The following is a 132,363-nucleotide window of genomic DNA, read 5'->3' on the forward strand; positions in this document are numbered from 1 at the left end:
ATGGGATGGAGCCCTAGTTGGGCTCCTTGCTCAGTGGCAAGCCTGCTTCTCCTTCTGCCTCTGCCTGCCACTCCCCTAGCTTGTACTCTCTATCAAATAAGTAAAATCCTAAAAAAAAAATACATATTCACAATAGGAAAGACACTAAAAGCTGAAGCAACTTACTGTGGAGGCAGTAAGTGGCAGAGCAGAACTCAAACCCAGATATTTTGACTCCAGACACAATGCTGTTTTCAATAATATCAAGTTTTACTTCTGTGTATTAAGGGGGACTTTTTGTTACAGGTTCTGGCATTGGAAGCTTTATTTTCATCATTACTGATCTTTTATTTATTCTTCGGTGCTCATTGCCAGAGTCAGCTCCCTGCACCCATGCAAGCACTCCCATCTTTTTTCTCAGCTCCTCATCAGCTGTCAGGTCGTCTCTTCCCCCTGCCAAAACGTCCCTACAACCTGCCTTCTTTCCCCTCCTCCTGCCAACACCAGAGTACGATGCTGTGAAATGATTTTTGCTTTCTTTTCCTTTCTCTGGGGGGCTATCAATATCGGTGGAGGAATTGGAGTTGGTCCCAAGCCGATTTATTTGTGGACTCTAAATGTAGTGATATGAGAAACCAAAAAATCAAGCCCCTGCACCTGGGTGACGTTGCTGTGTAGCCCGGTGACAGTTTTTGTAGACAGACAGATTTTTAAATGTAAATTTACAAGCTTCCCTGGAAGAAAGCAGGTGCTGTGAAGCAGATGTTGCGTTTCAGTGTGCAAGGCCTCCACCCAGTTGACAGAGGCAAAGCCCAGCACCTTCCAAGAAGTCCAGTGGGCCTGCGGAGTCTAAAGGTAGGTGGGAGGTGGACCTCACACTGACCACTGCACGCTCAACCACCCACAACAGGAACCGCTCATCATCTTCAACATGTCAAGGGAAATTGTTCCTGTGTTCGCAGCTGAAAAGCAAACCAAGTCCACGTCTTTGTAGCTCCTTTTCAGAATAAAAGCATTGGAAGCTTGGGCAACATTTCTCATTTTCTTATTCTGCAAAATAAAAACAGAAAGTGGGAAATTAAAAGAACATCTAGGTGACTTTGCCTAAGAAATTAAAAGAACATCTAGGTGACTTTGCCTAAGGTAACCACATCTGATGACATCCGCCGCTAGCCAGGGAATACATGCTGAGTGTCACCCTAGAGATGGGAGGGGAATGAAGAGGGGACATTCATTCTGACTGGTGGTGCTGGCGAGGGGTACTAGAGACAATCCATGTAAGTGGAATCTGAAAGCAGGACTTAACTGCAGCATTTGAGAGATGGACATTCAAGTTGAGAAAATTGGGCAATGGAGGAGGTGGCAGCAAGACACCCCACAGGGGAAGGATACAGTCTGATATTTCCGTGTCTGCCTCCCTCGCTGAGATGGAAGGTCCTTGAAGACACTTGGTCTTATGTTTCCAAGACATAACGGTCTTGTTTCCAAAAGCAGACCCATTCCCCACTTCCACAAGTCTGCACCCTTTCACAAATGTCCCCAGATCTTAGAGGACCCTGTGAACCAATGGAAGGAATTTGGACATGTGTCCTGAGGCAATGGTCTTGGAATTTTCAGACCTGTATTTGCATTTTGGAAAGACTCTCTGGCCTGCTGCATAGTAAAGGAATTGGAGTCAGGCAAGAATGTATGGAGGGAAACAGTGAGACAGTTACAGCGATCTAGGATCATTGTAAAATTCTATCTCAGCACCTCCTCAATTGTTCTTCCAAACACAAACTGATTTGACCCTCTCCATCACAAAACACTTCAGTAGCTTTCCTTTAGATACTGAACAAGGTTTAAAGTCCCAAGCATAGAATTCAAGGCCCCTTGTAATGTAAACTTACTCTACCTGTCTACATTTCTTCCTTCACATACTCTGGTCTTAGTCAGTAGAGACTAATCCCCGATACCCCAAAAGCTTGTGTCCCTTTTTTATTAAGGTATTTATCTCTTAGAAGTTTGCTCTTGCTCCTACCCAGGTGCTCACTTCCTCCTCCCGTGCCTCTTCCTCCCACACAGCACAGTGAAGTGTTTTGGGGACCAGATGGTGACTTATTCATGCATGCTCCTCCACCCCCTTTAGCCTGGCACTTTGCACATTATAGACACTCGGCAAATATTTGTTGAGCAGAATTGAACTGTAATAGCAGTACTTGTAGTTGGATTCATTTAATATTTATTGAGCACCAGAAGACATAAACAAAAAGATCGGTCCATTTAATTACATTAAAATGTAAATCACTGTGCAGAAATTTTAAGTTAAGAGACAAAAAGATACAGAATATAAATGACAAAGTAGTGGTTTACTTACAAAATCAAGAGTTACCCAAATCATTCACACTAATAATCTAAAAAAAAAAAAAATGGACAAAGTATGTACGTACATCCATTCCATTTTTCATTTGACAGTTGTAAGGATGAAAGGGTTTTCAGGTACCCATTTGGGGGACACATGGGTGGCATAGTCTGTTAAGAGTCAGACTCTTGGTTTTGGCTCAGTCTTGAGATCCAGCGCTGTGCTGGGCTCCTCACTCCCTCAGTGTGGAGTCTGCTTTAAGTTTCTCTCCTATTCTCTCTCTGCCCCTCCCTCTCTGTCTCTGTCTTTCTCTCTCTCTCTCAAATGAATAAATAAATAGATCTTTAAAAAAAAATTATTGTACCAGTGGGACTGAGGGTGTGAGAAAAAAACACTAACAGGCTTTCTTTACTGGAGTAGAAACCGGTGTGTTCCTTCAGGGAGGGTGGCTTGTCCATACCCACAATATTTAAAATGCAGGAGACTTTAACCTAGAAATTCTATTCATAGCAATGTATTATAGAGATGAAAACAGAACAGGCAAAGAACCATACACAATAATGCATGTTGCAACCTCGTCTCTAACAGCAAACCCAACAGCTGGTTCAGCGACAATATAACTACATAAGGGAAAGCTGCAGTCATTCAAAGAAATGGGGTAAATCTATGATCACTGGCAGAGAATTATTCCCAATTGTATCAATAACAGAAAAAAGCAAGGTACCTCCGGCTTATACAATAGGTTGTTCCTTTTTTGAAAAACAAACATACAGATATCCTTTATATGCATAAGAATCTTGAAAACTTGACATGGGCTGCTTCTGGGCGGATTTATCTTCCTTTGCATTATTTGGACCTTTGAACATCGTGTACCCTTTTGTGGTGTTTGAGCATGTTTTTCAATGTGTTCAATTTTATTTATTTTTTCAATGTGTTCAATTTTAAAAGCCACCCCTCATCCCCCACACATACACATTTGTTGATCAATTAGACACACTAGAAGCTTACCTGGTATTAGGGATATAACCATGCATGATATAGATTATATCCACCAGGAGCTTTCAAGTAGGTAATGATCCTCAAAAGGATTGCTTCTACATACTACCTCACAGTGCACCACTCTCTCCTACGGCATGGAGAATCTGCAGTGAGACACTTTCTCTGAGAGATGTGGGTGAACACAGTAAAATATCTGATAGTTGATATCAAAGGCTTGTCTGAAAATTTTCTCACTGCACCAATACACATCCTGAAACAAATGATTTATCAAGTTAATTAGCTTTACTTCTCCTGTAGTGTCTTGGAAAGAGAACGACAATACTGGCAAATGTGACAGTGGGGATGGGACTCTGCCCCTCCAAAGTGGTACAGCAAAGTCTTTCATAATCTGGGTTTAAGACGACGTATGCTGAAGTTATCAGGGTAATGGTATAAAGAGGCAAACAAGGAATTGGGGAATTAGTGAAGACAAATTTAGAACTGAACATCCTTGCCTAAGTGGAGCCATATTATGATGACACACATTAATGATTTGCTAGTCAAAAGTCCCCAATTAGTTTGTCACCAAGAGTACTTCATAGAAAACACACTTACAGAAACCATTCATCAAAGAGCTATGCCATTACTACAAAGGTACAATATCAAAACAGTGTGGCTTAAGACAGACATATAGATCAATGGAATAGAATTCAAAATCCAGAAATAAACTCTGACATACACAATCGATTTGCAGTAGGAGTGTCAAGACAATCCAACAGGAGAAAGCATAGCCTTTTCAACCAAAGGTGCTAGGACCTGGACAGCCACTGCAAAAAAAAAAAAAAAAAAAAAAAAAAAAGAAGAAGAAGAAGAAGAAGAAGAAGTTGGATTCCTACCTCATACCACACACAAAAATTAGCTCAATGGATCAAAGACCTAAATATAAGAACTAAAACTATAAAACCCATAGAAGATAGATGTAAGCCTTTTTGACCTGGAATTAAGCAATGCTTTCTTAGAAGGGTCACTCAAAGTAACAAAAGAAAAAAGAAATTGGACTTCATCAAAATTGAAAACTTTTGTGTTTCAAAGGATAACAAAGTGAAAATACAACCCACAAAAGGGAAGAAAGCATCTGTACACCTCTATCTGATCAGGGACTTGTATTTAATATATATAAAGAACTCTCACAAGTAATAAAGATACATTACTCAACTTAAAAATAGGCAAAGGATCTAAATGAACATTTCTCCAAGGAAGACATATGACTGGTCAATAAGCATATAAAAAGATGCTCAACATCAGTAGCCTTCGGGAAAACGCAAATCATAAACACACTGAGATACCAGCTTACACCCATTTGGATGACTGTAACCAAAGGCAGATAGTAAGTGTCAATGAGAATGTGAAAAAACTGGAACTCTTATACGCGGTAAAATGGTGCTGCCACTTTGGAAAATAGTTTCTCAGTGCTCTCAAAGTTTAAACATAGTTACCATATGACCAAGCAATTCAACTCCTAGGGATATATTCAAAAAGAAGTGAATAACCACACAAACACTTGTACACAAATATTCAAGAAACAGCATGACTCATAATAGCTTCAAAGTGGAAACTACCAAAATGCCCATCTACTGATGAATGGATACATAAAATATGGTAGATCCATACAATGAATGTCATTCAGCAATACAAAACAATGAAGGGCTGATACATGTAACATGAATGGGTCTTGAGAACATTAGACCAAGTAAAAGAAGCCAGTCACAAAAGACCACATACTATATGATCCCATTCCTATAAATGACCAGAATAGCCCATTCTAGAGACAGAAAATAGTTGCCTAAGTGTTGGAGAGTTGAGGAGAAAGGGAGGTGTTAAGAAGAAATGATGTGTGCTTATGGTTTCTTTCTGGAGTAAAGGGTTCTAGAATCAATTGTGGTGGTGGCTGCCAACTTTGTCAATATACTAAAAATCACTGTATTGTACACTTTAAGTGGATGATTTATATGGTATCTGAATTGTATCTCAATAAACTTGCTATTCTTTTTTTTTTTTAAAGAGCTAGGCCAAGACAAATAGCTCCTGGATAAATGTTGATATTGGTAGGTACATTTAAAGAGGTGACAGTAAAACTCCAAACCCTTGAACAGCACGCTTAAAATACTGAAATGCTTGTCACACAAGTATTAGTTTCTTGTCAGCTCCTATTTTAATCCATCATTTTTAGACCAACCAATACAAATCAAGGCGTTTCTCAAACAATCCAACTTTTATTCAAATAGAATCACATTTAACAATCAGGGTCATATGGCTTAAAAACATCTGACCTGGGTTTTGGACTAGACCAATGAGATGGATAGTTTGTGGTCAGCAGCCTTTAAAACAACACTCTTGATCCAGCACCAGATAAAGAGAAGGGACATGAGCTATTTGTTTTCATTGATTTTTTTTTAGTATGCATTAAATTTTATTAAATAATAGGTTCTAAAACTGGCCTGTAAATGAAATAAACTGGATTTAAAAACATGGTAAATATGAGAGCTGCCACACAACCTACCCCAATCATCATACTGAATATTTGTGTGTTTATAGCACAAAATGAAGTGGAGCTCTAGTCTCATCCCAGTGTGTTCATACTTTTCCTTGCCCACCTCTTCCTGCGAATAGAAATCCCCCTTCTAAGAAAAATATTTTTTCTCCATTACTGAGCTTCAAGAATATAGGCCTTCAGGTTATCCAATATGTATGGATTTTAGTCACAGAATCTTTTAACTAAAGCCTTTCCCTAAAGAAGGAAAAAGAAAGAAAGAAAGAAACCAGTTTTTTTGCAGGCCATTTATTCGACAACCCTCCCACCCCGCTTCTTCCCTGCCCAGTCAATGCACTACTCTGATTTAAACAAAGACAAGGGAGTGAAATGAGCTTGGAGGTCTTACTTTGCTGAGCCTGAGATTTGAGGCCCACTGCTCATCCACCGTGAACTTACCTTCCCAGTCTCTGTTCTGCCAGTCCACCAACCCCCTTAAACTCTAGGTGAAACAGCCTATAGGCCACTATCCAAAGTTAGCTTGAGCTTTCTTTCCACCACGTTGTTGCTCGCATCATTTCCTATCCTTGGAAACCACCTTCCTTTCACTGCCAGTAAGTGTTTACTTGTTACCTTTGCTTGTTAGCCAGCAGAAAAGCTCCACTCCTCCCATCACCTTTCCTAATGCTCCCTTACCTTTGGAAAGTCATGTGAACTCAGCGGCATGGTACAGTCAGCACTGGCAGACTATCTCACAGCACTGAGGGCAAAAACAAAGGACGCAAGGCTAAATTAACTCTATCTCCACTTGCAGAATTTAAGATCTGTCTGGGTAAGGCCTAAAAGGGGTTAAAAGATTACGGTAATCTTTGTTGAAAGTATTCATCTGCTTCTAAATTAAATAAACAATTTTAATGCAAACAGTCAGTAAGGCATCTTTCCCATTGCCCCCAGGATCTCATCTCTTTCTGCTGCTGTAGGCATAGATGGTGTCACTCCACTCTGTCTTCTCTGGACCATGACAGAATTCTGCACGTAAGTATAAAAAGAAGAAGAAATCCAAATCAGTCATATATCAAATGCTACTCATTTGCCAGTTATTGGCCACTACTTCCTCAAAGAGGAAATTCTAAAAACCAAGTGTAAATAGGAACCAAAAAACTAATTCTAGGACCTCAGATTATGTTTTCAAACTAATTAAATAGACGTGATCATTCCCCTAGGACTACGTTGACGGTAACTGGGATGGGAATATATATGACTGAAGTACAAGAGCACAAGAGTCCAGTCTATCAAGAGGATCTACTAAAAAATTGCCACATGAAAGCAACAGTTAATTTAGAAGATCTGGAAAGGAAGTAGCTGGATCTAGTGCTCAGAAATACAGAAATCACATACCAATGTCTCGAGAAAAATGGGACCATTTTAACAACCATGAGAGGTGGTGGGAAAGGAGAAGGCAGAAATGGAAGCATAAAATGCATTATGACAAAGCAAGCTCTCCATTCTGTTCATCCCCAGGACTAAAATTAAAACAAAGTTATTGTGTTAGGGCTGTAGCTCTGAAACACTCATAGGAAGACCCACCCATAGGAGACCTGCATTCTTCCAGCCTGGAGAAGGAGGAGGCAGCCACTAAAAGCTCGCAAGGATCCTTCAGGAAACACAGAGGAGAGTGAAAAACTTAATTTTCCCTAGGCATCACCAAGAAGGGACTGTGGGTATGCACTAATTTTGGGCTTCAGTTTCAAGCCAAAGAGAGGAGTTTTAACACAAAGCTAACCAAGCTAGGCTTACCCAGAATTTCCGGCAGTTTTTATACTTCAAGAAGTAAGTGGAGCACTGTTCCCTGTCGTAGTTATTTTCATCCATACATCGGGTAGAAGCATCGGATTCCTTAAATATGTAAGAAAGGCATCATTTAAGAGGGTGGAATGGGATCTAAAAAAAAAAAAAACACAAAAAACCCCCAAACTTCTGAAGCCACTTCCCTCCAGAACAGATAATATGAACTCATTCCTTTCTGCTCATTTTAACGAGCATGTAATGAACAGAAACTGAATTATATTCCCAACCATCACAGCACTCATTCTGCTCAGGGCAGACATCTTTCTTTTCATAGTCTGGGTCAGTTTTCTGAATATCTGATCATGGGAACTGGAGCCAGGGTGCAGACTGAGATCATTTATCCCAGTTACCGTTTAACAAAGAAGCGGAGGCAAGGTGCAAGGTGCTGAAAATCACTACTGCACAGCGAGAATCAAAACCCAATCTCTCAACGCAGATTGCAGCTGTCCTGCTTTTCCAAGTTCTCACTTTGACTTGACTGTTTGATGTTAAGCAGGTTTCAAGATCCTAAGTAAGTCACTAATAACTGGTCTACATCAAGGCAATGTAAATTAACACCACTCATCTCAATGTATTTTTGGCTATCAATCCCTCCATTATGCAACTACATATACTATTATGCATGAAGTTTCAACAGATATCATTAATATCACTTCAAAACCTAAGTGAGCAACACAGGGCTGTGAGTTCAAAGGTAGGAGCCATTTGGAAATTAAAATTAAGCTGTCTAAACTGGAAGTAGATTGGATAACAAACTTCAAAGTGAAAAGTATGGTTCTGAGAGGTCATCTAAAGGAAAGCTTTAACTCAAGGGGTAGGTAATTTGTTTCACAGATCTAAGAAACACGTCTATTTAAAGAAACTTAATAAAGCTGTTCAAAACAGATCAAATATGCAAAACAAAGCTAAAATTCTACGTCAAATATTTAATGAATGTGTGCATTTGAAAAATGCATTTGGTTCAGGGAATGGCACCAGTCTGATGACTGCATTATTCCAGGGTGACAAAGCCACAAGTCAGTATTGCTGGTCATACCAAATAGATGCCAATAAGACCTTATTATTACAACAAAACATTTTGTGTACATGATACCCTTGTGTGAAGCTTTGGGCTTTAAATAGGCAAATTCCATTATAGGCCCTATTCGTCGCCAGGCTGTCTTAAGGACAGGATGAAATTATTGCTATTAAAACAAATTTCAGTGGCAGTTGAAAAATATACTTTGAAACTCTCCACTTTTGGACTACAGACTTTCCCTGGTGTTACATATTCCATCTGGTGTTACAGTAGCAAGTATATGCTTGCACATTATACAAATGGAAATTTTGAAGGGATGGATCTTTGTTACCTAAATTATGAATACCTAAAACTGCTCTGGTGAAAGAAGGATACACTGGCCAGGAATATTTTTGTATAGAAATAACTTTATTCAAGAACTTCCGAAAATGGATGCCCATAAGAACACAACAAGTCTGTTTTTCCAAGTTAATACTCGTGACAATTAAAAGCAAATCACCTTACCGACAAGCAAGGGTTTATGTCAGGATCTCTCAGCCTCCGTGCTACCATGGGCATCCTAATACTTTTCTTACTGCAGGGAGATGTTAGAGAAAAGAGTTACACAGTGAATGACAGAAAATAAATCAATACATCTCATTAGACCCCTGAGTACTTGAAAAATTAATTTTGGGATGCTTATCCAGTAAGGAACTTTGTATGCTCTCTCGATTTTGAGAATATTTGGTTGGGTTTTTCCTTTGAATGGCCATGGTGCCTCAGCACAAGGGCCATATTTAAATTCATCCAATCAAATGAAATTTGATTATAATGCCCAGGAAGAAAGTTCAGTTACAGTTTAGTTTACCTTTACTTCTAAAGGTTAAGCTATAACACATTTTAAAAAACCTAATACAGCATGCATGCTTTTTCAAAAAAATATTTATTCATTTATTTGAGAGAGAGAGAGAGACAGCAAGCCTATATGCACAAGTGTGGGGAGGCAGGAAGTGCAGAGGGAGACAAGTAGACTCCCTGCTGAGTGGGGAGTGTGCTTTCCTTCCAGGCTTAATCCCAGGCCCCTGAGATCATGAACCGGAGCTGAAATCAAGAGTTCAATCCCTAACTGACTGAGCCACCTAGGCATCCCAAATACAGCATGCATTCTAAGGATTACTTCCTTATTATACATTTGATCATTATACAAAATAAGTGTGGAACAAATAGTACAACCCAACATTAGCAAAAACATTTGTTTACTAAACCTAACTGCATATTCTGTAGCCAGCACCAGGGTGATCAATATACTAAAAAACAAAGTTATTGCTTAGTTGGCATTTTGAAAAGCTAAAAAAGAAAAACTGAAACATTACTCCCAGCGGTATCTTCTATTTAACTGGGTTAAAGGAAGTCACAAAACGCTACTGTGGTCCATTAATCTTCCAACTCAAGCCTTACACATGGAGCTCTGCAGAAGTCCTCACCAATTAAAGATGATCACAGTTCCCTAACAGCCACCTAGTGATTCAAGTCAAGTCACACAGTATGTCATATATGTCAACTATGTTCCAGGAAAACTGCTCTCTATAACGGAGTTCATCTGAAATTGGTGTGTCTATTATCTTTGAAGACATGTCATAGAAAGGAACTAAAAGAAAATTAAAAAAACAATAATCAACAAACTGTTAATTATTTCAAAGTGATTTTTTCAGTCCAGTATATTGGTATACTATTGATTAGCTATCCACAAATATTTTTAAATGCTCTGCACTAAGTTTAAGGGGCTGAGCTAATATGTACTCTTGAATTCTCTTCTAGCTTAACCACCTTCCACCTAAAAATGGAAGGAGAAACAAGAGGTAACACAATATGACCTACACAACACCACCCAATAAAAAACTGCATCAGTCAGTATAACCAGACAAAGGTCAGAATTTTTGTATGAAATGGTTTCTACTTTTCTTGCCCTAGATGACACAGTCAAAAAATATCAGTCATGGTAAAAGAAATAAGGTGCATTCAGGAAAATCAATCAAACCCCATAAGCCCCTAAAAAGTGGAGTTATTTGTAATCAAGAGTCCGCCAGTTTAGAGACCAGGGTGTCCAGGCTAAAAGAGAAAAGTTTAGTCATTCCAGGATCTTTTTACTTTTAGGAATCCTCTAAGTAATCCTTACATTTCATGATTTTCCCTGAACAATACATGAATATACCTAGCTAACAGAAGCATCTAAGTAAAAAAGAAATTCAAGGTGCTATTCAATTTTGTCTAGAAGCTTCTTCCTCTCCTGAACACAATTCTTTTGCTCGCTTGACTTCTCACTAAGAGATAACAGTATGAAGTAAATCTATACCCTTCTTTTTTACATCCATCCTATAATGTAAGAACACAGAATTCTACTTAGCTGTTTATATTCCTTATATATAATCTCAACAATGAGACATACACAAAACTCTGGTTGCGTGCCTTATATGAAAATGCACTTTCACTGCATTTTATTATCATCAGTCAAGAATTCTTTAAAAATAACATCTAGGTAACATCATGTGTAAACAAATCAGGTATGAAGCATTAATTTATTCAGATTTCCTTTCCTTTCCCTTCCGAATTCTACATACGAGTCAATGTAAGTTTGGATTTCTAAATGTCACCTTCTTTGCCTGAATCCTCACATATCGACTGGAAGTGAAGAGGAAATGCCCGTTTACAAGAAGGAGAAGGGCTAAAGGGAAAATCGAGTCTTCTGCTAGAGAGGGCTTGCCTGCTTACTTTCTGAAGACACTGAACAAGTATTACAGAACTCTACATGCAAAGGACAGCCAGAAAGAAAACCAAAGATTTGAGGAAGGGGCCGCAAAAGCACAGCACAGTTGAGGAATAACTCTAACACCTTCTCCAAAAGGCAAATTGCTTTAAAAAGTATGGGTTGATTTTCCATCCAGTTCACATCCCCACTCTCCAACAAGTTTTGAAAGGGAAGAGGAAGAAAACGTTACTGAACACGTCCATGCTCACATGCTGGTCAGAGCCAAGGCAGGGGTCTGTCGCTCTGATAAAACGCAGATGCAACTAGCAGGAAACTGAAATACGTTATGCGAGAACCTAAAGCCCTTACCCCACTGCTGGGTGCAGAAAGGCAGGGTCAGGAAGTCGGCATGGCAAGGCGAGAAGGGCTGGGGAAGTCGAATGAAGAAACTGGAGGTGCGAGTCCGCAGTCTCGCGACCTTCCGCGATGCTGCCTGTCGGTCTAACGGTGGACGACGGGCACAGAACACACCTTGCTTTGACCTTCGATGCAGCCGAGTAGGGCAGGGGGACAGGAAAACGCAGGAAACTGGGAGTGGGGAATGGCAATTACGCCCCAAAGGTTGAGAAGCAGGATATAGGAAGAGCTGGGGTGCCCAGGCAGAGCGAGGGTCACTTTCCTCGTCTCCCGCCCGAACAAGCCGATGTCATGGAAAGGAGAAGCGACAGGAAAGGGCCTGCGCTGAGGCAGGGCCTGGTGGCAGCGGCTTCACGCCGAAAGAAAGGATTTGGGTCCGCGGTGACCCAGGTGCACACTCCTCTCTTCTCGCATCCCCGCAGCCGCCGCGGAAGGAGGGGCGGAGGACCACTCACCTCGGACCGCCAGCCTGCCAGCGCCCAGGCCGTCTCCAGCTCCAAACACGTCAATGGCTCACGCAGCAGGACCTTAAATAGCGCGCATCCCAACGTGCTGCCCCCGCTCCCCGGCGGCCGCTGGCCCAATCAACGCGCGCCGCCGCCAGACTGACAGCCCTCCCGGGCCCTGCCGGGCGGGGGCGGGCGGGTCTCGCCCCGCCCCCAGCCGGCGGGAGGAGGGCCGAGGTGGGAGGAGTGGGCGGGGCTGAGCGTCCGGCCACGCCCCTATCCCCCGCCCCGCCGCGCCCCCCGCGCCGCCGCCCGCCTCTTAACACTTTGGTTTGATGGGCGGCACTACAGCCCAATCGGCGAGCCCGTGCCTGGCGGCGGCGGCGCCCACTGGCCGGCCCCGGGGCGGAGCGCGCCCGGGGGGCGGGCACAGCAGCGGGCGGGGACCGGGGGCGGGCCGGCGGGAGGCGGGGGCGGCGGCCGAGGAGGCCGGGGGAGGCGGCGGTGGGCGCGACGTCGGCGGCGGCGGCGGCGGCGGCAGCGGCAGCTGCAAGTTGGGCTGCAGGGGCAGCGCATACACTACAATGGCTGCTGGAAAGAGGCGTAAGGAAACAATTTCCAGGCCCGCCGCGTCCAGCCCGAAATATGAGAAAAAAATTATTAGAAATTCCGCGGGCGGTGTAAAGGCGGCGGACGGGCCGGAGAGAGGATGTTAAAGCCCCGCGGTGAGTTCTCCCGGGGTCCGGGGCGGCGGAGAGGCGTTTAGCGGGAGAAATATCAGGGTTATTTAAATTATGGGACTAGCCGAGGGGGCAGAGGAGCAGCAGCGGCGGCAGGAGGAGGAAAAGTTTGTGCTACTCTCAGCCCCTGCTCAGGACCCCAGAGAGAAAAATAATAATAAAAAATAAAATAAAATAATTAAACGGGGGTGTGGGGACTCCCGAAGTCGCTTCTGACAGGGCAGGGGGCGATGCGGCTGGAGACCCAAAGGTGAGGTCGGTGGGAAAAAAAAAAAACCCTTTATTCAGGGTCTGGAAAGTTTGAAAAGTTTTCCTCCTCCTCCTCCTCCTCCTCTCTGGTGCTGTGAATATTGTGACAGCGGCAGCGGCAGCAGCGAGAGCGGAAGACATTAGAGACCCGAAAAATAAGGGAAAAATTAATATAAATTCAGTTTTGAGAGTAAACTCTCCGCATTTTCCACCAAAACATCCCGGGGGAAGGTCGCTTCCCAAAGGGCCTGGCGGAAACCCGCAGTCGGCAATATTTGGGGGGCACTTTGAGTGACTTGGGGTAACTTTGCCCCTTTTTCAAAAGAGGTTTTTCTTTTTTGGAGAAATGAATTTGTTTTTGCCCTTTCCTCAGGTGGGCGAGTCGGGGTCGGGGTGCGGGGTCTGCGGGGAGGTGTGAGCCCTGGATGTGTGGCTGCGAAGGAGGGGGGGGGTAGGGGGAGGGGGTGCTAAATGAAAGCAGGAGATCTGCACAGAGCAGGGACAGCTTGTTGTCAGTATCATAAACAACCAAAATGGAGGGAGAACTCAGGCATATAACCAAATAAAAATTTTTTAAAAATCGCAAAAAATCCCTAAAAATCCGGGATGCTCCCCCTTTTCTCGCTAAAGGTAGAAGTATGAACCGCCTTTCCCCTGAAGTCCATTTTGACTTTGCAGGGACCAAGGAGTTAATATTTATTTATTTTTTAAAACTTTCGAAGGGCAAAAGCCTTTTATAACTCAACCGACAATGAGAAAACGTGAAAATCCGATGCAAGAGAAGGAGGGGGAGGGAGGGGGGAGGTGGTAGTGCAGAAACTGCTAAACTTATTGGTAATGTGGACTGATCTGAGATAAGATAAACACTATATTTGCTATTTTATAACTCTCTTTTAATGATCTTTGCGGGGTGGGTTTTTTTTTTTGGTGAAAAAAAAAGTGATGCCATTTTCTTAATAGAGTTAATATGTGTGATTGGAAGAATAAACCTTTCCGGCTTTAGATTGCATTTTCGTCGCATTTATGTTTCAGGTTTTGTTAGTGGCTCCCTCCTTTCTTTAAACTGGGCTCTACAGAGGAGGGGTAGAGAGGTGATGTTGCACAGAGAGACTGGAGTGCAAGAGTGGAGCACCTTTTGGGGAGGGGTGGGGCGTTGCTTGGTTTCTCCCTTCCTGACCCGTTTGCTTCACCTGTTCGTCCTCTGTAAAGAATATTAAGCTGAAGTTTTCTGGTTTTACGTATATAAAAGGATGGTGCCTCTTGCATCACATTGAAGTTAATGGGAAAGTGCTGCTGATGTTGGTTCCACGTGGGATATGGGACAGAGCAGGGCATTTTAAAGGGACAGCTTCTCTTTTCTTATGATTTTCATCACCTGCACAGAATCACTGTCTGAAGACCAAAGGCAGAGGTGCTGGGAGGGTGTGGTGGTGGAAGAGCCATCTCTTTCCATTACTCAAATGCACCCACCTTTAGGAGTGGTGGAGGGAAAGGAGGGATAAACAGGCTCAACAGAGGATGGATATTGTGTAGATTAGTTTGTATCCAAGCTGTTCTTTTGTGTAACAAGCCTCCCAGGAACTTTTCATGTTACATTTCTTTGCTTTGGAAGCTGATTTTGGAAGGATTTGTGGAAAAATGGAAATAGTTTAAGGTGTGTGGTGTAATGGTATAGCATTATTGAACAGTTATGAATTCTGTGCAGTAAGATCAAAGAGCTGTGTATGCCCATAATGTGATTTTACAGCCATTTTATAAAAGCTGTAAAATACCTAATATTCAATTTGGCTTAAGGTACATTGAAGACTTCTGGTTGAAAACTGCAGACAGAGTGGTGGAGATTCTTTTACACTGTAAGCAGTAGGCATTTCTTTAAGGGGAGAAAAAAGCACATACACCAATACCATGGAAAAGTTTACGCATACCCATTTTTAAAGCCCATCCTATACATGTGCTGTAACTCTGCTACTTTGAAATTAAAAGGTTTTAAAATCCTTTAAAAGGTTTTAAAATCAGTTTGCATCTTTTAAGTTGAATTTATTTGTGTTATTTAACAGGAAATGTTTACTGATCCTATACTACTGTTGACTTTAATGGTTGACATTTTCACAATATTTTCAAAATTTAAAATATGTTAATTGTTAGATGAATTCTGTTTGAGATTAAGGTTCATTTCAAATAGAATTGACGTGCTCCGTTTTCCACAGGTATATGGAGTTTTGAAATAAATGCCTATTTTCCTTTGTTTTTTTATGAGTTATAGAAATAGATTAAAATTAGAGCTGGATTTTTGTACATCTTATACAGACTATTTTTCCTTTCCCTACTGTACAAACAGATTATTGTTTTGAAGCCCATTGTATGTTAACATGTGTTCACAACTGAGCTCCTATCTGCACCTTTCTGTAAATACCTCCCGAACATCGGCGTAGTGTTTGAGTACATCATCTTGTGGTTTCTGATTTTGGAAGCAATTACACCTTTCTAAGAACTCATTAAAAATTATTCCCATGAACCACTGTTAAATCAAAACTGATTGAAAAGTGATTAAATTATCAATGGGAAAGAGAAACTTCCCCTTCCCCCAAATAATCATCTGTCCAGAGGTTTCAGAATGCCATTATTATTTATACAAGCGTTGAAATTTCTCTTACATTTTTATTGTACTTTGGCTGAAGAAAGTTACATTAACTATAAGTAGTCACAATTAGGCTCTCTTTTAAAATAAGTGAGACTTTTGGATCCTGAATAGTTGCCACTTCGACAGACTAGATACTAATAACAAATAAATTCAGTTTCTGTAAAAGTGAAGGGAAAATATTTCTTCCAATTACATTAGACCATTGAGTTATTCAGTTTGTTTGGACACTTCAAGTTATGATTAGTTTATTGTCAACCTAAATAAAAGTGCTATCATTGTGATTTTTTTTCTCTCTCACAAAGGGTAGTATAAAAGTTTCTTCGTGTTTGGGTTTTACACAACTGGCTGCTTATCTGAATTAGAAAATGCATTGAGAGTGCACAAAGTATAAAAACTTTAATTCGTTGGAGAGTCTTATTTAGGTAAAGCATAGCATAATATCTAATTTGAATTAGTTGTATTGGGCTTTTTTAATGTCTCAGATATAATGTCTGTTGAACATACTTTTTCTGAAGCTACCACTAAATTACACCAATTTAAAGAAATAATCCAAGGATACTGTGTACTCAAAATCTTTATTTCAGTTAGAGTTACAGAAAGCTCCTACTTTGAGATTCTTACTTGAAATTTATATGCCTTATTCTGCTATTTGAAATTCTATAAGGAGGTTAGCAGTTGTGGAAGATAATTTATAGATAAATAATCCAAGAATATTGTATATTCAAAATATTCATTCCAGTTAGAGTTAGCGAAACTTCCTACTTTGAGATTATTACTTGATATTTATATACCTAATTCCGCTATTTGAAATTCTATAAGGAGTTTAGCTGTTGTGGAAGATAATTTATAGATATGGGCTAGTACTGAAAAAATCCCATGTCTGTATGTTTATTATAACCAAAGTATTTTAATAAACAGATATCTACAGCTAAATAAATTAGTGAATTTGCCTTTATCAATATAATTTAAAATTTTTAAGGGTACTCTTTGTATTTAATATCCTACAAAGGTGGGATTTTTTTGGCTTCATTTTTAACATAATCCTGGTTGTTGCCATACACAGTTTGGTTGGTATTCTGGAAATTTTCCTTTATAAGGATTAAATTGTTGTTTGCTAAATGAAATGTAATGCTCCTGTCTTGGATATTTGAAAAGCCAGATAACTTTAAGCTGTATCTGTAGCCATCTTTAAAGTTTTGTTTCAATAATCATTTGCCCCTTGAGTTGTGTAATCAAAATATTGGTTCCTTCTAGGAATGTTTTAATATTTTTTTATTTAGAATTCTGTTCTTTGGGAAATTAAGATGTACAAAAAATGACCTGTTACACACACATTTACGTACACACACACACAAACCCAGGAAAAAAGTTTTGCTGAAAGTTTACTTAAATTGTGTGGAATACTCGTTCTTTTTGATGTGTTTCCAAATGCATAAGGAATAAATATAATTTTTTTCTCTTTGTGTTGATAACATCTTAGATTCTTTAGTTATTTGAGTAAGGGAAGAGTTTCAGAAGAAAGAAAAAACAACTGAATGTGTTCAACAAAATCCAAGATAGTGAATATGTTAAAGGTAAAAGGGCTATAAGTTGTCCCTTGAGCCATGTTTTAAATGTTTTAAGAACCTGATAAACACCTTTTCTGAAACATCAAATACTTTGAATATATATCAGCCACTGTGAGAAAACAAAAGTGGACCTTTAATTTCTTTAATTTTAACAGGAATTAATGTAGGCAGCATATTTAACCAATTAGTAAGTGTTTAGGTAGCCTTGTGAAAGTATTTACAAATAAGTTAAATATGAGGGCAGGATACATCAGATTGATAAACTGTAAAGTTAACTATAATTTTAGGATTCATGTGTGGGAATTCTTTTCCATTTTATGATAAGATCACTTTGGAGGTAGCTCATTTTTACTTTTTGCATATATTTCAGTGTCTAATTTTTTTGAAATGCCTGAACCTGACATCCACTCTATTACTGCTTTTCATTTATAATAGGACAAGTTTTATATTTCATTAGCAAATTTAACTTTCAAGCTTAATTAAGAGAAATTAAATGAAAAAGTGTAGGTCATAATATTTTATAAAAGTGTTAGTGTATAGTTATCAACATTTGATGTTGTAAGAAATATACATGTACGAAAGCCTTCTAGAAATTATGACAGAGGCATAAGTTGATTTTTACTTTTAAATCACTTGGCCTGCTGTCCCGTGGTTTGCATTCTACTCAGTTTGTACACCTGTCCCTGCCTCCTCTTTCCAGAGTGGTATTGACAAGATTAGGGTGCTGGGGAACTACCAAGGGTGGTTTGGTATTTTTGTTTTCTGTATGTTTGATATTTTTGTTTTGTGTATGTATTGTCGCTTGTTGTCCTTAGGGTGTTAAGGCTTTTGCCTTTTTTTTTTTTTTAATGCTTATCAGAAAACAAATCCATTTTTAATAAAACAATTTCTCATTTTAAAAAAGTGAAGTGGTGTGATACTGCATTAAAATTGTTAGTGTTTAAAAGTCCCTGGATGTCTTGTAAACATAGTTACTGCAGGATCATGGTATTAAAACTAACCACAGTGTGTGTTGGGAATTTGAGATGACTACCTAAGAAATGTGTGTGCATATGTAAAGTGAGTGAATTTAGGCAATTAGGTCCTAGATTAATAGGATAAGCATTTTGCTTGAAATGTTTCATTGCATTTTTTTTAAGTGAATTTTTTTTCCTAATCTAAAAACAGAAAACCTGGAACTATGAAGGTGTTAGAAAGTTTATTTGATGCCTTTTAAAAATAAGAGTTTAAAGAATGAAAGTATGTAATGAGAATATAAGAATGGACTAAATGTCCAAAATTAATAGGAAAGAAATAGGGAGATGAGAATTTCAGAATAAAATAAAAATCATGGCAAATTTAAAAATTGACTTATGTTGAGTAAAGAATAACTACATACAAAGCAAAAATAATAAATTTACCCCCTGAAAGGAAAGAGATAATTGGGGGAATCTGTAAGAGAGTATTTCCAATACAAATTGCTGACTTTATAATAACCTTTTAAAAATACATTTCCCCAAAGCCTTTCTTCCATATCTTCTTAGGTTTGAATTAAACCAAATTAAATTCTAAGAATAATTTATAATGGTTATTTTCAATTCTTTATTTTTAAGTCAGGAAAAATGATTGTTTTGTATTTTTAAAATATTTTAAAGATTATTTTCAATGTGTACCTAAGGGCAATGTTCTGAAAAATCTTAGCAAATATTGAAAATTATCTTCTCCATTCTTCATCAGAAAGTTTAAAGCTTTGTTAGGTTAATGAAATGGATTTTTAAAACTTAATCTAAGAACAAGGTACTTTGTGGGCTTTTTTTAGGGCAATTTATATCATTTCCTACACACTTAATAACATTTAAAAAGCTTTTCACAAGGTAAAGATAAGAACAGTCAACAAAATTCTTAGTTTCTGGATTGTTTTTAGGTGTATGCTGACAGTTAAAGGAAATTTTTCTTTCCTATTTATTAATTAGCAATTGACTTTTTGAAGGAGGATCTAGACTTCCTATAGTGTTATGTTCTGGTGTGGAAGTTTCCTTTAGTATAAGAAAATATTTTGAGGGTAGAGGAGGCATCTTTTCCTAAAGGGCAACCGAATCCCCTACAGATTGTGAATGATGATCTACCCTTGCAGAGTCTTGAACTCTACCTTTTTTGGGAATAAGAGGCTCATTTTAGACTTGGAGTTATCAAACACTTGAATTATTGTCTCAAACCTATATTGAAATCGCACATGTGCATATTGATTACTTATGATAGCCTATCTTTTGGTTTCTGAATATGGGAATATTAATTCTCAGATTAAATGCTACAGCTAAACGCCTGCCATCAGTTTTTTTTTTAAATTTCTATAATTTTAATCAATACTTAGATATTAGAGCCTTTAAGTTTGAGATACATTTTTGGAGACTGGTAAACTAGAAATCGATCAGAGAATGAGGGATTTAGCTCCTTTGGCTAGAAGGCAAGCTGAGAAAATGTTTTAATCAGTTTTGTTCACTTGAAGGTGTATTAATAAAAAGTTGATTGAATCATTCTCCTTCAGGAGAATTTTAAGAAACTGAACCTGGCAGATTAAGGTCGTTCAAACGTTCATGTTAAAAATGACACCAGCTGACTTTTAGTCTGCTACATTTTCTAAGTAATTTGATTTTATTTTCTTGTATTGTCTTAAAGCTGGAATTACGTAGTACCCACATCACTTTTCATCATACCCTAAAAGAGTTAGAATAACAAGGTTGTTGTTTTTTTTAAATCAACTTTAGCAAATGAAATGAAAATACAGTTTTATTTAAGAAGGTAATCTTTCTTAAGCTTTTTGTATTTCCTGAATATAATTCCTATAACTGTTCTGTTCCAAAGAAGAGAAATTAGCTCCCTTACTTTAAAATTGAATTTGTTCTAAATTTGCAGTTTATGAGAGTTGTGTCTTTATATAGCTGAGTAAGATCTATTTTAACCTTAAAATTAATATGACCAGTATATCTGATTAGAGACTGTATCTCAAACATGAATTTACTTTCCTTGTATTTCTAAACTTATTTTCTAAGTAAATTTGAGAAAATGTTTATCATGTGTTTTTCTAATTTGTTATTGTCTGAGGTCATTTAATTGGATAAAATTTCAACCTTGGTTATGTTACTTTTCTAATATTAGTATTTTGTTTGCAAATCACTATTCAAATGCTAAGGGTTTCAGCTCTAAAATAGAATTAGACATATAAGAAAATAGGTAGGTAAATTATACCAGGGGTTGTGGAAGCAGCTCTAGTAGTTCTTATTTGGAAGAGTTTAAAATGTTTCAAAGAAGGAAAATGCCTACAAATACAGGGTACTCTTCTAACAGCAGTTGGTGATATTTTATGTTTTTCTTTGAATAATGCTTCATAAAATTTGAGCATCCTCAGAGCTCCTGTCATATAAACAAATAACTGATTTAACTATGCCCTGTGTAAAACACTTTAAGCCTGTATATATCAGGCTTAACTTTTAAGGTAATTTGCTTCAGTTTCTTTTTAAGAACAAAGTATAAGACAAATATTCCTTAGCAATAATTTCACATACAGTATATTTTAAAAGGCAATACAGGTAAAATATTTAATTATAAATCAAAATGGAAATAACTAGCATGTAACAGATCTAATTAGGTATAGAATGAAGGTTTTAAATATTGGGATAACTTGATGTACTACTGAAATTAGGGAATTTTAATTGAAAGCTGTTTCTGTACCTGAATTTATTTTTATATGCCTAGAAGTTTGTAAACAAAGCGAATACATATCATTATCTGACAGTTTGTAGAATTTCATAAACATCTATCTTTTCACGCAGTGAGAATGTGTTTTTCAAATACAGGCACAAAATTACTTAGAGAATCAAATAATATTTGATTATTGTAGTTATTTTTGAAGGAAGAATGGTAATAATGTGTTAGAACTGTTTTTATCTATGTCCCTTGAATATCCACTGCATTTGAAATTTTTAATCATTAAGCATTTTAGACTCTTAAGGGTATCTTAGTTCATTTTAAGTAGCATTACAGATGTTTTCCTTAAAAGTCTCTCTTTTTGAATGTTATAACATAATAAAGACAATTACTTTAAAACTTGAGCTGCTTGTATTTAATAACAGCAGTTTCGTTCCCAAGATCATATTCTTCTTAAAAGAAGTTTCTGCTTTGGAGCACTTTTAATCATAGCTCAGGTAATCTTTTTAAATATGCACTAGACTTCTCTTGTTTCTTGAGGTAGGCATTTATCGCTATGAACTTCCCTCTTAGAACTGCTTTTGCTGCATCCCATAAACTTTGGTAGGTTACATTTCCATTTTCATTTGTCTCTTTTATTTCTCTTTTGATTTCTTTGACCAGTTGGTTGTTCAGTAGCATGCTGCTTAATCTCCACATGTTTGTGAATTTTCCAGTTGTCTTCATGTAATTAATTTCTAGTTTCATACCACTGTGGTTGGAAAAGATGCCTGATATGATTTTAATCCTCTGAAGACTTTTTTTGTGGTCTAGCGTATGATCTATCTTGGAAAATGTTCCATGTGCACTTGAGAAGAACGTGTATTCTGTTCCTTTTGGTGGAATGTTCAGTGACTGTTAAGTCTGTCTGGTCTAATATATCATTTAAGGCCAATGTTAACTTATTGGTTTTCTGTCTGGATTATCTTTCCATTGGTGTTAGTGAGGTATTAAAGTCCCTTATTGTTGTATGGCTGTTTATTTCTTCCTTTATGTCTGTTAATATTTGTTTTATATATTTAAGTGCTCCTATTTGGGGTGCATAAATATTTACAAATGCTGTATCTTCTTGTTCAAATGAACAACCCAACTTTACACCTCAAGGAGCTAGAAAAAGAACAAATAAAGCTCATAGCTAATAGAAGGAAGGAAATAACATATATTAAAGCAGAAATAAATAGAAATTAAAAGGACAATAGGAAAGATCAGTGAAACTAAGAGCTGATTCTTTGAAAAGATAAAATTGACAAACCATTAGCTAGACTCACCAAGAAAAAAGAGAGAGGACTCAGAATGAGAAGTGAAAAAAGAAGATGTTAAAACTGATACTGCAGAAATAGAAAGGATGATGAGAGACTACCATGAACAATAATATACCAACAAATTGAATAACAGAAAAAACAGATAAATTCCTAGAAACATACAATCTACCAAAACTGTTTCATGATGAAATAGAAAATCTGAACAGACCCATTACTAACAGACCAATTACTCGTGTGGGGATTGAGTCACTAATCAAAAATTTTCCAGTGAACAAAAGTCCAGGACCAGATGGCTCTACTGATAATTCTACCAACATTAAAAGAAGAATTAATACTAATCTTTCTCAAACTCTTCCAGAAAATAGAAGAGGAGAGAATTCTTCCAAATTCACCATATGAAGCCAGCATTACCCTGCTACCAAAACCAAATAAGTTGTCACAAGAAAAGAAAATTACAGGTTAATATCTTTGATGAACATGATATAAAAATCTCCAACAAAATGTTAGCAAACTGAATTCAATAATACATTAAAAAAATCATACTGTGTTCAAGTAGGATTTATTCCAGGGATGTAAGAATGGCTCAATATCCACACATCAGTCAAAATAATAACCACATTAACAAAATGAGGTATAAAAGTCATATGATCATCTCAATAGATGCAGAAGAGCATTTGAAAAAATTCAATATCCATTTATGATAAAAACTCTCAATGCAGTGGGTATAGAGGTACTGTGCTTCAATATAATAAAAGCTATATAGGACAAGCCCATAGCATCATACTTAATGGTGAAAAGCTGAAAACTTTACCTCTAACATCAAGAACAAGACAAGGATTCCTGTTCTTGCTGCTTTTATACAATATTGTATTGAAAGTTTTAGCCAGAGAAATAGGCAAAAAAAAAAAAAAAAAAAAAAGAGAGAGAGAGAGAGAGAAATAAAAGGCATCTAAATTGGAAAGGAAGAAATGAAACTGCCCACTATTTGGTGATGATATGATATTATATATGTGGAAACCCTTAAAGACTCTGTCAAAAAACTGTTAAATTTAATAACCTAATTCAATGAAGTCGTAGGATACAAAATCAATGACAGAAATCCGTTGCATTTCTGTATGCTAATAATGAACTATCAAAAAAAAAAAATTGCCATTTACAATTGCACCAAAAAGAATACCTCGGAATAAATTTAACCAGGGAAGTGAAAGACGTGTATATTGAAAGCTAGAAAACGTGAAAGAAATTGAAGATATAAATAAATAGAAAGATACTCCATGCTCATGGATTAGTAAAGTTAATATTCAAATGTCCATACTGCCCAAGTAACCTACATATTTAGTGCAGTCCCTTTGAAAATTTCAGTGGCATTTCTCACAAATGGAACAAACAATCCTAAAATTTGTATGGAACCACAAAAGACATGAGATACCTGAAACAGTCTTGAGAAGGACAAAGCTGGAGGCATCACATTCCCTGATTGCAAGCTATATTACAAAGCTGTAGTAATAAAAACAGTATGGTGTTTGCATAAAAACAGACACATAGATCAGTGGAACAGAATAGAGAGCCGTGAAATAAACCCACACATATATAGCCAATTAATTTATGATGGAGGAGCCAAGAATATACAATGAGGAAAACACACTCTCTTCAGTAAATGGTACTAGAAAATTGGACAGCCACGTGCACAAGAATGAAACTGGACCACTACCTTCTACCACACACAAAGATTAACTAAAAATTGGTTAAAGAATTGAATGTAAGACCTGAAACCAGGTTTAGAAGAAAACAGGCAGTAAGTTCCTTGACATAGGTCTTTGGTGATGATTTTTAAAATCTGACACCAAAAGCCATGCACACACACAAATAAACAAGTGGGACTACATCAAACTAAAAAGCTTATGCACAGCAAGAAAACCATCAACAAAATGAAAAACAACCTACTGAATGGGAGGAGATATTTACAAATGATTTATCTGGTAAGAGACTAATGTCCAAAATACATAAATTCATACAACTCAGTTGCAAAAAACAAACTGTTCAAGTAAAAAATCGGTAAAAGGTCTGAGTAGACATTTTTTCAAAGAAGACATACAAATGGCCAACAGACACATGAAAAGATGCTCAACATCATTCATCATCAGAGAAATGCAAATCAAAACTACCATGAGATAATCACCTCACACCTGTTGGGTCTCAATTTCAAAAAGCCTAGAAATCACAAGTGTTGGCAAGGCTGTGGAGAAAAGAGAAGCCTGTGCACTATTGGTACAAATATTAATTGGTACAGATGCTGTGGGAAATAGTGTGGAGGTTCCTCAAAAAATTAAAAATAGAACTATGATATGATCCAGCAATTCCACTTTTGGGTATTTATCCAAAGGAAATGAAAACACTAACTTTGAAAGGATATGTATACCCCCATATTCATCACAGCATTATTTGTAATAATCAGCGTATGGGAACAACTTAAGTTCCCGTGGATGGATGCATAGATAAAATGTGGCATTTATGTATAATATTGTATGTATTATATAGTATTATAAAATTTTATATTATATATAATGGAATATTATTCAGCTATAGAAAAGAATGAAATCTCACCATTTGTGACAATGTGGATGGACTTTGATGCTATTACGCTAAGTGAAGTAAGACTGAGAAAGACAAATACTGTATGATCTTTTTATATGTTAAATTAATATCTTAAAACAAAAATAAAACCAAGCTCATACATACAGAGAACAGATTGGTAGTTGCCAGAGGCAGAGGGTGGGAGAAATAGGTGAACTGTTTTTGTTTTTAGTTTAAATAAATTGCGGGGAAGAAAACCCACAAAATAACAACAAAATGGGTGTATGTGTGTATACACACACACACTTGAGATACAGTTGCTCTGCTTAAACACTGAGTATGATGTGGTGCTTAAATTTAATCCTACTCAGTTTACCTTTTATCAGTGCAGGAAGAGGAAGAGAAAGCAGTTTGTTTTCAGAAAAGTGCAATTGATCACTTTCAGCGACCGACTCATGAGAGCTTTTCTAAAATGCAGGATACCTCTGCCAGAATTAAAAGGAATTTCTTGATTAAAACCAAAATCCCCGTGCGTCTAAGAAGTGTTTTCATAATCAGATTCCAGGCACACTTGGGAGGCTGCACTGGCCATTCAGGCATTCTGCCGTCAGTCTGGATTTCCTTCTCAGTGCTGCCACCCTGTGTATGGCAGTGCCTCTGTACTGTATGCACTCCTTTTCCGTGCTTTGTGTCAAGCCCTGACGTCCAAAACCACTTCTGAAAAATAAGTACACATATTACTATAGATTTTAAAGATCTTTTCATATACCCTGCTTCTGTGTCTGAGGCTGTACTAAATCTAGATTTTTGAAGTTATGCGGTTCAGAAGGATGCTGTTCAGCTGCCAAAAAATGAAATTTGGGAATTTTTAAAGGTAAACACCTTTATCATCGGCTTTATCAGTTACTTCACTAAAATAAGATGGAATTGTACGAGTGTTTTTCAGAGAGCTTGAAACTGATCAAATACGAAAGCGGAGGTTTTGATCCTTTAAAGATGAGAGCTATTAGAAGCTTTTTTTTTTTTTTTTTTTTTTTTTTAGCCGAGGTTTAGTGAAACGTTCTTCCCGGTAAAAGCAAAACCAAAATGAGCACAAAAAGAGACTGTTTCTATTTAAAAGAAAAAGAAACTTAACTGGATTGGTTAAAGTATTCCCCGAATCATTAGCCAACATGACTTTTAAATTATATCACCCAAAATATTTTGAGTATTAATGCCATGCATCTGTTATAAAGGACTTTGGCTGGATAGCAGCCTTTGCTCTTACCTGTATTCTCTCATTTCATTCTTACCACAGTCTTGTGAGATAGAAAGTGCAGGCGTTATGTGTATTCAAGGAGCAATCATTATTTCAGAAAGTGGAATTCTGTGACTTTGTATCAGTAAGTCTTTAGGATGGGCAGGCCATGTAAGCTAGTTACTGATACATTAATTTGCTAGCATAAGCCTAAATTATATCCAGATTGGAATTTTTGTATTTATTTAAAAAAATAATTTGCAAAAATAAAATTTTCAGTCATAAAGTTGACACTAACTCAAGTTAGAACATGTTACATGTCCACTTATTTTTTTTTTAAAGATTTTATTTATTTCTCAGAGAGAGAGATTGAGAGCACAAGCAGGGAGATCGGCAGGCAGAGGCAGAGGGAGAAGCAGACTTCCTGCTGAGCAGGGTGCCTAATTCAGAACTCGATTCCAGGACTCTGGGATTATGACCGGAGCCAAAGGCAGATGCTTAACCAAGCAACTGAGCCACCTAGGCATCCCTGTCTACTTATTTTTAAGCCATGTATTAGGAATTGGGGGGAAATTATAAATTTGCTAAGTTTAAGGAGATTTTTAAAAGTGTAAACCTAAACATTGTTTTATAGGATTTAATGATCTCAGTAAGAATAGTTTTGTCAGTTTTTGCTTCAAAATACATTTACAGCAAAACCATTTCCGCTCAGAATGAGTGTCTCTTTTTGAATGGTTTTCATTCAGTAAACAATATAATTCTTTTTATGACAAAAGAAAATAGTGTTTAGTTAATTTCAGATATTAGGCTTCTGAGGGAAATGTCACTGATGATCTTAGCATTCAGGAGAATTGAAAGAATTTAATGCAGTATACAGTATCATCCCAAGTTCTCCAAAATTCCAAGTTAAGTTCCAGATCCAAATTTAGAGGATTTAGAGACATACCCCACATTGACTGTGCGTGTTTTTTACTTTGGCCAGTCCCTGAAAGCTTTTCTCTCATACCTGTCTGCATCTTGTCCAGTGAGTCCCATCGCAAACCATCTTCTTTTTGAAGTTTCTTTATTCTCCAAATGGGAGCCAGAAGTAGGAAGAGTATATCCTGCCCCTCGTGGGGTACTTATTTGCCTTCTATCTCTTCCTTGTCTTTCTTCTATGCCTTGTGGATGATAGGTTGGTATATGAATGAGGACACAAAGCAGCATATCTTAAAATGCAAAACGAATGGTACGGTAAACATGACAGGTGTTCCAGGGAGGGAGAGGGGGAACTTGGGGTGGGCTTTGAACATGTGTGAGCTAAGAATGGGCAGAAAGAAGGGAGGACCTTCAGGTGACATGAATGGTTGTAGAGGTGAGCAGGCAGAAATGTACTTATTGTCCTCGGCCACCAGGAATACGAGTCTGACCCAAAGGGAGGGTTTGTTGGGGGCAGCACAAGGTGAGAATAGAAAGGTATGCTGAGGCCTGATTCTGAACAGCCTTGATTGCCAGCCCAAGGAGTTTGCGCTCCACGCTGTAGAAGGCACTCTAGCTTTTTGAACAGAGGAGGATGAGTTAGGAAAGTAAAGTCGACTCAGAATCCAGAATAAATGGAGCCCATGGGTGTGAGACGAGAGTTACAGAAATATTACTATAATCCAGATCTGAAGTGGTGGTCCACTGCCGTGCATATAACTCCAGTCCTTATCACCGCTAGTCCCTTCCTCACTGGCAAGTTCTTGACATACATTTTCAAGGCCCTCTTTTTTTTTTTTTTAAGATTTTACTTATTTATTTGACAGAGATCACAAGTAGAAAGAGAGGCAGGCAGAGAGAGGAAGGGAAGCAGGTTCCCTGCTGAGCAGAGAGCCCTATGCGGGACTCGATCCCAGGACCCTGGGATCATGACCTGAGCCGAAGGCAGAGGCTTTAACCCACTGAGCCACCTAGGTGCCCCTCAAGGGCCTCTTTTGACCTGGTTGTCTGAACAGAAGGCTGGCATCTCAAACTCTCAGCATCCCTAAAACTAGCAGTTCAGACTTAAGAAATTTTATTAATGACCCTACCATTCCTTCAGGCCCCTGGGCACAAAGCCAGCCTGTCTACATTCACTTGGAATTTCTGATGTGGGTCTAGTACTTCCATTCTAGAGACATGAAACAGAGGAGACATATAGAGGAAGAAGTAGTTTGATAGCAGTAGGTTATTCTTTCCACAGTGGAGGTGGTCCTAGAGCAGCATTTTGGGAGGGGTGACCCTTCTGGGCATGTGGCACATGCTGGGCTCTCACCTGGAACTAGAGTCTAGGGTGTCAGGGGTGAACAGAATGATGGCAGGTGAGACTGGAAAGGGAGACTGGGACCAGGATATATCAGATCATGAAGGATTTTCATGCTGTCGGGAATGAGAACCACCTTCACCCCTGACCCCTGAGATTCACAGTTGGGTCTTCAGTGATACAGAGCCAGTCTTTTAGTGTATCTCTTCTTCCTTCCTTCCTTTGGTCAGTCCTCTCCTCACTGATTCGCAGCCCTCACCCCCTTGTTCCCCCACCCTGCCCAGTCCACAGAGAAGACAGGAGCCATCAACACAGCCCCCTGCCCGGCTCCTCTTTTCCTCTTGCTCTTCCAGAATAGTGACCTACCTCCTGTGGGTTGGACAAACTTCAGAGGAGCCTAAGGAGTCTGTCTAGGGGAGGCTGGGCCTCATGGCCTTGGGAGGCATGCATCTGTTGGTTGGAGCCAACTGGGTTACTCCTCACCCCTCCCATTCTGGTATTTCCCATCTCTTCCTGTCCACCTGCAAATATGCTTCAGTCTTCCTCCATCAGAAACAAAATACTGTAGACCTTTGCCTTCATTCCCCCAACTGCGCATCTTCTCTTTCTTCCCATCAGTGCCAAGCTCCCTGAAAGGGTGGTCTCAGTCCAGTCTGTTTCCTTCATCCCTTTCTGTTTATCCGATCCTGCCCCACTCTTTGCAGTCTGTGTTCAAAGAGAACATCCATCAATAGCCCATCGGTAATAGCATCTTTCAATTGTATTCACTCTGGAGTTTTCTGCACGACTTGATAGGCTTCTGAAATCTCCCTCCGCTCCCACTCTTCTGGCCCTGCTGCTCCTGCTCTGACACCTCTTACGGACTTCCCTTCAAGGGTGCCCATTCTTCCAACATTTGGCCGTTTCCTAGGGTTTCTGTGTCCTCCTCTTCCCTCAGTATATACCCCTCCTGAGCACCGACTTCCACTCTCCACCATACCTGTGTCTGGCAGCTTTGTGCTAAGAAAGCCTCAGTCTCTACCCCCCTCCTGGGCCCCCGTGCCTGTTTTTCTGTTTACACAAACATTTCCATGTCTGTGTACAGGTCACTTTATCTCACATCTCTTACTCCATGAGAAGACATGACAGAGGGCCTCCCCTGGGCCAGACACTAAGCCAGACTGAATGAAGGAGACAGTGGACAGAATTCTCTCAGCTTGTGGCAGGGGGTATGAAGGAAATAAGGAATATAGGGATGAAGAGTTGGGGACCTGGGGGAGAAGGGACCCTTAGAGACAGTGATTAGGGAGGACATGTTGATGAGGGAACTTTTGTGTAGAGGCCTAACTGATGAGAACAAACAAGCCAGGAAGAGCCTGGGAGGGGCTGTTCCAGAGAGGACCCTGATGGAGGGGGAGCCCAGCCAGGCAGAGGCAGCAAGGTAGGGGATGAGGCTAGAGAGCCACTGTATAGGACCATCACATACCCTCTTTGGGGACAGCTGGCCCACACTCTGCTTAGAACTCTGGAGCACCACATGGGTTGCCCTTTGCCAGCTGTCTCCCACCTCGGGCCTCATCCTCATTCATGACCGCCCTTTCCTTGTAGACAGAAAGCCTGGGGTGTGGTGGTCACCCCTTCCCTCGTGTCCTTGAGAGTGCAGCTCCCTGGGACCAGTGACATCCCCCCCTCCAGCTTACACCTTCCTCACCTCCTTAATACCTCTCCCTGCTCAACCTGAGCCCTCCCCACAACAGGCAGAAAGGCCATTCCTTGCCCTCGACAAGCCTTGCAGTGGGGTATGGAGCCAAGTACACACACCCCAAAGAAAGACAGACAGACATGCTTATGGTGGGAGAGGACACAACGTACCCAGAGTCCCAGAGAGAGAGACTCAGAGATGCACAGACTGAACACAGAGTGGGGAGAAGAGACCTGTGTATACACAGGGATGCTATGTCTATGTATAGATGTGTGAGGTATTTTTCACACTTAAGGGAGGAAAGAGAGAGGGCAGCACCCTCAGCTCATACCCAGAGAGGGGAGAGATACAGAAACTCTGTGTCTGTCTTGCCCCAGACTTGGGGACACCAATAACTGGATGAAGGGGAGAGAGTGGCACACATCCAGAAAGTAAAAGAAGGTGGAAGGAGTGGAGACAGAGAGACAGATTCCAGGATGGGTGGGAGGGTGGAGACATACTCATACAAGCATGGGATGTGGACACTGACCTTGGGGGGACAGGAGAGATACACACACTTTCAGAAGGTGGGAGAGAGAGTTACACTCCTACCAGTATATGAAGGGAGATAATTTGTACACACATACCCAGAAGGTTGTGAGAGGCACAGTCCCACTAGGCACACTCATACTGGGATGGGGAGGGGAAGATACCCTCATGCCCAGAAGGTGCTAGACAGGCATCCAGAAAGTAGGAGGGAAATCCCCCAGAAGCAGAGGAGAGACACCACATATACATACCTCCAGTAGGAGAGAGAAACAGACTCCCAGAGACCAGAGAAGGACACGCGCACACGCGCACACACACACCCCCTTAGGGATGCACAAATACACATACCCAGAGTGAGGGAGAGGAGTGGGCACACATGCCAGGGGAGGGGAAAGAGATCTATATATCCCGAACTGGGAAAGGAGAACAACAGAGAAATTCAGAAGAGAGTTGACACACTTGTGCACACACATGCATGTGTGCTCACACACCCACAGGTACCCATAAAGGAAGCCACATATACACAAACCAGGAGGGCAGAGAGGCCAACATGCAGAAGAGGGAGGGGGGTCTGCACATGGGTGGTACACAGGGCAGTGCAAGGAGACAGGACTGGGGAGACACACAGCTCACCCACACTATTGGTGTTTGCACGACCACACCAGAGACTCAGGATTGGGAAGTACTCACTGTGTCTCTCAGTCCTGGGGAGTAATGTGTTCTGAGATCTGCATTGGGTTTTCCCAGAGGGTTAATCCGTAAATGAGCATGATCACCTGACTGCTGAGGGTACCCTAAGCTCCAGTCTGTCACACATCTCCAGAAAGGTCACACCTTATTCCTTTCCCTCCAATTAAAATACTAAAAAGGTACAGGACATTCTTATAGACATTTTTTTTTTCAGAGTGTAACATACCTATTAATCACAGCCATTGTAGAACTCCCTTTTTAAGAGTCCCGCCATCTTCAGTAGACTTCAGGATTGTTTGGTTCAGCCCGTACCATACGTGGTTACCTGAAGCACCACCTGGAATCCACCATGCCCTTGGCTCCTTCAAGTCCTTCAGCTTGGGATTCTCTTTTCCCACTTCTCATTAGACAGTGTCCTTTCAGACCTGACTCAGTGGTTCTTCTGTGCCCCCAGAGTCCTATGTTAGTGTTTGTGTTCTAGTCCCTAGCACACAGCTTGCCCTGACTTTCAGTCAGGGATATCCTTCCCCTACTCATAAAGCTAGGTCTTACTTCTCTAGAAAGCTTCATACAGCAAGCACTTGGCAAGTTTTGTGAGGCTTGAGCTGTTGTAACATTTAGAAGTGGAGTCTTGGGTCCCATGTTCTCACCTAACCCAGAGCTCTTGGGGGTTGCCACCCCCTACGCCGACCTGTTTACACTGTTCCTTGTCCCCCCATAGGAAGTCAGGCACTCCAAACTTCAGGACTGCTTGCTTCCTTGGAATCAGCCTGAGAGGGCTAGGGGCAAGGGAGCCTGTATCTGCTTTCCCTGGCTGCTGGCAATGACTCTGGGCCTCCTCGCGACTGTCACTCCCTTCACCCATTCCTAGACTTTGAAGCCGGACCTCATAATGGCTGTTCCACCGCCCCACTACCAGCCACCCCCCACCCCCATCACCTCTCTCCCTGTACATGCTCACCCCTGGACTGCTATGGCCTCATGGCAGGAGCCCCCCGGCAGGCTGGTTAGCTACATGGGGAATGCAGTAGCAGCCAGGCGGCCCTGCTATAGACCTGGTGAATTGGGAAGGTAGCTCACTTGGAGCAACAGTAACCCCTGACACTAGGAAGTGCTTACTCTGTGCTTGATGTCCAGCACACTTGTACCTAGGGACTTTTTTAATGCCCGAAACAACTCCGTAAGATATGTACTGTGCTTATCCCTCATACACAGAGGAAGATAGTGAGGCTCAGAGAAGTGAAGTAAGTATTAAATGAGATGATGCATGAACAAAATTCTCAGCATAATACTTGGTTCATGTAAGTGCTCAAATGGCTTTTGTTGTCTAAGCAACCTTGTCCACTCTCTTCTATGACTTTCAAGCTAATAATGATGACAATGATAATAGTTCTTATAGAACTAGGATCTTAATAATCTAATAATCATTAATAGACTAATATAAATCTATTAAGTAATTAATATTTTCCTTTTATATTCTAGTATTTAACAAAATAAAAATAATATTTTATGTTCTAATGATTAATTCTGATATATTAATAGTTAATAGTCCGAGATTCTTATTAGAATCTATAGTAGACATTAGGTAAGTGCCTCAGGTTCACTGAGCAAATTGGGTCTATCAGATATGCCCTACCTACTGTCTGTTTCCTTACCACAAACCTATTCCTTTCTTTACTTGGCTACAGGGAAGCTCTTCTCTCCTGCCCAAGGCTTACTATCTCTTCTTGTCCCATGGAATATGGAAATGTGTATGCTGCATTGACTATTTTTCTTCAGCCAATAGACTATGTTCAAGGCTGTCCAGACCAAAGCAGCTTGAAGCCCTCACTTGACTCTCCCACTGTGTCTGGACTTCCTCTTTCTTCCTCAGACGGTCACATCTTTGCCTCCTTTCCCAGATCTTGCCAACCTGGCTTCCGTGCACGTGCACGCACATACACACCTGGCCAATAAATGCCTTCCCCTGGTGCCTGGTCTGTCTGCTCCATGACCCTTCCCCATTGGTGTGCCATTGCCTTCGTGAGCCCCCATATTCATCCACCCCCCCCAGCCTGACATAGTTCTCTGATCCTGCTAGACCAATCTATTCTCCACCCTTGTGAGAGTTAGTTACCCACTCATTGTATAAATGAGTACTTGAAAGCCTAAATGTTAAAAACCCTTTCCCAGAATACTTAGTTCTAAAAAAGTAATTTATATGATTGAAAGGCCGTGACTACTAAAGATAGTTGTTTCCGTGTTCCTTTCACTTGCAAGTACAGAGAACTACTTGGCTTCCGTAGAGTAGCATCCATCAGTGGATTGGCCTGTAACCTTTGTAGCAGGGTTAGGGCTTCAGAAATTGTCACGTGCATTCCTTAGTTCACACAAGTTGTGTCATAAACTATGTGTAAATAATTTCTGACTTTGTCACTGTCCACCAGTTTTTATTGAGTACCCATGGTTTGTAATATGCCACATATAGTGGTTATGTGTAGTTCTGCCTTGAGAGATTTTTAAAGAACTTTTTATTTTAGAATATTTCAGAGAAACATGAAAGCACAGAGTCCTAGAAGGATCTTCATATACCTGTAACCAGTTTCAGTCATTATCACCTTAGTAGCCATTCGTATTTTGGCTGTTCCCCTACCCATGTGCATCTTTTCTGCAGATGATGCAAGATTATTTCTTGTCATTACATATTTTTGGTATGTATTTCTAAAGCATACAGACCCTTTCTAGAGATATAATCACAATATGAAATATGATCATCACATCTCAAAAACAAGAATGTCTTAGTATCACCTAATATTTAGTTAATGTTCAAATATCTACAATTGTCTCAGTGGTTTTTTTTTGGTTTTTTGTTTTTGTTTTTGTTTTTTTTTTCTTAAAGATTTTATTTATTTATTTGACAGAGAGAGAGATCACAAGTAGGCAGAGAGGCAGGCAGAGAGAGCGGAGGAAGCAGGCTCCCCGTGGAGCAGAGAGCCCGATGTGGGGCTCGATCCCAGGACCCCGAGACCACGACCCGAGCCGAAGGCAGCGGCCCAATCCACTGAGCCACCCAGGCGCCCTGTCTCAGTGTTTTTAACAGTTTGTGGGACCTGTAAGGCTGTATCTACAGGTAGTTGATAATATCTCTTAAATCTTTTCTGATCTACTGGTTATCCCTTCTCTTTGTTCCCCCTTAAAATTTGTTTAAGAACTGGGGTCTTTTGGGGTGCCTGGGTGGCTCAGTCGGCTAAGCAAGAAGTAACACTTTTTGGTTTGGTTTAGAGTTTCCCACGAGTCTGTTTCTTGCTGGTTGAATCCTGTAAAGTTGTTTGACAGGCTTCTGTGGCCCCTCATTTGACGGGAGATTCACATTCTGCCCTTACCTCCAAACTTTTTGGAGTCTCCTAGAAAGAAAAGTTGGAAAGATTGAATTTTTTGAAAAATAAATACTGAGTTAAGTACCATAAGCAAGAAGAATAACATCATTATGTATGTAGTAAATATAGATATATGATATTATATTTCTGCTATAATAGTAAAAGTTCATATAATCAAAACTATGTTAAATACAAATAGGCATTTATTTTTCTTTCAAGTGCTTAGGTAAGGAACTAGAGACCATCATGCCAAGTGAAATAAGTCAGAAAAAGACAGTTATATGATTTCACTTATATGTGGAATTTAAGAAACAAAACAAAGGATCATTGGGGAGGGGAGGGAAAAGTGAAATTAGACAAAATCAGAGAGGGAGACAAATCATAAGACACTCAACTGTGGGGAACAAATAGGGTTGCTGGAAGGGAGATGGGTGTGGGGCTGGGTGATGGACATTAAGGAGGGTACATGAAGTAGTGAGCACTGGGTGTTATATGCAACTGATGAATTACTGACTTCTACCTCTGAAACTAATAATGCACTATATATTAACAGAATTTAAAAATTAAATTTTTAAAAATAAACTACCTAGGTAATACTTTTGTAAACCGAATTGAGATCTTTGTTTTGTGTCCTGCTTTTTGAAAAACTAACATTGTGTTAATGTTGTTTCCCATGTACTTTTTTTTTTTTTAAGATTTTATTTATTTATTTGATGGAGAGAGAGACAGCGAGAAAGGGAACACAAGCAGGGGAAGTGGGAGAGGGAGAAGCAGGCTTCCTGCTGAGCAGGGAACACGATGTGGGGCTCCATCCCAGGACCCTGGGACCATGGCCTGAGCTAAAGGTAGACACTTAACCACTGAGCCACCCAGGTGTCCCTCCCCTGTACTTTTATGTTACTTCTACTTATTCTTTAAAAGCCAGACTATTTGTGAATGAGCGTCACAATGTATTTAGACTTCTCCCGTCATTGGCTGTGTAGCTTATTTCTGGTCTTTACATAAGCAGTGATGAATGGCCTGGTGCATAAATCTTTATGTACATCTTGGCTTCTTTGCAGCAGATAAATTTTTATGTGTGAAATGAATGGAGAAAATGGTAAGTGCTTCCTCTGGCTTGGTAGTTGTGTGGCCACTTTGACCCTTGGGAGGACTTGAGTCACTAGGCTTACATGGGTGTGCCCATTTCCTTAACCCTCCCCGATGTGGGACACGACCACTTAAAGAACCCTTGCTGCTTGCTGTCTATGCTTTTTGATTTTTCCTGCACATATTTCTCTTTCATGTTTTCCCTTCTGAGTTGTCCCCTCCTGCTGCCATCATTACATTTGCCCTTGACACCTGAGGCTGCTCATTTCGCTGCGCCAGAACTCTCAGCCTCCTTCTTCCTGAGAGATTGGCACTAAATGAAGGAGGGCACACAGTGCTGCGTTGTCAGAAAGTGCATGAAGTGTGTGGATTTATAACCTCTGGTTCAGCTGTTCAGACCCTTGTTCCTCCTTTCTGTTTTTTTTCTCGCTATGTCAGATCATTGATGTTGCAGGACAAGTGAAAGATGGCTGTAGAGTCACACTCCCAAGTTCATGTTATGGCGATGGGAAAACACTCACCTGCCACATCCTGAACTACTCAGAATTTTCAAAGAAAATCAATTAAGGAAGTAATTATTCACATTGCCTAATTCCTTAAAAAAAAAAAAAAAGGGATTCAAATTGACACCTCTTTTGGTACCTTTGAGTATTAACCAGGTGGATGTCAGTTGAGAAATCTAAAAATTAGGAAGGGTCAACTATCACAATCGAAGATTCTCTGACACTATCATACCACTAAAAGTATGTATTTTTGCATTCTGCTTTCCAGAGTGTCGTCGTCGCTTCAGCCTGCTCACCTCTGTGCATCTGAACCCCAGAGTGAGCCCTGTCAGCCACAGCTTGTGTCCTTCCACTCCACTTTGCCATGCTCTGCTGGACCTGGTGGTCTCACACTATTAACACTCTCAGCCTCTCCTTTTCCCTTGGCATGTCTTCATGTGCTCTCCGCCTCCCCAGCTTGCTCTTGCTAGTGCTCCAAAATATTCCATTGCATCAACTGCCCTCTTTCCCACCTCACTACTCCCAGTCCTGGAAGAATCCTTGCTTTTTCTTTCCTTGGGCTTCCAAGTGCCTGGAACAGCCACATCACCAGATGCTTTAGAAACAGCATGTGTAGGGGCGCCTGGGTGGCTCAGATCATTAAACATCTGCCTTCAGCTTAGGTCATCATCTCCAGGTCCTGGGATCGAGCCCCATGTCAGGCTTCCAGCTCAGCGAGGAGTCTGTTTCTCCCTCTCCCTCTGGTGCTCCCCCTGCTTGTGCTCTCGAGCTCTCACCCTCTCGCTCTCTCGCTCTCTCTCTCTCTTTCTCAAATGAATAAATAAAGTTTTCAAAAGAAAGAAAGAAAGAAACAAACAAACAACATGTGTAAAGTGGTCCTAAAATGACAGCTTGAGTGCACGGCCTGTCGTGATTTGGTCCCAGGTCACACCCTCTGGCTCCCTTCGCATTTACACCCCCACAGAACCAACCTGAAGTTCCTCAGGCTCATCAGTCTGGGCTTCATATGCCTGCCCTGACTTATGCCATTTCCTCTGGTGGAATGTTCTTACCTCCTTTGCCCACTTGACCAGTGCAAGTTCACCCTTGAAAATTGTGCTCAGATGTCCTCTCCTGTATGAGGCAATGTTCATTTTTGTCTTCTCTGTCCTCTGCCTGTGTGTTTACGGTCTTTGGTCAGCATCCGCACACAGCCTGTCCTCCTGTACCTGTTCTTGTGTGCTGGGTCCCGTCCCTGCTAATCCATTATCCTTTCTCCACCTGACCTGTTAGCATGTAAACATGCCAAGCCTCTGCCGTCTTAAGAACAAACACAGGGACAGAACTCTTTTCTGTACCTTCCCCTTCAGTGGATACCATTTCTCCAAAGAGCTTCGAGCCTCAGATTTCTCCCATGGCACTCCTTCCTCAACCTCAGCATTCCATGCTGGTTCCTCTGTCCCCTGACATAGTTCTTTCCAGGATTACAGTTTTTTGCTTTCCAGACATTTTGCTTCAGACATTTTGCTTTGCATGTCTCCAAAGCAAAAGGGAATAGAATTTAGTTCTTACCGTGACCACTGTCTCCATGAAATTCTCTTTTCCTTTTGCTTTTCTGACAGTACAGCGACATGGTTTTTTCCTCCCCTGTTCCATGGCCTGCCTTCTCCCCTTACACTGGCCCATCTGTTCTGTCCATTCTGCAAGTGGTAGGGTTCCTCCTTTTGCCCCCCTCCACACTCCTTTCCCTAAACACCTGTGTGTCATGTGCAGTCTTGGTCCTATGTCACGGCCACTGTGCCCTCTCATCCTTCCCCTGCTCTTCAAAGCCTGTGCCAGTTCTCCCTTTTCTGTTAAAGACACTGCCAGGGTCTTTGTGTTACTGGTTCCTCAGCATTTAGTAAAACTTGAGTGCCACTGGCTGTGGCTTGTGCTTTGCATGTGATAGCAGATGCCATATATCCCTCGTAGCAACCTCTAGGGTTTAATGATCTCCCTTTTGAGCTGAAGAAGCCCAGTCTGCAAAAGGGTAAATCATTTTTTATCCACAGCATCGCAGCTGGTCCGCTTGGCCCCCGTAACCCCCACACAAGATTGCCTCCACAGGCACAAGTGAATCTGACATCGCCCACAAAAGTGCTTTTTTCCTTGGTGCTCAGCTTCCTTCAGCCTCCTGGTCCCTCTCTCAGCCTTTACTCAGCACTAGCTACTGTCGGCTCCAGGCAAGGAAGAAATAACTGCACCTGCCCTCGTCCTTGCTCCACAAACTGGGGCTGCACACCATTCCCAGCACCCCGCCACAGGTCCATTGCTTCTCTCTCTCCACTCACCATTCACTTGGCTCTTCCCTCCAAACTTTCACCCTCAAAGCTTTAATGAATCTTTTATCTCTAGGAATTCCCATTATTATTAATCTACACTATTTGGGGGCATTTTCTACCTTCCATTTTGTTACCAGTAATTATAAATATTCTTTTGCTGCATCTTCCCTTCTAAATTACACGCTTCTTGGTGGTGGGACCGGTGACTGATTCATCTTTTTGTTTTCCATGATAGTTGAATTAAATAACGGAGAGCTATTCATCCAAAACTTTAGTCTTAGAGCCCATTCATTCCAAGAGCCTCTGTGCAGGTAGGGAGACCCTAATGATATATTGAGGAAGACGAACTTGCTAGACATGACCACAAGATGGCACAGTGACTACAGTGTCCTGGTATCTGTTGAGGTTGGGCCAAGAGAAGAAAGAGAACAAGGTGTTCTTGATTGCTGGGTACTCAAGGGAAATCCAAGAGAATTTTCAAATTTAAAGTATTCAGTCAATTCCTAATTATTCACAATGATAGTCAAGTAGGTTGGGCAGCTGTTTTCTTCCCCAGATTCATTCGGCCAATAGAATGAAAACCTTCCCTCCCTCCCTCCCTCTCTTCTCTTCCTCGTCCTATTCCTTCAAAAAATATTTGAGGGCTTCCGTCTGCATCCACTGTTCTAGATATTAGGGACACAGAAATGGACAGTAAAAAGCAAGATCACTGCTGTGATGGAACTGATTCTAGAATCTTCGCTGAGATTTAGTGGACGATATTAGAGACAGAACCAAGAGTTTCCTTGCTGTTTTTTTGGTTTTGGGTTTTTGGTTTTTTTTGTTACTCCTGAGGTCACTTTTCCCCTTCATGCCCAGCACAGATTGATCTATAGCTTTGTGTTATTCAAATAAGTTTCAGTTTAAAATGCAGAAGAAGCACCAGTCAGTGTATTACTATGACCAATTTTGTTTGAGCCATGATTTTCTGTGGCCTTCTATCTTATTAAGGTATCCCATTTAATCAAGAATTGACTGTGTTCTCTTTGCAGTTAGAGATACTGAGGCTCAGAAAGGTCAAAACATGCATATTGCATAGGAAAGTATGTGGAAAAATACATACTCAGGTCTCTGTATCTTTCATTACCTCATGATCAAGATCAATGCCAGTCAGTTTCTTCAAAACAAAAGAACTCAAGCAAGTGTCTGTATCATGGCAGGTACCTATAGGCAAATTTGACATAAATTGTGTTGCCAAAGGTAAAGTTTGCCAAGGTGGACTCAGTGTAAATTTATTTAGTTGAAATTGCGTCTAGTGTGTAGAAACATTTATTCTGCAAGGGGAAAGCAAGAGTGTGAAAGTAACACAAGATGATCATTTGGAGATCTCAGAAATCACACACTGCTTGTTTTAAAACTGAGAGAAGTGCTATCTACTAAAGCAACCTCCTTTGTGGTGTGTTGTAGTTGAGCACTGATTTTTTCCCCAGTATTGGATCTCCATCACCTCCCTGTGCCTTCCCTCTGTACCTAATCCCTCCGCCAGCCTGGCTCTGCAAGATGGGATTCATTTTCACACTCTTCTTGCCACTGCTTGCTTCAGTTTCAGGATGAGGGTAGGGGATTAATCTGAGATGGTATGTGAAAGAGACACTCCCATGTTGTAGAAGTCAGTGTGGAATTTGAGGTGTACTTGTCGAGTGCTTCGATGGAGTACGTTTTTTCCCCTAATACATAGCTGTTTTCTCTGATTTTTAGTAATCTTAATATTTTTGGAGACACAATATAATATTTTCCCGCAGTTAAGCCACAGGAAGGGGTCAGTCCATCCCTGGGTGGTCATAATCACATATTACCAAATTACTGTTCAGTTCAACACACAAAATGACACAAAATGACATGGATAGGTTTTGTTTTAGCTGTGATTTGGTATTATCTATGACTCTGACCACCATAAAATTTACATTACACACACCACCTGTGTCACAGAGATGAGAAAATCAAAGGTACACTACTCACCAAGCATCACTCTTAATATTCACATAGCATCACACATGCGTGCATTCTTCTTACATGGAGTATTGCCATTGTTTGTCCTTCAAAGATTCTATTGGCTGTGATTCTATAGGAGCCTGTGCCAGGAAAAAAAAATCCAAGCCCCTTACTTTTAAGTGCACATCAGGCCATTTGGGGCTGGCACTTACTTCTGAGTAACACACTGAGTATAATAGCTTTGCATTTTGAACCCTCAGAACTATGCCAGAAATTGGACATACATGACCCCCATTTACTTTTCACGACAAGGTAAGTATCTTTTCCTGTCTTGCAGAGGAAAATGCCAAACAGAGATTAAATTGTCCAAAGTTGCACTTACAGTAAGGCTCAGGAGGGATTCAGACACTTTTCTGATTCCCAAAAGGCAAGCCCGTTGCCTCTACACACTGTTCCCTGTAGGGCTCGAGGCTCTGATTTGGTGAAAGTGTTTGTGGGGTGAGGCCCTCTCCTAAGTCCGAGTCATAAAGGAGCAGTGTAAAGACAGTTGCCAGAACTGTACCCATTAGGATTATGGATGGGCAGCCTTTCTGTAATACATGTCCCTCTCAGAGTGGGCCAGGGGAGCAAGTGGGGGTGAGTCCTGCAATTGAGAATGGGCTGCACCAGGTCCAGGTTAAGCGTCAAGAAAGAGGACCCTGAGGCCTCACAGTGACAGATTTAAACCCCCTTTTGTTAATTACCTGTCAGCAAACACTGCAAAGGCCTAAGTGAGTTTAGAGTTCCAGGTCAGATTTTGTTGAAAAAAATGTTACCCTAAATAAAAACTGAAAGAATCCCCACTTAATTCTGTTTCAGAAAGCAAGAAAAGCACACAAAGATTGGTTGTTTTCCGAATTATCTCAAAACATGGCTGGGGATGGGAGTGGAGGGAGCAAATTGTACAGGTACCTACATTTAAGATAATTTGTAAATTATCAGTACAGTAGCCCTTGGTAAAAGGACTTACATAAGGCTCCTCCACCCATCGCAAGTCTCTTAGCTCCAGTCTGTCTGTCTTTCGCTCTGGCTCCAAAAATAACAAATCACCTCAAGTTACCCAGACCCACTCCAGTTTCTGACTCCCTCTACCTGAATACCTGCCCAAGGTTGGCTAGTACTTGTTCCTTTGTTATCTTGGCTGGAGCATAACTTTGTTTATTTATTTTTTTTTTAATTAATCAAAGGCAGGCCTACCAATTAGCAAGGCACTTCTTTCTAAGGCTACCGCTAATTAACATATTTAAAAGGTCTATACAGAGGCTGCATTGAGTTGCTTCAGTGGGTCCTTCCTTTGGTATTTGATAAATGGAACTTATCCCAGTACTATGTATTATTTGTGGGTCTCAGTTCCAGCTAGTGTGTATTCCTGGAGCCTTTAAATCATCTAGCACGATGTGCCAGTCTATAAAGCGACAGGTGAACTGCACTGGCTTCCTCCACGGGCAACAGCTGAGAATGTGACTTTAAACACTGCCTAGACATAGCCTTTCTAGTGAGGACTTAATGTGACTCTTACAATTAAGCCAAGATTCCTCTTTTTCTCCACACACTCCCCCCCGCCCCGCCCCCGGATTGGGAAAGAAAGATTTTCGTCATTTTGAGTCATTGCCCTTATAAAGGATTTTAGTTTATCAGTTCACAGAAAGTGGTTTGGGTTTTGGTTTTGGTTTTTTTGTTTTTTGTCTTTTGTTTTTTGGCATACTTCAGTAAATTCATTTGAAGATATTTTTGTCATCCTCATTAATTTTGTTTCTCTCAATATGAAAACGTGGGCTTTTTTTCTATCCTCATTTAGGTACAATTGATACTTAATAAACTGCACACAATTAAAGGTTATAATTTGCAAAGTTGTGACATATGTCCACACCCCTAAAACCTTCACCACAACCAACATAGTGAACATAACCATCATTCCCAGAAGTTTACTCATGTCCTTTGGTGAGCTTTCCTTCCCAATCCCCCCTCCTGTTCCCAGATAACCACTGAGCTGCTCCCTGTCACTGTAGATCAGTTTGCATTTCCTAGAATTCTATATAAATGTAATCAGCTAATATTTACTTTTTCTGTCTGACTTCTTTCAGCATAATTATTTCAAGGTCCCTCCATGTTGCTGTGTGTGTGAGTAGTTCATTCCTTTTTACTGCAAGTTAGCAAAGTCCATTACATGAATCTACTACAACTTGTTTACCCATTCACCTATAGATTGGCATTTGGGTTGTGTCTGATTTTTTTACTATTACAAATGAAGCTGGCATGAATGTTCATGTACAAGCCTTTGTGTAGATATGTGTGTTCATATCTCCTAGGTAAAAACGTAGGTGTGAAATGGCTGTGTCATATGGTAGACACATGTTTAACGTTTTAAGAAACTGCCCGACTTCTGAAAAATGATGTAATTATTGTTACCTTTCTTGCCAGTGGTAGGAGTTCCATTTGCTATACATCCTCACCAGTGCTTGATCCAGTCAGGTGGTTAGTGTTTTTCATTTTAGTCTTTCTAGGAGGTAGATAGCGGTATTTCACTGTGGTATTCATTTGCATTTCTGTAATGACTTGTGATGTTGAACATCTTTTAATGTGCTTATTTGCCATCTGTGTATCTTCGTTGCCAAAATGTCTGTTCAGGTATTTTCCCATTTTTCCGTTGGGTTGTTTTCTTACTGTTGAGTTTTGGAAGTCTTAATATATTGTAGGTATAAGTTCTTTATCAAATCTATGCTTCTATGCTTTGCAAAGATTTCCTTCCAGTGGCTTGTCTTTTCATTTTTTTTAAATGTGGTGCTTTGTAGAGCAATTTTGGATTTTGATGAAATCCACTTTATCAGTTTGTTGTTTTATGAGTGTGCTTTCAGTGTTGTAGCCAGGGAATTTTTGACTAACTGGATGTCACAAGATTTTTGTCTGTTTTCTTCTAGAATTTTTATAGTTTCAGGTTTTACATTTGTGTCTCTGATCCATTTGGAGTTAAGTATTGTTTATTTTGTGAGGTAGGGATTCAAGTTTTTTTGTTGTTGTTGTTAATGGATAACAAACTTTTATAGCACCATTATTTGAGAAACCACTCTTTTTGGTGAAATATTTTTTAATGTAAAAATAGGACATTTGTAAAATACAGAAAAATATAAAGACTACATCATGCTAATCTTTAAAAATAACTTACCTAGATACATTTAAGGGTATTGTAGGTATAGTTCTAATTGTGTATTTTACAAAATTGGAGTGATGGTATATTCTGTCTTGCTTTTTAAAATTTTACCATTTTATCAGTGTTTTCCTGTGATTTAATAGTCTTTAAATGCAAGGTTTTTAATGGCTACGTAGTTATTCTGTCTTAGACGTATACTTTACCCCTTTTATTAGACATTACCATTTTTATTCTTAAAACGTACTTTGAACATGCTTATACTTAAATCTTTGTTTCCCACCTTCCTTTCTTTCTTTCCATTTAGAAATTTACCAGATCAACATATCAGCATACATGAACATTTAAAGGTCTTTGATTACGTATTTCCACAGTGTAGTCCAGAACATTTTAATGATTTACACTCCCACCAACAACTACTAACAAACTTTAATTCTTATGGCAAATTTTGTTTTTTTTTGAAAGCATCAGGGATGCTCCGGGATACCCTCTCTTGTTCTCCACAGTGTCTTTCTAACATTCACTTTGGCCAAGTGCCTTGCTCCCCCTCATTCTCCTCATATGACCCATCTACTTGGCAATGTCAGGGTTAAGCAAACTCCTTGCATCTCTTGCCTCTTTTACGAAAACGTTTATGGGGTTGAATATACATTTCTCCCAGCTCAGTAAAGAAGCCCCTCTTCGCATCTGAGATGAAAAGTTCTCCCTTTTCTCAGGCTCCCATTGTGTCCAGTCTCCCAGAATGCTCCATTTCTCTTCCCTGCCTCTTTACCCTCACTAAGCACAGAAGCTGTCCCAGGTCTTCCCCCCTTGGCATCCTGAGTTGCCCCTCAGCTACCAGCCTGTCTTTTTCTTCTCTTCCAGTGCAAAGCTCTTTGGAAGAAAGCATCCTTTTGTTGGAAGTCACTTCCTTCTTGCTCAACTGGCAATTCACATGGGAGTGTTTTTCCCTCCTCCTCCTTCCCCATTCTTTCCCTCCCTCCCACCCCACCCCATAGTCTTTTTTGCTGAAGTGTGTTGTCTTCGTGCCTAAGTGGTGAGCTCTAGGCAAGAATTTCAGGATAGTTGTAGAACTCATCGTAGCTTTGTCTTTTTGTGGGGCTCACCATCTTCTTCTTCCTTCTCTTTGAAGCTCTGTCTCTGCCCATCCCCTCTTTAAATTAGAGTGGCTATCACTAGACCACCATGACTTAACCATTAACTTGGTTTGAGTCTGTCAGTGTAGGAGTGAGTTGTACAGCCCTATCTACCTTTTTTGCATCTCCTTAGTCACTGTGGTCAGGCACTTAAGGACCTGTCCAGTTTCCTCTAGGAAGTACCCATTTGTGCTGCTTTTCAGCTCTCTGCTTTAGATACTCCAGCACCCAGTTTCTGTTTCTCATTTGAATAAGCACACCCTATACCTTCTTCCCTCCCCTCACCGCCCCCCTTCCACCCCCCCCACCCCCCCCATCACTGCCCTAAGTGCTTGTTGTCAGTACTTCAGAATTGCCCCACTTCTTGTCATTAGTATGTGAGTGTATAACATCCCGGCCACTTGGGATTCAGTGCACTTTTCTCATTTGAATCTTTACAATGTCTATAAACCACGCTGCACTCCAGCCAGAGCATCATCTTAGAATCTGTAATAATCTGTGGTGCTTGTCTCTGGGTTCTTCTGGCTAACTGTCATGCCCCCCACACACTCTCATGTCCCCTTTCCTTTAATGTACTTTCTTCAAGGTAAAAATCACCAAAACTCCATTGTATTCTTTTCCTTTTCTGACCTTCTGAGGTCTTGTTTATACCATAATATTGTTTTTTATTGTTGCTTTGTCCTTCTAATACTGCCTTATAAGGGCAACTTTTAATTAACAGGCATATTGCTTCACTTGGCATAAGGTGTCTATGCCATGGCTACAGCTGTCTTGAAGACTCCTAGAGAAGAGGGGTCATGCCTGTTTGCATCCCAGTAATTTCAGATTGGTACCGTACATAATAGGTGTTGGTAATATTTATTACATCGGTGTCAGCTACTTATGTTAATGGAGCAGGAGCCACATACAGTGGAGCGTTGACTCTGGTCTGGAGAAATGAAGTAGACGACTTCTGCAGAGACCTCCCAGCAATCCCTTTTCTCTCTTGCTCTACTACCCCTGGTAGTAGGTCTTCCTTACTTGTACCAACAGAACGAAGCTGTGAATAATCCAAAACCTTGAGTACTTTCGGGGTACATGTTGTTTCTTTGAGTGTTGCTGAAGATGGTCTTGCCACCTGTGAATTCACTTTAAAATGAATAGTAGTCTCATTGTAAAGACACACTCAGGAGCTGAGCAATTGTCTTTCTCCTTTCTCTGCCTCTACTCTGGGACATTTCTGGTTTGCGCCCTTGCCTGAGAACACATGACCTGAGGGAATCGAGGGAATTGGAGAGGGTTTCTCCAAGCTGTTGTTTAGAACAAGATCTACGCCTCAAAAGGTTTTTCCAAAAACTGTTATAGAGAAACTGTTAGAGATGTGTTTCAAATGTAAATGAGGGAAATAAGCAGCAATTTTGAGGAATGACAGTAAACGGAGTAATATTTGAATAAAAATATGAACAATCTAGATAACTTGTAATTTGATGGGGAGATATTTAAATCTAGGGATATTGATTTATTTACTTTTCACTTTTCAGTGTACTGTAAATATTGTATGTGTTTCACATTTGTTTCTAACAGGAACTGAGCTAGATTTTCCGATAAAATATAAAAATATGATAATGAATAAAAACCAATTTGGCTCATATGCCATTAACCAGATTGGCTCGCACTTTTGGAATTTCAAACTAATTCTTCTTTTCTTTTTAGGTTGCCTCTTGGTGCTGCATTGGCCGTATTTGGCACCCAGAATGCTTCATTCTGTGATGGTCTATTAATAAGGTTACCGTGTAGAGTTTGGAGCAGGGCCTCAGGTAGGTGGCTTTTATCATTATATGGCATGACTTTCAAAGTGATCCATTATTTCAATTTCAGAATAATTTAAGATACTGTATTAAAAGCTTTGAAAAGCATGCCACATAATAAGCATGCCACTTACTATTTTAAGGTCTATCAATATGGATTGTGTTCAGCAGGACTTTATTAATAGTTACAGTCTAATGGAGATTGAAAGACTGGCAGTGAGCAGTCTTCCTTACTTTGTGCACAAAATGCATAGCTGCCATTAAAGCTTATTTGTTCATGTTCCCCAAATAGCCCACAGATGAACTTTTAAGCTCATCTTTCTCCTCTTGCTCAGAGTGATAGACTATCCCATGTTACCACTATGTCTTCTTCCTGTCTACTGAGAGGGATCTGATGAACTCTGGGCAGGTGGGGAAGGCTGCTCCCTCTGCTTGCTGGGATGGGGCAGATGCTAGAGTAAGGAACTCCATGGGGCAAGAGCAGTTTGCTAGCCTAGTTGGGAAGAGGATACACCCCAGCATCTGGGCTTCCCAGCCTGTCGGTTCAGCTCAGTGGCACAGAATTGATAGGGATACTTGGAAGTCCAGGCGCCTGTGGATGTGGGACCAGGTAAGTCTGTCAGCAGGACCTCACACACAGGATCAAGGTTTAGAGGCCAGGACCCTCAGCCCTAGGGAAGTAAGAATGGTATGAATAAAGATGACTATGCCAAGTGTCAAAGGATAGGCTCAAGGTTATAAACTCCACCGAGGACAGGCAGGGGGTGGGTCCTGGGGAAAGGAGGACACAGCCTGAGAGCCAGGCAGGGTCCCATACTGTTCATGAACAGTTTTACAGTCAAACAGAATGTACATAAACTAATCTGGCTAAAATTCCTAATCACAGTATTCTCTGAAAATTAAGCGTTAAAAATCTAGTTAGCATAAATTTTTAGTCATTTGCATATTCGTGTAGTCAATTTTTTAAAGATGTTAATGGTTTTTCAGTGTTGCAGATTATGGGCTTTTTTCTTTTTCCTTTTCTACTTCATTGTTGTTTTTGAAATACTTTTTGATGAAATTGTTTTAGCAGCTCGAAAAAAGAAAAAAGTTTTTCAGTCCTTTTATGGAGCCAACTACATTTATGTAGATTTTCTCCCTTTTTATTTTTCTTGTATCAGTAATCCCTCAGACATTTTTTCTGAAATTTTTAACATCATCGTCACATTTTAATTTCCCATAAAGAACATCCTCTTCCGAGATTTTGATTATTCCTTTTTCTTTCCTGTAAAACTTCATTGGCTATTTCCAAACAATAAGTCGGAAGGGATGCAGGCTGCATGCGCACAAGGAGCTGTGGGACAGAACATGTGAAAGCAGATATGTTCTGGAAATCTGGGCCAATGGAGTGCACCCCAGCTATGTCTCCCTGCCTGTCAGGCCGCCTGCAGGCCCCTGCTAGTATGTGTCCACAAGTTCCTAGCTTTCAGCACCCCCTGACAGAAACTGGAGGGACCCCACTCAGGTGGTTGTGATGCTTTCCACATTTCTCCTCTGCCGTCCAAGCAAACAAACAGCCTCCTCCTACAGGGTTTGTCTTCTGAGCCTGCTTTACACTGGTGTGAAATTGCAGAAAAACCAAAACATGTTTACCTGCTGTTCTGATTTCTGAAATCCCTTATCAGGACTATAGTTAGGGTCAACAAATATTTATCAAGTGTCCACTACATGCCAGGATGCTGACCAGGTGCTGGGGGGTGGAAAGATGAATAATAGTCTCCCTACAGCTGAATTTAGAATCCCCGGGGGTGGGGGAGACAGGTCTCAAGGAGAGTGTCATAGTCTGTATTATAGGTAAAAGGCGCCCCGAGGCATAACATTGTGAAGTTCTTTCTCGTTCAAGTTAAATCAGTCTAAGAATGTAATTACCAAATCTCTTCTGACTGGGGTGGCCTGGGCAGTGAACATGTCCTCTGGAGGTGGAGGAGGGAGTGGCCGCCCCTAACTTGACATTTTTGCCTAGAATTAATCCTATTTACTCAACTATAGGAATACATAGAGGTGGTGGTTTCCAGAGGTGGTTGTGACCTGCTCGGTTACACGGGCATAACTTAAGGACAGAGTAATGGCAAATATAGAGCCTTCCCTGGACTGGGCTCTTTTTCATGATACAGCTTAATGCTGCTCAAGATTTTGTGTGTGTGTGCATGTACACACACACACATACACACATTTATATCTCCTCGTATAGCACAGTGATAGCCTGTATTTCAAATGCACTTTACTTTGAGATGGCTTAAAACCAATTCTCTGCATGAGCTTTTGTAACTACATAAAACCTTCTCTCCTTATCACTTTTGTTTGAACATGTACTGTTTCTGCCTTCCCATTTGCATTTGTAGACAGACACAGTAGGAATGCTTGGAGAGTTCAAACATGGAACCTAGATGATGCTGTGTTCATCATTTTAGTAGTATCAGTCAGTTAACCCTAAATGAATGGAGGCATGTTCTCCAGGTGTTTGTGGTCCATCCACGTGAACATTTTTAGAGTTGATGTCTGGCATTTTTGTTGTCACCTCAGGAATATAAGAAGTCAGTGGTCATAAAAACAGCCCCTCACAATTTGGGAAATAAGCAATTTTCAAATTGGGCTGACCTGTGAATCACTTACTTTATACCTAGCCAGAGCACAATATTTTGGAAATGTTTCATACCAAAAAACAAAGCCAAGAAAAGCTTTAAGAGCCATTAAAGTCTTGATAAAACAGTCTTTTTTTTTTTTAAGATTTTATTTATTTATTTGACAGAGAGAGATCACAAGTAGGCAGAGAGGCAGGCAGAGAGAGTGAGAGGGAAGCAGGCTCCCTGCTGAACAGAGAGCCCGATGAGGGACTCGATCCCAGGACCCTGAGATCATGACCTGAGGCGAAGGCAGAGGCTTAAACCACTGAGCCACCCAGGCACCCTGATAAAGCAGTCTTACTTAGTATTCACATATCATTGATTTCTTTGTTCTTCTCCCAAGCACTATTGCCCTATGTTCCCCCGCGCACATCCTGTTTGCAGATACTGACTAGATCATCCTATGTGGTGAAAACGGAAATACTTGATATGCCACCCATGTGTATTTTTTTTAGCTTTTTATTTTGATGAGACTATATAATCTTAGGGGGAAGAATCCTCCCTGTACTTGTTAAAAGGAAATGCTGACTTCTAAGTCATGGATCATTAAAAGAGAGGTTTTAAAAGAGAAGAAAAAAAATTTTTACTTAACATGACATTTATGTTCTATAAAATAAATAACCAATGAAAATATTTCAGAATTGGAAAACAAAATTTGATTGTCTCTTCCTTTTCTCTGGGTACTCTAGAAAATGTAATAAAACAGCCATACCCAGGTTCAAGGTGGCCCACAAGGAACATACTAATCGTACAGAGAGAGATCTGATGTTGGGATTTGTGGGTTCCACTTTGGAATCCATTGTCTTTTTCCTGTTGATTCTTAAAAACAAACAGGTCTGCTTTTTCCCTTCACTTGTCTGTTGGGTTTTATTATTGTACATTAAACATAAGGCTTTCTACATATGAGTATGGCTAAATTTTATGCTAAGTGTCAAAAGGGGTATGCTAGAACTACGTTTTAATAAACTGCTCAGAAGTTGAAAACGTCAAGTACAGTCATTCAAAACAGGCAGAGTTATTTTTACTAGTTTTAGTTAACTATGACTTCTATAGGAAAACAAGTACTGTAGCTGTCAGTATTTGGGGTATAAAATGTGTTAATCAGGTACCTACTTACCGCTTTGGTGGGTCAGGCACAATCCCAGCTCTTTGCCCTGTCTCCTGCTTCTTTCTGTCCTCTTGAGGCATCAGCAGCCCCATCTCACCAACTGACCATCCTGCTATCCTTCCTGCTCTGTGATGGGCATGGGTGCAGGTATCAGGCATATTTTCACTTTAGCAGTTTTTATTAGGAATGGGGACTGGATTGATATTACCTACTTGTACTGATTCTTTAGCAACGGATCAGTCTGAGAAGGCTTGTTTTCTGAAACAAAACAAATATTTTAGATTTTACAACAATTGCTGCTATTTTAATCTAAGCCTTTACAAATAGCTGGTAAGTTTCAAAAATACCTTGGTAGTGGCTTAGTTTGTTGAACCAAATTGTATCCATACCGTTATTATGTTTTACTTGAACATAGATATGTATATTCTGTCCTGTGTCTGTTACGGTGATTGAGCAAGCCTATAGTTCATTTTTTTTTTTTTTTATTTATTCGACAGAGAGAGATCATAGGTAGGCAGAGAGGCAGGCAGAGAGAGAGGAGGAAGCAGGCACCCCGCTGAGCAGAGAGCCCGATGTGGGGCTCGATCCCAGGACCTTGAGATCATGACCTGAGCTGAAGGCAGAGGCTTAACCCACTGAGCCACCCAGGCGCCCCCCTATAGTTCATTTTGATGCTGGAAAGCACATGCCTTGCTTTAATTACTTTCATTCATTCAAAATAAATAAATAAGTAAAACTTTACTTTTATGGGAAAGAGCAGTGAATAAATAAAACTGACAGAGATCCTGCCACAATGCCGCCTGTAGTCTATTTTTAATAGTCTTGCAAGATACACTTCTCCTCTTATTATCCATTAATAAGGGATTCTACACACCTACAGAAATGGAATGCTGTAAAAATTTCCACATAACATTCCTAATCAAAAAAGTGTGCTGACTATGCCATTGCCCCTACTTCAGTATTGGTCTGCTGTTATCTTGTTAATTTTTTTCACTTCTTATCTGAAGCTCATGTTTTGTACATGTGAATTAAAGTATTGACTATTGGTAAGTTTCCTTTTGCAAGCTACCTATTTATATGAAAAACATGTTTTAAGCAAATGTTGATATTTTCTGCATTGTTTACTCATGGTGTTTTATGATTAGCATATGGGAGCATAAATAAAGTTGGATTATCGATGGCATTTGCCCTTAATCATCAAAGTGTATATTTGACTTTTAACCTAACTATGAACAAATTACTGATGCAGGTAAGTGTCCTAAGAATTCTCAGCTGTTAGATGAGTGACAGAGCTGTGGAATTGCAAGTATAGAAACAGTACAAGGCTGTTCTTATGCCAGCATCCTCATAGGAATTTGTTTTAGTAGACCCTCTGATGTATAATTCATTTTTGCTTGTTATGTTTCTGTGTGAGTCACTGTTCTAGAATGTAAAACATAGGATGATGAACATGTGTATGTGCACGCACACACAGTGTTCCCTTTACTTCCTGTTTTTATGGATTTGAAGTTGCCCTAGAAAATAAATGTGTGTTCCTGTACCAGCAAAAACTGGAAGGGCGTCCTGAAGTGTTGTGACTTTCTCAGGGCGAGTTGAAATGGGTATATCGGTATATTGCTTCACAGTTCTTAGATCAAGGCAAAGAATTTGAATCATTTGAAAAGCATACTGCTCTTTGACACATAAAAAAGAAAGGTGGGGGAAGACATTTTGTTTTAGATTTTTCAGAAAATAGTAGTTACTTTTTAAACGTCTTTCTTTCTTCTATAAAAAAGAACACAGATCAGTTTAGTTGACATTTTAGTTAGAATTACATAAATGCAAATGGTATATTTTTCAATGTTTATTTTATCAAGCCATATAATAATGAACTCTAACTGGCTTCTGGTTTCCTTTGTTTGGAGAAATAATTAGCAGCCCTTTGAAATTATTGGGTCACTCATAAGAACTCAAAATAGTTAGATTGAAGTTAGGGAAATTAACTGTGACTTTGGAATTATGTTCTGCGATAAAATGAAAATCTTGTCTTTATTGTTTTATTTCAGGCTAAAATGTGTAATGGGTAATTTTGTAGACTATACTAATATTTCAAATCAAGATAGAAATTTTAAACTATATTGAAATGCTTCAACTCTAAAGTCTTTATTTTAAGTGCCATTGAAGAATAAGGCATCACTGAAATTTTTATGAATTATTTAAGATGCAATAAAATTTATTTGGTCAGGAAAAATACAAAAATGTATTGTTTACTAGTCAGCTTCTATATTTGTTTCTGCCCAAATCACTGTCCACTCAGATAGATATGTTAGTTATTTTAACTGTTATATAAATTACTTAAAATTTACTTTGCAAACTGTCTTTATTAAAAGAAGCAAAGTCTTATATTTGTTTCCTTTTGCGGATCATATTGGCAGTTCCAACAGAGAAAATAGGCACTATTCCCTGTTCTTGTCTTTTAAATGTAATATGGAATTTATCCACTTGCGTAATGGTTTGCCAACCTACCCTTCCCCTAGAATGCAGCCCTGTAAGAGCGGAAAAAGGAATTTTTAAGGCTTATGCCCTTTCTTGACCACATACATGCTGTCAGGATAGTCAGCTTCTATGAGCCTCTCACATTAAAATGGCAGTGATGATAAATGCACCCACCTCTCAGGTCCAGTGAATTTTCCAGGGAGGCTATAGAGATGAAAACCCTCTATACTTGCAAGGTATTTATATTATTAAAATAACACAATACACAAAGCAGGCTTTCATGTTCTTAACTACCCTACCAAAACCTCAGTATGTGCCCTGGGCAAGTAAGTATTTACAAAGTTAATTTCATTATTTTACAATTTGATGTGCAGAATTCAGTGCTTCCATTTATGCATGTCCTGTGCTTTACAAACGAATGGAGCTTTTGCTTTAACTTTTAAAATATCTTTTATGAGTCTGAATTTTTATTTTTCTTGTTTTTTCAACTATGGGAATAATGCTGCTTTCAAATATACCTCTATTATTTTTGTAATGATGCTTGAATGTTCTCTAGTAAATACTTTATTTACACATCAAATTCTTAAAAGTATGTGAAAATTTGATATTGGAAGAAATTAATTAGATTCATGTTTGGGACATTATGTAAAATTGTTTCCATTTAGCTTGTCATTGGTGAATCCTTTTATTATTGTACTTTAGCCATTTGATTTATATTATCCCGCTCATGCTCTTACAATCATGATTTCTGAACGTTCAACTTTAAAATATTCAGAGCTTATTAATTTCTTTGTGCCCTGTAGTCTCTACAATTGATAATACCATAGTTGTTTTTTTTTGCCTTTTGACCATTCTTTTCACATTTACTTGTACAATCAAGAATTCTTAACAGATTTTTTTCTCTATGCATGTTCTTAGTTAACTGAAGATTGTGCCAATAGGCATTTTTTACAGATACTTTAAGATTTTTCAACAGTGATTTTTTAAAACCCAATGATGCTTTGTTCCTGATGCCTCTGCTGCAAACCCGTATATAATTTCCCTTGCATGGTTTTGAAATCTAAAGAGTGCAGACTTATTGCTCCATTTTAGCAATCCTTGCAGCATTCTGAGAAATAGATCAGCAGGTGTTGCAGGTAGCAAAAAGTGTAGCTCAGAGAGACCCTCCTTGTACAAGTATGTCCCATGGGCAGATGAGGTGCTTTCTTCAGGAGTCTGCTCTTCTTTGATGAGGTTCCAGGTACACTGACTTTGTCTCTTCCATAATATTATTAAACTTAATGAAATTTTGATCAGTTTCATTTCGAGATAGTAACCCTAATATCCATTTCTCTCAGTAGGCAAGTTAGATTTTAAAAAATTAAAAATTGAATTTGGGAAAGAAGAGGGAGTCATTCAGCATCACAAAATGCCATTTATATAGGTAATACTACTTTACTTTTTGTTTCTGCATTCATTTGGTCATGTAAGTGTGCTTAGAACTAATAAAAATTTGCAACTGGTGAAAATTAATGCATGACTTCTCAGCAGAGTATGGAATGTAAGCATGTGCCATGAAATTGCAATCCTTTTATCCTTTATTTTCCATCATATACATACTGATTCCATTTAGAGTGTAGTCCATTCTTATTCTTTGTTTCACAGATTGGCCAAAATGGGAAGGACTGGATTCTGCTCTCTTCCACGAAGAGTCAATGGGACTGGCTAAGATCAAGGTCTGAGGCTTTTTCCATCAGTCATCAGGTATGCATTGAACAAGAATCACTACAGTTCTCTGCATGTTTCTTTAAAGTATTTAATATGCATATTATGAATGTGGGCTTTTATTCAATGTTGAGTTCACAACCTCTTATTATCCTGTAGTTTTAAATGCACCTGTAACTAATTTGAGTTCTGTAATATATTGAGATGAAAAGCTATTATTAGCCATGAAAAAATTTCAGCTGGTCTTAGAAAAGTGTAATATTTGAAATCTGCAGTTCTTCATTGCTCAGTATGTACATCCAAAGATAACAGAATTTACTTGTTACTCCATATTATCACCAACTTTAATATAATCAAATGTTTGTATATTGTTCCATGGTGTACTTTCAATACTTTTTTTTCATTGACTTAGAAGTTACATGTTTTTCACCAACTGGAATTCTCTGCCCCTTATGCTTGGAACTCATAATACAACAATGACAAATATGACCAGTCTTTGAAATATTTTCAGATACACCTTATATACAGGGACTTAAGATACTTTGCATCCTGTGTTAATTTTACAGTTGACAAGTTTATCAGCTTATTTCCCACAGTGCTCTAAATAGGTGCATAAAAGCATCACATTAGGAAATCAGAGTCAGAATTACTGGTTTTTTCCCTGCCTTGGCAGAGTGCTTTCTGCCAATTTACAGTGTAATTGCTGGTCACAGCAGAATGGCTGTGTAGATAGTTCTGGGAGAGCTAGCGAAGCTGTCTCTTGAATGAGAATGTAACAGGAAAAGAACAAGTCCCTGAGAGTTAGGAAATCAAACTGGGGGAACATATTGTGTTAGCATTAGTAATGTCAGTTGTGTTAACTGTGTTAATGTCACTTTTAAACTGCAGAGATTTAGACAATTCGCACAGCTTGAAGGGAGGGCCTTGTCTCTGTCTCCTTACTGATGAAAAAAGGGTGCACAAAGCAGACACTGGTTAACTTAACCCACAAGCCTTCCATTTCAATCAAGTGAGTGGATAACAGCCCTATTTTGCCTGTTTAGTGACAGCCTCTACTTAAAACACAGAGGGATGCACTGTAATATACACTTAGTCTTATAGAAGTTAGGTTAAACAGAGAGCCCCTGCAAAAGTGTAACTGGAATCCGCAGGACTCAGCAGGACACATCTAGCTCTTAAAGGCAAACTAGGGTCAGTCCGATGCCAAAACAAGGGCTATAAAGAGACTGGTTTTTGTTTGTTTCTAAGTAAATAATAGGAGGAAAAGTCCAATTGAGTAGTGGTTGATTAATCATCATTTAGCCACGTGCAGTTTTCACTTCAAAAAGCAGATCTTTTTCAAGAGAGGCTGTAGGTCTCCTCATTTCTGTGTCTCTTAAAAGTACTTCGCCAGATTGGCAGTCATGAAACTTAAGTCCCTTTAACTCTTTTGTATCAGGTGGATCTTTGGGGAGGTGGTTGCTCACTCTTAGAAATACAGTTAATAATATTTATTATCTCTTGTCCATGAATTTCCAAAGGTTCCCATCAATTTAAACATTTTTGTTAAGTAGACATACTCTCTGCCATATGATCCGTACATGTCCTTCTTCCTCCGAGCACCCATAGTGAACTGAAACTGATACACCTTTTACCTGAAACGCCTTCATAATGATGTGTCCTCGCACAGGTATTGGGCTCCAAGCCAAAAGTCACACTGGTGTACTGCACACGGGTTACAGGTGTGCCCAAGACTGATACCCTCAGCTCTTGGGGAGGCCTGAGGACTCTGGCTCATGCACTAACTTCAGTGTGCCCAATGAACAGAATCATTTTCTGTGATGTGCAAAAAGGTGAAGAAACTTACCCTGACCAAATCTTTTTTCCCCCCAAATGATAAGGAGCCATGATCCTCGCCTCAAATAACTTCACAAGGTGTTACCATTTCAAGAATGTGCATTGTGACAAAAAGAAGTCATTTCCACTCTTGATTCAGAAATCCCTCTGTGTATGCTAACACTGGTATCAAGAGCAAATTTCCACTCTGGGTGGTGCCTTCAACTCTTTCAGGCCTCCTGTGGCTGCATTAAACACTTCTTCCTTGGACTAAATGGTTCACAGGGTGCCTAAAAGAGTTTCTAGTCGCTTCTCTGTATTTCTCTGTAACACAGAGTCCAGTTAGAGTTTACTTACACAAGTTAAGATGCTTTTTCAACCTTAAAATATTTGCAGACACATTTTTCTGTTTTTAGTCAGATTTCTGTTGTCTAATCTTACCTTGTCAAAATTGAAGCTTCATAGTGCCACTTTGAGTGTCATGTTTTGATGCTTCCTGAGAGTTCCTGCGATCACTACTGCTTTCCCTAAGTATGACATTTGTCAGGTGGAATTTCTGGGGGTGTATGAACTGTTCATTCTGAGCAATGCGTTAATATGTATTTTGGCAAATGTAAAGAGACCTACAGATATTACATTAGACCAGCTGAATCCATTTTATGGTTTCTTTTTGAATTCAAAAGCATCACATAGCAAATAAAAATTTTAAAAATTAAATTTAGTTACAAACTAGTTGTTTCTTATTTTTTTTTCCAGTCCCTTTTTGCTTTCTTTTACGACCACATGAAACTTGAGAAGCCACCTAAAGCTAAATCATTTAGTGGAGTTGGGCAGTTCCCAAGTGTCCAACAAGAAGGCCTGCTTTAGGCTGCGATGGCCACTGTCATTCCTGGTGATTTGTCAGAAGTAAGAGATACCCAGAAAGTCCCTTCAGGGAAACGTAAGCGTGGTGAAACCAAACCAAGAAAAAACTTTCCTTGCCAACTGTGTGACAAGGCCTTTAACAGTGTTGAGAAATTAAAGGTTCACTCCTACTCTCACACAGGAGAGAGGCCCTACAAGTGCATACAACAAGACTGCACCAAGGCCTTTGTTTCTAAGTACAAATTACAAAGGTATTAAACTCTATTTGTCTTTCAGATTATATTTTCTATTATGTTGGCCATGTGAAGCCGTTGTAAACGTATATATATTTGTATACACATTCTTGAGCTGCTTTGCAGAGAGGAAATGTTAACGTAGATTAGATGTTGGCTAGCTTTAGTATGCTAAGTCACATACTTTGATGTGTTAGTGTCTTTGGATTTTTTTTTTTTTTAATGAAATGCTTAATGAGAGTAGAATTTCCGTTTGTGCAAAGAGATTACAAGGAGAGGGTATGGACGTTTACGTGAGTATGTTCAGCCTCACTCATTGGCTTTTGTAGTAATAGCTACGAACCAGAGAATCCTGAAGTGGCAACTTCAGCGGCTCGAGTTCTGCAGTGTTTAGGAGTATTGACTGTCCTTGTAGCGCATGTTAAGTTAAAGTGTGTCCATTAGCAGTGAGCCAGCCGGTTTTAGCATAGCAGCTTAGCTTCCATTTGAAAAGTGACTCCCTGCCATTTGTGTCGTGATACTGACAGAATATGTCTGTGTTTCAAGGCACATGGCTACTCATTCTCCTGAGAAAACCCACAAGTGTAATTATTGTGAGAAAATGTTTCACCGGAAAGATCACCTGAAGAATCACCTCCATACGCATGACCCCAACAAAGAGACGTTTAAGTGTGAAGAGTGTGGCAAGAACTACAACACCAAGCTCGGCTTCAAGCGTCACCTGGCCTTGCATGCCGCGACGAGCGGTGATCTCACCTGCAAGGTCTGCCTGCAGACTTTCGAGAGCACGGGAGTGCTGCTGGAGCACCTTAAATCACACGCCGGCAAGTCGTCCAGCGGGGTGAAAGAGAAAAAGCACCAGTGCGAGCATTGCGATCGCCGCTTCTACACCCGGAAGGATGTCCGGAGACACATGGTGGTGCACACGGGAAGGAAGGACTTCCTCTGTCAGTATTGTGCACAGAGATTTGGGCGGAAGGATCACCTGACTCGACACATGAAGAAGAGTCACAATCAAGAACTTCTGAAGGTCAAAACCGAACCGGTGGACTTTCTGGATCCATTCACCTGCAACGTTTCTGTGCCTATAAAAGATGAGCTCCTCCCGGTGATGTCCTTACCTTCCAGCGAACTATTGTCAAAGCCATTCACAAACACTCTCCAGTTAAACCTCTATAACACTCCATTTCAGTCCATGCAGAGCTCGGGACCTGCCCATCAAATGATCACGACTTTACCTTTGGGAATGACGTGCCCAATAGAGATGGACACTGTCCATCCTTCTCACCACCTTTCTTTCAAATACCCATTCAGTTCTACCTCATACGCCATTTCTATTCCTGAAAAAGAACAGCCACTAAAGGGAGAGATTGAGAGTTATCTGATGGAGCTGCAAGGTGGCGGGCCTTCCTCATCCCAGGATTCCCAAGCATCATCATCTAAACTAGGGTTGGATCCTCAGGTTGGGTCCCTGGATGATGGTGCAGGGGACCTCTCCCTGTCAAAAAGCTCTATTTCTATCAGTGACCCCCTAAATACGCCTGCCTTGGATTTTTCCCAGTTGTTTAATTTCATACCCCTCAATGGCCCTCCCTATAATCCTATCTCAGTGGGGAGCCTCGGAATGAGCTATTCCCAAGAGGAAGCACATTCTTCTGTGTCTCAGCTGCCCCCACAGACACAGGATCTTCAGGATCCTGCAAACACCCTAGGTCTCGGCTCCCTGCACTCCCTGTCAGCAGCGTTCACCAGTAGTTTCAGCACGAGCACCACACTGCCACGTTTCCATCAAGCTTTTCAGTAGGAGTCCCAGATGTGGACTGATCACAGAAACCTATATGTAGCCCTGCCTTAGAGGACCATTTTTATTTTAGTGCCTACTTTAAAACCGCATAAAAACTTCTGCTTTTGTACAGTACCAATTTTCATTAAGCCAGTATGAAATAGAAACAAGCTTTATAAATGAGCTTTGGAACCATTTGCGTTCAGTTATGTTTACCTGGGTATTTTGTCCACACTCACTGCCAATTGTCATATTTTAAGATGCTTTTTCCTCTAGGAAAGCCATTATTAGCAGTAAAGTCTTACGAGTCCCACACTGAAATTGCTTTGAGATCTTAAAATTTTCAGTTCTGTCCAATAACAGTGGCTCTAGCTTTTGACATTTGGCTCATTTAAGATATTTGCAACAGAATGTACATTTTCTAAAATGTATATGAATAACCTGAGAGTTTTTACATTTTTACTACTCTCTAAATGGATTCATAATCAAATGTTTTCAGATGAATTCAGAATCCAGTTTGGGGAGATAATAGATGTTTCTTAGATATACCATAATTTCAGGTCAGTATATTTTGAAGACTTTGCTGTTGTCTGGCTCAAATATTTGCCGTCTATATTATGCACATACAAGGAAACCAAAACCTAAACACAAAGCACCAGTATTTATAGCAAAAGAGACTCCTAGTGAGGTGACACGCATTCCATGTTACTCCGTAGTTGGCCTTAAACTTGTATGCAGGATATTTTGCCACATTGCAAAGTCGCTCTTTCCAGTTTAATAGTGCTCATCGTGTTACAGCATCCAAGTTTTTCAGAGTCAGTGTATGGCTAGATCTCTTTAAGCATTTCTGCCTTTCACGGGCAAAGGGTGAGTCAGGTGCAGCCAGCAATTCTGTTTTAGTTGTCAGTCCACCGTCCAGAATCAAAAGCCATCGTGGAACTACAGATGTCAGGGGTGTTTATCCCAGAGCGGACTGTCTCTTCTTCTGTAGCGTGACAGTCTCCTAAAAAGATAGATGTGAAGCACTTGGTTCAGCTTGGGAACTTGTCTAGGGACCCTGTCCCTCGTTGCCAGGGTTGGAAACTAGACTCTTGAGGAGTAAAGGAAAAGCATATCGCTCACATCACTTCTTGCTGATTTTAATACAGTTTTCTTTCCCATAAGAGCCAAAAGCAGAAAACAAAACAACAGCCCTACCCCATGGTATCTTTCTTACTCAGTGTTGATTTATCTTTCCTTGCTATTTTCAGATGGAGACTTTAAAATTAAATGCATTAGAAAGCTATTTGAGGAATGACCACAAAGTTTTAAGCAACTTAAAATATATACAGTAAAACCCCACTTTTACACGTCTCTGGGAAATTGGGGGAGATTTACAAATCCGTTGAATTTGTAGAGGGGGGAGAAAACTAAAGCAGAACAAGCACTGTCTTAGGTAATGTGAAAGTAACAAGAATATTGTGTTCACTGAATAAAGTAGTTATTGTGGGCTTTCCTCATACTAGACAACCACCATAACCTTTTTGAAGGTCAAATTATACTTTTCTAAATATTGGTTGGGACATCAGCCTACGAAACATATCTATTAAGCACTTGTTAACACCTTATTTTGGGACCCTGTCTTTTGGGGTGGGTATGAAGGGGAAGGTTTATAAAAGAGTATATATCTCTTAAAAAAAAAAAACAGAAAAATATTTGAGCACTCATTAGCCCTATATGGAAGCTTCTTTTTTCATTTATAGGGCCAATTATCACTGCAGATTATGATGTTTACCAAGAATTTCTAAAAATGAGTGCAGATTACTGAATATAATACATTATTTAAAATATTTGGGAGTAGTATAATTTGTGGAGAAATGTAAATTGTAATAATGTAAATGGGGGTTTCACTATATATATTATACACACACACACACACACACATACATATATCGCACTTCATAGAATCAGAGTTGCTCTCTTAAGGGAGCTTTGGCTCCTGATATTTTATCATGCTCCTATTTTTTTTTTTAAATTCTAGGAGCAGTAGTTTTTATACTTATGTATTTAAATTTTATTATGAAAATACATTTTATTAAAAAAAGTGTGTTCCAAAGGCATTAAAATTATATATGTTTTAATAAGGAAATACATTTAAAATTTTTCAAACTGCTCCTAAGCTTTTGATTAGGAGAATATTTGCTCTGAAAGTAGGCTTTTAGCTCTGCTTTATTACTGCTTCCTTTAGTTTCTATGAAACAGATTGCTTACTTAAATCATTAGTTGAATGATTAGTGTTCAATATTGCTTTAATCACCATTTTAAAAAAAAGGAAAAAAATTGGTGACAGAGCACAAATAAATGGAAAATGTACTTTTACACAGAAGTCACAAATAAGAGTGTGGAAGCACTACTTTGTCTAAAATTTGCTTAAGGAGAAGTCAAATTAATGACCTGAGATGTTGGCCTTAGCAGGCTGTATTTCAGTGCTAATAAACAACTAAAAAAGGGAGTACCAGGATTTATTCAGTAAAACATTTTGGAAATGGGGAATGGCGCCATATATGTATGTATATTTTTAGCCTAATTCTCGCCCTGCATGGAATTCAAATACATGGAGGCACGTCTTTCAGAGCACCAGGGCTAACATTGTAGAGTCTTAATTTTCATGTGAACACCTCTTTGCCTGTTGCCGCCTCATAGACTTGAAGTACATGCGAGGAAGAGGGAATTCAGCTTGTGTTTTTCAAATTGACTATACTGGTCACTAAACCCTTTTTGAGATTATTTCTGTTAAACATGAGGCAGATTCACTTATTTTAATTGTGCAGTGGTTTAACAAGGATGTAACTCAGAACAGGCTCTTTTTTTTCTAGAAAAAAATTGACATTTGTTTTTACATTAACTGGATGTGATTAAAAATAATTACTGCCAATGCTGTTTTCATTCTCCCCGTGGCCAGAATCATCATCCTTGAAATTTCTAGTAGTGCCTTCATTTGGTTTAAAAAAAAAAAAAAAGGGATTACCATTAAGTAAAAATATTTCAGTTTAGAATTTGGACCTCAGACAAGATATTGAACCTCATTCAGTTTGAACTTCCACACGTGTGTACAAATTCAGTCACCAGACACAAAAGCATGAGTGTGGAAGGGTCTCATCACTGTAAGCAATATTATCCACTGATGTATGCAAATATCTTTATAGTTACTGGTCACTGTTAAAATTCACATTTTAAATTCCTATTACCAAGTACAGTTTTCAGAAACTTCAGTTGTCCTGGCTGATCACATACCACTCTTTGTGCGACTTTTTAATTTCACTTAGTGTTTTTTCCAGGCTATGTATTTTTGCCTATTTGTTGCTTGTGCTTTATTATTCTTAGTCATTTGTGGAATATAGTGATATATTGTGTTAATTTGGACAGTAGCGGTTTTTAAAAACCATATACTGACTGAAACATGAGCCAGAGCTGATTGCTTTATTAAGCTAATAATGAATGTTAAAGAGTACATATTTCAGGATCATTCATCTAGTAAGCAATACACATATATAGGCCAATATTTTTTTAAAAAATAGAGCTTGGTCAACCTCTATACTACACATATTACAAGATATAGCACTTTCAAAACGAATCTAAATCTTTACAGAAACTTTCTTATAGGTTATGCCTTTTATTTTAAGACTTATTATAATTTGTTTCAAGTGCCATTAGATGATATATATGTAGGCCTTTGATATATAATGCTTTGTGTTCAAAAATGGTAGATGGTATTTTAAACAGGTACATTTTTACAGTGTTTTCTTATCAATTTGCTATATTGCACAGAATCAGTGTGTGTCTTTTCATAAGGTTTTACAATGGTTTATTTTTTTACAAGGTTTACGTGTTTCAAAACACACTGTCTTCCCAGTATGTAAATTAAAAAATACCAGTTCACCCAAGTTGCTTCTAGCCTACTGAGATCCATGTGACATTGGGGGAGGTCTTTTAAATGTCGAGTATTCCTCATTAGCAATAGCGGACTGTTGTCTCTGCCAAATAGTGCCTAAGTTGACCTTGTCTTATTTGTTCTCACACTGTGGCAGCAGCCGTGTCTACAACACAGGTAGTCTGTCGTGATTCCATAGATCCGCCTTGTGTAGTTTTGTGCTAGAAACCCATACAGAGTGCCTTTTGGATCACATAAAACAAACTGATACCACCCGCATTGATGAAGGCACACATAGATCATCACCCTTAGGCCCTTCTCCGTTATCAACCCTTTGAGGTTGGAAAGGCAGTGTCTTTTGATAAGTTTATCTTGCTCTAGAAATGACAGAACTATTGCTAATGTTTGAAACACTTCCTTGTATAAGCTTCAGTGGTACAGACGAACCAGAATGAATGTTTATCTTCTCAGAAACACTCCTTCGATATTATGTTGGATCATGCTGCTAATGTAACTTGGGATACAACTCTTCATGGTGCTACAAACGTCTCTGTCTCGTTCAGTCATATTTTTTTAGCCATAGGAAAAAAAGGACTCCATTAGGCGTAAAGGTGTACAATATATTTTTATACTGTGACTTAATCTGTCATTAACAGACTTTTAACATCACCCACCACAATGTATTCACGTGCACTTGCAATTGGAAATCTTGGACGTGCAAATGTTATCAGAACAAACCCAGCTTTTGTCCACAAGGTGACTCTAACTCAGAAAGAAAAGTGGGCTTTGTAATATGGTGTGGAGTGAAGAACATGCTGTATGTTACTAACAGCCCGTTGAATTTAACAAAAACTGGGAATCCATTAGGAAATGGATTGCATCATGCCTGAACATAAGCTGGACTGCTGAAATTGTATTTTTAGCTGACAAAAAAGTGTTTGGACTAGTACTCTAAAAAACATTTGAATGATACAGTTTTGAATCAAAATAGAAAAGAAAAATCTGCATTCCAGGCTGAATTTTGTATATTTTTATTGCATTTAAAATCGCTCTTCTGTGATATTGGGAGATCAAGTGGCTTATCATGTATATCATGTACTTAAAATGTATTCACAAACTACTGTTGTATTTGTATAAAATATAGACAAAGATCGTATTTTTTGTGTGTGTATAAGCTCTGTAAAATAGCAATCACATTATGAAGCTGCAGTGATTCTACATTTTCAACATCCACATCCAAAGAAGCAGGCTATTTATTGTCCAGTTACCCAGATATAAAATATTAATTTGCTGCTAATGAAACAATAGTACTGCAGCTTCTTGTGGCCTACAGTGTTATGTTTGCTGTAAGAAAAAGATATGTGAACTCCACAAAATATATGAATAAAATTATAGAATGGCTTTAGATAATGTAGATCTTCCTGAAATTTTAATAGATGATACATTTCTATTTGGTATAACTTTTCCTTTTCACTTTGAATTTTAAATATCTTCTCATTGGGTAAATATATGATTCTAATAGTTGACTCGAGGACAATACTTTGTTGTTGAAATGAAATGTAAAATTCCAGGATGTCCTTTGTTTTGTTTTAAAGCTTCTGTACCTTTAAAGGAAGGATAGAAACTGTAAATAAAAAAAAAAGTCAAAAGATCCTGCATCAAAACTGTAATCCAGATGAGCATCCAAAAAAGAACTCCAAAAAAGGCAATTAGAATGTATAAATCAATAACGTCTCATGTTCGTGTGAGAAAGATTGGCATTAAGCATTCCTTTAACACCTGCTGTCTGCTGGTGCTACCAGTTATGCTTTTAGAGGTTTCCTTTGGGCTCTTTGTCTAAAATTTTGCTGAAAACCCTCCCTTGGCAGCTCTCTGGACCAAAGCACGCACACCACTTCTAAGGCTCATCAGTGAAACAGGAATGCAAGCTACATTATGTGACGATTCAGTTAATAATCTGAGCAGGAATCAGCGGTAGAAACGTGTTTTATGTATCTGATAGCCTCTTTCAGGGTGATAGGAAAATTCCCTCTTTACCTTTGGCTTTCCTGTTGTAAGGCTCTCCCACTTTCAGAGAGAAAAAGACTGAAGAGCAATTTGCAGTGTCAGCAGTCCCCCTTTACACCAGCTTGCTTCCGGAAAATCAAAAAGCATGGCTTTGTTAATTCTTAACACTAATACATTTTTATTTAAATTCATGCATTTGAAATATTTCAAGGACTAGTTACCAAAACATGATGCTTTTCCTTGTTAAAATACTTTGAAAAAAGTACATTTGGGATTAATTCACTTAAGGCATAATCTCCCTTACGGAAAAGTAATTTGAAAAGCAGTTTGCTCATTTTTCATTTGTGTCACTCTTAAGTTCATACCAAAGGTTTACCATTGAGGGGAAATGGAATTTCAAGTCTGACTACACATAGCCTGAGTTTGGTTGTCACTCTTCCTTAATCAGGCATTTCTTCAGCAAAAGCATCACTTCGTGCTAAGTCCTAGGGGTATTACAAAGAAATCAGCTTTATAAAAAACGTTGTTTTCTGATCAGGCATCTGTGTGATGATGGCAGCGTCATTGCAACTGCTGGAAAGCCTAAATACCGTATTGAGCCATACCCAGTTATCCTTTTTTGCAGATCAAAAATGGTCAAATACTGGGAGTTTCAGCCTAACTACAACGAAACGATAAAACCCAGAATGTCTTGACTTCACCTGCCTTCTATTCAACACAGAGGTCAATAATAAATTTTTCTACTCTGAAGATGTTTGACTCTTGACTAGTGTGATGGTTAATTTTGTTCGTCAACTTGACTAGGCTGAGGTACCCAGACAAAATGTTGCTGCGGAGGTGTTTTTTTTAGACGTGCTTAACATTTGTAATCTGTTGACTTTATGGGGTGCCTGGATGGCTCGGTTGGGTAAATGTCCGGTTTCAGCTCAGATCATGATCTCAGGTCATGAGATTGAGCCCAGGCTGGGGCTCCAGGCTCAGTGGGGAATCTGCTTGAAGATCCTTGCCCTCTGCCCTTACCCACCCCCCAAATAAATAAATCTTCAAAGCACTACCCTCCATAGTGCAGGTGGGCCTCATCCAATCAGTTGAAGGCCTTAAGAAGAAAAGACTTAGGTTCCCCAGCAAGAGGGAAGTCTGCCCTCAGACTGTCTTTGTACTCAGAATGCAAAATCAACTCTTCTCTGATCTCCAGCCTGCCGGCCTGCCTTACAAATTTTGAACTTGGTCAACCTCCATGATTACATTAGCTAATTTCTTAAATGTGTGTGTGTGTGTGTGTGTGTGTGTGTGTGTGTATACACATGCACACACACATTCATTCCTTTATATATTTATACACACATCTGATTGTTTTCTCTGGAGAAACCTCTTTCATATGAGTAGATTCGACTGTCATTCTTTAGTTGTGCTGGTATTACCTTGAAAGAAGTAGAAATATTTTCTTCTCTGATATGCTGTTATGCCAGAGAATGTAAATTCCCAGGTTCTAACTGCTTTAGAAAAGAAACACACACACACACACACACACACACACAAGAGCACAGCGCTTGATGGAGATTGTGTCCATAAAGGAGTCCTCAGAATTTCCTTTTCTGTACTGTTATCTTGGCTCCCATTATTGCAGATGATGAAGGATTTTCTCCTAATGAACAAGTTTTTTAAAAATGAGAACAGAGGGGGCGCCTGGGTGGCTCAGTGGGTTAGCCTCTGCCTTCGGCTCAGGTCATGATCTCAGGGTCTTGGGATCGAGCCCCGCATCCGACTCTCAGCTCAGCGGGGAGCCTGCTTCTCCCTCTCTCTCTCTCTCTGCCTGCCTCTCTGCCTACTTGTGATCTCTCTTTGTCAAATAAATAAATAAATAAAATCTTAAAAAAAAAAAAGGAAAGAAAAAATGAGAACAGAGGGTGCCTGGGTGGCTCAGTGGCTAAGTGGCTGCCTTTGGCTCAGGTCATGATCCCAGGGTCCTGGGGTTGAGTCCTGCATCGGGCTCTCTGCTCAGCGGGAAGCCTGCTTCTCCCTTTCCCACTCCCTGTGCTGTGTTCCCTTTCTCGCTCTGTCTCTCTCTGTCAAATAAGTAAAATCTTTTTTAAAAATGAGAACAGACTAACCTTCCTTTACTCAGTAGAAGCATACTTGAAATGTAGACCAGTATTTATTACACATGCACACATGGAAATGTAAATTGAAACTTTTTTGAAAACAGACAGTCTATTTATAATACCACTTATAATAAGGCTTGGTTTTCTGAGGGGATGAGAGTCAGAAGTCTAATGGATCCTCACATAAGCTGTGGAATTTTGTGTTTTATGATATTAGAATTGTTGCAAAGATTTAACTTTTGGTTTATTCTATTTGTAATTAGAGAACTTTAATCTTTTTATGGGGTGGGGGTGGGGGGGACCTTTCAAAGTGTTGTTAGTGCATTTGGTAGTCTTATTGGAATGATGTTGGTAAACTATCCCGCTTCTAAAAATACATAATTGATTATTCACACACCCTTGATGACATTTCTAAGAAGGCTCCTGTAACCAGATTTTCATGCCCTGGAAACGTTCATTGTGTAAGTAGGTTAATAGCCTAAGCCATGCCCTATTTAAGATTTCAAGGTATGTCAGTTTTTCCCACCCCAGAATTAGTGGTGCTCAGTGGCTGTCACAGATACACACCCTTTTAAAGGTCTCAAAGACCATATTGTTTAAAGACTTAGGACAGATGAGTTCAGTTCATCCAGTTTTCAAAATTCAATTACCTTTTGCAGGAGTAAAGTGCTACCTACTATTGTATCTTCGGCTGTAAATTCTTTCATATGCTATTTCCATGTTTGCCTCTAAATTGTACCTTGATAAAGAGAGCGTGAAGTCAGTACGATTTGATGATTTGAAGGACCCTGAAAATTCTCATCTATTCTTAGCAGTCTGCCCATTGCCTCCTCTTCCTCTTTCTCTGATTTTCGTGTGAGGTTAACTCACTGTTCCCTGTGCTTATCTATCCCTTTGCCTACGCTTGTCCCTGCAGTGTCTCCTTTCTATGGTCCTGCTTATGAATTCACATAGCAAAATCTCACCATCTTCCACCCCCTTTTTAAATGATGGCTCTTCCATTCCATACCTTCTCTTGTCTCACCCACTAAAAGGTAACTTACTTTCCCTCTGAATATTTATTACAGCACTTGAGATCTTCTCAAGGATGTGTATATTTTTAACTCTTGTAAGTACTTTAGGGCAAAACCCTGTTCACACAGTTCCCTGCACCTGGCAAATAACACATATTTGTTGGCTGAAGTGTAATCAACCATCAACCATCTTACCATTAAAAGAAATACTCTTTCAAAATATGACTTGAGAAAGTTTTGTAAGTAATAATTTTATAACTTGGATTACCTTTGTTCTATAGAAAAGTTTATCTGATACACCAAAGATTGTGTCAAAACTTCCATTTTATTCTGCCCTTTTGCACCAAAATGAGCAAATTCCACAAGAACGTATGGTTTCTTCAGAAGTAACCACTCTAAATGCTTTCCCTACGATGGACCAAAACTAAGAACCTGTGAGAACTCTAATTCTTATCAATTTGGACTTCAAAATCTCAGACCATGGAGTCTTTAGCTCTATTTAAAATTTCTGGAGTGTGACTAGTTAACAGGCATCAGTAGGTAGGGTTCTTAGATCTTATTTCATCAAGTTCTGGTAACAGAAATTCTCCCTTTGAAATTTCCCTCGATCTTATCTAAACTTTAATTTGCCCTTTCTCCTCCGCAATTAGACCACTGACTAAGAAGTCACTGAAGGGGAACCCATTTGTTTGCTTATTCTACATAGTGAAAATCAATTTGTCCTCAAAAAAAAAAAAAAAAAAATCCAAACTCCAAACTAAAGCAGACCTTGGAAGTTCTCCCTCGCCTTTATAGACTAGTTCTGGGCCCATGTAGCTAGACCAGGCAGGACCCTGGGGTCTCCTTACACAGCCCAGAGCTCCTTCTGCTTTCAGGTGACTGAATTTCCCCCAGCCAAACCAGCCCTGGCTGGGAGATACGCCACTACCACACGCAAGGCTACAAGCAGAAATCTCCTAAAAGTCTCATGCTTTGCCTTTAAAATTCAAATTCTGAGAAGGTAATGAAAATGTGTCTGTGCTTCCCTTGTCAGTACTTCTTACTATCTTCATTTTACATGAGGAAGCAAAGGCTTGGAGAGCTGGTGACCTGAAGTGGTGGGGTTTAAACCAGGTTATTTGACCCCAGGCCCTGTACCCTTAACCACTATAGTTTCAGGAGAGCCAATAACCAGGCATCCAGAAGGAGAGAGAAAAGTGAGGATTGAGCATCGGGGAGAAAGTACTCCAAAAATAGGATGAGAATCCCACCCACCCACCCACTGGCACCAAGCTGAAAGAAGATCCAACACGTGAGATCAACACGTGCTGGAAAAGATTAACAAAAAAGGTCTGTTCCACCAAGTCAAGAAAATTGGACTGAGCATTTTCACACCAAACTTTAATAACAAAATATATGGAACAATATTTTAGAATAGGTAGGAGGCTTTGATCAAGCCACAATCTTAAGAAAATAAGGGGAATTATGAGAATAAACGAAAAACAAAAACAAAAAATATCAGTCCCAGATAACCTACAATTTGAAAGAAAATCAGAACTGACATCATACTTACCCAAAATAGTGATAGAAGCCAGCAAAGCCAAATGAGTTGTCAAACAGACGTTCAAACAAAATAAAACTTCTGGCACATAAGCATTTATAAAGTAAATTATTCACTTGTTATTTAAAAAAAAAAAAGCTGCAAATAACCCAGAGAAGCAATAATGGAATCAATATGGACATCTCAAGAAAGCAGAAGATACTTAAGTGGTGAACAATAATGATAATAATTTGGTTAAATTTAAAGTTATGATCATTTGCTAGTGAGTAAGTATTTTTGAAAGAGAGAAATTCAACTGTAATGCAGATGTCCTCACCTGTATGTGTGGCTAGGGCTTACATATCAAGGTATGATCACACATGAAAACTCTGGAGACTTCCACATGAAACCATATAACATGGTACTATGGAGTGAGATTTGGAGCAATCCAGTTTGGTCGGAAGCAATTCAGCACAAAAAAGAATACTGGAGAAACTCAACTTTTTGAAGAAATGTAAAGAGACCTCCAAATTCTCGCTATTAGGAAGAAGAAGGACCAATGATGCCTACCCCTCGGGCATCAAAATTCAATAAATCTCAGGGTTGGAACCCCATACAATGATTCCGTCTGGGGGGACTGGATTTGCTCTAAGTATGGCCAGCACCTCCTGCCCAAGTTTGATTCCTGACGAACAGAATCCATTCATTCTACAAATGTTGTTTAAGCATCTACTATGCACCAGGCTCCACGTGCTGGGACTACAGTATTGGACAAGACCAAGTTCTGTTCCCATGGAGGCCACATTCATTGGAGTTAGTTCCCAAGGAGTGAAAGCCAGGGTTCCCTGCTCCTGGTCACAATGCTCCCGAAATACACTCCAGATCCTGTTAAGAAACTACACCTCCTTGTTTGCATCCAGTATGTGGTCCTGGGTCTCAAAAGTGGACAGTTGTGTCAACCAAGGCACACTTCAGTGTCCCCCAACACCCTACCAATGCTGCTTCAGAGTATGCATACCCACCTTGAATGTTTGAAAAGGAGACACTGTGGTTGTGAAGAAGAGATAACACTCATGATGAACGAAAACTGGGGGACGACCCGGACTACCCCACTTCTCCATACCGCTCCCTCCCTGGTGCCCATCCAACCTGAAGCACACGATCTTGATGGGGTTCCAGCTTCCAAACTCCTGAATTTTTTGGTGCAAGTGCAGCTTGGAGAGAGACCACTAATGCGGCCAGCATGGCCAGCAAGCCCAGGATGTCAATGTCAGGAGCAAACAAGGCAGCGCGTGTGGAGGGACAGTGGCAGAGGTACCCTCAAGGAAGGAGGCAGCATGTACGTCAGGGAATTAGGAACCTGTGAATGTCAAATGTGTACTTCTGAAACTTTTATGGGACTTCAAAATTGATCACGTATTGAGTCACTAAAAACAAACTGCATCCCCACCCCTCCCATAGTAGGATATTTCAACAGGCCTTGCAGAATTTTGAGTTCTCCCAAGCTTCTTAAATTCTGATAAATATTGCCAGCGTGCTCTCCAAAACAGTAGCACTAATTTACGTGTGTTTACTTTTTTCTAACCGTTGGGTGAAGGTGAGCATTTTTATATATATTTATTATTCTCTAAGTTGCTGTTTGTATGTGCTTATTTTTCCAGATGGATGTTACTACCATAATGTCACTTTCTTCATTATTAGGATCTGGGAATATCCCAAGGAATTTGGGGGCGTAAGAGGAATGCATTGGTGCAAGTTCTCACCTAAGTGTAAAACTTGTAAGTATAATTAACAAAATTTTCCAAACAAATATTACTAATGCAACTCATCAAAACTTATTAATTGTATCTAATACATTAACATTAAGCATTGCTTACAAACATATTTAAATGAATTTTCTTGGTGTTTTATAAGAATGCGAATGATGGGCAATCTTTTTTCTTTCCTCGTCTTGAACACTTATGAATCATGCTTTAGTAGCATTCATGATCATATTTCCTTATTAATTGATCCATGGGACAAACTCTCAGAAGGGGTTGAAGAGTATTTGAAATCTTAATTTTAAAGGATGTTGCCAGATTGCTTTCCAAAAACGTTTTATTTTTCAGTTACTATATAACACTTTGTGTTCCTACAGCAATACCTAAAAACACCATCACTCACTTTCCCAACCAGTAAGTAACAGGCATTAGGTTTCCTTAAGTAACAGGCATTAGGTTTCCTTACGGTTTCTCCTGTCTGATGGGGGTAAAGAGATATTTTATTTTTTTATTTTTTTTAATATTTTATTTATTTGACAGAGAGAAATCACAACTAGGCAGAGAAGCAGGCAGAGAGAGAGAGGAGGAAGCAGGCTCCCTGAGGAGCAGAGAGCCCGATGCAGGGCTCGATCCCAGGACCCTGGGATCATGACCTGAGCCCAAGGCAGAGGCTTTAACCCACTGAGCCACCCAGGCGCCCCTAAAGAGATATTTTAATTGTTACTTTAATTTACATTTCCCTGGCTTACTAGTAAATTTGAATGTCTTTTCATTCATTTGGGTTTTTGCCTCTGCTCTTGCTATCCATACACCCTCTGCTCATTTTCACGAGATGTTTGTTGTTGGTCAATCTGTAAGTTTGCTTTGTATAATAGAGAAATTATCATTTTTCAGTCTGCATTATAAGCTTTTTCCAGCAATATTGTTTTTCCATGCCTTTGGTACCAAAAGATGTCATAGATACCATTTTTAAAGTTTTAAATTTTTATATTTTCAGACATGACTAAATTTTCTTCTGTGGCTTTAGATTTCCAGGCTTTAGTATACAGGATAGATTCTAAGGAATAGAATAACTGGATTGAAGAGCATCTGTATCACCCTTACTTCTCGGATTTTCTTATAAGATTTTTTACTGATTTGATTTTTATATCTACATTTCAATCTGTTTGGGTTTTTTTTTCTTTCTTTTTTTTTATAAACATATAATGTATTTTTATCCCCAGGGGTACAGGTCTGTGAATCACCAGGTTTACACACTTCACAGCACTCATGATAGCACATACCCTCCCCAATGTCCATAACCCCCTCCCCTTCTCCCAATCCCACCTCCCCCCAGCAACCCCCAGTTTGTTTTGTGAGATTAAGAGTCATTTATGGTTTGTCTCCCTCCCAATCCCATCTTGTGTCATTTATTCTTCTCCTATCCCCCTAACCCCCCATGTTGCATCTCCAAGTCCTCATATCAGGGAGATCATATGATAGTTGTCTTTCTCCGATTGACTTATTTCACTAAGCATGATACCCTCTAGTTCCATCCACGTCATCGCAAATGGCAAGATTTCATTTCTTTTTTTTTTTAAAGATTTTATTTATTTATTTGACAGAGAGATCACAAGTAGGCAGAGAGGCAGGCAAAGAGAGAGAGAGGAGGGGAAGCAGGCTCCCTGCTGAGCAGAGAGCCGGATGCGGGGCTCGATCCCAGGACCCTGGGATCATGACCCGAGCCGAAGGCAGAGGCTTAAACCACTGAGCCACCCAGGTGCCCCAAGATTTCATTTCTTTTGATGGCTGCATAGTATTCCATTGTGTATATATACCACCTCTTCTTTATCCATTCATCTGTTGATGGACATCTAGGTTCTTTCCATAGTTTGGCTATTGTAGACATTGCTGCTATAAACATTCGGGTGCACGTGCCCCTTTGGATCACTACGTTTGTATCTTTAGGGTAAATACCCAGTAGCGCAATTGTTGGGTCATAGGGTAGTTCTGTTTTCAACATTTTGAGGAACCTCCATGCTGTTTTCCAGAGTGGTTGCACCAGCTGGCATTCCCACCAACAGTGTAGGAGGGTTCCCCTTTCTCCGCATCCTCGCCAGCATCTCTCATTTCCTGACTTGTTAATTTTAGCCATTCTGACTGGTGTGAGGTGATATCTCATTGTGGTTTTGATTTGTATTTCCCTGATGCCGAGTGATGTGGAGCACTTTTTCATGTGTCTGTTGGCCATCTGGATGTCTTCTTTGCAGAAATGTCTGTTCATGTCCTCTGCCCATTTCTTGATTGGATTGTTTGTTCTTTGGGTGTTGAGTTTGCTAAGTTCCTTATAGATTTTGGATACTAGCCCTTTATCTGATATGTCATTTGGAAATATCTTCTCCCATTCTGTCAGTTGTCTTTTGGTTTTGTTAACTGTTTCCTTTGCTGTGCAAAAGCTTTTGATCTTGATGAAATCCCAATAGTTCATTTTTGCCCTTGCTTCCCTTGCCTTTGCTGTTGTTCCTAGGAAGATGTTGCTGCGGCTGAGGTCAAAGAGGTTGCTGCCTGCGTTCTCCTCAAGGATTTTGATGGATTCCTTTCTCACATTGAGGTCCTTCATCCATTTTGAGTCTATTTTCAATCTGTTTGTTTTTATATTATGGGTAAGATGCTGGTAGGATTTTACTATCTCCCAGAAGAGGAGATGGCTGTGCTGGTATCACCATTGACTGGCCTGTCCTCATCTGAACTTCCACACTTGTCATATATTGACTTCTCATATAAATTGGGATCTAAGTGTAGATTCTCCATTCCACTGATTTATTTGTCCATTAGTACACCAAGACTATTTGCTTAAGGTGACTTTAGCATAGGTTCTGATAACTAATAAGGCAAATCTCTCCTCTACGTTTATTTAAGAGAAAGAGAGAAAGAGAACAAGCTATGAGAGAGACAGTCGGAGAAGGAAAAGCAGGCTCCCCTCTGAACAGGAAGCCCCACCCAGGGCTCAATCCCCAGGATCATGACCTGAGCCAAAGGCAGACACTTAACCAACTGAGCCACCCAGGAACCCTTCCTGGTTCTCTTAGCTATCCTCATAGGTATCTGTTCAATATAAGAAGTCTAAGAATATTTTTTCAATTATGAAAAAAAAACCTGTTGATTCTTTTTTTAACATTTTTAAAATTAAATTTTTTCAGTGTTCTAAAATTCATTGTTTATGCACCACAACCTGTTGATTCTAATTGAAAATTAGACATCCAGAACATGGGAGACATCTCCGTTTTTTAAGATTTTGTTTAATGTCTTTTTTTTTTTTTTTTAAAGACAGCTTTTGCTTGTAGGGAGTTCATAGTCTTTTTTTTTTTAAGATTTTATTTATTTATTTGACAGAGGGAGAGATCATAAGCAGGCAGAGAGGCAGGCAGAGAGAGGAAGAAGCAGGCTCCCTGCTGAGCAGAGAGCCCAATATGGGGCTCGATCCCAGGACCCTGGGATCATGGCCTGAGCCGAAGGCAGAGGCTTTAACCCACTGAGCCACCCAGGTGCCCCTGTTTAATGTCTTTTACATAATAGGCTTTTAATGTTGGCCCTCAGTCTTTCTTGTTAAAAACTTTTACTATGTAATTTAAAATTTGTCTTCCCATTTCACATCTAGATTTTAGCAACTACAACATTAAAAAGTGGTTGGTTTATTTTAATATTTATTTCATCTCTACTTAACCACATTTGCACAATTATTCTAACTGGTTGGGTTGTTTTTTTTTTCCCTCCACTGTTCTCTTGGGCTTACTAAAGTGTACATTCATACCATCAACAGAAAAGATACTTTTATATATTTTCTATGTTCATGCCAGTCATTTCATGTTCTTGTTTTATCATATTTACCAAAACCTCTGAGAAAATATTCAATAATAATAATGACAGGCATTGCTTTCTCCTACAATGGCTTTAGTGTTCGGAATTTAAAATATTTGCTGATAGTTTTAGAGAACTCTAAGCATTTCTTGATCAGTTACAACTGACCTTCTCGTCTTCACTGGGACAACTGCTCACTTCAAATCCTCCAGGCATTCTTGGATGAGTTCTGGTAGTTGGACTTGCCACAGAATCATTCATTTCCTTCAGGTTTGGGCTTGCTTGCTTTGGATCTCCACTGAAAGTCCCTTAAGTCTGCCATCCTCCCTTCCATCCTCTACCCCACCAAGCTGACCCATCAAAACCACCACAGTTCATTTGGGATGTCAAACTTCTTTTGTTTGCTTTAATTTTGTGTGTGTATGCGACAGCTTCACGGTTGGCTCTTGATTTTTCACTTAATCTGACAGTCTTTTTCTGGTTCAGTCTTTGTCTGGTTCTTCATATTTTGGACTCTTTTATTACCTTCTATCTTATTCTATACTTAGTATATTTAATATTGTATAATATTATAATATCATCACAAACATTGTACATTGTAATGTATAATATTGTAATATTATGTTATCATCATTTATATTATTTTAGGACTATTTGTCTTTTTCTTCGACCTTATTTTTGTGAGTTTGATAGAGCTGTTATATATTTCACTTCTTCCTCTTGTTAATTTTGATCTTCCTTGGTATGTTTTCATCCCATTAATCATTAGTGTCCTGTTTTCCTTGCTTTATTAGTACATCACACACAACTCTCCTTTTATCTGTAGACAAAAATACCAACTATGTTCCTTCCCTGAAACACACCCTACAATGCACTAATTCTTCCCTACTCACCTGTTGTATCCTAGACCTCAAGAAAGGATCCTTTTACCTCTCTACCTGCACAACCCCCAGCATAATATCCTGGTATTTTGCAACATAGTTTAGCATTTATTATTTTCTGTAGCTCTATATGACCATCTAATGAAAGGGTTCGTTCCAATAGTGTATTTTTAAGTTCTATAATTTTCATTTGGTTCTTTTCTCTAATTTCTCTTTTTCTGTGGAGATTTCTTATTTGTTTAAAGTGTATATTTACTCTTATTCCTTTGAACACAGATTGTAATGCCTTTCCTGCTAATTCTAGTCATGACTCCTTCTTAGGGTCAGCCTCCGGGAATCATTTTTTTTCTTATGTATGGCTCACATGTTTCTTTTTCTTTGTATTTCTAGTAATTTTGTGATTTGGGTATGTTTCTCTGAAGAGTATTGGGTTTGTTTGAGATTTGGCTCCTCTACAGTGGGCTGCAACTGATACAAAGTTTCTTTTAGCTTAAATGGGGACTGTTTGGAGTCTACCCAGTAAATAGATGGCTATTTCAAGGGTTAGGAATCCTGGCCAGTTTTATACATAGAATTTGCCTTTTGCTTGATGCCACTCTTTCTGGGATTCTCCCCCTTCACCTTTCCAGCTGCTGTTTTCCCTTCAAACTCTGTGACTGGTTTATCAAGTCAGTAAGACTGCAGAGTTCTAGTTGCCCTTGGGAATGTAATAAACTTGGAAAGTGAATTTTACTTGCTTTGGTTTATAATACTGCATGTGAAAAAGCTGTGAAATCTGTTAAATCCTAGAAAAGTTTCCTTGATTTTACGTGTGTTTCCTTGGTTTATTGTGTATGGCCATTTGCCTACAACATAAAGGTTTTTTTTTTTTTCTGGGTAAGCTGCCTGGATAGCAAATATTCAATGATCACTAGATCATATGATAAGTGTATGATTAACATAGTAACAAAGTTTTATACCATCTTCCAAAATGGCTGTAGCATATTTTTCATTTCCCTGAATAATGAATGAGAGGTCCTGTTTCCTCATATCTTCCCAGTGTTTTGGTACTATAGGATGTTTGGATTTTAACTGGAATCTTATGGTTGTTTTGATTTGCATTTCCCAATGATAATGATGTTGGGAACATTTCCATATGCTTATTGGCATCTATCATTTTTAATAAAATATCTGTTCAGAGCCTTTGCTCATTTTTTAAACCAGACCTTTTGGTTTTTACTAGACTCATTATTTTCTTATTATTGAATCCTAAGTGTTCTATATATATTTTGGATAGAAATCCTTTATCAGGGCGCCTGGGTGGCTCAGTGGGTTAAGCCGCTGCCTTCGGCTCAGGTCATGGTCTCGGGGTCCTGGGATCGAGTCCCACATCGGGCTCTCTGCTCAGTGGAGAGCCTGCTTCCCTTCCTCTCTCTCTGCCTGCCTCTCTTGTGATTTCTCTCTGTCAAATAAATAAATAAAATCTTTAAAAAAAAAAAAAGAAATCCTTTATCAGATAGGTATTTTGCATATATTTTCTCTCAGTCTGTGACTGTCTTTTAATCATTTTAAGTGTGTCTTTGAAAGAGAGAAAGTTTTCAACTTCTATAAAATCCAGATTATGTATTTGTTCCTTTGTGGATTGTTGATCATGCAGATTTTCTCCTAGATTTCTTTTAAAAGTTGTGTATTGTTATGTTTTACATGGAGGCCTATAGTCCATTTCTATTTAATTTTTGTATAAGATGTGAGGTATGTACTGAGATCCTTTTCTTCTCTTTTATTTTGTTTGGCATATGGACATCCAATTATTCCAGCATTACTTGGTTATTTCTGGCCTCTCTGTTCTGTTCTGTTGACCTGTGCCGCTCTCTTTTTACCAGCATCACATTGTTATAATTCCTTTAAAAGTCTCAAAATCAGGAAATGTGAGTGTTCCAAGTATATTTTTCCTTTTCAGTGTTATCTTGGCTATTCCTTTTGTTTTTGTATACATTGTGTAGATTGTGTACATTTTAGAATTGGCTTATTACGTCTACTAAAGAGCTTGTTTGGATTTTGATTATGATGATATTGGATATATAAATCAAATTAATAAGAATAGACATCTTTCAAATACTGAGTCTTATAATGTATGAACCAGGGTATAGATCTAATCATCCAGATCATCTTTTGGGGTTTTTTTTTATTGCTACTTTGTAGTTTTCTGCATACAAATTCTGCACATTTTTTATCACTACTTTTTTTCTATTATTATAAATGGTATTTTTAAAAATTTCAAAATCCATTTAGTCAATGGTGATGTATAGGAATACACAAAACTAACTTTTTTTCCTGTGACCTTGCTAAACTCACTTAGTTCCAGGGGATTGTGTGTGTGTGTGTGTGTGTGTGTGTGTAGATTTGGGGGAATTTTCTACAATCATCTGTGAATAAAGACAGTTTTATTTCTAGCTTTCCAGTCACTATGTCTTTTCTTTTTCTTATACAAATGAGGATTCCCAGTATGATATTGAATAGAAGCAGTAATTGAGAACATCTTTGCCTTGTTCTATATCTTAGGGAGAAAGCATTCAGTCTTTTATCATCAAATATAATGTTAGTTGTAGGGTTTTCATGAAGACCTTTTATTAGGTTAAGGAAGCTCCGTCTATTTCTAGTTTGTATGATTTTTTTTAATCATGAATAGATGCTCTTTTGAAGCCTGCTTTGCATTTACTGATAAGATGATGTTTTTACTTATTTAGTATAGTAAATATGGGGAGTTATAGTGATTGATCTTGAATGTTAAACCAGCCTTGTATTCCTAGGATGAACCATACTTGATTGTGAGGTGGTATCCTTTTTTATATATTGCTGGATTTGATTTCCTAATATTTTGTTAGGGATTTCTGAGTCTGTGTTCATGAGAGATATTGGCCTAAAGTTTTCTTTCCTCTGGATATATGAGAAAGTGTGTGTGTGTGTGTGTGTGTGTGTGTGTGTGTAGATAGATATTTTCCATCAGCTTACAGTTATGCATCCAAAAATTTCAACCCAACAACTCAGAATTCAGTTTAGCATTTTTGATGTATTAACTGCTTTCTCCAACAGTGAGAAAGCAGGCTCTCATTATCCACAATATATTTACTTATCCAGTTATGGAATACATATAAAGTAGTTTCATAATTGCTCACCCACACTTACTAACTAGAGCACAAAATTTGTTTACAGTTCTTGTGGTCTTTAGCCTGTGGGCATATATTCAAAATACTGTGTTCAAAGTTATCCCTCATGCCCTTTCAGTGTGGTCATGTTATCCATTTAGAATATATTTAAGTTCATTTGTTTCTGTGTTCTATTTTTTTGTTATTTCCCACCCTTGTTAATATTTTCTTTAAGTATGTGAAACATTAACATAGTTCTAAAATTCAGAACATATTAAAAAGTAAATCAAAGAAATGCCCCTTTGTCATCACTTCTATTCCAGTGCCCTCATGCTTTCCACCCAATTTCCACCCATTAGCCTTAGAAAACAGTCTCATTAGTCTCTGGCTTATTATCCCTAAGTTTCTTTTCTTTCTCTCTCTCTTTTTTTTTTTCCACAAATAAGCGACACATGTGTATTTCCCTATCTCCCTTTCTTCACATAAATGGTATTTATAGATATATACTGATCTGCATTTTGCTTTTTCAATGAACAGTATATCCGGGCTATCATTCCCTATCAGTTGATAGAAATCACCCTTATTATTTATTTTACTACATAGTATTTGTATGGATGTGCTGTAACTTATTTAACCTCCCTCCTATTTGTGGGCACTTAGATTGTTTCCCATATTTTACAATTACAAATAATCATGAAGTTAATGACTTGTTCATATACATTTTCGTGTTGTCGAGGATATCTGTCAAAGTAAATTCTAGAATTTGGATTGATGGGCCAAATATAAGTGCATGTGTAGTTTTGTTGATTCTGTAAATTCCTCTCCAAAACAGTTGTATATATGTGTATTCCCATTTATGTTTCTTCTAAGATATTTTTATACTTTTCTCCAATATCTATAGTTTTTTTCATAGAATGGTTGTCTGAAAGAAGTATTTCATCATTATAGAAAACAAAAAATCCCTTGTGAATGACTCTTAAATATGGCATGACAGTCAGTGACCATTGGACATTTCAGGCAACTCCCCACATGGAAGACACAGTGACCAAAATGGCAAAAAAAAAAAAGAAAGAAAAGGAAAAGAAAGGAAAGAAAAAAAGAAAACTCAGGTGAAACAAAGGCAATGAGGAACAGAAAATAATTTTTAATCCCTTAATTAATATTCTCAGGGGTATATATTATTCCTAAAAGACATAAAACAGCAGCGTGCATGTACATGAGTAATATAAAGACATATATGTGCATATAAATACACACACACATATACATGTATTTCCTAACTCTGCCTCTGAGAAGGTTTAGAAGCAGTGAACATGCTAATAACCAGATCTTGATATCTAAGTACCGTTCTCCACTAACTAGTCCAAAGCTCTTTGGCCTGCTTCTAGGGCTTGAAGCAAGGAAAGTACAAGACAGTCCTAGAACATCTTGTACCAGAAAGTAAAGAAGGGGTCAAGGGTCAAGGGATAATATGGAATATATGAAAATGACATAAGAGCCACCCTGAAGTGGCACCTACTGGTTTAATTTGGGAAAACTGGAGCAAAAATAAATAACAAACACACACAGAGTAACAGATTGGAACCCATGGAATAAGAGAACATAAAAGGTCATGATGGTAAAAATTAAATGAATAAATATAAATAAGTAGATAAATGGGATTCTACCTAATAACTGGAGAAAAAGAATGATGAAATTCAAAAACTATTAACTGGCAACTGTCATAGTGATAAGTACTTCACAAGAGAAACATCAACAGGTATAAACTAGTAAGCTAAGTATTGATGAGAAGCAGCTTATTTATACAGGATTAAAATATCTTCTCACAAAATACTTATTAATTACAAAAAAGAATATCTTCACAATAGAGAAATCAAGTATACACCAATTTCAACAACTGATCAGAGTTAACCTCATCAGTAATGTAACAAATCAACAGTCTGTAATTGATCAAATTTAAGCTCATCAGTAATGGGACAAATCAATAGACTACACTGAGAACACAAGAGCATTTTCCTTCACTGATATTCTTGCCACAAATTTATAACTTGAATTTAGTCATGGGGAAATATCAGACAAACTTGAATTGAGGGATGTTCAACAAAATACCCCCCCCCCAAGTGTCAAAGCCAAGAAAGACTGAGAAACTGTTTCAGATTAAGAAAAACTAAAGAGACTTGATAACTGGATTAGTTTTCTCTGGCTGCTGTAACAAATTACCACAAAATGAGACAGAAGAGAGATAAGCTCAAGAAAGACATACACGGATCCAGGACTTGCTGGCTTTAAAATAAAACTTTTTATTTCCATGATTCCTAAGATACTCAATTTGAGAAAAGGCTGCATAGAAAGATCAAATCCAAAGTAAGACTCCAAGTCCCTTGGAAAGAGCTACAACAGTGCCTCTGAAAAACACTTAACCAGACAAAATGCCATCTAAGGATCTTGAGGGTGTGCCCCCAAAGAACCTCTGCATTAAATCATAGGGTTTCTAAGAATCTTCGGTGTTTTCTCTCAGCAACCCAAGTGGAAGCCAACTCAATGACACTTGTGAATGTAATATTTTTAATGCACTGAGTTTTGTAAATTGATTCCCAGGAAATCCATAATGTTTTTTAAAAGAATTGTATCAGCATGGAATGAAAGGGTAGGGGAGTAGTACAAAAGGAAGAAGGATCTTAAGTGTGTGTCTCCATTAAATTGTAGGACTTCTAAGAATCTTGAGTCTGTTGTCTCTCAGCAGCTTTATTTGAAGCCCCATCAATGAGATTTCTGGGGGTGGATTTCTGTAAGTTAATTCATTAAAAAAAAAACAAAAACCCACTAAGTTTTTAAAGGAATTGTATCAACATGGACTGAAAGGAACAGAGGCAGTACAAAATGAAGAGATCTTTTTACACTCAAGACTCTTTGGGCAAGAAGCAGGCTGCCAAAATTCCTCATCTGCCAACATGGCTCTGTTTATGGAGAAAGAAGACCAACTCAGAAGGCAGAACCAGGACCCAGAGCTATGGTGAATCATGCCACATGGTGGGCTGAGTCTAGTCAAAGCAACATGTGCCTAGCTGGGCTTCAGAACTGTACAGACCAGTGAGTCCTGTATGCTCCTTACTGTTCCTTGTTACGAATGAGAATTAGTCTCTCATACAGCAGTTATTCTATACCTGTCCCGCCATTGTATGTGGAGTGTTTATTTCCCAGATCTCAGACTGATAGAATCTGTACTTGAGGTGCTGAGTCAGGAGCAGCATTGGAGCCACTATCCCCACCACACCTGAGTCAGATTTAGAAAACAAGACTCTGGACCTCAAACCTGAGTCTCTTCTATAACAGATGAAACTTTTAGGGAATTTGGGAAGATGATATGCAATTTGCACATGGGAAAAAAGTACATAAATTGAGGCCAGTGAGTTGACTGTGGCAGATTTAAAAGAAGCTCACAAAATCTTTGACATTCCTTCTGTCAAAAGATGAGATCTAATTCCCCTTTACTTGAACCGTAATGACCTTAGTGACTCACTAAGTCAATTAGTGAGTCACTAAGAACGCAGCATAAATGTTGCTGGAAGATCTATAAGGCTAGGACATAAAAATATAGCCTTCCCTTGGCTCAGTCCCCCTCTCAGGACACACACCTTGGGTGTCCTGAGCTGGCTTGTAGAAATCCAGCTGCCTAGAAGTTGCCCTGCATAAAAACCACATGAAGACACTGGAGCACAAAGAGCGCCAGATGTTCCAGTCCCAGTTGTTTGTTCCCAACCCAGATACCTGACATGAAAGTGAGTGGACCTCTAGATGGGACCATTCCTCAGTTTTCCAACCACAAGCTGGCCCAGTTGCAGACTCATGAAGAAAACAGATACATTGTTGTTGTTGTTGTTTTCAGCCACTACATTTAAGGATGCAAGAAATAACCAGAAATGTTGACTACTGATCATCCAATAAATCCCATTTAAATCCAATTTAAAGTTTTTGCTAGATTGTTCCATAAAAATAATTTTCTTTCTTTCTCCATATTCGATTTCTTCATGCGTTTTGTCATTTGACTAACAGTCTCATTTTGAGTGAGATATTTGAGGTTTGTTCATTTTTCTCTATGTCCTCCCTTTTTTAACCCCCACTGCTAGTTTTACAGTTGTCTCCATCTAAGTTCCCTTCCATCTGACCCCTGGTCCACAATAGTTCTTATATAGTCTTATTGATCTACTGTCACATGATGCTTGATTGGTAACATCACAGGTTCATCTCTTGAACATGATTTGGTTCCTGGTCCCAAAGACGGTTGTGTTTGCCCATCCCTCTAGGCTCCCCAGTTCCATAAACCCATAGCCCTACATGGTAGCAGCCTTTATGGAGGAGGATTATCTCCCCTCTATCTCCTGACTTCAAGCAGGATCCTGGCTTTTATCCCCCAATCTAAGTATTAAATTTTCAGATTCATCCCCAATTTACCTAGGATTCAAATGGCTTACAGACACCGCTAATCTCTGAATCCAAGACCCAGACAACACATGGTTTCAGTGCCACTCACCACTTTGCATTTCTTTACCCTGTATGGTTTCTAGAGACCTTTCTTTTGTCTTTGAGCCAGACCATGTCTATTCTCCTATAGTGTTATCCATCATCATTATGTGTTTGTTGCAGACGGAGTGCATCAAACAATGACATCATTGCCCCAGAGAGACTGGTGGTTCCATTCCTGTTCCTTCAAGGAGAGCTGGGTCTGGGAATCAGATCATTTGCCACTGGGTGGTTCAAGTCAGGAACTTGTTCATCACGTGAAGACCCTAGTTGTTAAAGAAATTAAACAAAGGTCTTACTTGGCTCATCGAGCTAATACTTAAGAACTATACAAATAATTAACACAGCCCAATGTATCTGTGGGACAAATATTTCTGATTACTCTCTCTACCCTGCCATAAGTTATTGGAAATAACAAGCTGTGACCTTGATAACCTACCATTATTGACACTGGGGAGCCCATTTCAGCTGCAGCATCTTGTACTAGAACTTCTGGCTTAGAAGGAACAGCCAGGAAGGCACTTTCTGAAGATGCCGGCACTTCCCTCACTATCTTGACACATTCTCTAGCCTTGTTCCAATGTGCAAGGATTCAGAAAATGCAAGAGCCATGTAACCTATCTGAGGAAAACAGTTGGAAAACTCTCTAACTCTTAATTCAAACCAGAGCATGAGATGAGGAGCAGAGAAAAACATGGTGAGCAATAGATCCTATTATGGATGATGAGAATGTCACTCACAGTTCATAATATAAGTTAGGTAAGTATTCTTGAAAAGGAAGAATAATTTTAGCCTGCGCCTAGGTATTTTAAACTGTTTCAGCATGGCCAGAAGTTAGTCAGGGAGAGAAGGCACTGGAAAGGCATCTACAGGTTTTGCTGGTGGGAGGAGGTTAGGAAAGTATCTTCGGGTAACGTATTATTTTGCTCTGTTGTCATAATGAGAAGACATTTTGATTGTGATTTCAAGATCAGGGTGGTAAGTGTTAGGAGCCCTGGAAAGGAAAATAGCTTTTGAAATTAGTGAGGGAGAAACTTGACAAAGTAAATAAGAGTAAGGAGGGAAAAAAGAAAAGGGAGATAAATAGCCGATATTAAAATAAGTTAGAAAAATTACATTATCCAGTTATGACATTAAATGTGAATTGTATGAATTACTAAACAAAAGACTTTTTTAAAAAGAATATATTTTCGGGGCCCCTGGGTGGCTCAGTGGGTTAAAGCCTCTGCCTTGGCTCAGGTCATGATCCCAGGGTCCTGGGATCGAGCCCCGCGTCGGGCTCTCTGCTCAGCAGGAGGCCTGCTTCCTCCTCTCTCTCTGCCTGCCTCTCTGTCTGCTTGTGATCTCTGTCTGTCAAATAAATAAATAAATCTTTAAAAAAAAAAAGAATATATTTTCTATTAAAACCTGAGAGAAACAGCTAAAGTTTCTTGTCATAGTACAGTGGTGAAATGGGAGTTTGATTCTGAGTGTTGGGAAAGGACTGGCTAAATGGAACTAGTTAATGGAAATGAAACAAATTAATAAGTGAAAAAGAAGGAAATTAATCTTAAGTTCATAAAACCTATAAAAATGAGGAATACATACACTGTCACAAGGGAACTTTTAAAACATATATGTTGTTTACAAGAAACACACTTAAGGGGAGCCTGGGTGGTGCAGTTGTTAAACGTCTGCCTTCAGCTCAGGTTATGAGTCCAGGTTCCTGGAATTGAGCCCCACGCTGCAGGCTCTGCAGGAACCTGCTCCTCCCCTGCCCACTCCCCCTGCTTGTGTTCCCTCTCTCACTGTCAAATAAATAAATAAAATCTTAAGAAAGAAAGAAAGAATCAAACAAACAAACACACTTAAAACCAAGGGATAAAGCAGGATTAGAAATAAATGGATTTTCCTTTTTTTTTTTTAAGACTGATTTATTTTACAGAGAGAGAGGGGGAGAGAACAGGGAGTGGGGGAGAAGCAGAGGGAGTGGAGAAAGAATCTCAGGCAGATTCCCTGCTGAGTGTGGAGTTTAACATGGGCTCAATCCCATGATCCAGAGATCGACCTGAGCTGAAATCAAGAGTCTGATGCTTAACTAACTGTGCCATCCAGGGACTCCAGAATTTACCTTTATTAATATCCAGGAGGATATAGGAAACTAAGAAGGACCTAGGCTGATGATGTAGCAAGAAGTGGCTCTCGACAAGATAGAAACACAGAAAGAAAGAAAGGACAAATTTTGAGTCTGTAATTTTACTCATTTTCGAAGGCAGGGGGGTGCCAATGGAAGTTGTGCTCAAAAGTGTTTCATCATGTGACTGCTTATAAATTTATTGTAATTTCCCACATTTAATACCTGAGTATTCTTTATTTGGTGTTTCACAGTAGCTGTATTTTTTTTAACTCTATACCTGTTTGTAGACATTAATAGTAGGAAAAGAAAAATTAAGTCAATGTACTTTTTTTCATGGGTTCCATAATAATAATAATAATGATATAACTATTCTTCCTGGTGTCTGGAATGAAAATTGGCAATTGAGTGGTATAGTTATCTATATATGTTGGAACAACCAGCCCACTGCTTAATAATTAAATTGGTTAGAAAGATGATCAGGATGTACAGATAAAAAGACAAGCGGGTGGGTATAGAAATAGATAGATGATGAATGATAAAGCAGATCCGATCCTCCCAGTAATGTACATTCAAAGTCAGACAACAAATTAGGTGGATTAGTAGGCCCACCAGTAGGGGAAATTGTACCCCATATATGTGGTGTTCTTTATGGTTTATAAACACTCCCACAACATTACCTTCCTTCATTCTTACAAAAGTAGGGCATGTCTTATCATCTTCATTTTACAGACGAGAGCTGTAACTCTTAGGAAAAAGAAAAAAATGGGATGAGAACTAGATATTAAGTACAAGCAAAAAAGTCATCACAAGTGGCATCATTGTTATCAGATCATAGATTTAAGATTAAAATCTTCAAAAAGGAAAAACAAGGGCATAAAGTAATAATACATAATTTTAAGAACAAGATATAGTAGTTATAAAGGTGTTGCTCCAAAAAAATGGCGGCTAAATATATAAATGGCAATTAGAAATGCAAGAGCTTCATTCTAAAAATTATATTAAAATGAGAGTAATAGGGTGCCTGGGTGTCTCAGTCAGTTAAGCGGCTACCTTCCGCTCAGGTCATGATCTCAGGGGCCTGGGATTGAGTCCTGCATTGGGGTCTCTGCTCAGCAGGACGTCTGTCTTTCCCTCTCCCTCGCTTGCTGCTCCCCCTGCTTGTACTCTCTCTCTGTTAAGTAAATAAATAAAAATATTTTTAACTAATGAGAGTAATAATTCTCTCAGAATAGGATATAAAAGACAAAAATAAGAAAGGTCATCAAATAATATAATCAAACTTGATGTGTATATTAAATGAAACTTTATCATTTGAAAAAGGAATACAGGGACACCTGGGTGGCTCAGCCAGTTAAGTGCCTGTCTTCAGCTCAGGTCATGATCCCAGAGTCCTCGGATCGAGTCCCACGTTGGGCTCCCTGCTCAGCCGGGAGCCTGCTTCTCCCTCTGTCGCTGCTCTACCTACTTGTGCGTGCGCGCTCTCTCTCTCTGGCAATTAATAATCAAAAAAAAAAAAAAGAAAAGAAAAAGAAAAAAGAAAAAGGAATACATACACACATGTATGTATGTCCAGGTATCACAAAATTTTTCATGCATTTTTTCAAAAAGAAAAAAATAAACACTTTTTAAAAAAGATTTTATTTATTTATTTGACAGAGAGATGACAAGTAGGCAGAGAGGCAGGCAGAGTGAGAGGGGGAAGCAGGCTCGCTGCCGAGCAGAGAGCCCGATGCGGGGCTCGATCCCAGAACCCCGGGATCATGACCTGAGCCGAAGGCAGAGGCTTTAAACCACTGAGCCACCCAGGCGCCCCAAAAAATGAACACATTTTTAAAAGTATTAATGTTAGGACCACAGACTCTTAATAAAGTTAGAAATAAATAATAAAATTATGACTTTAGAAAACTAAGAAATATCGTCCTAAATATTCTTTCAACTAATGAAGAAATCCAAACTGAAATTGCAACCTACCTAAAAAAGGTCCAGAAAAGGAGAATGTGTTGTATCAAAACCTCTGAGTCAAGGTTTAAGTTGTACTGGAAAAATACTTGTCACTTGGCATTACCTTGATTTCTTTTGTCAATGTTTTATAGTTTCCAACAAACAAATCCTGTACATGTTTTTTTAGATTTACATGTAAATATTGCTCTTTTTTTTTTGAGTGACTGTAAGTGGGGTTGTATTTTTAATTTTGGTGTGCATGTGTTCATTGCTAGTATATAGGAATACAATTGATTTTTATATGTTTATCTTGTATCCTATAAACTTTCTGAACTCACTTACTAATTCTAGGAGACTTTTATAGTTTTTGAGATTTTTCTGCATAGATAATAAACATGTTACCAGCAAATAGGAACAATTTTATTTCTTCCTTTCTAATCTCTATGACTTTTCCTTTTCTTTTCTTGCCTTATACTGGCTAGAGCTTTCAGCATTTTTTGAATAAGAGTGGAAGAACAGACATCCTTGCTTTGTTCTCAATCTTAAGAGAAATACATTCAGCCTTTCACCATTAAGTATACTGTTAAGTGTAGATTTTTGTAAATGCACTTTATTAAGTTGAGGAAGTTACTCTCTATTCCTAATTTGTAAGGAGTTTTATTATGAATAAATCTTGAATATTTCCATTTTTTTCCTGCATCAATTAATGTGCTGATTTGACTTCTTATTCAGCCTATTGGTATGATGGATGATGTTGCTCTGCTTTCAAATATTGAACTAGCCTTGCATTCCTTGAATAAACATCACTTGGTCATGGTGTACAATTATTTTATATGTTGCTGAATTCTATTTGTTAATATTTTGTTAAGGATTTTTGTATCAATGTCCATGAGGAATATTGGTCTTTAGTTTGCTTTTCTTCTACTGTCTTTGATTTTGGTATCAACGTAATACTGACTTCATAAATGAATTGGAAAGTGTTCCCTCCTCTTGTATTTTCTGGTATAGATTATGCAGATTTTGGTGCTAATTCTTCATTAAACCTTTAGGAGAATTCTCCAAAGAAGCCATCTGTGACTCAAGATTTCTTTTGGGAAAGTCCTTAAATTAAGAATTCAATTTTCTTAATACTTACAGAGCAACTCAAATTATGCATTTCATATTGGGTGAAATTATGGTAATTTTTGAGGAATTGGTCTATTCATTTAATTTGCCAAATTTATATATATATGGTTGTTTGTAGTATGTTTTTTATGTTTGTAGGATCTGTAGTAATATTCCTTTTTCAATCTTGATATTGATAAGTTTATCTTCTTTTTTATATGTCAGTCTTTCTTGTAGTTTGTCAATCTTTTTGATCTCAGAGAGCTTGATTTTGTTCTGTTGATTTTCTATATTACTTTTTGCTTATAATTTCATTGTTTTCTGTCTCTTTTATTTCTTTCTTAAGCTTCTTTTGGGTTTATTTTGCTCTTCTTTTTCTAAGTTCTTGAGGGGAAGATGTAGACCATTGATCTGAAGTTTTTCTGATCTTATAATGTGAGCATTTAGTGTTACAAATCCCTTCTTAGCACTGTGTTAGCTGTGTCTCACAAATTTTGGATATGCTGTATGCATATCAATTCAATGTTGTTGTTTTTTTTATTTCCTTTGAGACTTTTCCTTTTGACACAGGGATTATTTTCAAGTGTGTAATTTGGTTGCCAAGTGCTTGGAGGTTTCACTGTTATCTTTTTGTTACTCTTTTCTAGTTTAATTATATTATGATCAGAGAACATACTCTGTTGGGTTTCAATTTTTTTTACATTTGTTGGAGTTTGTTTTCTGGATTTGGTCTCCTTGATATATTCCACAGACACTTGAAGAGAATGTGTATGCTGTTGTTGTTAAGTGGAATATTCTATCAATGTCAATTTGAAATAATTGGAGCACAAAAAAATATGTTGAACTGGGGCTCCTGGGTGGCTCAGAGGGTTAAAGCCTCTGCCTTCAGCTCAGGTCATGATCCCAAGGTCCTGGGATCGAGCCCTGCGTCGGGCTCTCTGCTTAGCTGGGAGCCTGCTTCCCCTATCTCTCTCTCTCTCTCTCTCTGCCTGCCTCTCTGCCTACTTGTAATCTCTATCTGTCAAATAAACAAATCTTAAAAAAAAAAAAATATGTTGAACTGTACCATCAGTATGTAATCAGCAAAATCCAGACCAGGGAAACTCTACAGATAAAATGGGTCGCAGACTTCAACAGATAATTTGTAAAGAAAAAAAAAAATGGGATAGAGAGGAAATCTGCAGATTAAAGACCTTAAAATACACAGCACAGTAAAAAATAAGGTGTGATATTAACCATAGTGTCTAGGGATGGACACTGGGTGATAAAAACCATTAAACACACACACACATAAACACACACACACACACACACATACACATGGAAGTGGTTACTATAAAAGTCAGGGTAGTAGTTAGTTTTGGATAGAGAGGGTTATGATGGGACATACAGAGGGGTTACTGGGGTAGCTGGCAACATTTTATTTATGAGTTTGTGGTTTTACTTCTTGACTTGGGTGGTAGTTGCAAGCAGTAGTGTGCTGGTATTTAACAACTGACTCTCCAGGGGGAAAAGAAAGCCTGGACTTGTAGCATTTCCTGATTTCCATCATGTAAACACTGCCACCATGGCCAATTTTCAAGCTACCAACATGATGTCATTGTCTGTGGAGCTGGGAAGAAATTGCACAAACAGCTCTGAGGGGACTGTGTGAGCCAGCTCCGACACAGCACTGGGAGGCTATGTTCCTTGTAATAATCAGTGAGCTGTACATTTATTTCTTGAGTATTTTAAAGCTAAAAATATAAAAATAAATGTAAAACAATAGCTCTGGATAAATGGCTGTTTCTAGGATGGAACAGGAAATATGTAAAATGACCCTTGAACATCTTTTAGTGTCAGAAAGTAAGGAAGTGCTCAAAATAGAAACAAAGAACCCATAATGTTAGGGGTATGTCAAAGAGACACAGTAATTAATTGAAAGGGTTCCCAATGGTCAAAGCTGGAATGATTTGAGCAATAAGATAAAGTAATATTGGATTATAACCCAATGTATAAAGTAAATATCCATGACTGCATACTGATGTAAATAAATGATTGGATATGGAGGAGAATAGACATATCTGTTGTGCAGAAGAATCCAAATAACTTATGTATATATGCAACCACATAACTCCCTGCCTCTTAAGTAAGGGTCACACATAGTGACTTCTTTCCAATGAGTACAGTTTGGAAAGAGGGGTGGTTCAAAGCAGTGACTTCACAGTAGAGAAACATGACAAACACTGCAGCAGCCAGGTGATCAAGGTGAACATCAATAGAGATAAGTCATATTAATATTTTACACCCTTGATATATGATGAAAATGGCATTTTACTTCTGTAGTCTTCCTTCCAAAAACCCATAACCCCAGTCTAATCACAGGGAAAACAGACAAATCCCAAATGGAGGACATTCTACAAAATATTTGATCAAGATGCCTTAAAACTGTCAGGTCATGACAAGGAAAGTCTAAGAAACTCCCATAAGCAAGAGGACTTGCTACATAGACATGACAACTAAATGTGATGTAGTCTAGATGGGATTTTGGAACAGAAAATATACATCAAGCAAAATGATAGTGATGATGATAATAATAATAATAATGTCATCTGAATAAACTATGGACTATTGGTAATAATGTATCTATACTGTCCATTAAATGTACCATCCCAGAGTCAACTGTTAGTAACAGTGGAAATTAAGTGTGGGTTATACGGGAACTCTGTAGTATCTTACAATTTTTCTGTATATGTAAAACCGTTCTAAAGTTACAAGTCTAAAATTAAATAAAATTTTAAACTCTGTTTACTCCACATCCTCTCCTTATAAAAGCCACACATTCAGGCTAACTCATCTCACCTAAATTTTGTGACCCCGAACCTCAATTGGGTGCTTGGTGGTTACCTAGCAGTCTTACTATCTCATCCTGAACAAATCTGACTGCCCTTCTCTAAGTCTTATTTCCTAGATCCTCACATTTCCTCCATAGTGCTCCCCAGCCCAGTCCTAGCTGGTAGTCTTGCTTCATATTTGACCAAGAAAATAGAAGCAAACAGAAGAGAATTTCCACATTTTGACCACTGAATCTAACCATCTGCACTTTGCCCGCCCTCCTGCTAAAATAAATGACCTGTCCACACATCTAAGACCAGCTACTCCATTTCTGCACTGGATCCCATCCCCCCCTCCACCTCCACTAAAGGAAAATCATGACTTTCCCCCTTTGTGTAAGTAAGATCATTACCATCAGCAGTGTGGTATGCAAACGTGTTGCCATATCTTTTCCCATATTCCCCTTCAGCTTACCTCCCATTTTTCTATTCTTTATACCAAAATGCCCTAAAGGAGTTATCTGTATTCACCATCACTATTGTTTTAAAATATACTATATTCATAGAAAATGTGAGGTATGGTAGGGCCAACAGATCAAGAAATGAGTACCACTGAAAAGTTAGTTTGTTACTCATTATTCCTAAAGGCAGAGGAATGCCACACCATTGGCAGAGGGAGAGGGAGCCACCATGGACAAAAGCTTTACAGTGGCTTCCACAGGAAGGCACAGGCAAGGCAGGGAAAGCAGGCTTAGGATTGACTACTTTGAATCATTCCAGTGGCCTCTGGGGCACAGGGTATACCTGGTTGTCTGGTACTTGGCCCTGGGTGATCAGAGCACGGTACAGTGGTCCCGAATGTGAAGCTGGGGTAGGGGTTCTGGACCGGTTGGTCTGTATTTGAAAAGTGTGCTCAGGAGCGGGTTGTTTAGTATCTCTAGGAACTGGTAACCCTGAGAGGGGCAGACCATCCAAGATCAGTAAGGTCCCAGATTTCAAAGTATCAGCATAAAGAAAACACACTCAACCAGGCTTGCTTCCTACTACTATTGGCTTCCTCATTCTGGTAATGATACCTTAATCCTCCTGGATGTCTTTTCAACTCATTGGCCACTCCTCACTGTCCTCTGGTGGATCCTCCTCCTCAGTCCAACCTCTGAAGTTTGAAATAACCTCACAGCTTAATGCTCTTCTCATTTTTGTCTTCACCAGCAGCTCATGAGGCATGCTGACATGGACCCCTGTGGCCTCTGAAAGTACCCCCAGGAACTCCATGAAATGAGAATTGAATTTGCATGTCTCCCTCCATTGGTGTTTGTGTTTATGATACAAAAGTAGAAATGGGCAAAAGTGCTGGTACCTTAGCATGAGTCAAGGTAATAGCACCACCTAGTAGGTATTTCTTCCTTCATCGCCTAACATTCACACAGAATTTAAAAAAAAAACAAAAGGTAGTTTCACTTATGAGTATCTCCAACACAGTACTAGAAAGTTTCATTTTATGAACTCTTAAATGTTTAATACATATTATGTTAGTACTCTGTGTGGTTAAATAGGATGCATGCTTAAGGCTGTACACCAACATATAACTGTCCTGGAGAAAAGCACATGTACAGTTGTTAAAATTGTTAGCTGAACCAGCCTCTTTTTTCATGGAACCCCATTTTGCTGGAAAGAACAGACAATGTAGCATTATTTATAATAGTCAGGACCTGAAACAATTTAAACATCCATCAACAAATGAAAGAGTAAAGATGTGATATATAGATATAGTTACAGGTATAGATAATTAAGCCATTAAAGGGAACTAATCCTGGGGTGCCCCAGTGGTTCAGTCAGTTAAGCATCTGCCTTCAGCTCAGGTCATGATCCCGAAGTCCCAGGATCCCTGCATTGTGTTCCCTGCTCAGCAGGGAGTCTGCTTCTTCCTCTGCCTTTCACCCCACTCATGCTCTCTCTCTCTCTCTCTCTCTCTCTCTTTCGCTCGCTCTCACTCTCTCTCGAATAAATATCTCTAAAAAAAAAAGAAATAAAGAGAAGTAATCTGAATAAATAAATGGATGGATGGATGGAAGTAATCCTGCCTGCCATCTTAGAGAGCATTGGAGGGACCCTGAGGGCATTATGCTAAGTGAAATAAGTCAGACAGAGAAAGACAAATACTGTATGATCTCACTTATTTGTGGAATCCAAAGTCAAAAAAAAAAAAAAAAAAGGCCTAGAAAATGAGACCAGATTTGTGGTTACCAAAGGCAGGAGGTAGAGGATGGGGAAAGGAGAACTGGAGGAAGGTAGTCAAAGCTACAAACTTCCAGTTATAAGATAAAAAATAAGCATGAGGAGTGTAACGTACAACATGCTGACTATAGTTACCACTGCTAAATGGTATGTGAGTCATTCAAATAAATCTTGGAAAATGAAAAATACTCTTTTTCCTTTTTTTTGTATCTATATGAGATGATGGATGTTCACTAAACTATTTTGGTAATCACAATATATGTAAGTTGAATCATTACATTGTACTCTTTACACTTATATAGTGCTGTATGCCAACTATTTCTCAATAAAATGGCAGGGGAAGTACATACTGGAAAAAGAAAAGAGTTTAAGTAAGATATATCAATATAATGGGTAATATGTTGATAAAAACCAATCAGTAGCCATCGGTGCACTGACATGGAAATTTCTCCAAGTTATAATGTAAGTAAAAAATAACATTCAGAACAAAGTGCATAGTATGCCACCTTTGGCGTAAAAAATAGAGAAATTAATAAGAAGAAAAATAACACTAATAAGTTTCTGTATTAGTGTGGACTTAGATATCTAGCAACTCTGAAAAGATATGTAGACTCTAGTAACAGTGGTTTCCATGGCAGACAGGAAGAAATGGACAGACACAAGGAGGGAGGCAGACTTTTCACTGTGTATCATTTGATACTTACCTACTGGGAAATTAAATTTTAAAAAACTCTTATATTATTGGGAGAGGCGATTATAGTAGATAGATTCTGAGCCCAAAGAATTTGAGAACCTCTGATCTCACTTACACAAATCCCCTGTGAATCCAGAGATGGTTCCAGAACAAGAGTCTGTCATAATCTCCCATAGCAAAAGTGAAAGAATTCTATTCCCATGAGTATGAGAAAACTCTTACCCCTCAGGACGATGTCTTTAAAAAAAAACCACAGTGGACTAGGTACACATCTGCATCAATACCAACAACAAAATAGTAAATAAAATATCAACTAGGTGGTCATGAGGGATCACTATTATAACAAGATTTGCAACCCCTAAACCCTGCAATGAACATAGACATAACATTTCAGCTCTTCCTTTTGAATCTGCATCCTCCCGTCTCCTCCAATCCTCCCAGGAAATTTTCTTTTTCTTGCCCCATCTGCCACAAAGTAGTCAAGAATCTCTGGTCCTAGGGAACCTGGGTGGCTCAGTCAGTTAAATACCCTCAGTGGGGGTAGGGTGATGTCCTCTAATTCTGACTCTTGATTTTGGCTCAGGTCATAATCTCAAGGTCCTGGGATCTAGTCCTGTTGGGCTCTGTGCTAAGTGGGGAGTCTGCTTGGGCTTCTCTCTCTCCCTCTCTCTCTGACTCTGTCCCCTCTGCATGCTCTCTCTCAAATAAATAAATCTAAAAAAAAAAAAAAGAGTGAAAGAAACCCAACTGTGAGTCCAACTGTGTCCACCATCTGGCGTTCTAGCTGGTGGGGCCTCCCCGACTTCCTTACCCAAGTCAAATCGGCCTCCCAGGCATTCCCAGGGCATAGCTTGCACTTTATTCTTGGCCCTCTGTGTGCCCCATCTGCTGGTGGGCTTAGTGGATGGGAAGCCTGCCTCTGTGATCAAGATCCACATCTCTCCTTCAGCCCCACTCTTTTCCAGCTGGACCTAAAACAACAAAGTTCTAAAATGATCCTAAATCTCTGTGAGTGCCTCATGCGCCCAGTAGCCAGGGCAAGGGCCAGTGGGGGTAGTCAGTACCCCCTGGTCTGACTGGTCTGACTGGTCATCACCAGTGGGGGTGATGTCCTCTAATTCAAAGCTTGAGGTTACTAGAACGCCCTCCCAGTTGGGTCCCTTCCTCCAGTCTTGCTTGTGTCCATTTTCCACTAACTACCAAAAGAAACTTGATAAAAATACAAACCTCATCATATCCTGGAGGCCGTGGTGTGGAGCAGAGGTGGCCCTTGAGAGGGTCTGCTGCTGACAGCCTTCATGTGATGACTCTGAGTGAATTTCTGAGCAGTTTAAAAATTGGGGAGTGAGCCTTCTTAAAGCTCTTATAACTGTTATTATATCATAAATTCCCTATAATGAATAGAATGAAAGGACCATGGCAGCACTTTTCGAGTCAGTCCATGGAGTAGCACTAACACCCAGGCATTCTTTAGATGTCTGACAGAATAGGTGTTTGTCTACGGACAACTATATACCTAGGGACAACTGTATACCTACTCCACCCACTTCCAGGGATCAAGCCAAACCAACAATTCTAAATGATGAATAACCCCAATTCCTTTTCTATTAACTGCTGGAATTTGGCAGGTGCCCCAGAAATATCTTGAGATGTTCACTCAAAATTTTAATCCACAGAGGACACATGAAGGCAGCTCCCATTCTGCCTTCCCTAGTCCTGCCTGTACGTTAATATCTACTTATCAAGTCCAGTTCTGAGAACTAATGGATATGGACAACAGATTAATTCTGTTGTTAGTGCAAGGGTCTACGCACATTTTTCATTTTCCTGATTTCTTCCCCATCACTACAGTACAGGGTGAAGAAGATGGATAAAAGTTTCTAAATTTTACATGTCTTATCATTAATGGTGCACCTTTTAATAAGATTCCATGAGTCTTGGACTGAATATGCTTTCCTAGACCCTTTCAAAAGTTGTTTGAAATTCAATTCAAATGACTGTTGAGCAACATGGAGAAAACATGCATTCTATTCACAAGGGAGAAGACGATGCTCCCAGCTTAAGAATTTCATTTACAGTCTCCAGCTACTCCTCAGAAACAGAAGATTTTCTAAAATTGAAGCTCTTGGATTTGGGCTTCTGCTCAGCCCCTAACATCCCATAGACATTTGCTTTCAGAACAGGAAGAGTCTGGCTTGCCAGATATTTGGCACCTGCCTGCTGGCTGCATTATTGAACTACCACCATGAAAAAGTTGAGAATTGTTCCAATTGGTGCCAGCACTGTTCAAATGCCGCCCCCCCCCAACCAGCTGGATGAGCAATTGTGGTATTATCTCCTCACTGATCCCTGTTATCCCTTTGGGAAATTCCAATCTAATCACATAATCCAGCAGTTAAGCCCCTGAGACCCAACATTCCCAATCTTTATAATGAGAGGTACTGAGATGCTTCTTATAAAATAAATGTTATCTTAAGAATGCCCTCTATAACCACTGAGTTTCAAACTTCCTGTTTTCCCAGTCACCTCCAGCAAGAGTCCTAGCAGCCACCATGAATGGATATCAGCCTAAGCAACCCAGCGAAGCCTACTATGTCAACTACTTGAGAAAACTTGGCTCTTGCACACCTGGGCCATTCTCCCACCTGTTCCTTGTGGGCCCAACCTTACAGGTTGAAGGGGAGCCCCTTGAGAATTCTGTATAATCAGCTCTTGCTGGGGCAAGGGCACCATGGAGGAGTCTCCCCCACTCTATTTCCCAAAGGCCTATAGATCTGCTGTCATATTACGGTGGGGGAATTCACTACTAATGCAAATGCTGTTTTCCATAACTAGAGATAGATACAGGGTAGACACAAAGACAAAGGAACACCAGTTTTCCCCATAGGGACTGTTAGAATTTGGAGAATTTGGAGTATCCTAACCAAGATTTCATATTCCAGAATTAGAGAACTAACATGTCAAAATTAGGATGAAATATATATATATATATATATATATATATATATATATATATATATATCTCAAAAGGTCTAAGAGATCTAAGAAATCATTGGTGAAATGGTCTTCAAGACATTTCCTAGTTATAGATTCTAGGGACCCCATGTTGCTTTGAATGAATGAACAGAATTCAGATAACACAGAAGCCAAGAAGTAGTGCTGAAGAATCCTTCCACTTCCAGAGGACCTGGTGGAATGATTTAACAACCAGGGTGAAAAACATGCATCTTCTGAGGAGGAAATCTGCTATGCAAGTTGTCCAGGGGACACTGTGAGGGACTGCTCATAGCCTTCTTCAGGACTCAAGACTTTTTCCAGGTTTTGGAGTGCTTCCAAGAGAGCCCTCCATTGTCACCCTTCTTTCAGAATGGCCTCAGTGGAAAAGCACCACCTTGGCTACAGTCAGACACCCTTTCCCCAGGGGCAGTCTGTATTCAATAACTGATCAGAGTTGGTGTACAAATGCCCTACCCCCAGCCCTCATTTGGGACACTTCTGAATGGCCATCCCAGTTCTGAAGCAACCATGCAACAGCCTCAGAGCCCATTCTATGCATCTCTGCACAGCCCTGCTTCCGTTGGTCCCCAGACCACTCTGTAATGAGCACTGTGCACAACAATCTCCATGTCACACTGTTTCCCCCACCCACCCACCCAGGGAAGCCAATCTGCTACAGTTGAGTCAGTAGCGGTCAAGAGGTCAGGAGCACTGAACCACCCCTATTTGTTGATAGTTAGGGCTCTTGGCATGAGATAGAGACAGGTGGGTTCTGGTACAAAGTAGCAGAGCAAGTGTTACAACTTGAGCTGTGATGAAGTGGGATGGGATGGTGCTGTGTACCTGCTAGTCATCCTGTCAAAATATAGGGTGAACAGTAGCTGTAAAAATAGCAGGATCATGAAGGGGCATGTGCACCCGAATGTTTATAGCAGCAATATCTACAATAGCCAAACTGGAAAAAACCTAGGTGTCCATCAACTGACGAATGGATAAAGAAGAGGTCACACACACACACACACACACACACACACACACACACACAATGGAATACTATGCAGCCATCAAAAGAAATGAAATCTTGCCATTTGCGGTGACGTGTATGGAACTAGAGGGTATCATGCTTAGTGAAATAAGTCAATCGGAGAAAGGCATCGATCATATGATCTCCCTGATATGAGGAAGTGGAGATGCAACGTGGGGGGTTTGGGGGGTAGGAAAAGAATAAATGAAACAAGATGGTATCGGGAGGGAGACAAACCATAATAGACTCTTAATCTCACAGAACAAACTGAGGGTTGCTGGGGAGGGGGGGTCGGGAGAGGGTGGTGGGGTTATGGATTTTGGGGAGTGTGTGTGCTGTGGTGAGTGCTGTGAAGTGTGTAAACCTGGCGATTCACAGACCTGTACCCCTGGGGCTAAAAATACATTATATGTTTATTTAAAAATTTTTTTAAATGAAAAAAAGATAAAAATTAAAATCTCAAAAAAAAAAAAAAAAACAACCCAGCAGGATCAGACCACAATTGCTACATGCAGTGGGCTCTGTGACAAAAGCTGAAGAAATTCTGTGAGTGATCAATCAGCATATGAATTAACTCTGGCGGGCAGAGGGCTTCCTTGGTGGCATAAAAAAGACACTTACCTCCTAGAGTCAGAAGGATATCAAATATAGTTATTTGAAAAAAAAAGTTTTCCATGCTATGGCTTGCTATTTTATTTTCTTAATGGTATCATTTGAATTGATTAATAATTTCCGCATCCCACCTAAAAAAATCTTTGCCTAGCCTAAGATTATGATTTTTTGCCTGTAGTTTTCTGTTACACTGACTTACAATCTTCTCTTTACTATTTCTTGCTTTTTCTAGTTTACAATGGAAGTAAATCAGTAATTTTAGACTTTCCTTTTTTCTAATATAAACATTTTAAAACAGTAACATTGCCTCTAAACACTGCCTTAACTGCATATCAAAAAAGGGGATATGCTGAGTTTTCATTTTCATTCAATTAAAATTAATTTATAATTTCTGTGGAATTTCTTTTGGGGCCCACAGATATTTAGAAGTATATTGTTTAATTTCTATATATTTAGGGATTTTCCAAATCTTTCTTTTATTGATTTTTAATTTAACTTCACTGTGATGTGAGAATGTATTCTATTTGCTATTAATCCTTTCAGATTTATTGAGACACATTTCATGACTTGGTGAATATTTTTCCATGCATACTTGAAAATCATGTGTATTTTGGCAGTTTGGGGTCAACTCAGTTGAGAATTGTGATGGTTATTTTATGTGTTAACTTGGCTGGACCACCATGCCTAGATGTTAGGCCAATCATTATTCTGGATGTTTTTGTGGTGTTTCCTGAATGCGGTTAATATTTAAATTGATGGACTTTGAATAAATCAGATTACTCTCCATAATGTGGGCAGACCTTATCCAATCGAAGTTCTAATAGAACAAAGACTGACCTCCTTTGGATTCTTTCAAAAGAAGCAGGAAGGATTCTTCCAACACATTCCCTTTAGATTAGAACTGCAAATCTTACCAGAGTCTTCAATCAGCCAACCTACTCTGCAGATTCTGGACTTGCCAAAGCCTCTATAATTGCATGACAGAGTTCCTTAAAATAAATCTCTAGATAGATAGATAGATGATATAGATAGACAGACAGACAGACATCTTATCCATTCTGATTCTCTGGAGAACTGTTGTTCAGTTCTTCTGTATTCCTGATAATTTTTTAAATCGACTTGTTTTATTAATCATTGAGAAAAGAGTGTTGATCTCTTCAACTACAATTATGGATAGTCTACTTTCAGTTATCTTTTTTGCTTTGTTAATTTTGAAGCTCTATCATACTCATTTAGGATTATTATGTTCTCTTGATTCCTTTACCATTAATGAAGTATGCTTTGCAATTCCTGTTAATAATTCTTTAAAGTCTACTTTTTCCTATTATTAATATAGCCATTCTGGTATTCTTTTCATTAGTCCTTACACATTATTTTATTTTCCATCTTTTTACTCTTATATTATATGTATCTTGATAGTTAAAATAGGTTTCATATAGATAGCATATAGTTTATTCTTACCACTTTATCCAGTCTGACAATCTGTGCCTTTTAACTGGAACATTTGCTTTTAGTGAAACCACTGATAGAATTAAGTTTAATTTTGTCATTTTACATTTGCTATTTCATATCTATAATTTGTTCCATTTTTCCTGCCTTATTTGGGGTTGAGTAAGTTTTAAGACATGTTAAAAATCTCCTCTAATAGCTTATTAGGTATGTTTCTTTGTCTTATTGTTTCAGTGGTTTCCCTAAGGTTTCAATATACATCCGCATTATGGTCTATCTTCATATATCACTTCAGTTATACTGTAAACCTTACAACAACAGGTTTCCATTTCCCTTCCTCCCTTTGTGCTACTGTTGTCATGCCTTCTAGTTCTATTCATGCTTTAAACCCAACAATGTATTATTTCTGTTATTTTAAGTACTCCATTGCACTAAAGACACCTTTTTAAATAAGAAGAATATTTAGCTACACATTTACAATTTCCAATAGCCTTTATTCCTTCATATATGTTGATGTTTCCATCTACTATCATCTTCCTTTTGCTTAATGTACTTCCTCTAGCACTTGTGATAATGCATGTCTACAGAGAACAAATTCCTCCATTTTTGTTTGCCCAAAGAAGTCTACTACATATTCCTTTTTGAGTGATAGTTTTGGTAAAGATTAATAGATAGATGCCAAAAAAAAAAAAAAAAAAGATAGATGCCTAGTTGTTGTTGTTGTTCCTTTCAAAGTTAAAGGCTGTTCCATTATCTTCTAGATTGGACAGTTTCTGATAAGAAGTCCGTGGAAGCAGGAGAACATAGTAACAGACCTTACCGTGGCCCCAGTTGAAACCTTGATTGCAATGGTCTGGGAGCCTCAAAACTAGAGAGCCCAGATTAACTGCACTTGGATTCCTGACCACACAAAAACTGTGAGATAATACATGTGAGTTACAAACCCCACTAAGTCCTGGGGCAATGTGTTATACAACAAAAGATATTTAATTCAGAGGCTATCCTAAAAACTTTCACAAATGAAAAATTAGTTACATAGAAAACACCCAGAAAAAAAGCAGCTCATCAACTGCTTTCAAAACTGGGAAAATCTATTTTTTTTAAAGATTTTATTTATTCATTTGACAGAGAGAGAGATCACAAGTAGAGAGGTAGGCAGAGAGAGAGAGAGAGAAGCAGGCTCCCTGAAGAGCAGAGAGCCTGATGCGGGACTCGATCACAGGATCCTGAGATCATGACCTGAGCCGAAGGCAGCGGCTTAATCCACTGAGCCACCCAGACGCCCCTGGGAAAATCTATTTTTAAAAAAAGATTTTATTTACTTATTTGATGAAGAGAGATAGAGTGAGAGAAGGAACACAAGCAGGGGGAGTGGGAGAGAGAGAAGCAGATTCCCCTGCTGGGCAGGGAGCCTGATACGGGGCTCGATCCCAGGAGCCTAGAATCATGACCTGAGCCAAAGGCAGATGCTTAATGACTGAGCCACCCAGGTGCCCCAAAAATCTATTTCAATATACAATTTGGGCCAGCCAAATCATTAATCACAGGTCAGGATAAAATATATTATCAAAAATGTAGGGCCTGAAGAAAATGGATCTCTTGCATACCCTTTCTCAGGAAGTGAGATGTGTTCCACCAAAACAAGAAAATAAACCAGACAAGAGGAACATGGGGAATGCAAGAAAAAGTGGATCTAAACCAAGAGAGAGAGCAAAGCATTCTCTTCGCCAAGAGTAGAAATAAAGGGCCAACCCAGAATGGGTAGCTAGTAATAGACTAGGACAACCGCCCACTTAGAAATAGGAAAGCAGCAGAAGTGTGTGAAAGAATACGTAAATACCAAGATATACAGCTTGCAAAGTTGGAAGGGGTTGTGTCTGGGTAACAGGTAAGAAAGGGAGACTAGTGAGCATGGCTCAAATCTCACCAACCTGTAGGGAAATTCTATCTCAGTCAGAGGCGGAATTCCTCACATCCATAATTTCCCCAAAGGTAGCTTATTTACTGCATCATGTAATTTGATGTGTCCATAGCATCTTGCTTCATGCAGAATTAGTTCTAAGAATTCAAACACTGTTATTACATCTGCATCTCTGTTTGACCACATCTTTGCTCTGCTTTATTCTGCATTCACTTCTCTCTCAGGTAGAAACTTATGCTAAAGGTATTAGTTCTTCATTGGTCTAGAAAATTCCTGGAACTGTGACTCATTGAACCACTCATTTTGGCCAAGAGAAAGAGGATATGATATGATTAGCTAGGCCCAAAGGTCCTAATAAGTGTAAAGCCCCTTTTCGCCACTGGAAACTTATGGAGAAGTGAGAGTCCAAAATGACTTAGTTGTGCAAACATTTCAAGTGGGCCAGACAGGCCTGGTGATACTGTGTTAGTTTTTTCCTTTTCAAGAGTACCATACGGATGCCAAGATTCTCAACAAGATCCTAGCTAATAGGATCCAACAGTACATTAAAAAGATTACCCACCATCACCAGGTGGGATTTATCCCTGGGACGCAAGGGTGGTTCAACATTCACAAATCAATCAATGTGATAGAACAAATCAATAAAAGAAGAGAGAAGAACCAAATGGTCCTCTCAATTGATGCAGAAAAAGCTTTTGACAAAATACAGCATCAATTCCTGATTAAAACTCTTTATAGTGAAAGAGGGAACATTCTTCAACTTCATAAAATCTATCTATGAAAAACCCACAGCAAATATAATTCTCAATGGGGAAAACCTGATCTTTGAGATCAGGAACATGACAAGGATGCCCACTCTTGCCACTGTTGTTTGACATTGTACTAGAAGTCCTAGCAACAGCAATCAGACAACAAAAAGAAATAAAATGTATTCAAATTGGCAAAGGAGTCAAACTCTCTATCTTCACAGATGACATGACACTTTATATGGAAAACCCAAAAGTCTCCACCCCCTATATTACTAGAACTCATACAGCAATTCAGTAATGTGGTAGGATACAAAGTCAATGTACAGAAATCAGTTGCTTTCTTATACATTAACAATGAAAATATAGAAAGGGAAATTAGAGAATCGACTCCATTTACTATAGCACCAAGAACCATAAGATACCTGGGAATAAACCTAACCAAAGAGGTAAAGATCTGTACTGAGGAACTACAGAACACTCATGAAAGAAACTGAAGAAGACAGAAAAAGATGGAAAAGCATTCCATGCTCATGGATTGGAAGAATAAACATTGTTAAAATGTCTATACTTCCTAGATCCATTTATACTTTTAATGCCATCCCAATCAAAATTCCATCAGCATTTTTCAAAGTACTGGAATAAACAATGTTAAAATTTGTATGAACCAGAAAAGACCCCAAATTGCTAAGGAAATGGCGAAAAAGAAAAGCAAAACTGGGGGCATCATGTTGCCTGATTTCCAGCTTTACTACAAAGCTGTGATCACCAAGACAGCATGGTACTGGCACAAAAACAAACATATAGACCAGTGGAACAGAGTAGAGGGCCCAGATATGGACTCTCAACTTTATGGTCAAATAATCTTGGACAAAGCAGGAAAAAATATACAGTGGAAAACAGACAGTCTCTTCAATAAATGGTGCTGGGAAAATTGGACAGTTATGTGTAGAAGAATGAAATTTGACCATTCTCTCACACCATACACAAAGATAAACTCGAAATGAATAAAAGACTCAATGTGAGGCAGGAATCTATCAAAATCCTAGAGAACATAAACAGTAACCTCTTCAACATTGGTCACAGCAACTTCTTTCAAGACATGTCTCCAAAGATAAAGAAAACAAAAGCAAAAATGAACTTTTGGGACTTCATCAAAATAAATAGCTTCTGCACAGCAAAGCAAACAGTCAACAAAACAAAGAGGCAACCCATGGAATGGGAGAATATATTTTCAAATGACACTACAGACCAAGGGCTGATATCCAAGATCTATAAAGAATTCCTCAAACTCGGGGCACCTGTGTGGCTCAGTGGGTTAAGCCTCTGCCTTCAGCTCAGGTCATGATCCCAGGGTCCTGGGATCGAGCCCCACATCGGGCTTTCTGCTCAGCGGGGAGCCTGCTTCCCTTCCTCTCTCTTTCTCTCTCTCTGCCTGCCTCTCTGCCTACTTGTGATCTCTCTCTATCAAATAAATAAATAACATTTTGAGGAACCTCCATGCTGTTTTCCAGAGTGGTTGCACCAGCTGGCATTCCCACCAACAGTGTAGGAGGGTTCCCCTTTCTCCACATGCTCGCCAGCATCTCTCATTTCCTGACTTGTTAATTTTAGCCATTCTGACTGGTGTGAGGTGATATCTCATTGTGGTTTTGATTTGTATTTCCCTGATGCCGAGTGACGTGGAGCACTTTTTCATGTGTCTGTTGGCCATCTGGATGTCTTCTTTGCAGAAATGTCTGTTCATGTCCTCTGCCCATTTCTTGATTGGATTGTTTGTTCTTTGGGTGTTGAGTTTGCTAAGTTCCTTATAGATTTTGGATACTAGCCCTTTATCTGATGTGTCATTTGCAAATATCTTCTCCCATTCTGTCAGTTGTCTTTTGGTTTTGTTAACTGTTTCCTTTGCTGTGCAAAAGCTTTTGATCTTGATGAAATCCCAATAGTTCATTTTTGCCCTTGCTTCCCTTGCCTTTGCCATTGTTCCTAGGAAGATGTTGCTGCGGCTGAGGTCGAAGAGGTTGCTGCCTGTGTTCTCCTCAAGGATTTTGATGGATTCCTTTCACACATTGAGATCCTTCATCCATTTGGAGTCTATTTTCGTGTGTGGTGTAAGGAAGTGGTCCAATTTCATTTTTCTGCATGTGGCTGTCCAATTTTCCCAGCACCATTTATTGAAGAGGCTGTCTTTTTTCCATTGGACATTCTTTCCTGCTTTGTCGAAGATTAGTTGACCATAGAGTTGAGGGTCTATTTCTGGGCTCTCTATTCTGTTCCACTGATCTATGTGTCTGTTTTTGTGCCAGTACCATGCTGTCTTGATGATGACAGCTTTGTAATAGAGCTTGAAGTCCGGAATTGTGATGCCACCAACTTTGGCTTTCTTTTTCAATATTCCTTTGGCTATTCGAGGTCTTTTCTGGTTCCATATAAGAGGGTTTTGAAGGGTCAGGGGTGGGAGGTTGGGGGAACGGGTGGTGGGTAATAGGGAGGGCACGTTTTGCATGGAGCACTGGGTGTTGTGCAAAAACAATGAATACTGTTACGCTGAAAAAATAAATAAATTAAAAATAAATAAATAAATAAATAAATAATCTTTAAAAAAAAAAAGAATTCCTCAAACTCAACACTCAAAAAACAGATAATCACGTCAAAAAAATGGGCAGAAGACATGAACAGACACTTCTCCAGTGAAGACATACAAATGGCTAATAGACACATGAAAAAATGTTTATCATCATTAGCCATCAGGGAGATTCAAATCAAAACCACATTGAGATACCACCTTACATAGGTTAGAATGGCCAAAATTAGCAGGACAGTAAACAAATGTTAGGGAGGATGCAAGAAAGAGGAACCCTTTTACACTGTTGGTGGGAATGCAAATTGGTGCAGCCACTTTGGAAAACAGTGTTTTCCAGTTTTTTAAGATTCCTTAAAAAATTAAAAATAGAGCTACCCTATGATCCTGCAATTGCACTACTAGGTATTTACCCTAAGGTACAGATGTAGTGAAAAGAAGGGCCATATGTACCCCAATGTTCATAGTAGCAATGGCCATAATTGCCAAACTGTGGAAATATGGAAAGAGCCATGATGCCCTTCAACAGACAAATGTATAAAGAAGATATGGTCCATATATACAATGGAATATTAACCATCAGAAAGGATGAATACTCAACTTTTGTATCAACATGGATGGGACTAGAGGAGATATGCTGAGTGAAGTAAGTCAAGCAGAGAGAGTCAATTATCATATGCTTTCACTTAATTGTGGGGCATAGGGAATAACATGGAGGGCATTAGGAGAAGGAAAGGAAAAGTGAATTGGGGGAAATTGGAGGGGGAGATGAAGCATGAAAGACTGTGGATTTTAAGAAACAAACTGAGAGTTTTGGAATGGAGGAGGGTTGAGGGATAGGTGAGCCTGGTGGTGGGTATTAAGGAGGAGCACTGGTTGTGGTGCATAAACAGTGAATCTTGGAACACTGAAAAAAAAAATGAAATGAAAAAAGAGAGAGAGAAAAATGTGAAACACACACACAGAAAAAAAAAAGAGTAGCATAAGAATTGATTTATTATGGTCCTTAAAAAAGGAAACTATCCTTGAAAAGTTTGAATGTGTGGAGAGAACATTTGAAAGGGACTGTTATGAGGACATACAAAGCAGGAGTCTTTGGAATCCTCTACCACCACCCAAACTATAAACCTGAAATAGATGAGGGTTCTTGAGGATGAAAAATCATCACAGCTGAATGCAGGAATTAGAGGCACTCTGGTAGTTCACACCTCCACATCCCCCTTAATACCTTGGTTTTTGCCAGAGATCCATCCCCTGGTGAGTATAGAGTGTATTTGTCACCTTTTCGCTACAAAATATCCAGTCCTTCTCAACACACTTTGGCCTCCCTTTGAAAAATTGCTTCTTCCCCAGTGTTTCATGGTCTTGTTGAAATGGTATATCCAGGCATCTACTTGCTTCCCACAAATGAACCAAAGGGTCATGTCCTCTCTTTCCCCATGCTGGTACAACCAGGAGGACAGAAAAGTGAACCAGACTGACCCTTGTCCTACTCCATCATAAGGCTAAAGAAATGGCTGGGGGACATTCAGTCCAGTGGTTGTGTCCTGGTCATACTTTTCTATCAGCCTGTTACAGTGGTTCATGCTTCCCAGTTCCAAACAAATGTCTTGGTTCTTATTCACTTCTGAGATTCTTCCAACTCCCACTGAGTCTGGTAGCCTATAAAATATTTCCAATGAATTTCTTTGTTTAAGGTTGCTTTAGTTGGTTTCTACCATTTTGGGGGGGGGACCTAAGAACCCTAACATAATGGTTAACTATGGATTACAGTAAACTTAATGAGGCTGCTCCTGCTGTGTCAATGCTATCCCTAATTTTGTTTCTATATTGAAAGATCATGTTAAAGCCCCCTAATTTTTATGAGCTTTTATGAATCAAGCTAGTGTAGTCTTCTGCATCCTTATAACACCTACAAACAATAATTTGACTTATACACTCCCCAGTTTGTGCCATAATGCAATGTTATGAGATTTAAACTTTTGGCCTAAACTAGATTCAAGAATTTATAATCACCCATTGCATTGATAATACATTGATTAGGGTGGGGGGAGGATGCAAACATGGAAGACGACCTGTAGGTTAATAATGCAAAACAAAACCAAACAGTAAAGAAGTGTAAGTTGAGAGCACTGGAAACACAAAGCCATTCAAAATGAAAATTTATAGTTATCTCATATCTTCTAATATGCTTCCCTGACCCTGCTTTCTGACTGTAATTGTTGTTCAAAGTTGGAACCATGATTCTGCTTCACCTGGACTAAAGCTCTTACTAATGTGCTAACTCAACACTACTCCTTTTGGTGGAAAATTGACACAAGCTACAGAATGGCTTCCATAGGGTCATCTGGAACAAATTACTGTGTAGCCAACCCCCTTCCTTGGGTTCAGCTGCATGCAGGGACCTATACGGACTCAAATTATTAATAACATCTGGTTACATAATTAAACATTGTCTGTAGGAGAGCTGGGTCATTAGGGATTACACTCAATTGTGGAAGAGACTAAGCTGTTAAACTGTTCTTTTTTGGTAATTAGTAAATTAAACATTTTTCAAATGTGTCAATAATAATTGGGATCTATGCACCCCAAATCAACTTCCAGTTGACAGGCCTATAGTTAAAAATTATATAGTAGTAATTTAATAAGTATAAAGCCTAAATCAAATGTTTCTGTGAATAAGGGTCTTGTTGTGAATAAGGGGATATATATTTCACAAGTGCCCATTGGTCTCCTACTTCATGCTCCATGGGATCAAAGATTCTACTCATCCGTCCCAGAAGCACCTGCAGCTCCCATATGACATAGGGATCCTTTCCCACACGCCTGTTTCAGGAGACCCTTGTGTGTGTACACGTGCACTGCTCTGTCTACTTGTGATCTCTGTCAAATAAATAAATAAAATCTTTTTAAAATTTATTTATCAGAGAGAAAGAGAGAGAGAGAGAGAGAGCACAGGCAGACAGAGTGGCAGGCAGAGGCAGAGGGAGAAGCAGGTCCCTGCCGAGCAAGGAGCCTGATGTGGGACTTGATCCCCAGACACTGGGATCATGACCTGAGCTGAAGGCAACTGCTTAACCAACTGAGCCACCCAGGCGTCCCAATAAATAAAATCTTTTAAAAAATATTTTAAAGTTTGAGACCATAAGAATTTGTCATGGTCTGCAGAATCTGTTGCAACAGGGAACCTCAGCTCAGCAAAGGAAGCTGCAGAATCATTCACCTGATGTTTATAAGCCCCTTGTTTTCCCCTCTTCACTTGCCCTTTGTTATCCTGGGTTGCTGTGTTTGGACTCCAGTACTCAACTCTGTTTCAGCAACCTCTAGTTTCAGATAGGAATCAAAAATTAAATCTTTTTGCTAAGCCTCTGTTTCTCAAACACACACACACACACACACACACACACACACACACACACACACTCTCTCTCTCTTTCTCTCTCTCTCTCACTTTCTCCCTCTCTCCTTGTATCTTTCCTATAACAGCAAATACAGCAAATACAAGGATTTAATGTCCTGCTTTCTTCCCTAGGCTAGAATGAAAAAGCATGCTACCACCACGTCTAAATGTCAGGAAGGCATGTCCAGCTTTCCTCAGTTAGTACTAGACCATTACAGTTCATGGTCTGTAAACTGCAGTAGGTGTAGTAGAGATGACCCCAAATTTCAATTTCTCCTTTATGGATCTTGGGACTATGATATCTTGAAACATCTGAAGGAAAACCAGGGTAATCACCATGCCAACCAGATTGATTCATGGGTGCGTATGGGAGAAGAGATGAGGATCTGACACATGTTGCCAAGAAAGCAGCCAAAACATCTTTAAAGATCTTGAGAGAAAAACTGAGGGGAACCCCACCAGAAGGTTCTCTTTCCATTGCCTGCCCAAGTATGAGCCCCTGAGACTATACCCCAGCCTCCCATCTCAACGACAGCTAAAAACCTTCTAATAATGAGTTCCTCCTCCTCCACAATCATCCAAAATCTGTGTGGAGTTCCAACAAGTATCCTGATGTTCTGTTTCCAAAGATATGAGCCAGAGATGCCAGGAACTTCACTATGAAATGCTTTTTAATTTCATACAAGATTAAGCCTTAAAGTACTAGCACTGAAATCCTCAGCTGGCAAGGAGACACACTCTAGAAATAATTAGAATTTTTTTGGTCCATTAAAGGTAGAACATTTGGGTACTTGAGAAGAGATGAAAATGACATAAATCTCTCCTTAGATTAAGTTCAGATTGCCAAAGGCCAGGTGAGAAATGAATTGTCTGTATTTCAAATTTAAAAAGCCTCAGTCTAACTAGAGGCATTAAGAAGATACACTATATAGACATAGGTTGTTGTTGTTTTTTTTTTAAGATTTTCTTTTTTGTTTATTTGACAGACATAGATCACAAGTAGGCAGAGAGGCAGGCAGAGAGAGGGAAGCAGGCTCCCCGCTGAGCAGAGAGTCCAACGTGGGGCTCGATCCCAGGACACCGGGATCATGACCTGAGCGGAAGACAGAGGCTTTAACCCACTGAGCCACCCAGGCACCCCTAGACACAGGTTTAAGTCTTAAATTTTACAAGTCAAGTAAGGCAATTTTTTAATCAATAAAAAGAGAACTACTTATAATTTTATATACAACCTATCTATCCAGACACACACATAAAACAATTCTCTTTATACCAATTTTTAAAAATGCCTCACTTCCAAAAAGCACTTGGGGTGCTGTAATTGTCAAGTGGTCTGCTTGAAAACTTCCAAGGGTTCTGTTGCTTTGATTATATATACAACTTTGTGTTTACTCCTTTGGTTGAACATGTATAAGTATATATGTATTTGTATAAAGCTAAAATAAGAATGGGTTTTAAGCAAATACAGCTATTTTTTAAAGCATAGCCTTAACTTCAAAAAGAAATATAACTTATCCAAAGGCTTCTTAAAAACTGGAATTCTACACTGTAATTAAAAATTAGGATAATAATAACTATTATGTACAATGTGACATCAGAGTTTTGACCCAAATAGAGAGGCTCTCAGACAAAATCTTTAAAACTTATATTTTATCCATGGTGGCCATGAAAATGTCTCTCTCAGATCCCTGAATGCAGAAGGTATGACTGGCCAGTGGCTGTGCTTTTTCCAGAATCCACTATGATGTCTGTACGGAATGAAGTCATGTTTTCCAGCACTGCTCCCAGCCAGTAGCTCTGTGCAGCAGGGACACAAAAGCCAGTGCATTCCCAGGAGACACAGGGATTCCTCTAATGGACAACTTTGACTTGAGGACTCTTCATCCATCACAATGAACCTTCTTTGGACTATACTACAGGGACTACACTGTGGGCTAAAACTCTCCCACCCCGCCTTCCTTTTCTCCCTTCTGTCCTTCACATCATGGGCTGACAGCTCTCCAGCTGCCCCCAGCTCCCTCCTCATTTCTCCTCAGAGATATTCCTCCTATGAAGTCTCTTGCACAGCTAATCCTGTCCTGCTATCTGTTCCTCAGAATAGATTTCTTAATAATTTCTTAATTATTTCTAATTTTTCTACTCTAATTAGAAATATTATTTCTAATTATTCTGATCTAAAATTATTTCCAATTACTCTAATCTAAAAATTCTAAGAATTTCTTAGTTCTTTCTAATTTCTAATATAGAATTCTAAGAAACTATGTACCTCATTAAAATCTTCCTGAAGGAAAGATTTTAAAAGAAGATTGAAATCTTCCTGGACCAAAGATTTTGGTACTGGCTTGCAATAAAACTAAATTAGAGAATCATTTGGATTCTATACACTGTAAGTTCATGTATAATGTGATACTGAGTTGGCAGAAAAATGTTACCTTTTCTGTAAGGAAGTTAAGAAAGAATAATGAATTGTAAAGGTTTTAATATCACCTCATATTTACTAAATTAAATATTAATGGGATATATGAAAACATGTAGGTTCTAATATTGCCAGAAAGTGAACAGAAGACAGAATTAAGCTGCCCAACCAGAACTTGTGCATATGAATTGGATGCATATAATATTACATTTGGTAATATTTAGCCAGTAGCTAAATGGAACTTTCATACAGAATTTGGGAAATTCATTTGCTTGATTCACCCTTTACTCCTCATCTCATAAGGTTTCTACCACCCTCCAGGGTTTGAATATCATAGGAGAAGAAAACGTCTTGGCCAAAAACTACCACCTTCAAAGAAAATTGCTGATAAACTTCCAGAACTGAAAGCGAATTAAATCATACCAATCACATATTATTCATATATATATGTTATATATCATATATATGATATATATTATATATGATGCATGCAATTACAAAGCTCAGAATGAATTATTATGAATGACTCTACCAGAAAATAATTGGGCTGTACATCCTTAGTGCCATTAAATATAAGGATAAAAATAACTGCAAAAAAAATCTTAGACTTTATTTAATATTTTTGTAAGACAACATTAGTAAATATATTAATTTTGTTTAGAATCAAGATTTTAAATATAAGGGAAAGGGTAAGGAAATTATCAAAATGTTTTACTTTTTTAAGGACTTTTTATTTATTTTTATTTTTTTATTTCTTTTTTTTTAAATTTCTTTTCATTATAACAGTGTTCATTGTTTTTGCACCACACCCAGTGCTCCATGCAACACGTGCCCTCACTAATACTCACCACCTTGTTCCCCCAACCTCCCACCCCGTGCCCCTTCTAGACCCTCAGGTTGTTTTTCAGAGTCCATAGTCTCTCATGGTTCACCTCCCCTTCCAATTTCCCTCAACTCCCTTCTCCTCTCCATCAACCCATGTCCTCCATGTTCTTTGTTATGCTCCACAAATAAGTGAAACCATATGATACTTGACTCTCTCTGCTTGACTTATTTCGCTCAGCATAATCTCTTCCAGTCCCGTCCATGTTGATACAAAAGTTGGGTATTCATCCTTTCTGATGGAGGCATAATACTCCATTGTGTATATGGACCACATCTTCCTTATCCATTCATCCGTTGAAGGGCATCTTGGTTCTTTCCACAGCTTGGCGACCGTGGCCATTGCTGCTATAAACATTGGGGTAGAGATGGCCCTTCTTTTCACTACCTCTGTATCTTTGGGGTAAATACCCAGTAGTGCAATTGCAGGGTCATAGGGTAGCTCTATTTTTAATTTCTTGAGGAATCTCCACACTGTTCTCCAAAGTGGCTGCACCAACTTGCATTCCCACCAATGGTGTAAGAGGGTTCCCGTTTCTCCACATCCTCTCGAACACATGTTGTTTCCTGTCTTGCTAATTTTGGCCATTCAAACTGGTGTGAGGTGGTATCTCAATGTGGTTTTAATTTGAATCTCCCTGATGGCTACAGCAAATATCATCCTCAATGGGAAAAAGCTTGCAGCCTTCCCGTTGAGATAAGGAACAAGACAAGGATGCCCACTCTCACCACTCTTGTTCAACATAGTATCAGAAGTCCTAGCAACAGCAATCAGACAACAAAGAGAAATAAAAAGTATCCAAATTGACAATGAAGAAGTCAAACTCTCTTCGCAGATGACATGATTCTTTATATGGAAAACGGCAAAGACTCCACCCCCAAAATACTAGAACTCATACAGCAATTCAGTAACGTGGCAGGATACAAAGTCAATGTACAGAAATCCGTGGCTTTCTTATACACTAACAATGAAAATACAGAAAGGGAAATTAGAGAATCGATTCAATTTGCTATAGCACCAAGAACCATAAGATACCTGGGAATAAACCTAACCAAAGAGGTAAAGGATCTGTACTCGAGCAATTATAGAACACTCATGAAAGAAACTAAAGAAGACACAAAAAGATGGAAGACCATTCCATGCTCTTGGATCAGAAGAATAAACATTGTTAAAATGTCTATACTGCCAAGGGCAATCTATACTTTTAACGCCATTCCGATCAAAATTCCACTGGTATTTTTCAAAGACCTGGAGCAAATAATCCTAAAATTTGTATGGAATCAGAAGAAACCCCGAATTGCTAAGGAAATGTTGAAAAACAAAAATAAAACTGGCGGCATCACATTACCTGATTTCAAGCTTTACTACAAAGTTGTGATCACCAAGACAGCATGGTACTGGCATAAAAACAGACACATAGACCAGTGGGACAGAGTAGAGGGCCCAGATATGGACCCTCAACTCTATGGTCAAATAATCTTCGACAAAACAGGAAAAAATATACAGTGGAAAAAAGAGAGTCTCTTCAATAAATGGTGCTGGGGAAACTGGACAGCTATACGTAGAAGAATGAAACTCGACCATTCTCTTACACCGTACACAAAGATAAACTCGAAATGGACTTTTTATTTATTTGAGAGAGAGAAAGAGAGAAAGAGTACACAAGCAGGGAGAGAGGGAGAAGCAGACTCCCAGCTGAACAGAAAACCTGACATGGGACTTGATTACTAGAACCCTAGGACCCCATAACCTGAGCCAAAGGCAGATGCTTACCCAACTGAGTCACCTAGGTGCCCCTAATATCTAGATGTTTTAATTAGGAAATATAATGTTAGAACTGAATTAGAAATATCAATAACTGCAAAAAATTTTTAAACTTTATTTAATAGTTTTGTCAGACATTAGTAATTATATTAATTTGGTTTGGAATCAAGATTTTAAGTATAAGAGAAAGGGGAAGGATATTATAAAATCAAATGTTTTAATTAGGAACGCTAATGTTAGAGCTGAATTAGAAACATCAATACGAACCCAGGCTTCAAAAAATATATATATTTCCCAATTCTGTCAGCTAAAATGAGCTGGGAAGAAAGGCCCAAGAGAATGAAGCTAATGTGTAAACTTCACTATTATGATTTCTATTCCCATCTTTCTAGGATACCCTGGAGAAATGGCTGAATCCATGTCTGGGGTAGGGTAGGGTATAAGCCTGGGACAATTTGTTGTACTAATAGACGAGAAATAATGCAGATCAATGGGATTGTGTCAAAAGAACACAAATGTTGTAATTCCCAGGGGTGCCTCAATTTGAACAATTAAAGAAAATGACTGTTGCAGTTGGTTAATTCACACTGAATCTCGGAAAAGTCAGAATCCATAATGATATACTGGAGGAAGATTAGCATAAAGCTGAATAAAGGTGGTGAAAGGAATAGCCTGTATTACTTTTGAATCCTTTATTCAAATATGATGTTATTTTGACTTGTTTACTTTAGCAATGAAAAATATAGAATTTAATAAATATTAAATACATTAAATTAAATATTAAATACATTAAGAAGTGTTTTCTGGCTTAAGGGAGGATGCCAATTGAATGATCCCATAAGTTGTGACTGTAAGTTGAAAACAGACATTCAAGTTCACCAAATCTCAATCAGGTACCATTTTAAATATCCATAAATGTTTTATGGTCTTAAGAATACGGAAAAATTGCAAGATACCATTAAACTCAATGATCTTTCAAAACAGTTTGAAAGGCATTTGCAAGGGTCCTAAAATCCTATTAAGTTAAAAGGTAAAGAAGTTAGAAGTTAAGCACTACAGAAGTATAATGTATTTATGTATCTTAAGAGTCAAAATACAAAATCCAAGTACTCGGCCCAGATAAAAGCCACCAACCTCTGTGAATGGACAGAAGCATTACTGTCTGACAAGCAGGAACCTATGCGTATTTCAGATTTTATACACTTGTAACATGTAAGAGAATTTGGCCTATTAGAGTGCTGGCTTGTATCTCCAGTTTAAAATGTATCATTCAATAACTTGTTCAGATAGGTGATTTTAAATTAAGATATGGCCATGTACAGTATTCAAACTATATTAGGAAAAAAAAAAAAAAACTTGAGGGGGGTACCTGAATGCTCAGATGGTTAAGCATCTGCCTTCGATTCAGGTCATGATCTCAGGGTCATGATCTCAGGGTCCTGATCTCAGAGTCCCGTGATCAAGCCCCTCATCCGGCTCCCTGCTCAGCAGGGAGTCTGCTTCTCCCTCTGCCCCTCACACTGCTCACGCTCTCTCTCTCAGGTAAATAAATAGATAATATATTTTTTTAAAAATTTGAGATTCATTCCAATCATTGTTTAGTTTACTAAATTTATAAGTATTTAATATTCAGGATAGATTAGGGAGAAATTAGTGACAGCTTAGCATATACTTAATAAAGCCCATGAACTTTTATTACTGACCCAAATTATGAGAGGCTATATCACAGTCAAATAACCGCTATATGTTCCTTTATTTTCATTTGTATTCTTATACTGTTTTAAGAAAGCAATTTTACAAACAAAAAATATATAAGGTGATAAATACTACTACTGACCCAAGTTTGTATATGAATGGAAATATACATAAATATAAAATTAACTAACTCTCTCCACATATAAGTTTGGCCAAGACGCAGTATGGTACTAACCAAGCAATGAATGATGCCCAGGGCAAATGAAGGTCCTTTAACCTTTGTGTTAACGAAAAGCTAAATACTAACAGTAGCAATCTGGAGGTCACACCAAACTTTCAGAGGAACGATGTACAGACCCACATATTTCAACAAAAATAAGATAACAGCCAAATATTTAAGAGAAGTGGCAGTTGTTTTGACTTGCCTTCCTCACCAGAACTAAATACCTCATCTTATTCTATGGGATGTGCTGTTTGAGTGTTATTGAATAGAATTAAATATAAGCAACCTCTCCCTAGTGCTCTACACTCTTACAAATTTTGGATCGATTTAATTTTCCATAAAATAAATCCATAATACTTTAAAAAGTTGTTTGTGTTGATATTAATAGAAGTTCTACCTCAAATCAATTTTTGACAGATTCCTTGTCATATGAAGAAGTAATTTTTTAAAAAAGGGTATCACCCCCAAATGCAGGGGAATGCAATATATATATATATGTGCTGGATATTATTCATTAATAAAACTGTTATTTCTCTGAATTTTGTGATGACTCATGTTGTTTGCTCTCCAAAATGTGTAATTTGTTGCGACTGCTCATCTAAGAAATATTCATTTCCATATCTAATTTTTAAATCTTTTTCTTAAAAGGGGTCCCTCTATTTCTGTAAATTGTAAGCCCCACAAAACCTGGATCTGCCCCTGACCATATTATTTTAGAAAAACCAAGGTAGTTCTCTATGCTTCTGTAATGACACGGAAACAAGTCCATGATATACTGCTAAGCATAAAATTCAAACTTCGGAATAATATCAATAGTATAATCCCATTAAGTTAAAAAAAATTTTTTTTTCAGGTCTGACTCTATAATCTTTATTTTTAGCAAAGCACGTCTTCGCTTACTAGTTTTTTAGTTTTAAAAAAAGCAAAAGTGGATTTTCGACCTTAATTCATGCTTGTAAACCCCAATACACTCCAAAACGCCTATTCCTTCCCATTTTAGCATTCTGAAATTGGATTGTAACCTGAGATCTCTGGGAAGCCGTGGTCACTCGGCGCGCATGCGCAGATATGGCCGTGGCCGTTTCGACGTGGTCGTCATCAGTGGGGCTGTGTGCGTAGTCGGTACGACCTTGAGTTTAACGGCCTTTTAAAAATGCCTTCCAGAAGATGACGTGATGATTCTGAATTGAAATGAAAATGAAATTCGGTGTACGCAAAGGGGCAGGGAAAACAGCCGCGGGGCGCGCACTTGACCCCGGGCAGCGAGCCGCCTCGGGCGTGACGGCCTGGTCCACGTGCTTCTGGGCACCCCAGGAAGCGCCGTGGCCGACGCAGCCACGCTGCGGTGCCTAAGGGGCTGCGCACTGACTTCAGGGCCAGGGAGGCCTCGGGACCGTACGTCGTGCAGGGGAGGCGCTGACGTCGTCGTCCCCGCGGCCTGCACGCGAGCCGCGCGGAGAGAGCGCCCTCCCGAGCCCGGGGCCTGGGAGGGGAGGCGCTGCGTGACGCCGGCGCAGCCCGGGAACCGGAGCGCCCGGCCTGGCCACCGGCGCTGACGCCCTCGGTCTCTCCGACTGAAATCGAATTCAGGGGGCCTTCCATTCCGTTGTCGGTTGTCACAGCTGGCGATAAGTACGCTGTTGTTTGCCTGATACCGAGGCAGCTCTTAACAGAAATGCTGCCGATCGGAGCAGAAAATGTAAAGCCTTTACTCTAAAAATTTGAGAGCATTTTGCTCCTCAGTGGGTGCACCCAGTGTCTTTCTCTCCTTTGTTTCGTTTGCACTTCTAAGGTAGATAGTGTCTACCTTGTTATCAACAAATGTTATTCTTTGCCTTTATTTGGGATGGCAAGATTATTGCATTTGATCAAATTAATGTTAACCCTCTGCATTTTTAGTATATAACAGTAAGGGAATATGCTCTCATATCTTCAAACTCAAATAAAATTTAAGTTGGAAAAACAGTCAAACTTTAGATTGGTTTAGCTTATAATGAGTTACTTCAGCCCTGGCAGGGTACATTTTAAACCAATACTAACCAATCTGTTTCTTACTGACATGATTTTTGAAAATGAGTTTCATCAATAATAATTCACAATTAGGTATTACTTATCAGGTCCTGATCTAAGTATCTGGAATTCTGTCAGTCCTGACAGCAGTCCTTGAGGTAGTCAGATTTCCCTCAACTTGCAAATGAGGAAACTGAGGGACGGTAAGAAACCCAGGCCTTCTGGCCCCAGCGGCTGTTTGAAAATGGACAATCACTGAAATACTCTCTTGAGCGGATTGGAGATGATGGATATAATGAACTTGGGGCTTGTGAATGTGAAGTACCACATTTTCATTAATACCTTATATTCTATGTAAGGAATAAAATCAGCCTTTGGAAAATGAATGGTCTATGCTCTTATCTTAAAAAATAAAGATGATATAATAACAAGTCACATCATTTTGCCAAGAAGGTTATGGCACTCTATTATTTGACTAATACTCATTCACAGCATTCCTAATACCATAAAACAGTTTCAGAAACCTAAATTATACTGCCATGTGATGACTACTAAATAAATTTTGCAGTATAGACTTACTGTAGAATAAAATCTTATTTCTTATTTTACTCTCTTTGCTGCTATCCTTTTATATTTTGAGTTTGATTCAACTGCCTTCTACTAAAATGTGTGCATTTTTTAGACTTTATTCATTTGTATAGGGCTCCCCAACTTCTATTCCAAAATTTAAAAAGCTTAATTATTATCCTAATTTCTTAAGTGAAAAAACTGATGCTTAAACAGCCTAAATATTATACACAATATCACATACTAAGGCAGATGGGTAATATAGACTAGAAATCCTATCCTAGGGCTCAACAGACTTCTAATGGTTTATGTAAATGGCTTGTGTTTATTCACATATCTTCTCAGAACCAATACCTCTCAGAAACATAGACCTATCATAAAAATGTGGTTAAACATCACTTACATACTCTAAGTACAATTCAGAACAGAACTTTACCATTCGATTTTTTCAAAGACATAGATTGTAACACTTTCTATGTTTTTTTAATCAACGGTTAATATTATTGGTCTTTCCCCCAAAGATATGGAATGAAAATGAGTGGGAGGTTGGGGTGTTTGTTGTTATAAAAATCAGAAAGGGGAAACTTAAGTCTGGACAGCAAGACCCTGATTTAATTTGAACATCTGGTTTTCCAGATTATATATAGGCAGTGGTGATTCTGTGCCATTTTTATTCAGATTTTTCCTCTCCTAGGATGCTCTCATCTTTGTTATTATCTGTAACTCTGATTGTAGCTCTGAATCTGTTTTTTTTCTCTCCCAACTCTGTTTCAAAACTTCTGTAATTCATTTGCTGTGCAATCTAGACTCTCTCTTGCAAGTGAGCTTACTGAGTGGGCTAAACTGCCGTGGACCAGGATTGTTAGGAAGTCGATAGTTTGCTAAGAAGTCTTGATAATTTGCTATATAAGCTGAATGGAGTGTCAGAGAATTTTCCTTTCCCCTGATGAGCTTAGGAGGTGTATGTTTTGACCTGTATCAGTGATTTGGATCAATTACTTTAAGATTACAATTTTTTATCCATATATGAATGTTGCACCTAATTATCCCCGTAATCAGTTAAATAAATGTCAGCTGTTTGCATTTCAACTCTTTCTGCCAATAACTGCTGGAAGTGATTTAATGCAGCTGGAGAAAAACACTGACAATCATTATAGCCTGCAAAGTGTGAAATAACTTCATTGCACTACTGCAGTCTCTTTAGTGTGAGGACTGATCATGTTCAGGGGATGACACTTGTGGGGGAAGCCAGTTTTATTGTAATTAAGGAAATAATGGAAAGGGGGGTCAGTCTATGGGCAGCTCAGTGTTTTTTATCTGGAGAACTCTTCTCCTTGGAGGGTTTGTTTTCATAAGTCACTTTAAGTGTTGAAGGGAAATATTTTCATCTAAATAGGAGGGCTGTGCTTCATTCAGATTATTTCTCCTCATCTGATAAAAACCCTTGCTGAGTAACTTCACAGATGTGGCTTATTTGGAGGAAAATGAAGGAAGAGGAGAAAAACGCTGGGTGGAGCAAAGGAGTAGTCAGGACGCTTCCCTTTTTTGCGGGCCCTTTTCTTTTCTTTTCTTTTTTCACTTACCTGAGCCACTCTGGGGTCCACTTTGAAGGCGCGATGCCCTCCCCTCTTCCCTGGCGCAGTTACCTCGCCAGCGAGTTTTCTCCCTCGGTGGGCTCACGGCCCTGCAGCAGCCCTTCGGAGCTCCCAGGTAAGGCAGGGAAGCTCTTCCTGGGCACTCCCCCCAGGGCTCCACGGCTACCACACCGGCTGGCCTGGTTCTCCATCGACTGGGAACAGGTGTGCCTCCTGCAGAGGCTGGGAGCTGGCGGGTTTGGCTCTGTGTACAAGGCGACTTACCACGGTGTTCTGGTGGCCATAAAGCAAGTGAAAAAGTGCACTAAGAACCGACTGGCATCCCAACGCAGTTTCTGGGCTGAGCTCAACGTCGCAGGGCTTCACCATGATAACATCGTGCAGGTGGTGGCTGCCAGCACACACACACCTGCGGGCTTTAACAGCCTAGGCACCATAATCATGGAGTTTGGTGGCAATGTCACCTTACACCAAGCCATATACGGTGCGGCCAGCTGCCCGGACGAGGAGGATGAGCAGCCTCACTGCTGTGTGGGAGAGCAATTAAATCTGGAAAAGTGTCTCAAGTATTCCCTGGATATTGTGAATGGCCTGCTCTTCCTTCACTCGCAAAACATTGTACACTTGGACCTGAAGCCGGCTAACATTCTGATCAGTGAGCAGGATGTCTGCAAAATTGGTGACTTTGGTTGCTCGGAGAAGCTGGAAGATCTGCTGTGCTTCCAGACACCTCCTTACCCCCTAGGGGGCACCTACACCCACCGAGCCCCAGAGCTCCTGAAAGGAGAGACCCTAACGCCTAAAGCTGACATCTATTCCTTTGCCATCACTCTCTGGCAAATGGCGACCAAGGAAGCCCCTTACTCAGGGGAGAGGCACTACGTGCTCTACGCCGTGGTGGCCTATAATCTCCGGCCGTCTCTGTCAGCAGCTGTCTTCACTGACTCCATCTCTGGGAAGAGACTTGAAAAGATCATCCAATGCTGCTGGAGGGCCAGTGCTTTGCAGCGGCCAAGTGCAGAACTTCTCCTTGTTGACCTTAACTCCTTAAGGGCTGAATTTGACTGACTATTAATCTGTATCGACATAAGCTTTGTCTTTATTTCTATTTGTTTTTAAATTAGTGACTGTGTAGAAAAAAAAACATATTTGCAGGACGGATCTTTAGAAAATAAAGTTATTAAAAACTCCTTTTGGTCTAATTGCTTTTTCTAAGACAAATAGCACAGCTACAAATCTAGTAGACGGCTTAATATTGTTAGTAAATAAACTTATGCCCTCACAGAGTTACAGGCTTTGCTTTCGCTGCAAGTGTGCTTACTTCAATAGTTCTCTAGTACTGCACTTGTTCCGATTTGTTATTGATGAAGCCAGCTTTTCCAAGACAGAACTGAATTGTAAAATGCCAAGATGTTCTATAAACTCAAATAGTAGGCTCCAAACCCACCACCTAAATATAAACTATTAACAGTTTACTTACTCCCAAACCAAACAAGTAAAAACTTTTTGAAAAATATTAATTTTTTTCTGCCCCTTCGCCCAAAACTCGTTTGTAATGACCCTCAGACATATAATTTACCAACTGAGGTACATTCATTTTTAAAGGAATAATATCTTAAATGATTTCTTGTGATATTTTGAACTTGTACATGCCATGAATAGAAAAACTGCTAATATGCTTCTAAACTGGGTCTCTTTTCCTTATTATTTGGACTCAGAAGTAGGTGACAAAGCAAAGATTTATGGTATGTGAGGGGGAAAATGACAACCCTGAGCAACAGTAAAATTTAACATTTGGATGGAGATCAGAGAAATAAAACCCGACCACCCATTCTAGAAAGCAAGACAATGGCTGCCAGTACATAAGATTTAAAAGAATGAGGTGACTGGATTTTGCCATTAGGACGACTGTGACTTCCATTTAGCAACAGTAGTTTATGTGAGTGGTGGAGGGCAAGGCCATTGCAATGGGCCAGACAGTTACAGCGAGGAATTGCTGTTGAGGAAAAAGGGGGGAGCAGAAACTTTTAAAAGGAATAAGATACACATGTTCTTGGATTTGGGGTTTGGTTTAGTTGTCTTGGGATGAAGGAAAAGAGTTTATTCGTGAGTGAAGCAAGAATAGACAAAGATAACTGATAAAATTTAAAAAGTTATAAAAGAAATGAAAAGTAATACCCAGGAAAAGAGGCTATAGCTTCACAAGGAAAGAGCATCTCTCCCTAGATGTGAGCATTAGAAGACGGGACAACTGCCATGGAAGATAAGTTTTTACATAAGAAAAAGAGACACTGGGGAGGTTCACATCTGTGGACTTCTATTTTTTCTGTTGAGAGTGATAGAGAGTAGGAGGTCTACATGGAAATCATGGTTTAGAACTGTTCTTGAGGGAAGCAAAAGGGAGCTGTCCATGACTACATAAAATACTGGTTCAGTGATGCTAGCTCTGTCCGTGCAGCTTAGAGAACAAACCACCCATATACCAATGACTAATTTCCTCCTCTGTTCATTGTAACAACAGGAGTTCGTGTTGGAAAGTTTTAGTATATGTGCTGCCGAAGCGAGCACTCGTGTTGGAAAGTTTAAGACACGGTGGCTCACAAACAAAATTACAACAAATCCGTTTGTTCCACCAAGTGTGCTGAAATGAGATTCTAATTATGCTACCTCATAAAGAGACTGTCAGTGAGCTATGTGAGGATCCTCTATGGAAAGCATTAAGGTCCAGAATTCACTTCCAGAATGAACATGGCCACAGCTTAGATTCAAGTATCTTCCCTTCTCCTGAATACCAAAGTGGAAGGTGCTTTGTAAACTCCATAACTGGTGACATGAGAAGACAGAGAAAGTGTACAGATTCTGACATGTATGCAGTGATGCCAGATGACTGGACAGAGCCTGTAGGAAAAGAGTGCACAGAGCAGTGAGGGATAGCTCAGGGGAGGACCTGTCAGTGGCAGATCTCAGAAAGTCTTGGCAAACATAGGCGTCCTTATGAACAGATAGACACTGAAGTGCCGAAGATGAGGAAAAAATTCTTTGAGGACCGGGCTGAGGTCAAACTGAGCAGAGCTTACAGGAGTTGATACAGAAAGAAGGAACAGAGAGTGTTGAGGAAGGTCTAGCCAGGACAGAGCTCAGAAAGTGGAAGCAAATAGCCCCTTCTGGGAGCTCCTGGGTGGCTCAGTCCTTAAGCATCTGCCTTCAGCTCCGATCATGGGTCCTGGGATGGAGCTCTACATCGGGCTCCCTGCTTACTGAGGAGCCTGCTTCTCCCTCTCCTCCCCATTGGTGCTCTCTCTAGCTATCTCTGTCACTCTGTCTCAAAGAAACAAATAAAATTAAAAAGAAAGAAAGAAAGGAAGGAAGAAAGAAAGGAAGGGAGGGAGGGAGGGAGGAAGAAAAGAAAAGAAAAGAAAAGAAAAAAAGCTCCTTCTACCCAGGAGACACTCAGTCTGGGGATGGGGCCAGGCAATGTAAGACAGGCACAGAAGCCTCCTAAGAGAGAGAAAAAGGTGTGGTTGCCTGAAGAAACCCACAGAAATGCCATACTTGAAGGAAACAAATATGGTCTTTGGGGTCACAGAGAAAGGAAGTCTTTGAGCTGTGGGAAGACTGCTCTGAAGGGAGGTAGAGTAAGTATGTGGGCTGCTTCACCTGTAATAGTTAATAGTCAAAGGCAATTATTTAAAGTAGACAAATCAAGTCAGAGGTAAAGGCATATTTAACAGTACAAAGATAAGTATTAAAGATATACTATGGACTTAAATTGGGGCAGAGGAGAGAGGAAAAGGGATATAAGCTGTCAATATTAATATTATTCTTAGAAGTAAACTCATAGATATCATCTAGGATTAAGGAAATTATATACATTTAAATAATTGTACAAAGATTCAAAGACACCCTTCCTCAAAATCAGAACTACCGAAACAAAATAAAACGGCAAAAGAAATAAGCACAGAATGCAAGACAACAACATACACTATAGAAATAAAATAACATAAAATGTGAGAGTTAAGATCAAACTCATCTGTCATTATCAATAAATATAAGTGGCTTCACTTACCTATTAAAGAAAATCTTGGTCCTGTAAGATAAAGTTCTTTTTTAAAGTACGGACAAAAATAAGCAACTAAATGCAAGCCAAAAATAGGAGCCACAATTCTACAAGAGAAAATGGAATTGAAGCCAAAGAAGGATATTGAACAATGTCAAAGAATATAATTCACACTAAAGAAACAAAAGTTACAAATAACTATGAACCAAATATTTGTTTTCACAGACCAGAAATAATAAGCAGTATAAGAACAAATTGAAACATTATCCATAGAAGACTAACAGATTAGATGGGCACAAAATAAGGTATGATGTAGAAGACATTGAAAATTAATAGAATACATTTGGTTGTAACACTGACATTCAAGACCGTAGAAAATAAAGATAGCTCTTTTAAAGTACCTGTGGAAAACTAATCTATACCATTTAGTATAAATTCCAAAACCTAAAAATAGTAAAGTCAAATAAAATTGAACTTTTTTTTTTTTTTGAGAGAGAGAGTGAGTGAGAGAGAGAGAGCATGAGAGCGGAGAGAGGGTTAGAGGGAGAACCAGACCCCCGCTGAGCAGGGAACCCAATGCAGGACTCGATCCCAGGACTCTGGGATTATTACCTGAGATGAAGGCAGTCGCTTAACCAACTGAGCCACCCAGTCGCCCTTAGAATTGAAATTTTAACAAAATTTAAAAGGCTCCTTTTTCTAGAAATTTTAATACTCTTAAGTAACTCTGTATCTGAAAGAAATGCTAGTCAAAATTGCAGGAACTCCAGAGAGCAACAATAATGAAAACACATATATTAGAACCAAAGGAAAACAATAAAGTCAAAGAAAATTTCTGGTCTCAAGTAGTTATATTATAATGCCCAGAGGAATATAGACTATTTTAGAAAACTACAATTTACCAAATCTGACATCAGTGAAGATAGAAAATCTAAACAGGTCAATTTCTACAGAATAGAGAAGATTGTCCAATCATTGCCCTCGCCACCCCACAAGGCATAAGACCCAAAGTCCACTGACTTCTAGAACACCTTAAGAACCAGGTAATCTTGATGCAACTTAAATTAGAAGAAAAACTTCCAAATTCTTTTTGAGAATAACACACTGAAGCCTGATAAAGATTGCTTTTAAAAGAAACTACAGACCAACCTCATTTACAACTATCAGTGTAAAGGTTCTAAATAACACATTAGCAAACAGAATCCAACAGTTAATTTTATTTTTATATATTTATTTGGGAGGAGGGGGCAGAGGGAAAAGGAGAGAAAAAAATTTTAATCAGGCTCCATGCCCAGGGCAGAGCCTGATGCAGGGCTCAATCTCACAATCCTGACATCATGACCTGAGCTGAAATCCAGAGGCAGATGTTTAACCAACTGAGCCACCCAGGCACCCCATCAACAGTTAATTTTAAAAATCATGCACATATACATGATAAACATACATGATAAATAAACATGGATTTATTCCAAGATGCAAGGATGGCTCAATATTTAAAAATCTATTAATTCATTATATTCATTGGTCAAAATAAAAAAATAAGTACACTGAGAAGACATTTGACAAAACTAGACATTCATTCCCAATTTTTAAAAAGAAACTAAAAAAAGAGGAATCCTTAATATTTTTAAAAACACTCTACATACCAATGTTAATTTCTTAGTGTTTATGAATGTATCATGGTTACATAACATGTTAGCATTAAGGGAGGCTGGGTGAAAGGCATACAAGAATTGTCTGTACTATCTTTGAAACTTCTATATTTCTAAACTTATTTCAAAAGAAAAAGTTAAAATCATAAAACACACACACACACAGTCAGCCCAACAGTCATTGTCTTAAGGTGGAGGCATTCCCACTAAAGTCAAGAATAGGGGCACCTGGGTGGCTCAGTTGGTTAAGCAGGTCATGATCCCGGGGTCCTGAGCTCAAGCCTGGCATCTGGCTCCCTGCTCAGTGGGAAGCCGGCTTCTCCGTCTCCCACTACTCCACTTGTGTTCCCTCTCTCTCACTGCCTCTCTCTCTGTCAAATAAATAAATAAAATCTTTTAATCTTTAAAAAAAAAGTCAAGAATAACTTATATTATGTATACTATTACCCTACTATTTAACACTGGATTTGTAAATGAAATTAGAAAAATGCAGGAAATTTAGGGTTTAATAATTGTAAAGACAGAAGGAAAACTAACTCTGTTTACAGATTCTATTTTCAGGATGTGTAACTGAAAATAAAAAGAATTAACAGAAAAACTAATGAGCAATGAAAATACTGTGTACAGTAGCACTATATAAAATTACCATGAAGTATGTCAACTGTATTTCAATAATAAAAAAATTAACATGAGTCAATAGACTTCAAATACGTAAACAGTTAAAAAAAAATACCAGAATTTATAGAAGAGGATTCCTTTTTCAATAGCAATGAAAGAGAGAACGTATCCTTTCTGACACAAACATGCCTGCTTCGTTGGTGATACTAGGGCCAGAAGATGGGCTATTTGGCCAGTATGGGAGGGATATTAGTTGTATACCTGGGGGCTGAAGAAGTAAACATATTGAAGATAATGGGAATCATGCTTCACAACTGTTGGAGAAGGGGGCTATAGGTACAGAAAGGAGGAAGTCTGTAATAAATTGTGTTCTGCTGGATTGAAATAAGAGATATCAGTGTGAACTCACTTGTTAATATAGATAGATGGCTAGAGAGATACAAATAGATACAGAAATAGACAAATGTGTGTATGTGTTATATGCACATACATGTATTTCCTAGCTCTGTCCTTTGAGAGGATCTAAAATAATGGTTTTTTGAAGCAGACTTTAGCACCAGATCTTATTTTGTGAATTCTGAGTTTTAGTTTCTAACTTCTTAATTATTCACAATAGAAGGAATCCAGGGCTTCTTAGAAAAATGACTGATTCTAGAGCAGGAAAACACAAAACGAACCCCAAATAATGCCCCAAATAAGAAAGTGCTCCAGGAATAAGAGGTACATGTCAAAAGGACACAGGACAGGTCTCCACTGACCAAACCTAAGGCTATATGAGCATTAAAAAAACAATAGCAAGGAAAACAGGAACAAATAATCATAGTGAATGAAACAGGAATTCATACTAATATGAATAATTAACTAAATAAGGGAGAAATAAAGTCCTACCTTTCAACAGAATTGCTAATTAGTATAAAATACTTATTAATTATTACCCTTAGAGTGGAGAAGACCTGCTGACACTATTTTACAAGTGATATAAATAGATATAAGCTACTTTAATCAAGTTAATATCACCAGCAATGGGATAAATTGACATTACGTGCCTCCTGATATGGTGCACAGAAAAAAGCATAGCACCATTTCTGTGATATTCCTGAGAAAGACACATAACCTGACTCAAATCAAGGAACAACATACAAACCCAAATTGGCCAGTGTAGTTCAAAACTATCAAGGAAAGACTGAGAAGGACATGACAATCTAATATAACACATAATCTTGAATTGGATCTTGGTCCCATAAAGGACATTATTAGGACAACTGGCAAAATTTGAATGAAGTCTCTAGATTAGATGCTTGTGTTATATCAATTTCTTGATTTCCATGGTTATACTGCAGTTATGTTAGAGTGTGTCCTTGTTTTTAGGAAATACTTGCTGAAATACTAAAAGGGTAATGAGGTGTCCATGTCTGTAACTTACTCTCAATTGGTTCAGAATAAAAAACAATTGGTTCAGAATAAAGAGAATGATAAGGTAAATGTGATCAAATTTAACAATTCGGGGAATGTTGGTTGAAGAGAATTTGGGAGGCTTTTGTTTCATTCTTGCAATTTTTCTGTAAGTTACAATTATTTCAAAATAAAACAATTAAAATAAAGGGAAAAATGTAGGTGTAAGTTTAATAAAAATGTGCAAAATCTTTATGGGGAAGACTTTAAAACACTTAACGTAAGAGTCATCCAACAAAATGAAGACTCACAACGAAGTGGCTATTCTTCCTAAATTAACTTATAATATTAAAATGATTCAAAATTTCAATATATGTGTGTGTTTATCTCTGACTGAAAATCAGACAAGCTGTAAAATTTATATAAAAAATAAAAAAACAAAAAGAGCCAGAAAAATTCAGAAATAGATAAGCAATAAGGAAGAACTAACCCCACTAAACATTAATATCTAGTATAAAATCTAAGTGATAGAAATATTGTGGTATGATGTACAAATACACAGATCATCCAAACAGAAAGAATGTCCAAACACCTATGGGAATTTGGTACACGATAAAGATGGTTTTTTAAATCTGTGGAGAAAAGATGGACTTTTCAATGAAATTATGTTGGGCCAACTGAAACCAAAATTAGGACTAGCTCTCACAACAAACAGATATATTTTCAATGAGTCAAAGATTTAGAGTGAAAAATGAACTTATGAGAACTACGGGGCAGTGGGGCACGGGGTGAGGAAATTCCTTTATAACGTTAGAATGAGAAAGTCTTTCCAAAGTCATGAAAGGAATAAATGGTATTCTCAACTACAAAAAAAAAAAAAAAAAAAAAGGAACATATCTACATGGGAAAAAATCAACAATATAGATAAGGTCAAAAGAGAAATAACAAACTGGGGGGAAAGTATTTGTACTTCAAATCACAGCAAAGAGCTAATCTCCCTAACATAAAAGGAGTTCTTAGAATTTGATAAGGAAAAAAAAACAAAAAACAAAGGATGAACAATCAGTTCGCAGAAATAGAAACATGAATAGTCCTTAAACATATGAGAATTCCTAATTAAAGCTACTCTGAGATACCATTTTCCATTAAAGAAATTGAAAATAGGGCTCCTGGGTGGCTCAGTGGGTTAAGCCGCTGCCTTCGGCTCAGGTCATGATCTCAGGGTCCTGGGATCGAGTCCCGCATCGGGCTTTCTGCTCAGCGGCAAGCCTGCTTCCCTCTCTCTCTCTCTGCCTGCCTCTCTGTCTACTTGTGATCTCTCTCTCTGTCAAATAAATTAGAAAAAAAAAAAAGAAATTGAAAATAGATCACTATAATGTAAAAAAATTGGCAAATATTGTTGGTGAAGCATAGGGAACTAGGTCCTCTTAGCTATTGCTAGTGGAAGTACAAATTACAATAAACTATGAAAAGTAATTTGGTTACATCTATTAAAATTACAAAATCATTTCCCTATGATCCAGTAATCCTACTCCTGGAAATGTATCCTGTTGATATACTCATAGATATATGAACAAGCTTATTCATTATAGGATTTTTATATAGCAAAAGATTAGAAGCAAGTCAAGCACCTTTCAATAAGAACTGGTTAGATTATGATACATCCATATACTAAAACACTCTGCTTGTGAACAAAAAGAATAAACCTTTTCTTGTTACTGAGAAATCTGCATAGTGTATTTTTAAATTCAAAGCAAGGTGTAAGACAGTAACAAAGACAATATGACATGCTATGCTTCCTTTTGTGAAAGAAAGAAGGAAAATAAGAATACATATTCATATTTCTTTGTAATTGTATAAGAACTCTAGAAGGAAAAACAAAATAAAAGTTATTCTCTGTGGTAGGAAAAGAGATGGATGGAGCAAGAATGGTAATGAGAGTTTTTGCTGCATATCCATTCTATTAATTCAATATTTGAACCATATGAACACATTGCCTATTCAAAAACAGTACCACTTAATAGTAACAATGTTTAAAAATAAAGTCAAATGTCAATCTGTATCAGTTTGCCTTAAACACCTTGAATCATCTCACCTAACTGCTCTCTTCATCCAGCTTCCCTTGAGCCAATGAAATCATGGTAAACATGCTTTTAAGTGTGCCAGGAAATTCATTTCTTTCTGACCTTTCTCAGATTCAAAGCAGAGAGCAGCTTCCAGGGCCACGGCCTCTAAAGGAAAAAGACTAAAGCTCACCCAGGTGAAGTTATATCCTCTGATAAACATTTCCATCACACTCTGCATCTCTTTAGCACACACCACTCATAATTACTATCTTTACTTCTCAGAAGAATCATCAACATCAGAGCTAAACTCTATTGAGAACATTATGTATCAGGAACTGTAAAGTGCTTTACATAGATATCAAATCCTCACAACTACTCTTAACATATTTATTGTTATTATTTCCTATATTTACTGCTATTTTCTTGTTAAATATTGAGGAGACAGACACAGAGAGATTAAGAACTTATCTAGGGTATACAGCTAAAGGATAGGGCCAGAACCCATGTCCTTAACCATTTCACTCCAGCACCTGAAATGGTGGTAGGGGCAGAAAAGACCCTACTCTTCGTGTCATTATCTCAAATGTTTCAACAATTTGTTTTATCTAATTCAAAGAAATCAACCAAGAAAATTACTATTTAAGGCATTACTTTGTACAAATAGTAGAACAGTGCACTTGAGGATAATTTTTAAAAGGAAACAGAAAAGATATCTAGAAGTATATGGTGCCCAAGTTTGAAAAAAAGAAAAGAATATGGTTATAGTTTGTACTTATTCCTTTCCTTCACATAAATCTGCTCATAAAAATCATTCTTACCCATGTCTTCACATATTCAGCAAGGCTATATTCATCATCCAAAATATCCTGGCAGGCATTACATGAGAAAACCCAGGCACAAAGTCAGACCCAGGATTTGATATTATGTTCCAGCTGAAGAGGTCATGTGATACTATATTTAAATTAAAATTTTTGTGGATACTGACTTCATTATTGGTATATTAAACACATTTCCAAAATTTAAAATTGCCTGACTATCCTGGAAATTTTGGAACTTCCAATGAATGATAAAGGGCAAAACATACTCATTTATCTCTCTCTTCTCCTTCCTAGAGCAACGTATTGACAGCCAATGAATTTTTTTTTTCAAGATTTTATTTATTTATTTGACAGAGAGAGATCATAAATAGGCAGAGAGGCAGACAGAGAGAGCGAGAGGGAAGCAGGCTCCCTGCTGAGCAGAGAGCCCGATGTGGGACTCGATCCCAGGACCCTGAGATCATGACCTGAGCCGAAGGCAGCAGCCTAAACCACTGAGCCACCCAGGCGCCCCAACAGCCAATGAATTTTTTAAAGAATGAATTCATAAGGGCAAAGAAAATGAAAGAAAAATTGCAGAAACAAAATCTTGGAAGCTGGAAAGTTCAGTATGCCCCAGAAAGCTTAATCCTGAGCCAGTTGTAGAGGAAGCTGAGACACAACCTGAGTTGTAGCATAGAATGCCCAAAGGTCTTAACATTGGTTAAGTTCACAGAATCTGGCAACTGAGCTAATACTCCATACGCAAAGAAATATGAATAGTCCAGAAAATATGAATAATCCAACAGTGGAGTTTCCCCAGTAAAACAGCCAGAATAACCTATGGTGAGGCTTTCATTCTTAATGGTCCATCCACATGTACAGAGTTAACAGGCAGCTTTTTGGTGCCC

The 132,363-nt window shown here is 38.9% G+C and overlaps 3 protein-coding genes across 5 annotated transcripts; 2 read left to right on the plus strand and 1 right to left on the minus strand.

Moving 5' to 3' along the window:
* Positions 1-5,550: 5,550 nt before the first annotated feature.
* CHCHD7 (coiled-coil-helix-coiled-coil-helix domain containing 7) lies at positions 5,551-12,381 on the minus strand. 2 transcript variants are annotated; one of them, XM_046021832.1, is made up of 4 exons: positions 12,292-12,381; positions 9,199-9,268; positions 7,626-7,724; positions 5,551-6,857 (listed from the first exon to the last, which is right to left on the minus strand). In XM_046021832.1, the coding sequence occupies exons 2-4, from the start codon at positions 9,250-9,252 to the stop codon at positions 6,753-6,755; spliced, it is 258 nt and encodes an 85-aa protein (XP_045877788.1). In that variant the 5' UTR covers positions 9,253-9,268; positions 12,292-12,381; the 3' UTR covers positions 5,551-6,752. The 2 variants fall into 2 exon arrangements, with proteins under 2 accessions (XP_045877788.1, XP_045877791.1); XM_046021835.1 differs by lacking the exon at positions 12,292-12,381 and adding an exon at positions 11,789-11,985.
* Positions 12,382-12,894: 513 nt separating this feature from the next.
* Positions 12,895-59,785, plus strand: PLAG1 (PLAG1 zinc finger). 2 transcript variants are annotated; one of them, XM_046018169.1, is made up of 5 exons: positions 12,895-13,007; positions 46,667-46,770; positions 54,652-54,750; positions 57,283-57,641; positions 58,170-59,785. In XM_046018169.1, the coding sequence occupies exons 4-5, from the start codon at positions 57,400-57,402 to the stop codon at positions 59,425-59,427; spliced, it is 1,500 nt and encodes a 499-aa protein (XP_045874125.1). In that variant the 5' UTR covers positions 12,895-13,007; positions 46,667-46,770; positions 54,652-54,750; positions 57,283-57,399; the 3' UTR covers positions 59,428-59,785. The 2 variants fall into 2 exon arrangements, with proteins under 2 accessions (XP_045874125.1, XP_045874134.1); XM_046018178.1 differs by lacking the exon at positions 57,283-57,641.
* A 61,106-nt stretch (positions 59,786-120,891) lies between these two features.
* Positions 120,892-121,938, plus strand: MOS (MOS proto-oncogene, serine/threonine kinase). The gene has a single exon (XM_046013608.1). The coding sequence runs from the start codon at positions 120,892-120,894 to the stop codon at positions 121,936-121,938; it is 1,047 nt and encodes a 348-aa protein (XP_045869564.1).
* The last annotated feature ends 10,425 nt before the right edge of the window (positions 121,939-132,363 follow it).

Source organism: Meles meles, chromosome 1 (genome assembly GCF_922984935.1).
Source record: "Meles meles chromosome 1, mMelMel3.1 paternal haplotype, whole genome shotgun sequence".
In the NCBI taxonomy this organism is placed as follows: Eukaryota; Metazoa; Chordata; class Mammalia; order Carnivora; family Mustelidae; genus Meles; species Meles meles.

What these genes read in the sequence shown, in the direction of transcription:
- MOS (XM_046013608.1), top strand. Translation starts at nt 120,892, where the DNA reads ATGCCCTCCCCTCTTCCCTGGCGCAGTTACCTCGCCAGCGAGTTTTCT.
- CHCHD7 (XM_046021832.1), bottom strand. Translation starts at nt 9,252, where the DNA reads ATGCCCATGGTAGCACGGAGGCTGAGAGATCCTGACATAAACCCTTGC. An exon ending in ACATAAACCCTTGCTTGTCG is followed by an intron (nt 7,725 to 9,198) that starts GTAAGGTGATTT and finishes TACATATTTAAG; the next exon opens with GAATCCGATGCTTCTACCCG. An exon ending in AAAACTGCCGGAAATTCTGG is followed by an intron (nt 6,858 to 7,625) that starts GTAAGCCTAGCT and finishes ACTTACGTGCAG; the next exon opens with AATTCTGTCATGGTCCAGAG.
- PLAG1 (XM_046018169.1), top strand. Translation starts at nt 57,400, where the DNA reads ATGGCCACTGTCATTCCTGGTGATTTGTCAGAAGTAAGAGATACCCAG. An exon ending in TCTAAGTACAAATTACAAAG is followed by an intron (nt 57,642 to 58,169) that starts GTATTAAACTCT and finishes CTGTGTTTCAAG; the next exon opens with GCACATGGCTACTCATTCTC.